The 142,793-nt window shown below is 42.1% G+C and overlaps 13 protein-coding genes and 3 pseudogenes across 18 annotated transcripts; 8 read left to right on the top strand and 8 right to left on the bottom strand.

Annotated features, from left to right (window-relative positions):
• Window positions 1-156: 156 nt before the first annotated feature.
• On the bottom strand, window positions 157-1,092 carry LOC116908936 (keratin-associated protein 9-1-like). The gene has a single exon (XM_032912394.1). It carries the CDS (start codon window positions 1,064-1,066, stop codon window positions 503-505), a length of 564 nt encoding a protein of 187 aa, XP_032768285.1. The 5' UTR covers window positions 1,067-1,092; the 3' UTR covers window positions 157-502.
• Window positions 1,093-13,643: 12,551 nt separating this feature from the next.
• LOC116908937 (keratin-associated protein 9-1-like) lies at window positions 13,644-14,153 on the bottom strand. The gene has a single exon (XM_032912395.1). The coding sequence runs from the start codon at window positions 14,151-14,153 to the stop codon at window positions 13,644-13,646; it is 510 nt and encodes a 169-aa protein (XP_032768286.1).
• A 9,784-nt stretch (window positions 14,154-23,937) lies between these two features.
• On the bottom strand, window positions 23,938-24,501 carry LOC116908614 (keratin-associated protein 4-7-like). The gene has a single exon (XM_032911846.1). It carries the CDS (start codon window positions 24,499-24,501, stop codon window positions 23,938-23,940), a length of 564 nt encoding a protein of 187 aa, XP_032767737.1.
• Window positions 24,502-34,107: 9,606 nt separating this feature from the next.
• On the top strand, window positions 34,108-41,517 carry LOC116910321 (annotated as a pseudogene).
• Window positions 41,518-44,820: 3,303 nt separating this feature from the next.
• LOC116908968 (keratin-associated protein 9-7-like) lies at window positions 44,821-45,363 on the bottom strand. The gene has a single exon (XM_032912430.1). It carries the CDS (start codon window positions 45,361-45,363, stop codon window positions 44,821-44,823), a length of 543 nt encoding a protein of 180 aa, XP_032768321.1.
• Window positions 45,364-50,586: 5,223 nt separating this feature from the next.
• LOC116908967 (keratin-associated protein 9-1-like) lies at window positions 50,587-51,144 on the bottom strand. Its single transcript, XM_032912429.1, is given in 3 exon segments — window positions 50,587-50,888; window positions 50,891-51,039; window positions 51,041-51,144. Coding segments are annotated over 3 exon segments (555 nt in total).
• Window positions 51,145-57,888: 6,744 nt separating this feature from the next.
• Window positions 57,889-58,500, bottom strand: LOC116909517 (keratin-associated protein 9-7-like). Of its 2 annotated transcripts, XM_032913123.1 has the most exons (2): window positions 58,217-58,500; window positions 57,889-58,177 (listed from the first exon to the last, which is right to left on the bottom strand). In XM_032913123.1, the coding sequence occupies exons 1-2, from the start codon at window positions 58,498-58,500 to the stop codon at window positions 57,889-57,891; spliced, it is 573 nt and encodes a 190-aa protein (XP_032769014.1). The 2 variants fall into 2 exon arrangements, with proteins under 2 accessions (XP_032769014.1, XP_032769013.1); XM_032913122.1 differs by having other exon boundaries at window positions 57,889-58,500.
• A 1,784-nt stretch (window positions 58,501-60,284) lies between these two features.
• Window positions 60,285-62,034, top strand: LOC116910320 (annotated as a pseudogene).
• Window positions 62,035-67,512: 5,478 nt separating this feature from the next.
• On the bottom strand, window positions 67,513-68,172 carry LOC116909552 (keratin-associated protein 9-1-like). 2 transcript variants are annotated; one of them, XM_032913168.1, is made up of 2 exons: window positions 67,838-68,172; window positions 67,513-67,753 (listed from the first exon to the last, which is right to left on the bottom strand). In XM_032913168.1, the coding sequence occupies exons 1-2, from the start codon at window positions 68,170-68,172 to the stop codon at window positions 67,513-67,515; spliced, it is 576 nt and encodes a 191-aa protein (XP_032769059.1). The 2 variants fall into 2 exon arrangements, with proteins under 2 accessions (XP_032769059.1, XP_032769061.1); XM_032913170.1 differs by having other exon boundaries at window positions 67,513-67,738.
• A 6,147-nt stretch (window positions 68,173-74,319) lies between these two features.
• LOC116910078 (keratin-associated protein 4-1-like) lies at window positions 74,320-74,814 on the top strand. Its single transcript, XM_032913894.1, has one exon. The coding sequence runs from the start codon at window positions 74,320-74,322 to the stop codon at window positions 74,812-74,814; it is 495 nt and encodes a 164-aa protein (XP_032769785.1).
• A 15,422-nt stretch (window positions 74,815-90,236) lies between these two features.
• LOC116910077 (keratin-associated protein 4-3-like) lies at window positions 90,237-90,809 on the top strand. Its single transcript, XM_032913893.1, has one exon. It carries the CDS (start codon window positions 90,237-90,239, stop codon window positions 90,807-90,809), a length of 573 nt encoding a protein of 190 aa, XP_032769784.1.
• An 8,325-nt stretch (window positions 90,810-99,134) lies between these two features.
• LOC116908825 lies at window positions 99,135-99,780 on the top strand (annotated as a pseudogene).
• Window positions 99,781-104,956: 5,176 nt separating this feature from the next.
• On the top strand, window positions 104,957-105,590 carry LOC116908826 (keratin-associated protein 4-2-like). Its single transcript, XM_032912246.1, is given in 3 exon segments — window positions 104,957-105,070; window positions 105,072-105,400; window positions 105,446-105,590. Coding segments are annotated over 3 exon segments (588 nt in total).
• A 7,313-nt stretch (window positions 105,591-112,903) lies between these two features.
• On the bottom strand, window positions 112,904-113,533 carry LOC116909522 (keratin-associated protein 4-7-like). Its single transcript, XM_032913130.1, has 2 exons — window positions 113,200-113,533; window positions 112,904-113,109 (listed from the first exon to the last, which is right to left on the bottom strand). The coding sequence occupies exons 1-2, from the start codon at window positions 113,531-113,533 to the stop codon at window positions 112,904-112,906; spliced, it is 540 nt and encodes a 179-aa protein (XP_032769021.1).
• Window positions 113,534-118,325: 4,792 nt separating this feature from the next.
• On the top strand, window positions 118,326-118,957 carry LOC116909480 (keratin-associated protein 4-12-like). Of its 3 annotated transcripts, XM_032913076.1 has the most exons (3): window positions 118,326-118,490; window positions 118,523-118,656; window positions 118,702-118,957. In XM_032913076.1, exons 1-3 carry the CDS (start codon window positions 118,326-118,328, stop codon window positions 118,955-118,957), a joined length of 555 nt encoding a protein of 184 aa, XP_032768967.1. The 3 variants fall into 3 exon arrangements, with proteins under 3 accessions (XP_032768967.1, XP_032768964.1, XP_032768965.1); XM_032913073.1 differs by having other exon boundaries at window positions 118,523-118,957; XM_032913074.1 differs by having other exon boundaries at window positions 118,326-118,492; window positions 118,543-118,957.
• Window positions 118,958-127,855: 8,898 nt separating this feature from the next.
• LOC116909536 (keratin-associated protein 4-12-like) lies at window positions 127,856-128,428 on the top strand. Of its 2 annotated transcripts, XM_032913153.1 has the most exons (3): window positions 127,856-127,992; window positions 128,086-128,322; window positions 128,383-128,428. In XM_032913153.1, exons 1-3 carry the CDS (start codon window positions 127,856-127,858, stop codon window positions 128,426-128,428), a joined length of 420 nt encoding a protein of 139 aa, XP_032769044.1. The 2 variants fall into 2 exon arrangements, with proteins under 2 accessions (XP_032769044.1, XP_032769042.1); XM_032913151.1 differs by having other exon boundaries at window positions 127,856-128,428.
• Window positions 128,429-142,793: the final 14,365 nt, after the last annotated feature.

Genomic DNA, 142,793 nt, shown 5'->3' with positions numbered 1-142,793 from the left:
TAGATTTCGTTTATGCCAGATAAAAACCTTCCATGGATCTGATGTTCAATACCATGCTGTGTGTCACTGATACACGGGTGCCTTGTTGAGTATTTAAGCATCGATTAAGTAGATTTTACAGCAAGTGATTTATCAAACTATAATGACAGACAATGTGGAATGAATGACAGCAGAGAGTTTATTAAAATTGCTTGTTTCTAGTGATATAAATCAGAAGTGAGCAGAAAGAAGAAAAAGAGTACACAAAAATTGGGGTAACTCAGAAGAAAATACAGGTTAAATAAAGATACTTTTTGGGACATTCTTTGGTGAGAGATGTAAAGATTCTGGCTCAGAACTTAAGTTGATGCCAAATCTTCACACCAGCCATTCAGGAAAACAATCGATAGAGATGAGAGGGTGAGGAAGAGGGACTCCATCCTTCCTCAAAGTATTTCATCTCTTAAGAAAGACTACATGTGTCAGGTCTCCTGGTGATAACGTGAAGTTGGCCAGGCAAAGCTTAAGAGGTGGCTTTGTGCCCACATGGTGTGGCAGCTCCTGCTGGCGGCTCCTTTGGGAACTGGTCATCATCCTCAGGTGGGCACACACAGCAGGGCTGGCAGCAGGGTGTGCTGCAGCCAAGGACCACACAGGTGGGTTTAATCGAGGTGGTCCTGCAGCAGCTGGTTTCACAGCAAGTTGGTAGGCAGCAGAGCTGGCAGCAGCTGGGCTGGCAGCAGGTGGGCACGCAGCAGGTGGGTACGCAGCAGGTGGGTACGCAGCAGCTGGGCTGGCAGCAGGGTGTGCTACAGCAGATGCTCACACAGGTTGGTTTGCAACATTTGCTGTCACAGCAGGCAGTGTCACAGCAGGCTGGTGGGCAGCACAGCTGGGAAGAGCTGTTGACAGTTTTGGTGCTGTGGCAGCAGACAGACTTGCAGCAGCAGGGAATGCTGCACCAACTCGGGGAGCAGCAAGGCTGGCAGCAGATGAGCACAGGGCAGCTGGATTCAGAGCTGGATTCAGAGCTGCTGGTCCTGCAGCAGGTGGTCTTGCAGCAGCTTGGCTGACAGGTGTGGGTCATGTTGTCAGGAGTGGAGGGTGATAGTCTGTTCCCAGGTGAGGCTTCTGCAATGTAGTAAGTTCTTCTAGTCAGGGACCTTTTATACAACAGGCCTCAAGGTTTGGACCAATCAGAAGGACTTGTTTATAATTTTCCATATTTAATTTGTGTTCATCAAGGAAGAATTTCTCACCCAATGCTCTGAATCATTTGAAAGCATCCATTACTTATCTGGTGATAACACGCTTGAAGTTTTCCCAAGAAATCAGGGGTTCATCCCATCAGCTTTGTTTTAACTCTGACGGCCGGCTGGGCCTTCATTAGTTCCAGATCGTATTGAAGGTCAAGATTATTCTTGCCACTTTCTCCCGCTATTCCTACTTCGATGTATAAATGTTTCTGGGGATGAATGTGCTGTCTTCACAATCATGCACTCACCACCTATTTCCCTGTCTGTTTGCCCACAAAGTCCAATTCCAAATTGTCCTAGTTGTCAATCTCTATGTAACTTTTTGTACCTGTGTATCTGAGGCAAAATAAAAGTGCTGCGAGATAGGGTTTTTGGAGTATCCTGTTTCATAGTGGAGTCAGCAGGACTGGAGGGCATGAAAAGAAACACAGAAAGAAACACCCAGCATTTAGGAGTAAACAGACATGGGAGGATGTGTGGGTGAGCCTCAGTCCCGACTCTCACCTGGGAAGCTCCTGAGCAAGATGCACTTTTAGTCTCCGATCCAGACAAATCATGGTGAGCAGGTAACGCCCGTGCACAACGGCTGACTGCAGCCTCTGGGATCTTAGGTCTTTTCCATTATCTTCCCTATCTACCTCTATCCCCATCTCTTTCTCTAGCCTTTCTCCTTCAGTTTCTATTTCTTTTCTTTCTACTCAATGAAAAAAATTCATGTACTAATTTATTACCCATTTCACCAGTGAGGAGTGAGATGTGCGCCCCCCCCGCCCCCCCCCCCCGTCTTTTTTTCTACTACTCATGCTAAAAATGTAAATTATTATTTTTTCATTTGAAAGAATAAGAGCAAGCACAGCCATTATCAGTGTCAAAGAAATGGAAATTAACCCAGTTCCTACAAATCCTGTCACCCATCCCCAAAAGCTGTTTCCTTCTGCCACCCGGGGTCTGTCTTGCAATCTGGGCACCACTTTTAACCTCTTTGCAAATCAGAATTAGTCTGTCTTTGGTCATGGGATGATTGTGACAATCTTCACCATCGTGACCCCAAGTGTGGGCTCTCTGATTCCTGTGTACACTTCCGCTGGATGAATTTGACACAGCTCATTGGCTGAAGATTTTTTTAAAAAAGAAAACAGGTTGTTTTTACAATTTGGGACTATTTATAACCATGCTGCTACAAGTGTTTCTATTTTAAAAGCTACCGCCAATTGTACAGAACTGGGTACCTGGAAACTTGCCTCTCAAGAAATGTTTGAATTTTCCTTTGCAGGAGCCTAGCTCCTTTTTCAATAGATTTCTTCTTGAATATTTTCTTTTTTTATTGCACTGCATTAGTTTCAATTTATAACCTTCATTTTTGTTTCTTATGACATATGGAAAGTCACTACCCTCTCTTACGGCCCTTGTGGCTGCCTTTGGAATCATTTTCTCTTCCCAAATAGTTTTATTGTTCTTTTGTGTGTCCTCCCCTCCTTCGAGGAGGAAACATGAAATTTGTTGTTTTTTTTTTTTTGAGTCTGACTTACTTAAGATGATCTCCACATTTAACCCATTTTCCTGACTAGTGACATCATTTTATCCTTCCTTATGTGACTGCGTTTTATTTATGCATTCGTTCATCTATTCATCTACCAACAGACACACAGCTGCTTCTGTATTTTATGTACTGCATTGTAGTTTAGATGGCTCATATGGTGGTTCTAATTTTAGTTTTTTAAAGATCCTACAAGCTAATTTCCATACAATTGTACTATTTACATTCCCATTAACTGTGTGTAAAGGTTCCCCCCTCCCACCCCATATCCTCACCAGCACTTGCTGTTGTTTGTTTTCTTGATGACAGCTGTTCTTGACAAGAATGTGGTAGAATTTCAAAGAACTTTTGATTTGTATTTTCTCATGGCTAATGGTGTTTAATAATTTTAATGTGTTCTTTTAATCATTTTGTAATTTTTTTGGTTTTAAAAGTCTTCAAAAATATGACTATTTAGTTATTGCATTACCTTTTAAATGTAAACTTTTAAGTTCTTATATATATTTATTTATTTATACATTTATATATTTGTATATACACACATACATGTGAATATATACACATATGTGTATAGATGTATGTATAATACAATATATATGTATGCACATATATATATATTTATTTATATGAGTGTGTGTATAATGCAATATACTTATTTACAAACAATTTATATGGAGTTTATTTATCTATATATATATGTGTGTATATATAAATATATATGTATTATATTATACATATACATGGATACACAAATATCTATGTGAATACATATATACATCCATACACACACACACACACACACACACACACACATACACACACACATACACACACACATGGATATTAACTGTCTGTTGGGTAGCTAGTTGACAACATTCCTGCTCAGATCATTGTCTGTTCATATGCTCACACGTCTGCTGTTTGGAAGGGTTGTTGTGATCTTCTCCAATGTTGCTCTTTACCTGTACTTAGATTTAAGAGTTCTTTGCAAGATGAACATGCTGCTGTGGTATCCATAGTAATAGAACGAATGATTGACATCTCGTCTGTATCTTGGCTCTGTAGAGACTCTCCTCTCATGTATTTGTGCTAGAAAGGTTTAGTTTTTGGTAGAGGTTAGGAGGAGAGAGAAGTGATGGGAAAATCAACTTCTCATTCAAAGGATGAGGATTATTTTAGGGTAAGGGGAAAGGGAGAGACTTGTTGTAACCAATGGAATACTTTTTCTTTTAACTTTTCATGAGAGAGGTTCATGCCAGTCTCTCGGGTGGGCATCCTATGTCTTCTACCTTCAAATGCCATGAACTTTTTCTGAGTTAGAAACATTCTAGGTCAAGACGACACTGCCGGGGGTATTGCACTAGGAGAATGTATTCCGATAAGATGGTAGTGAACCTGGTGGCGAGCCAGGGCAGCATAAAACATGAACCTGTTTTGCATGGTCCCAGGCTGTCTGTGGTGCTGGTTAGGCAGGTGATAGGTCTGAAAGAGAACTCTGTCTAAAGGCGTCATTTCTCTGGGTCATGAGCATTCTTACCCAATAGCACTACTTTCCTATTATACATCAGAAACATCAGCATTGAGGCTATAGTCTGAGGTGCCTGAAGATAGAAAATCAATAGGTTAGATTATCCTTGGAAAGTTGAGCTCAGCAGCAATGTCGGTAGGAGTAAAGCCTAATTGTGCAAGGACAACTTGAAAGAACGAATGACTTCAAGATTAGTAGAGCGTACAACACTTTAATTGAGGACTTTGAAAAATAAGTATGTATCACTCAAAGCATGTGTGGGTAGTCCATCGTGCATGTTTAGCATTGGTGAGCCATACCTGTACTTGTTGATGATACCTACCTGAGCAGGAGACAGAGAAGAGACAAGTCTACTGCGTCTTCCAAGTCATCAGGAACATCGCACCTTTGACTTTGATTATGTGAGATGTCGCTCACTATTGATATATTGCTTGATGCTAGGATGATTACAACATTGAAATTTTATTCCTAATATCAGTAAAGTAAGAATAAAGGTGTTAACAAGGAGGTGAATACATTTTATGTTGGCAGCAATGTGGAATGCTACAGCAGGTAAATGATTATGGATGCAATCAAAAGGAAAAGGTACATGTGACCCCGAATCTGCATTTCAAGAAATTTTATAAAATAGCAGAAATAAGAATTTTTGGGAAATACAAGGATCTCCATGTTCATGCCAACTCTACGGATAATTGTCAAGGCTGGCCTTGAACTCAGTCTCTGGTGTGTTGATTGTTTACTTGTATCTTTCCACTCTGTTATAGTTCTTCATCAGTTTCAAGAGTTTTAAAAATTAATTTGGCTATTATGTATGTCTGTCTCTGTGTTCGCACCTGTATGAGTTTGAATTCACTGTGTGTGTACAGGGGACAAGTAAAGCCAGAAGAGACCATGAGGTTCTTGAACTCAAGTGGCTGGTTTTGTGTTCCAGTCCCTCCATTGGAAGACTTGCCTGGTTATAGGACATGACTGGTTCAGGTTCCATATACCCTATTGCTAGGAATCTTAGCTAGGGTTACCCTTATAAATCCACCCCCAGGATTCCAATGGGCCCTCTCAGTACTCTCGCCTTCCTTCTCCCTACCTGATCCCTCCCGTTCCCATCCCCACAACCCGATCTAGTCCTCTATCGACATCAACCTAAGATGTCTACTCTATTTCCACTTCTCAATGAGTTTCAGGTAATCCCCCCAACCTCTTCATCCCCCTGAGCCCTCCTTGTTACTTAGTTTATTTGGGTCTGTGCATTTTAACATGGCTATCCTTTACTTTTTGGCTAATATTCACTTATAAATAAGTTCACACAGTTTTGCTTCTCTGAGTCTTGGTTACTTCACTTAGCGATGATCTTTCCTAGTTCCATCCATTTACCTGCAAAATTCATAATGTCATTGTTGTTAACAGCTGAGTAGTACTTTATTGTGTAAATGCATCACATTTTCTTCATTCATTCTTCTGATAAGGGGCAGTTAAATTATTTCCAGTTTCTGGCTATTATGAATAAAGATGTTATGAACATAATTGAGCAAGTATGTTTATGGTGTGGTGGATCATCCTTTGGGTATATGCCTAGGAGTTGTATAGCTGGGTCTTGAAGTAGATCTATTCCTAATTTTCTTTTTCTTTCTTTCTTTCCTTCCTTCCTTCTTTCTTTCTTTCTTTCTTTCTTTCTTTCTTTCTTTCTGATTGTTTTTTCTTTTTGTGGATTTTTTAATTTACATTTCAAATGTTATCCCTTTTCCTGGTTTCCCCTTTGGAAATGCCCTATTCCAGCCCCACTCCCGTCCTGCTTCTATGAAGGTACTCCCCAACCCACCCACCCCCTGCCTCCCACCTCCCAGCCCTGGCATTCCCCTACACTGGGGCTTTGGGCCTTCACAGGACCAAGGGTCTCTCCTCCCACTAATGCCCAACAAGACCATTCTCTGGTACATATGTGGCTGAAGCCATGGGTTGCTCCATGTGTACTCTTCTGGTAGTGGTTGAGTCCCTGGGAGCTATGGGAGTCTGATTGGTTGTCGATATTGTTGTTCTTCCTATGGGGTTGCAAGCCCCTTGAGCTCCATCAGTCCTTTCTCTTACTCCTCCATTGGAGGCCATTCTCAATGGTTGGCTGTGAGCATCCACCTCTGTGTTCGTCAGATTCTGGCAGAGCCTCTCAGGAGACCAATTTCCCTTGTGAATATCCATGCAAAAATACTCAATAAAATTCTCACAAACCGAATTCAAGAATATATCAAAATGATCATCCATCATGATCAAGTAGGCTTCATCCCAGGGATGCAGGGATGGTTCAATATATGGAAATCCATCAATGTAATTCACTATATAAATAAACTCAAAGAAAAAAAACACATGATCACCTTATTAGATGCTGAGAAAGCATTTGACAAAATTCAACACGTCTTGGAAAGATCAGGAATTCAAGGCCCATGCCTAAATATAGTAAAAGCAATATACAGCAAATCAATAGCCAACTTCCAACTAAAAGGAGAGAAACTTGAAGCAATACTACTAAAATCAGGGACTAACCAAGGCTGCCCACTCTCTCCCTACCTATTCAATATAGTACTTGAAGTCCTAGCCAGAGCAACTGGACAACAAAAAGAGGTCAAAGAGACACAAATTGGAAAGGAAGAAGTCAAAATATCACTATTTTCAGATGATATAATAGTATACTTAAATGGCCCCAAAAATTCCACCAGAGAACTCCCACAGCTGGTAAACAACTTCAGCAAAGTGGCTGGATAAAAAATTAACTCAAACAAATCAGTGATAAACAGGAGAACGAAATCAGGGAAACGACACCCTTCACAATAGTCACAAATAATGTAAAATACCTTGGTGTGACTCTAACCAAGTAAGTGAAAGATCTGTATGACAAGAACTTCAAGTCTCTGAAGAAAGAAATCAAAGATCTCAGAAGATGGACTGATCTCCCATGTTCATGGATTGGCAGGATTAATATAGTAAAAATAGCCATCTTGCATAAAACAATCTACAGATTCAATGCAATCCCCATCAAAATTCCAACTCAATTCTTCATAGAGTTAGAAAGAACAATTTGCAAATTCATTTGGAATAACAAAAACCCAGGATAGTGAAAACTATTCTCAACAATAAAAGAACTTCTGGGGGAATCACCACCCCTGACCTCAAGCTATATTACAGAGCAATTGTAATAAAAGCTGCATGGTATTGGTACAGAGACAGGCAGGTAGATCAATGGAGTAGAATTGAAGGCCCAGAAATTAGCCCACACACCTATGGTCACTTGATCTTTGGCAAAGATGCTAACACCATCCAGTGGAAAAAAGACAGCATTTTCAACAAATGGTGCTGGTTCAACTGGAGGTCAGCATGTAGAAGAATGCAAAATGACCCATTCTTATCTCCTTGTACAAAGCTCAAGTCCAAGTGGATCAAAGACCTCCACATAAAACCAGATATGCCAAAACTAACAGAAGAGAAAGTGGGGAAGAGCCTTGAATACATGGGTACAGGGGAAATTTTCCTGAACAGAACACCAATGACATGCTCTATTCCTAATTTTCTGAGAAACCACCAAATTGATTTCCAAAGTGGCTGTACAAGTTTGCACACCCATCAATAATGGAGGAGGGTTCCCCTTGCTCCACATCCTCATCAGCATAAGCTGTAGCTTGAGTTTTTGATCTTAGCCATTCTGATAGGTCTAAGGTAGACTCTCAGAGTCATTTTGATTTGCATTTCCCTGATGACTAAGGATGCTGAACATTTCTTTAGGTGCTTCCTGGCCATTAGAGATTCCTCCAGTAATAATTCTCTGTTTAGATCTGTACCCCAATTTTAAGTTGAGTTGTTTGATTTCTTGACATCTAGTTTCTTGTATTCTTTATATGTATTTTGTATCAGTTCTCTGCAAGATGTGGGTGAAGATCCTTTCCCATCCTGCAGGCTGCTGCTTTGTCCTTTTGGTGATGTCTGCCTTTCAGGAGCTTTTCAGTTTCATGAGGTCCCATTTATTAATTTTTTATCTTAGTGCCTAAGCTGTTGGTGCTCTGTTGTTGCCTGTACCAATGTATTCAAGGCTATTCCCCATTTTCCCTTCTATGAGGTGAAGTGTATCTTGTTTTATGTTGAGGTTTTTGATCCACTTACACTTAAGTTTTATGAAGATTGACAAAATATTTGCAACATTTTACATAAAGACCTTCAGCATCATCTGTTGAAGATGCTTTCTAGTTTTCCATTGTATAATTTTGGCTTTTTTTTAAATAAAAAAATCAAGTGTCCATTGCTGTGTGTGGATTTACTTCTTGGTTTTGATTCAATTCCATTGATCAACCTGTTTGTTATGATGCCAGTACCATGAGGTTTTTACTTATTTCTCTGTTGTACAGCTTGATATCAGATATGGTAATACCTCCAGAAGTTCCTTTATTATACATGATCCTTTTAGCTATGGTGGGTTTTTTCTTTTTCCATATGAAGTTGAATGTTGTTCTTTAAAGGTTTGCAAAGAATCATGTTGGAATTTTGATGTGAGTTGCCTTGAATCTGTAGATTGTTTTTGGTAAAATGGCCATTTTTACTAGGTTAATTCCACACATTTATGAGCATTGGAGATGTTTCCATTTTTTGATTTTTTTCAATTTCTTTCTTCAAAGATTTGAAGTTCTTGTCATACATGTCTTTCACTTTCTTGGTTAGAGTTATCCCAAAATATTTTATATTATTTGTGGCTATTGTGAAGGGTGCTGTTTTCAGAATTTCTTTCTCAGCCCATTTATTGTTTATATATAGGAGGGCTACTGAATTTTTTGAGCGAATTGTGTATCTAGATACTTTGCTTAAGGTGTTTATCAGCTGTAAGAGTTCCCTGGTAGAATTTTTGGGATCACTTATACATACTATTAAATTATCTGCAAATATTGATTCTTTGACTTATTACCTTTCAATTCGTATCTTCTTGATCTCGTCTAGTTTTCTTATTGTTCTAGCTAAAACATCAAGTATCATATTGAATAGCTATGGAAAAAGTAGAAAGACTTATGCTGCCCCCAATTTTAGTGGAATTACTTTAAGTTTCTCTCCATTTAATTTGATGCTGGCTATCTGCTTGGTGTATATATTTTTTAGTATGTTTAGATCTGTGTCTTTTATTCCTGATCTCTTTAAGACTTTTATCATGAAAGGGTGTTGAATTTTATCAAAAGCCTTTTCAGCATCTAATGAGATTATTATGTGGTTTTTTAAAAAATTATTTGTTTATATGGTGGATTATACTGATACATTTTCTTATGTTGAAACATTCCTGCATCTCTTGGATGAAAGTCTACTTGATCATGGTTAATGATCTCTTTGGTGTGCTTTTGAATTTGACTCATGAGCATTTTATTGAGTATTTTTCAATTAAGATTCGTGAGGGAAATTGGCTTAAAATTGTCTTTCTTTGTTGAGTCTGTGGTTTAGACATCAGCATGATTGTGGTCACATAAAATGAATTTAACAATGTTCTTTCTGTTTCTACTCTCAAAAATAACTTGAGGAGAATTTGTATTAGCTCTCCTTTGAAAGTCTGATTTCTTCTTTGAAAGAATTCTTCACTAAAATCATCTGGCTCTGGGCTTATAGATCTATTTAGATTGTGAGTCTGATCTTGATTTTACTTCATTAGTAGAATCTATGAAGAAAATTCTCCATTTCTTTGAGATTTTCCAATGCTGTGGAGTACAGGATTTTAAAGTAAGACCTAATGGTTCTTTGGATTTCCTCTGTGTCTGTTATGTCCCTCTTTTCATTTCTGATTTTGTAAATTTGGATATTCTTTCAATGCCTTTTAGTTAGTTTGTCTAAATGTTTGTCTATTTTGTTGATCTTTCACAAAGAACCGACTCTTTATTTTACTGATTTTTTTTAATTGTTCGCTTTCTTTCTATTGTTTTGATTTTAGCTCTGAGTTTGACTATTGTCTCCTGTATATTCTCTTGGCTGTGTTTGCTTCTTTTTTCCCTCTAGGTTTTCAGGTGTGCTGCTAAGTGACTAGTATGAGATCTCAGTAACTTTTTTTCTTTTATGAACTTTACTATTAACACTACTTGGGTATATTGTGCATTCGTTTTCCTTAAATTCTAGAGAGGTTTTTCTTTATTTATTTCTTCCTAGACTGAGTAGTCACTGAGTAGAGAGTTGTTCATTTTCCATGAGTATATAGGCTTTTCCTTTGTTTCTGTTGTTTTTGAAGTCCAGCTTTCATCCATGGTGACCTGATAAAGTATGGTTATTTCCATTTTCTTGTATTTGTTGAGACTTGCTCCACGGCCAAGTACATGAACAATTTTGGAGAAGGTTCTGTGAGGAGCTGAGAAGAAGCTATATTCTTCTGTATTTGGGTGAAATGTTATATAGAAATCTATTGGGTCTACATGAGTCATAATGTCTGTTATATCCATTTCTCTGTTTAGTTTTTGTCTAGTTGACCTGTCCACTGTTGAGAGTTGAGTGTTGAGGTCTCTCTCTATCAATGTATGTGGATCAATGTATGATTTAAGCTTTAGTAACTTTCTTTTGCAATTATGCTTGCCCTTGCATTTGGGGCATAGATATATAGGATTGATCTTGGTGGACTTTTTCTTTGGTGAGTATGAAGTGCCTTCTCTTTTGATTAATTTTGGTTGAAAGTCTATGATCTTAAATATTAAAATAGAATGGATGCATCATTTTGTGTCCATTTTCTTGGAAATTATTTTCCAGCCCTTTACTCTGAGGCAATGTCTATCTTTGATATTTAAGTATGTTTCTTGTATGCAGCAGGATGATGGAACATGATTTTTCATCTATTCTGTTACCCTGTGTCTTTTTATTGTAGAATTGAGACCATTGATGTTGAGAGATATTAATGACCAATGATTCTTAAGTCATGTAATTCTGATGTTGTTGGAGGTAGTCTGTGTATAGGTGTGTTTGTTTGACAGAGAGAGAGAGAGAGAGAGAGAGAGAGAGAGAGAGAGAGAGAGAGAGAGAGAGAGAGAGTTTGTTTTTGTCTTGGTGGTGGGAATTTATTTATATCCTGTGTTTTCCTGAGTGTGGTTAACCTCCATGGATTGGAGTTTTTCTTCTACTATCTTCGGTAGGACTGGATTTATGGATAAATGTATCTATATTTGGTTTTGTTATGGAATATCTTTTTTCTCCATTTATTGTGATTGAAAATTTTGCTGGGCTACTTTTAGCCTGGACTAACATCTGTGATCTCTTAGAGTTTGCAAGACATCTGCCCAGGCCCCTCTGGCTTTTAAAGTCTCTGTTGAGAAGTCAGGTATAATTTTAATGCATCTATCTTCATATGATACTTGGCCTGTTACTTTGCAACTCTTAATATTTTTTTTGTTTTATACATTTAGTATTTTGATTATTATATGGTGAGGAGGTTTTCTTTTCTGGTGCAATCTATTTGGTGTTCTGTAAGCTTTTTGTATGTTTATAAAAATTCCCTTATTTAGGGCAGAAAATTTTCTATGATTTTGTGGAAAATATTTTCTGGGCCTTTGAGCTGGGAATCTTCTTCTATTCCTATTATTCTTAGGTTTGGTCTTTTTATAGTGTCCAAGTTGTAGTGAATGTTTTGGGCCAAGAACATTTTAGATGTAACATTTTCTTTGACCAAATTCTCAATATCTTCTATGCCTAAGATTCTTTTGTCCATCTCTTGATTTCTGTTGGTGATACTTTTTTCTGTAGTTCCTGTTCAGTTACCTAGACTTTCCATTTCTAGGATTCCTTCAGTTTCTGTTTCTTTCTTTCTTTTTGTTTGTTTGTTTGTTTGTTTTTTTAGTTGCTTCTATTTTCATTTTCAGGTCTTGATCAATTTTATTAATTTCCTTCATCTGTTTGATTATATTTCATTAAGGGATGATTTACACTCACACAGAATGCTCCCCATGTTTGCCAGCATGCGTACTTCACTCCCATGTAGGTCAGAATACAGCGTTAGATGTCTTGAAACTAGTTATGAGTGGTTGTAAGCTGGTACGTGGACATTGAGAACTAAACCTATATCCTTCTTAAGAGCAACATTTGCTCTTAAACATTTCCATCCCTTTAGCCCTAGAAACGTACACAGCAGTGGGAATATGAAGTAGAATCATAGATTTGAAGAATACAACGACGACTCCTCAAAAAACTAGAAATAACAGTTCTTTATGACTCAGTTGCTGTGTCTCAGTATATTTTTTACGTTAATTGAAATCAAAACCTTTTCAATTTTTATTTTTACTTGTGCCCATTTATTGACTGTAGTGAGGGACTCTGTAGGATACCATACACTCATGTACTCTGATGACATTTGCTCCTCCGTGATCCACTAATTGCCCTCTCTCTCACAGACAATCCATCAGATTTGAAGTTTCTGTATAAAATCCTGGGTTTACAAACGAGAGCACTTGGTTGATAATTTGTTTTTCGGATTTCGGTTTGTTTCCGTCAATATGTTCATCTTATATGCACCCATTTCCTAGGAAATGATATGATTGAAATCACACCTTTAAAGGGATATTGACACTTGCAAGTTTATGCCAATCCCATGAATAATATGCCGACACTGAGATGCCCATTGAGAAGTAAAAGGATAGAGAAAGTATGACTGGAGGCCATTGCTATGTGATCCCACACCAGCGATGTTTATAATAGCCAAAGACAGAAAAGGAGAGAACAGACCATTGGTTTATGGGAGTGAGGTTAAAGGAACCAGAAAGATAGTTATTAATGGTTATTAAGCATTAGTTATGTCAGATAAAGACCTTCCATGGATCTGATGTTCAACATTGTGCTTAGTGTCAATGGTATGAGAGCACCACATTGAACATTTAAAAGTCTATTGCTTATATAGATTCTTCATTAAGTGACATATAAAAAATAATGACAGATAAAATAAAACAAATGATTGAACAGAGTTTATTAAAGTTGCTCGCTTCTACATACACAGCTCATAAGTGAGCAGAAGGAAGAAGATAGTACACAAAAATCTGGAGTAGCTCAGAAGAAAATACAGAAAATGAGAAGATAATGGGTAAAATAAAGTTCTTCTTAGGGCAAGAGTGTTTTTGTAAGTTATTTGGTGAGAGATGTAAAGAATGTGGCTCAGACCTGAAATTGATGCCAGACCTTCACAGCAGGCAGCCATAATGACAGGACAAGATCCACATTCTGTGGAGATGAGGAGAGTGAAGGTGACGGACTCCATCCTTCCTCAAAGCATTTCATCTCTTAAGAAAGACTACATTTGTCAGGTCCCCTGGTGAGAGCATGAAGGTAGGCAGCAACGGTTAAGAGGTGGTTTTGAGCAGACAGGCCATGCCAGTTCTTACTGGAGGATGGCTTTGCAAAGATTCTTTGGGAGCTGGTCATCAGCAGCAGGTGGGCACACACAGCAGGGCTGGCAGCAGGGTGTGCTGCAGCCAATGATCACACAGGTGGGTTTAAAAGAGGTGGTCTTGCAGCAGCTGGTTTCACAGCAAGTTGGAAGGCAGCAGAGCTGGAAGAGGCTAGGCTGGCAGCAGCTGGGCACGCAGCAGCTGGGCTTGCAGCAGGGTGTGCTGCAGTAGATGGTCAAACAGGTTGGTTTGCAACATTTGCTGTCACAGCAGGCAGTGTCACAGCAGGCTGGTGGGCAGCACAGCTGGGAAGAGCTGTTGACAGTTTTGGTGCTGTGGCAGCAGATAGACTTGCAGCAGCAGGGAATGCTGCAGCAAGTCGGGGCACAGCAAGGCTGGCAGCAGATGAGCACAGGGCAGCTGGATTCAGAGCTGGATTCAGAGCTGCTGGTCCTGCAGCAGGTGGTCTTGCAGCAGCTTGGCTGACAGGTGTGGGTCATGTTGTCAGGAGTGGAGGGTGATAGTCTGTTCCCAGGTGAGGCTTCTACAATGTAGCAAGTTCTTCTAGTCAGGGCCTTTTATACAACAGGCCTCCAAGGTTTGGACCAATCACAAGGACTTTTCCTTCTTGTTTGTCATTTCCATATTAAATATGTGTTCATCAAGGAAGAATTTCTCACCCACTGCTCTGAATCATTTGAAAGCATCCACTACTTATCTGGTGATAACTTACTTGAAGTTTTCCCAAGAAATCGGGGTTTCATCCCATCATATTGTAACTCTGTAGCTCCTGACTGTATGAGAAGGTCAAGATTACTGTGTTCTTGCAACTTTCTTCCTTTATCTCTACTTAGATGCATAAATGTTTCTGGGGATGAGTGTGCTGTCTTCACAATCATGGACTCAACACCTATTTCCCTGTCTGTTTGCCCACAAAGTCCAATTCCAAACTGTCTTAGTTGTTGATATCTACATAAATTTGTGTATCTGTGTATCTGTGGCACAGTAAAGGTGCTGTGAGAGGAGGGTGTCTAGAATAACCTGTTTCATAGCAGTATAAACCAGGACTGGTGGGTATGAAAAGAAACAGCACATTAGGAATAAGGAGGCACCAGAGGATGTATGGTGACCATCAATCCTGACTTTCTGTCTACTCCTGGGATGGTGGGATGACCCACAGATATGTATTTTCTGGCTGTGAAAAGTGCGTTCCTGTGTTCTGAATTGTTAATTGGAGCTGGCCAGCAAGAGGCTAGCAGGATATGTAAATGTAGCTTCTTCAAATGCCTATAAAACAGAGACAAGATGCTGTGCTGAGGTCATACAGCCCCCAAAGCCAAGGGATTGTGTAAGGAGTGTGACTTTTGCATAATAAAGGGCTAGAAGCTTGAAGCTGGGGTGGCAGGAAGAACCAGAAGACAGTGTGTGTGTGTGTGTGTGTGTGTGTGTGTGTGACACACAGAGAGAGAGAGAGAGAGAGAGAGAGAGAGAGAGAGAGAGAGAGAAGAGAGAGAGAGAGAGAGAGAGAGAGAGATTTGCACAATGAGGTCCTGGGACAAGGCAGGGAGGTAGAGCAATGAGAACCATCTTGAGGGAGGCTATGGTAGAGAAGTCTGGTTAAGTTAGAATCTAGCTGAGTGATGGTCCTAGCAAAAGTCTAACAACTTTAAACTATACAGATATCTCATCTCCATTTGTATTATTAAATCTCAAGCAGGATCTCCAAAATCTGCACAGAACTGGGGACATCGTGGGGAGGGAGTGCTTTTAGCTTCAGATCTAGAAAACCAGAGTGAGCAGGTGACCCTAGGGCACACCTGGCTGGAAGTAGTGTCAGGGATCTTGGACTGGTGATCTTTTCTTGATTTTCATTCTGCCCGACTCTCTTTATGTGTATTCCCATTTCTCCCTGTCTGATCTTTCTCCTTCACTTTCTTCACAGTTTTATTTCTTTTCCTTCTATTCAATGAGAGAATTATGATTATTTGAGACACGCCTAATTTATTATCTTATTTATCTGTGAGAACTAAGATGTGCATTTTTTTCTTTCTCCTCTCTCATCTTCTGTCTTTCTCAGTCTACTATTCATACTTCAAAAGACATAAGAGGTTAATTTTCCATTTAAAAGAATAAAGGCAAACACAAGCCATACCATTATCAAAGGAAAGGAAATCATCACTGGCCCTTACAAATCATCTCCTGTCACCCATTTCCATAGACTGTTTCTATTGCCATCCAGCGTCTATCTTCCAACGTGGCATCACTTTTTAACATACTCACCAGTCAAAATTAGTCTTCATCTTTGCTTATAGGATAGTTGGGATTATCTTTGTCCTGTTGTCCTGTAGTTTATTTCCTCTCATTTCCGTGTAATCTTCCACTGAGTGAATTTGACATAGCTCATCAGTTGGTGTTTTTTGTTTGTTTATTTTTGAGAAAACAGGTTGTTTACAGTTTGAGACTATTAAAAAACTATGCTATTCAGAATGTTTCTGTTTTAAATGCTATTGCTGGATGGACCCAACAAATTCTCAGAAATCTGTGAGGGTGACTCTACCTAAGTCTCCTAGCAGTGGGGGACATGGTGTTGATTTTTAAACAAAAATCTGAGCAGTCTGATTTTACCTGTGAAGACTCAGGAGCCATATGCTGGGGTGAAAACTTATTAGTTCAGCTCATATTCCTACTCCGCTAATGTCCCAGAAGGAAAAGGCTCTTTCTCCTTCTCCATGATGTCTTAAATAACTTTCTACCCAGTGTCCCTCCTTTTCTGTTCACTTATGTTCACTCCCTGTTAGCTGGTTGCTTGTTCTGCCTCTTGACTTAGGGTTGACTTTATTTAGCTCTTGGATTAAAGTTGTATGCTAGGACAGAGCAACACCCCAACAAGACTTTTCCAGTTTTCCCACTATCTTGGGGTTCACAATATGATCAAATATTCTGCAACATTTCCCCTTTTGTCTAAAATAAAAGATTCTTTCTCTAACATCAATACACTATATACTATCTGCTAAGAATTATGTTAATAATGCCTAGTCCATTTGTATTCAGCAACCATGGAGAAAGTACTTTACTTATCCTATCTTACTGAGTCTAAAGTTCTGTATCTAAATCACTTTCTATCATAACTTGCATTTACCAACCTCAAAGCGTAAGCATCTTTTTACACCTTAAAACGTTTTCTTAAATTCTAAACAACTTAACTGAGAGACTATTACCATCTAGTCTTCAACCCCATTGGAGACCTGAAAAGGATAAGTATTTCCTAAATAAACAGGAAGTGCAGAACAAGCAGCTTCCAAAACTATACAAATAGCGGAAATGACTGGCTGCCTAACAGTTTCCCAAGGCTCCTTTGCAATGTTGGAGCACCCATCCCTTCGGCTTACTGGCCCAGAATATCCAACAGACTTTTCCGTGAGGCAGGAATTGTAAAGGACTTCTCTACCTCGTCCTGGCAGAGTTCTTTGTGTCCTGCTTGTCCACAGCTTCAACAGCATATTGTCAGCAGTTGAAGGAAGGGCAGTTTCTTGCCCAGTGAAAGCTTGCTGTATTTGAAGCAAACTCCATATGCATGGATGTTCCTCAATGCACATCCTCTCCTTTGAGCAAAATGGAGGTACTGCCAGGAGCTGACATGTCTCATTTTAACAAAAAGTCCTAAATTAATAAAACATCTTTAAATGTCATATTCTACAGATTTCTGATGTTTTTGAAGACCATCTAACTATCTTAGTAAACTTGAATAGGTAAATGTTGCTTGTCTCTAGCTATTTGCCACCTGATTAACTTAGAAAATATCTTTGATTAACTAAACTAGTACCTGACAAAACCACAAGTTTGATTGGCCAACTATTAACTTGCACTTCTTTATCAAGCTAAACATTTTTTTTTTAAATGGTAGCTTTCAGAAAAAAAAAACTCTAGAACTCCATATTGCATTTTTTTTTCAGAATTGTATGGGTATAATACCTTAAAAAGAGTTGATACATAGTATGTTTTAACCAAAATATAACTTTAATTTCATGTCAATATACGAAGATCTACAAGAGTAGATTCAATAATGTACGCCCTTTTCCTATTGATCCTATATTATTCCTATATCCTGCTTTTTGTCTAAATAAAAAGGAAAGATTTTAGCTCAAATACAGTAAAACTATTTACAATAATGAAGCTATTTCTGCCAAGCTTTCCACAATGCCCAGCTTAGTTGTATTTGGCATTCAGGATTAAGTATGTTTGAGTTCAGTGTTCTGTAGAATGTTCTTGTCAGTCTCATATGAAGTGGGGTGTTTTTTCCCAGTGGTAGCATTACCTAATTCAGGTAGACTTGTCATTGTGGGACCCACCACCTTTTTGGACACCTAAAAAATAACTGTTAGGAATGGTAGAAAATCTATACATTTTAAATACCATATTCAGCAGATCTCAAAAGGGTTGAGGACCATTATCTATTAAGTACATTCAAAGTACACAAACTTTGTTCCTAATTACTTGCTTTAGGCTCACACCTGAAAACAAGTATGGAAAGCTAAATGAAATTTATTTCTAGAATTAGTTCATACTCTGTATGACTACCAGTATCATGAGAAAAGTTTATATTTGTAATAAAATTATATACATTTTGAGAAAAGTTTTGGAGAGTCAAAATGATTAGTAGATTAGTGGCAACAGAATAGTCTCTTATTTTTTTGTTTTTCTCTGTCCTATAGCGGATATGGTATGTCCTCTTATGATACGAGATAGAGATTTTGAATTTTCCTTTAACAAGAATGTATTGATTTAGAGAAGGAGATAGCCATGCTCCAACCACAAAGTCAGCTTTAATTTTTAATTGAATTGGGATCACATAAAAATTATTTGCCACTTATGTCTGTAGTGGGCAGTGGTACCACTTGGCTAATTTACTCTTTTTCTTGGGACATTTTCTCTTGATTATCCATCCTTTTTCTTCACTTGTTCAGTGGCCTCCAGATTCCTTAGTTGGATGCTTTATTCTCCTGGAAAGATAAAAACAAAACCCTGCCCTAACCCTAACTCTGGGGATGGGGGTTCCTTTTTGGAAGGTTATATCTTTCCTAGAGAAAAATGCTTTTGGGCAATAGAAATGTATTATCTTTTGATCAAAGTTAAAACTTCTTTTGAATATATAGATATATTCAAGGTTTAAGTATATTTTTAGATCACAAAGGACTTTTTTAAATAAAATTTTAGCTACCTTTTGCAAGCAGCTTTTAAATTTGAATCACTGCAATTCATAAATGACTGCCTCTGCCTCCCACGTGTGGGGTCATAGTTTGTGCCTTGCAAGTGCTGGGATTAAAGATGGGAACCATTACCACCTTGTTCACTGTAGCTCTAGAATCTAGAAACCAACTCATTTATAGAGATCTGTTTGTCTCTGCTGGGATTAAAGGCATGGGTTGCCTATCACCACCCTGCTCAAATATTTTACCTTATCTCCAAATCATTCCAAATCTTAAGCAAGTTTGAACTGTAGTAACCCTTTGAATTTGCTTAAAACATTTTAAATCTCTTACCTGTACTTTTAATGATAAACAACAAAAGTATCATTTTTTTTTTAAAAGAAGAAAACTCACGAACTGATGTCTAAGAAGGTGTGGATCGTATGGGCTGTGTGGCCATCTACATTCTAACATTCTAACAGAATTAGAACAGATGATTTAAGAAAACCTATTTTTCATTTTATGTCAGTAAGGCAAGTATGCCTTTGATAAATTAACTTTAAAGGCAGGGCAGTTGGTATCTATGAAAGATCAACTCATGTTGCACAGGGTCAGCTCAGGGTGCAAACAGAAACCCACAGCAGATCAACTTATGTTGTGCCCTGACTATGGACAACTTGGGCAGTATGTGACTGCTAATATCTTTTAATGCTTTTCTCAGAAGCCTTCTTTATTTTATGGTTTTCTTCTGAGATTGGAGGAATGTTAATCTGTGTTTTTCATTGCTACATCAAGTCAAATCCTGTAAATCCATGGCTATATTAGCTATATGGTTTTAATTTACCTATTTGTTCTCCTGGCCCTATCACTTGACCCATCATGCACACTGTTTTATCTGGCATAACGTTCCAATCCCTAGAAGCTGAATATTTTCCTCCTGAAGAGGCCAGTCTGAATGTCAAGATTTTGGTGAGATTATTTCTACATCTGCTCCTGTGTCTGTTAAATCTTCAATTTTAATGCTATTTATTAGTATTTTTTGGCTTAAGTCTCTGATCATTTTAAGCACTTTGCCATAGTACTTGTTTTCTGGTCTCTCCTGAATTTTTTGTTTTATCTACTGAAGCTTTTCTGACCTTGATTATATCAAGAACAGTATTGTTTTAACAACAGGCATTAAATCTTTTCATTGCTATGTGACTGAGTTTCTCCATTGCTGACAGGGAAAGAATGAATTTAACTTGATATTGGGGTCTGCAGGAGGCCCTCTAGGGCATTTCCCAAAGGTAAAGGGAAATCCTATCCCTTCCCTATCCCTTGTTGATCTGTATTCATCAATCTAATGCTGACCTTTGCCACACCTTCTGCATACTCCAGAAGGCTGAAACTTTCTTTTTGGAATATTTCTAGAAGAAAAAAACAGAAAAACAAAAAATAAAAAACGAAAACATTGTTTCTAGAAATGCCTTGCCTACAATCTGTTTTCAAATAATCTTGCTTATCACAATTAAAACATCTGTCATTTTGAATTTTCTTAAGAGTTTTAGAAATTATTTCTCCTCTCAGATTAGCATCATAAAAGTGAGATCCAATATCTGCTGTATCTCTAATCCATTGCTCCATTGGTTCTGTTCTTGCCTTTAAAGGCCTAATCACCCCTTTCCATTCTTAATTAGCATTTTCAAAAGCCAAAGATTCAATTGGTATTTTTCTGACTTTGGAATGTGACACTATTCTATCTACAGCTGAAGTCGATCTTTGCAAAAAATCAATGAAGGATTTTTTTGGGCCTTGTATAATTTTAGTAAATGACTAGGAGCTCTTTTATGATTCTTTAACCTTATCCCAAGCATTTAAATCTGCTAAATAATGTAGTATTAAGGTGTGATCATCAAATTCAAGCACACTTTTTAACTCTGCATATTGGCCTTCACCTAGCAACTGATTCAGGGAAATTTTTTTTCTATTTTTTTTTTTCTTTTTTTTTTTTTTTTTGGAGCTGGGGACCGAACCCAGGCCTTGCGCTTGCTAGGCAAGTTACTCTACCACTGAGCTAAATCCCCAACCATTTTTCTATTTTTCAAGCCATCTAAAGTATCACTGTTCAGGGTCTTAAAGCCTTCTATTATGGTACTTCCTATTCTTCACTCTTGCCTTGAGGACTTCCAGATGACTTACCAAATCTGATGGCTTCTCAGTTTGTCTACAGCTGGAGTGATCTTCTTATCATGGAGTAATGCTACAAGTTGGAGCACATAAAATGTTTTTTAAATAAAAATCTCAGTCATTTAATTTTACCAATGAAGACACAGGAGCCAGATACTGGGGTGAAAACCTGTTAGTCCAGAGAGGCAGAGACAGCACTGAGCTGACCTTCTTACTCAACTAATGTCCCAGAGGGAAAAAGCATTTCCCCCCCTTGTCTACAGTGTCTTAAATAACTCTCCACTTAATGTCTTTTCTTTCTGTTTGCTTATGTTCACTACTTGTCAACTGGTTGCTTGCTCTGCTCCTTGACCTAGAGTTGAGTTTGTTTAGCTCTTAGATTAAAGATGGGTACTAGGGCTGAACCATACCACAACAGTTTTTCTACTTCACAATCTTGGGGTTCACAATATGATTGTATATCCTTCAAAAATATGGAGCCTAAACTGGCCATCTCCTGTAATCAAGCAAGACTTCTAATGAAGAGATTAGAATACAAACCAAGCCACAAAACCTTCAACCAATAATTTGTCCTGCTTACAGATATTCAAGGGTAGAGATGGAGCAGAAATTAAGGGAATGGCCAACAAATAACTTGTCTAGCTTGAAACCCATGCCATGAGAGGGAGCACACCCCTGAGCCCTCCACGTTACTTAGCTCTTTGGGTCTGTGAATGATAGTATAGTTATTCTTTATTTTATGGTTAATATCCATGTATAAGTGAGTATATACCATGTTTGTCTTTCTGGGTCTGGGTTACTTCATCAAGGATGATAGTTCCTAGTTCCATCCATTTGCCTGCAATTTTCATGATGTTATTGTTTTAAATAGCTGAGTAACATCCCATTTTTCTTTCTTTGTTATACACACAGTCCTGTAATACATCATTTCTTCTTAAAATCTTTTAAATCTATTTTCATTTGATTACTTTAAAATCTCACAGGATGCACTCCAATTGCATTTACTTCCCAGTCTTCTCATGTCAGCCCCACCCCTCCATTACTTCCTCCTCTCCAATAAACCAAACCAACAAAATGAACACACAAAGCTCCAAAGAGAGTCTATTTTGTGTGTGAGTCCATATACCTACAGGAGCATGGTAAAATTCCTAATGGCCAGCATATGACAGGGAGAATGCATCTTTCTCTTCCTGCATCCAAGCCAGAAGCTATGAACTGAGGAGACCTGTGCTGATGTTGAAAGGGGGAGCACTAGCTCTCCATCAAAGAGTGGGGCCTTGTCTTCAGCACCCATGGCCATTAACAAGGCTTCAGGCAGCCTCATGTAAGCTCAGACATGCATATGAGCTTTAGTGGTAACAAAGACTTCAGACATTAACAGAGCCCTCGGCTGTGTCACAACCACTAACTCATGGTTCTCAGCACCTATACAGGGTCACATGCCTCAACATGGCCTTAGGTGGCTACACATGCCACACACACAAGATAACCCCAGTGTTTTGCCTTTATGTATGTATGTATGTATGTATGTATGTATGTATGTATGTATAATACATACATGCCTGGGGCCCAGGAATGTCAGAGGATGGCATTAGCTTCCCTGGAACTAGAATTATGGGTGGTTGTGAGCTGCTATGTGGATGCTGGGAACTGAACACAGGTCTACCTGAGGAACGATGTGGGATTTTAACCATTGAGCCATCTCTCTAGCCCAGAAATATTGACTCTTACACAACAGTAGGATTTGAAATAGAACAATAGGGGTGCAGAACACTACAGAGAGTTTTTTTTTTTAAAAAGCAAAACAAAACAACCCCACCCAGAAATATGAAAGTCCATTATGACTCAGAAGCTGTATCAGGATATTTAATTTAATAGAAATCACGATCTTTTTAAATTTATACTTTTATTTTTACTTGTGCCCATTTATTGAATGTAGTGAGGGACTTTATAGTTCTTTTAAGTACACCATGTACTCATGCACTCTGATGACATTTGCTCCTCCGCGTCGTACTAGTTGACCCTATTCTCACAGACAGTCCATAAGACTTGAAGTGTCTAAGCACCTATTCGGCAATTTGTCTTCCTGAGTTCTTTTGTTTCACTCAATATGATAATCTCTTATGCAGCCATTTCCTAGCAATGATATGGTTGGAATATTGGCACTTGAAAATTTGTGCCAGTCCCATTAACAATGGATGTGTCAAAACTGAGATGCCCATCAACAAGCAAATGGATAAAAAAGTATGGCAGGAGGAAATTGCCATGTGATCCCACACCAACAATATTTATAAAAGCCAAAGATAGAAGAGGAGAGAACAGACCATTGGATTATGGCAGCTGTAGTTAGATGAACTAGGAAGATAGCAATCAGTTAGTGTGAAACTTCAGTTATGCCAGATAAAAACCATTCATGGGTCTGGTGTTCAACACTGTTTATAGTGTCACTGATACAAGGGCACCAAATGGAACATTTAAAAATCTATTGGTTGTGTGGATTTTATTATGTGGTTTACCAAAAATACAATGATAGACAAAATGGAATGAATGATAGCACAGAGTTTATTAAAATTGCATGCTTCTAGGTACACAACTCATAAGTGAGCAGAAAGAAGAAAATGGTACACAAAAAATCTAGGGTGACTAAGAAGAAAATACAGTTGAGAAGATAACAAGTTAGATTAAGTTATTCTTAGGGGGGAAGTGGAAGGTGTAGAGATCCTGGCTCAGAACTTAAGCTGATACAAGATCTTCACACCAGCCACAAGATAGCACAAGATCCACAATCTTTGGAGATGAGAGGGTGAGGGTGAGGGTGAGGGTGAGGGTGAGGGTGAGGGTGAGAGAGTCCATCCTTCCTCAATTCATTTCATCTCCTAAGAAAGACTTTGTCAGGTCTCCTGGTGATAACATGAAGTTGGCCAGGCAACACTTAAGAGGTGGTTTTGTGCCCACATGGTGTGGCGGCTGCTGCTGGTGGCTCCTTTGGGAACTGGTCATCATCCTCAGGTGGGCACACACAGCAGGGCTGGCAGCAGGGTGTGCTGCAGCCAAGGACCACACAGGTGGGTTTAATCGAGGTGGTCTTGCAGCAGCTGGTTTCACAGCAAGTTGGTAGGCAGCAAAGCTGGAAGCAGGTGGGCTGGCAGCAGGTGGGTACACAGCAGGTGGGCACGCAGCAGCTGGGCACGCAGCAGCTGGGCTTGCAGCAGGGTGTGCTGCAGCAGATGCTCACACAGTTTGGTTTGCAACATTTGCTGTCACAGCAGGCAGTGTCACAGCAGGCTGGTGGGCAGCACAGCTGGGAAGAGCTGTTGACAGTTTTGGTGCTGTGGCAGCAGACAGACTTGCAGCAGCAGGGAATGCTGCAGCAAGTCGGGGCGCAGCAAGGCTGGCAGCAGATGAGCACAGGGCAGCTGGATTCAGAGCTGGATTCAGAGCTGCTGGTCCTGCAGCAGGTGGTCTTGCAGCAGCTTGGCTGACAGGTGTGGGTCATGTTGTCAGGAGTGGAGGGTGATAGTCTGTTCCCAGGTGAGGCTTCTACAATGTAGCAAGTTCTTCTAGTCAGGGCCTTTTATACAACAGGCCTCCAAGGTTTGGACCAATCAGAAGGACTTGTTTATAATTTTCCATATTTAATTTGTGTTCATCAAGGAAGAATTTCTCACCCAATGCTCTGAATCATTTGAAAGCATCCATTACTTATCTGGTGATAACATGCTTAAAGTTTTTCCAAGAAATTAGGGGTTCATCCTGCCCACTTTGTTGTAACTCTGATAATCAGCTGGGCCTTTGATAGTTTTCTGACTGACTGTATGAGAAAGTCAAGATTATCTTGTTCTTGCAACTTTCTCCTAGTATCCACACTTAGAAGTATAAATGTCTCTGCACAGGAGTGTGCTGTATTCACAATCATGGGCTCAAGGCCTATTTCTCTGTCTATTTGCCCACAGAGTCCAATTCCAAACTGTCTCTGGTATCAATATCTTCATAAATTCTTGTACCTGTGTGTCTGTGGCTCATTGAAAGTGCCGTGTGCTGGTGGTGTCTGGAATAATGTTCCAAAGCAGAGTACAACCAGGTGGGGATAAAAAAAAAACGAACCCATTGAGAATAAGATGGCATCAGCGAGCGATGTGTGGTTGACATCAGCCTTGCTGCCTGTCCTGGGCAGGAAGACCTTTTTACCTTCAGATCCAGACAAATGAGGGTGTGCAGGGTTCTCCAGTGCACAATGGCTGACTGCAGTGTCAGCAATCTCAGACTGGCGATCCTCCCTGACGTTCCTTCCCTGTGCCTGGCTTTCTCTGTCTAATCCCATCTCTCTGTCTGATCTTTTTCCTTCTGTTTTTTATTTCTTTTCTTTCTATTCAATGGAAAAATTACGATTATTTGATATGTACCTAACTTATTACCCATTTTATCCATAAGGACTAATACGTGCTCTCCTCTTTTTCTACTATTCATATTAAAAAGTGTAGATTATTAATTTCTTACTTGAGAGAATAAAGAGCGAACACAGCCATACCAGTATGAAAGTAATGGAAATTAATCCAGTTCCTACCAACCATTTCCTGTTGCCCATCCCTGAAGGTTGTTTCTTACTGCCATCCAGGGTCTGTCTTGAACACTTGACATCACTTCTAACCTCTTTGCAAACCAAACTAAGTCTGTGTCTTTGTGTGTAGGTGACAGTCTTCACCCTCATGACCTTATGAGCTGTTTACAGTTTGGAATTATACGGAAGCGCCCTGCTACAAACATTACTGTTTTAAACACTATTCCAGAGTACACAGAACTGGGTACTTGGAAACTTGCTTCTCATGAGATATTTGTACATTCCTTTGCAAGAGCCTAACCCCTTTTCACTAGGTTTATTCTCGGATATTTTCTTTTTTAATTATACTACATGTGTTTTAGTTTAAAACATTTTCATTTCTTATGACGTAGAGAAAATGGTCAGTTTGTACTAGCATGCATTGATTCTACAAAATAGTGCATTTGATCACATTTTCCTTTACGCATATAGCATAGTATCATCAAATTCACTCATTGCTGCCATCTCTATGGCCCCCATGGTTGCCTTCTGAATCATTTTCTCTTCCCAAATACTCTTATTGTCCTTTCGTGTACCCACCCCTCCTTATATTAGGGAAACATAATATTTTGCTTTTTGAACTCAACTTACTTCACTTAATAAGATCTCCAAATTTCACCTATTTTTTTATCCTTCTTTATGTATACCATTTTTTATGTATACCTTTTCTTTTATGTATAACTACTTCTTTCTTGTATGTACTATATAGTAGTTTAGGAAGGTCATATGGTAGTTCTAATTTTAGTTTTTTGAAAAATCCTAGAAGCTAATTTCCAAATAGCCTGTGCTAATTTACATTACCATCAACAGTGTGTAAAGATTTCCTTTTCCTCTGTATCCTCATCAACACTTGTTATTGGTTTTTTCTTGTTGTTGTTTATTGGTGTCTCTCTCTCTCTCTCTCTCTCTCTCTCTCTCTCTCTCTCTCTCTGTGTGTGCGCGCGTGCTGTTCTTGACAGGATTGATATAGAATTTCAAGGAACTTTTGGGTTGTATTGTCTGATGGCTACTGTATTTGAACAATTTTTTCATGTATTCTTTTAATCATTTGTAGTTTTTAAAAATGTCACCAAATAATAGGACTATTTAGTGATTGGATTACCTTTTCTTTTGATTTTAACATTTAAATCTCATATATGTTACACACACACACACACACACACACACACACACACACTGTTGGGAAGACTGCACTAGGAGAACGTATTCCAGTGAAGATTGTAATGAACCTGGTGGTGAATAGCAGGGCAGCATAGAACCTGCTTTTGCATGGTCCCAGGTTGTCTGTGGTGCTGGCAAGGCAGGTGATAGGTCTGAAAGAGAACTCTGTCTAAAAGCATCATTTCTCTGGGTCATGAGCTTTCTTACCCAATAGCACTACTTTCCTATTATACATCAGAACCATCAGCCCCAGGGCTGTGGGCTGAGATGCCTGAAGATAGAAAATCAATAGGTTAGATTATCCTTGGAAAATTGAGCTCAGCAGCAATGTTGGTAGGAGTAAAGCTTAATTGTGCAAGGACAACTTGAAAGAACGAATGACTTCAAGATTAGTATAGCGTACAACACTTTAATTGAGGACTTTGAAAAATAAGTATGTATCACTCAAAGCATGTGTGGGTAGTCCATCGTGGATGGTTAGCATTGGTGAGCCATACCTGTACTTGTTGATGATACCTACCTGAGCAGGAGACAGAGAAGAAACAACTCTACCGCGTCTTCCAAGTCATCAGGAACATCGCACCTTTGACTTTGATCATATGAGATGTCACTCACTATTGATTTGTTACTGGACATTAGTATGATTACAACATTGAAATCTTTTTTTTCTTTTTTGTTCATCTTTATTAAATTGGGTATTTCTTATTTACATTACAATTGTTATTCCCTTTCCCGGTTTCCAGGCCAACATCCCCTTAGCCCCTCCCTCTCCCCTTCTATATGGGTGTTCCCCTCCTCATCCTCCTCCCCTTACCGCCTTCCCCCCAAGAATCCCGTTCACTGAGGGACCAGTCTTGGCAGGACCAAGGGCTTCCCCTTGCACTGGTGCCCTTACTAGGCTATTCGTTCTACCTATGCAGTTGGAGCCCAGGGTCAGTCCATGTATAGTCTTTGGGTAGTGGCTTAGTCCCTGGAAGCTCTGGTTGGTTGGCATTGTTGTTCATATGGGGTCTCAAGTCCCTTCAATCTCTTTCAGCCCTTTCTCTGATTCCTTCAGTGGGGGTCCCATTCTCAGTTCCGTGGTTTGTTGCTGGCATTCGCCTATGTATTTGCCGTATTCTGACTGTGTCTCTCAGAAGAGATCTACATCCGGTTCCTGTCAGCCTGCACTTCTTTGCTTCATCCATTTTATCTAGTTTGGTGGCTGTATATGTATGGGCCACATGTGGGGCAGGCTCTGAATGGGCGTTCCTTCAGTCTCTGTTCTAAACTTTGCCTCCCTATTCCCTCCCAAGGGTATTCTTTTTCCCCTTTTAAAGAAGGAGTGAAGCATATGCATTTTCATCATTCTTCTTGACTTTCATGTGTTCTATGCATCTAGGGTAATTTGAGCATTTGGGCTAATATCCACTTATCAATGAATGCATACCATGTGTGTTTTTCTGTGATTGGATTACCTCACTCAGGATGATATTTTCCAGTTCCATCCATTTGCCTATGAATTTCATAAAGTCATTGTTTTTGATAGCGGAGTAATATTCCATTGTGTAGATGTACCACATTTTCAGTATCCATTCATCTGTTGAAGGGCATCTGGGTTCTTTCCAGCTTATGGCTATTATAAATAAGGCTGTTATGAACATAGTGGAGCATGTGTCTTTGTTATATGTTGGAGAGTCTTTTGGGTATATGCCCAAGAAAGGTATAGCCGGGTCCTCAGGTAATGCAATGTCCAATTTTCTGAGGAACCTCCAGACTGATTTACAGAATGGTTGTACCAGTCTGCAATCCCACCAACAATGGAGGAGTGTTCCTCTTTCTCCACATCCTCACCAGCATCTGCTGTAGCCTGAATTTTTGATCTTAGCCATTCTGACTGGTGTGAGGTGGAATCTCAGTGTTGTTTTGATTTGCATTTCCCTTATGACTAAAGATGTTGAACATTTCTTTAGGTGCTTCTCAGCCATACGGCATTCCTCAGCTGTGAATTCTTTTTTTTAGCTCTGAACCCCATTTTTAATAAGGTTATTTGTCTCCCTGCCATCTAACTTCATGAGTTCTTTGTATATTTTAGATATGAGCCCTCTATCAGTTGAAGGATTGGTAAAGATCTTTTACCAATCTGTTGGTTGCCGTTTTGTCCTAACAACAGTGTCCTTTGCCTTACAGAAGCTTTGCAGTTTCATGAGATCCCATTTGTCGATTTTTGATCTTACAGCATAAGCCATTGGTGTTTTGTTCAGGAAATTTTCTCCAGTGCCCATGTGTTCGAGACTCTTCCCCACTTTTCTTCTATTAGTTTGAGTGTATCTGGTTTGATGTGGAGGTCATTGATCCACTTGGACTTAAGCTTTGTACAGGGTGATAAGCATGGATCGATCTGCATTCTTCTACATGCTGACCTCCAGTAGAACCAGCACCATTTGGTGAAAATGCTATCTTTTTTCCATTGGATGGTTTTGGCTCCTTTGTCAAAAATCAAGTGCCCATAGGTGTGTGGGTTCATTTCTGGGTCTTCAATTCTATTCCACTGGTTATTAGCTGAGCCATCGCTCCATCCCTCCAAACACCATTTTTAATGAGAATAGTAAAAGTGGACATTTCTGCACCATTCCTGATTTTCATTTTCCCTCATTGAGCATAGTGTTCTTTTATTATTTAATCTTTTATTCTCTCTCTCTCTCTCTCTCTCTCTCTCTCTCTCTAAATTCTTTCCTTTACTAGTGTTTGGCTTGGATTATTATTGTTTATCTAATACCTTGCCATGTACAATAAGGTTAATTTTTTGAAATCATCTATTAATGTAAGCACCCATAATCACAAACTCTTTTATTAAGTGTACATTCAGATCTTGTTGTCTCATGCTTAATTTCATTTAGAAGATTTACACTACCTCTATGATTTTTTTATAGTGACCTATTAATGATTCAAGAAGGCATCTTTCAGTTGGAGGGATGGCTTAGTGTGTAAAGCCCTTGCTGTGGTAGTGTGAGAATTTGAGTTCAGATCCGCAGGGCTGATATAAAGCCAGATACATTGGCACACACATCTGAAGTCTAAGAGCTCCTATAGAAGACAGGAAGTAGAGGCAGAAGAATCATAAGAAAGGTCAACTAGGTTGGTGTATGAAGCAGCCATGAGATACTGTCTCAAACAAGGCAGGGGTGAGGATTGACAAGTGGGGCTGTCTTATCTTCTGCCAACCTCATGTTCACCACAGCCTGTGATCACCTGCACTCACACATGAGGGGACACACACACACACACACACACACACACACACACACACACACACACAGTGCATAGTGTACAAGTTGTTCCGTCTTCATGTGTTTGTCTTGCTTCCTCTGCTCTACCTTGTGCTATGATTCCAAAGTGATGCATTGAGATATAAGAAACATTTAAAGCTTTATGATCATTCAGATTTGCTGTATGTCCTAGGACATGATCACTTTGGAGATTTTTTTTGATGAAACCTTGAGAAAATGTGCATTCTGCAGCAGGGATCTTTCTTTCTTCTCTCTATCTCTCCATCTTGTTATTTCTCTTTCCCTTTCTAACAGCTGCATTATCACTTTCTTATCTTTGGGTTAGAAGTAGGGACTGTGATTACTTGAGATCTTATCTAATTTGCCTGTGAGGGATAAAAACTTTATCTTTTTTAGGTCCTCCATGCATTTTAAACAGATATAAACTGCTATTTTCTGACTTGGGAGACTATCACAGAGGGAACTCTTTCTAGACATTATTAGTAGTATAAACCCATCTCCAAACAGTAACATCAACTCCTTGTCAAAGGAAACCAAACATTTCAATTAGTACAGTAGGTCCCTTTATTACCGGCTCTAAACACCATGTCTCAAAGGAATAGTCCGAAAGGGTTAGTCATCTAACTGGGTTCTTTCTTCTTCATGGTGTTGAGACACAATAGCAAAACTGAGATTTAGTTGAGCCATGAAGGAAGGTTTATTTTTAGCTAGAGGAAGGAGCAGTCATTAGTGAAACAGCCTTTCATTCCGGTTAAAGGTGAGGGGTCTTTAACAGTCAGATGAGGGAGGAGTTTAGAAAACAAGCAGAGATATTTTCCTTGAACTTTTTATGGAGAGAGTCAGGTAACACTTCCGTTCAGGGGTAACACTTCCTCTTCTTTAATGCTCATGTGAACTGGTTAGAATCTGTTTGAAAGGATGCTAGGCCAAGATGACCCAGTCAGAGAGGAATTTTACTAGGCTAGTGTATTACAATGAGATGACAATGAGTCTGGGGGTGAATAACAGGTCAGCAGAGCATCCTTTAGGCCTGAGCTCTCTTTGACCTGGTATCAGCCTTCCCAGGAATAGCCAGGTCCTGAACATCTGTTGGCGGGCTACTCAGAATTGAAATTTCCTCACCCAGAGTGACACTTCCTAGCCTAGGAATAAACCAAACTTAATAGAATCATGTAGGTTGTGAAAGTTACAAGAGTAGCAAGATCCTTCTCCAAGGTTCTGGAACCAATGATAATCCTAGGAAGAAAAGACCTTTGAGGCCAGAAGCTGAGTGTTCTGAAGGGAGTTCCAAGGTGTGGCTTTCATGAATGTGACCCATGCTGGCCTATGAGTTGTCCATGCTTTGTAAAGAACACCAATGAACTACCCAGTGCACTAAGGTGGACATGAGAAGGATTGTTCCTTTGTATTGTTGTCAGTGTCCTGCATGGCATGAATAGATGTTTCTTTATGCCTCACAAGGAAAAGCCATAAACACTGGAAAGGTAGATCTGATCTGAATCAAATAAAACAAGTGGAGACTGTCTATCTTGTATCAACATTTAACGCTCTTAGAGCCTGAGTCATTGGTATTCTGTTCAGGAAGTTGTTTCTTGTACCAATGCATTCAAGGGTATTCCCCACTTTCTGTTCTATAAGATTTATTGGATCCAGCTTTATGTTGAGATCTTTGATCCACTTGGACTTGAATTTTGTACAGGGTGATAAAGATGGATCTAGTTTATTCTTCTACATGCAGACATCCAGTTAAACCAGCTCCACTTGTTGAAGACGCTTTCTTTTTACCATTGTGTGGCTTTCTCCTTCTTTGTCAAAAATCAAGTATCCATCAGTGTGTGGGTTTATATCAGGGTCTTCAATTCAATCCTTTCTGTCAACCTGTCTGTTCCTATACGTATACAGTGAAGTTTTGGTTACTATTGTTCTCTGGTACAGCATGAGATCAGGGATGGTGATACCTCCAGAAGTTCTTTTATTGTTCAGAATTGTTTTAGCTACCCTGGTTTTTGTTTGTTTGTTTATTTTATTGATTTATTGTTTGCTTTTGCATTTCCATATGAAGTTGCAAATTGCTTTTTCAAGGTCTGTAAAGAATTGTGTAGGAATTTTGGTGGGAATTGCATTGAATCTGTAGATTTCTTTTGGAAAGATGGCCATTTTCTCTATGCAGACTCTAAAATCAATGATTGATAAATGGGACATCATGAAACTGAAAAGTAAGGCAAAGGACACTGTCAATAGAACAAAACAGCAGCCTACAGATTGGGAAAAGATCTCCACTAACCCTATATCTGACAGAGTGCTAATATCCAAAAATTTATAAAGAACTGAAGAAAGTAGACATCAACAAATCAGATAACTCAATTTAAAAATGGAGTATAGAACTAAACAGAAAATTCTCAACAAAGGAATCTTGAATGACCGAGAAGCACTAAAAGAAATGTTCAATGTCCTTACTCATAAGGGAAATGCAAATCAAAACGACCCTGAGATTACCCTATAGCTGTCAGAATGGCTAAGATAAAAAACTAGACTCCCTACATATTTACAGAAAATGTGCCACTTGGACTTCATGTGGGTCCCCTAACCAGTGGAGCAGGGTATGCGGGGGCTTTCTCAGTCTCTGTTCTTGGCCCTCTCCCCCTATCTGGACTGACTGGTTGGGTCTCAGAGGGAGAGGACATGTCTAGTCCTATAGGGACTATATGTCCCAGTGTGGAGTGGTACCCAAGGGGGCGCTCTGTTTCTCTGAGGAGATGAGGAGGGTGCAATGGAGAGAAGGATTTGTAAGGGTGGGGCTGGGAAGAGAGGAGGGACAGGGGTTACGATCAGGATGTAAAAGGAAATGAATGAATAAATAAATAAGAAAAATTCTCATAAGAATTATCTCCAATGGGACTGTGTGCTCCAGTTGCGACAAATAAGGAAATAAAGCCACACCTCCCCTTAAAAGTACAACTTACTAGTAACCCTAATAGGAGAAGGGCTGGTTAGTGCAAAGTAACTTCAAGAGAAGGAATGGTGTCTAGACTCATAGAGTGGACTCCAGGCTGTCTGAAGCTTTTGTTGAAATGAATGAAGTTTTTGGGCAGAAGAGAGGTGGGAGGAGGGACTTGTAGGAGTGGAGCGAGGTGAAACTGCAGTTGAAATGAATATATGAGAGGGTAAATACAAAAATTAATGTGTATTTCTCAAAAGACTACAACAAAAACCCAGATCTCTAAAGAGCTGGGTGTGGAAACACAGAAGTTTAGAGTTGTATGATCCACTCTTGTAACCATTGGTAGTGAGGAGCTGAACACTGTGCAGGAGAGGGGCATCTTTCCTTGGTCTTCTATCTTATTCTAATAGGGCATACTTTGATTTCATTGCATGGGATTTCAGTCAACACTAGAACACCATTTAACCCTTGAGTGGTTGAAGTAGTATGTCTGCTTATTGTCAGAAAAGCAAGGGACAGAGGTGTTGATGAGGTGTGAGGATGCTGGGAGTGGAATGTGAAATGGTCTGGAAGGGAAAAGTGAAGAAACGTTCCTCAGAAAAATTAAAAACAACAATGCTGAATGATCCTCTGGCACACTTCAGGACATGGGCCAGGAGTGATTGGAGTCAGGATCTTGAAAAGATTTAGCCCTGTCATATTCATGAAAGACAGGCCCGATGTGGGAATAACCAAAGTGTCCATCACAGATAAGATGATGGAGGAAATGAGACAGAAGGTGCATTGTTGAGTCCACTCCAATGATCTTTAGAAAAGTCAGAGTCAGAATCAGAGAAGAAAGAGTGGTTTCCAGAGGCTGGAGTAGGAGGAACCAAGGAAAGCTGGTATTAACTGTATTAACTTTCAGTTAAGCCAGGAGACAAACATCTAGAGATCGGCTGGGCAGGCAGCATCATGCCTAGAGTGTGATATGACATATTTTATGCTTAAACATCTACCAATGTGCACATATCGTATCAAGGGACTTAATAGGGCATAGTGATGGGAGATAATTTGGAATGAATAATTTAAGGATTTATTACAATTAATTAAGAGTTCCAGGGAGAGAAATACAAAGTAAACAAGAAGGAGAACATGGCGTACAAGAGCTGTGCATACAGTGCAGAAGATGTGATTATGGCGATGCGTGGTTGTAGAGGTTTTCGGTGGCTGTGTCTGGAGGAAGAGAGGTGAGTATGGAAGAAGAGCAAGAGATACTCAGTGGGGGTTGGGGATTTAGCTCAGTGGTAGAGCGCTTGCGTAGCAAGCGCAAGGCTCTGGGTTCGGTCCCCAGCTCCGAAAAAAAAAAAAAGAAGAGATACTCAGTGCTACTGGCTTTGAAGCTGGGGGCACAGGTCATGATCCTGGTCGGGGAGGGATGTCTAGATGCTGGAACAGGTGAGAATGTAGAAGTCATCATTCTCTGTGGATTTCAGGATGGAACGTCTCTGCCAGTGCGGTCCTATTAGCCCATTGGATTTCTGTCCTCCATGACTGTGAGACGATGCTTTGTTTCTGGTTTGAAAAAGAGGATTGCATTAACCCATGGAAATTCTAATGAAAGTGTTTTCCAAAGTTACTTATAAGGAGCTGTTAAGATCTTGACTCAGAATGTAAGCGCGGGCCAGTTCCCTGTCATCTATGAAGCTGGCACCGGGGCCACCATCCCCAGCAAGAGGAGGGTAAGAGGGTGAGGGAATCATTCTTTTTTTAAAAGGAGGTAAATTTAAAGATTTCTGCTGGGATTATGGTGGCTTTCCAAATCCACTAAGAGTGGATTTGGTCTGATGTGACAAGGCTGGCAATGACATAAACACAATGTGTAGGTGTTTACATGGGAAGATGGTCAGCAGCCACAGGGCTGGCAGCACAGGGGCGCACAGCAGCGGGGTTGGCAGCAGGGTGCGCTGCAGCAGACAATGGCACAAGTTGTCTTAAGGAGACAGGTGGCCTCACAGCAGACTGGTTGTAGGCAGCTGGGCTGGCAGCAGGTGGTCCTGCAGCAGATGGCCACACAGGTTGGTTCCCAGCAGGTGTTCCTACAGGAGTTGGATGGAGGGCAGCAAGGAGAGCAGCAGGAGTGGGTCATGATGTTGATGTGGGCTTTGTTTATAAATTGCTAGGATATGATGACTTCCTCTCTGTCCTTTCACACCCGGGGCTTTCAAGATGTGCACCAATCAGTGAGTGATTTCCTTGTTGCTGTTTTTATTCTTCCTATATTCAGATCAGTGACCTACACAGTGGAAATGGTTTACAAAATGTTAACGGGGTTTTCAAAGGTAACTATTTAGTATATCTGTGAGTTGAGATGAACTCACAACTGTTTCAGACCAAAGGAGGGAGTCACATCATCATTTGGTCACGTGGTGGTTGCTGCCCGGAAGGGTCAGGGTTGTTCTTTCTACAGGTTTGTTTCTTTGTGCTTAGAGTAGGAAGCATTTCGGGGGAGGGACCTGATTGTGTGATCTTCCCAGCAAGCTATGCAATGTCTTGTTCTCTTCCATGTCTCTTCGTGCCTGCAACCACCATCCCAGGAGTAGTGTATGCATATGGGAATGTATCAGCCTCCCCACCACCCCACTGTGTGTCCGTCCCATGAGTATTAGAGGCACTGGGAAGATGGTAGGTAAAGTGCATTCCCATGTGGAACAGTACCAGTCAGTGATCTTGGGTGACTGACTTGTCTTTTCCTTTGTTCTTCCATGTGAACAAGTGAGTACTTTAGAGGGGGATGATGTGTGGATTATATGTAAGTTATAATATATTAAAATTTTTTCTGTATTATAGCATTTGTCTTAGGGTTTCTATTTCTGTGATGAAACACCGCAACCAAAAGCAAGTCGTGGAGGAAAGGGTTTGTTTCATTCATTGTTCCATGTAACATTCATTGTCAAAGACAGTGAGGGCAGGAACTCAAACAGGACAGGAATCCGGAAGCAGGAGCTGATGCAGAGGTCATGGAGGGGTGCTGCTTCCTGGATTGCTCCTTATGGCTTGCTCAGTCTGCTTTCTTATAGAACTCAGCACCACCAGCCCAGGGTTGATCCCACCCCCAATGGGCTGGGGTCTTCTCCTATCAATCACTAAGAAAATACCCACCGGGCTTCTGAATAGCCAATTTTATGAAGACATTTTTATAATCGAGGTTCCTTCCTCTCAGATGACTTTACCTTGTGTCAAGTTGACATAAAACTATATCCAGCACACCATTCATTAGAAAAGTGTTGAAATCATTAGTTTACAAGCTCATCACAAGATGAACATGCCTGAGTCACTCTGAGCACAATGGGAAATTGAACTTAGCACCATCTTTTCAGAGTAGAATCTCCTCACATCTGCTTATTAATATAGTGAGATTATAGGTTACTTCCAGCTGTGTATAAACTTCATATGAGCAAAGTAGTACAGAATTTTCTACTTATATGTATGCTATTGCCATCAGTTCATCCAGGTAATTCATTCATTATCATTGGTTTATATTCTCCCAGTGAATGGATAGGACATAATTTCTGTCCTCTGCTGTTCATGGTCACACGGTATAGTTAGAAATTCAAGGTTATTAAAATATTAAAATAATTCTGTTCTAGAAGTTGTGAAGAGATATTTTCATTAATATTTGGATTTCTTTTTAAAAGTAAAATGCCTAGGAATAGAATTGTTCATAAATTTGCTTAGTTGGTGACTGGAGAGGTGAATTGGCCCTTAAGAGCACTTGCAACCCTTGCAGAGGACCTGAGTTCAGGTAACAGTACCTAGTTCAGATGGCTCCTAATTGTCTGTAACTCCAGGGGATCCAACAACCTTTTCTGGCTCTCTTTTACAATTTTTATTAGTTTTTATTTTTAAGCATTTTAAAATTATTCTCTCATACTTTACATCCTGACCACAGTTTCCCTCCCTCAACTTCTCCCAATTCCTCCCCAACCTACCTCTCCTCAGATGCACTTCCCCTCCATTTTCCCTCAGAACAAAGCAGGCCTCCCAGTGATATCAACTGAACATCACATAATAAGATACACTAAAACTAGGCACAGACCCTCATATCAAGGCTGGATGAGGCAACCCAGTAGGAGGGAAAGGGTCCCAAGAGTCCGAGACACCCCTTCTCCCACTGTTAGGACACCACAAGAACGCCAAGCTACACAACCATAATGAATATGAAAAGGACCTGGTGCAGACCCATGCAGGGTCTGTGACTGTCCCTTCAATCTCTGTGAGCCCTCTTAGTTGATTCTGTGGGCTGTGTTCTCATGGTGTCCTCCACCCCTCTGGCTCCTATAATCCTTTCTCACTTCTGCAGGGTTCCCTGAGCTCTGCTGAGTGCTTGGCTCTGGTTTATCTGCTCCCATCATTTATTGGATGATGCCTCTCTGATGACAGTTGGGTCAGGCACTGATCTATAACCATAGCAGAATATCATTAGAACTCATTTAATCGATTTTCTTTCAGTCCTGCTTGGTTCTATCCTAGGCTCTCTGGGTTGTCCTGCTTCTGGTTCCTGGCCATCCAGGCAGTACATGAGCCTCAACTTGGACCAGTCATTGGTTGGTCACTTCCACAAGTTTTGTGCCACCATCACCCCAGCACATCTTGCAGGCAGGACAGATTGTAGGTCAAGGCCTTTGTGGCTGGATTGGTGTCCCTCTTGCAATGCTGGGAGCCTTGCTTGGTTATAGAAGGTGGCCTGTTCAGCCTCCATAACCCCAGTTACTAGGACTCTTTGCTAGGGTCACTCTTGTAGACTCCAGGAAGTTATCACAGGTTTTCACATCATCCCTCAAATGCCCCTTCCCCAACTACTGTTGTCTCTCCTAGTATTCTCTCCTTCCAACCTTCCCATCCCCCCTCACATCCCCAGTCTACTAGCAAAATCCATTCTATTTCCCCTTCCTGGAAAGATCCATGTGTTCCTCCTGAGCTGTCCTTCTTACTTAGCCTCTCTGGGTCTTTGGAATGTAACATGATTATCCTTTATTTAACTGCCAGCGTTCACTTATGAGTGAGCACACACTTTGTCTTTAGCATGTGTGTGGCTCACACATGCATGCATACACACATATCTGCATAGACACATTAAAAATAAAAATAAAAATTTAAGAAATTCCTTAGTCGAATTTCTATAATACTATGTTGAGAAGCCTTACATAATGTCTATTAGATTTACTTGTAGGTATCCTATCTTTTGTGCCAATATGCATACTGTAATGTTAATTCTTAGCTACCTCACGTATACATACTCACGTATGTATATTGTTTTGCATCCAAATTCCTTCATTATTTTAATGATTTACCAAGAAGAGTTTTGAGAGAATTTTAAGTAACCTGTCTTAACTATAGTCAATATAGTGGACATATTTCTTTTTATTTTATTTTATTTTTTTTTATTAACTTGAGTATTTCTTATTTACATTTCGAGTGTTATTCCCTTTCCCGGTTTCCTGGCAAACATCCCCCTCCTGCCTCCCCTTCTTTATGGGTGTTCCCCTCCCCATCCTCCCCCCATTGCCGCCATCCCCCCAACAATCTATGTTCACTGGGGGTTCAGTCTTAGCAGGACCCAGGGCTTCCCCTTCCACTGGTGCTCTTACTAGGCTATTCATTGCTACCTATGAGGTCAGAGTCCAGGGTCACTCCATGTATAGTCTTTAGGTAGTGGCTTAGTACCTGGAAGTTCTGGTTGCTTGGCATTGTTGTACATATGGGGTCTCGAGCCCCTTCAAGCTCTTCCAGTTCTTTCTCTGATTCCTTCAACGGGGTCCTATTCTCAATTCAGTGGTTTGCTGCTGGCATATGCCTCTGTGTTTGCTGTATTCTGGCTGTATCTCTCGGGAGAGATCTACATCCAGCTCCTGTCGGCCTGCACTTCTTTGCTTCATCCATCTTGTCTAATTGGATGGCTGTTTATGCATGGGCCACATGTGGGGCAGGCTCTGAATGGGTGTTCCTTCTGTGTCTGTTTTAATCTTTGCCTCTCTATTCCATGCCAAGGGTATTCTTGTTCCCCTTTTAAAGAAGGAGTGAAGCATTCGCATTTTGATCATCTGTCTTGAGTTTCATTTGTTCTAGGCATCTAGGGTAATTCAAGCATTTGGGCTAATAGCCACTTATCAATGAGTGCACACCATGTGTGTTTTTCCTGTGATTGGGTTAGTTCACTCAGGATGATATTTTCCAGTTCAACCATTTGCCTACGAATTTCATAAAGTCATTGTTTTTGATAGCTGAGTAATATTCCATTGTGTAGATGTACCACATTTTCTGTATCCATTCCTCTGTTGAAGGGCATCTGGGTTCTTTCCAGCTTCTGGCTATTATAAATAAGGCTGCGATGAACATAGTGGAGCACGTGTCTTTTTATATGTTGAGGCATCTTTTGGGTATATGCCCAAGAGAGGTAAAGCTGGATCCTCAGGCAGTTCAATGTCCAATTTTCTGAGGAACCTCCAGACTGATTTAGTGGACATATTTCTTGATACAGCAGGGACAACTTAATATTCCACAATTACAATACTTTATGTCATGTATTTCTCTCATCAGAGTGGCTAGGATTTTTCTCTTCCTTATTGTCTTAGCTGTTATAACTTTAAAATGTTGAAATTTATAGTATTCTTTTCTTTATGTTATGGGGTGATATTATTATTATTATTATTATTATTATTGATACTATTTTAAAAAACAAATATTAATGTCCAAATCTTCACTTCATCCGTGCCTCTGAGGACAATTTAATGTGATTCTGATCCCATGTCTGTGGCATTGAGTTTGACTGACTTTTATGCTGTTTCTCTTTATGGAACAATTCCAATTCCAGAATTTAACTTTCAGTTTTATATTTCCCTCACATTCTCCAATAAAATTGGTTCCCAATCTGTCAAGATTCAATCAGTCTTCCATGATTCAGTTTGGATTTGATGTGGCTCTTTGTGTAGGTTTTTCTAAAGCACGTTCCTGCCCAAACAACATGCTAACAGTATTATGGGAGAGTGTAGAATGGTGGACAGTAATTATTAGGTTACACACTGCAGAGTCATGTAACAACATCCTGCTGTAGCTGGGGTAGGGTTCGTCTCTCCAAGGTTTATGGACTGGCGTCTTGGTATCTGGTGGGCAGTGCCAAAGCAGTAGGACCTTTAAGAAGTAGGGTCTTGTGGAAGATAATTAGATTGTGGGAATTGGCCCTCATGAATTGATTGGTATTGGCTCCAGGAAATGGGTGGGGTTTATAGGGCTGAACCAGCTCCTGAGAGAACAAGTTGTCATGAAGCAAGTTTGCTTTTCGTCGAGTCAGTCTCTTGATTCGTCTCCCACTAGGTAAGCAACACATACTGTCTCCCTCTACTTCTCTGCTTCATTGCCGAGGAGCCCTCCTGGGATGCAGATTCTGATATTGTTTGGAGTTTTCTGACACCTGAGTCATCGGCCATATGAACCTCTTTCCTCTATAAACTGTCTGGTCATAGATGTGTTGTTATAGCAACACAAAACGGACAAGGACACATTTTAAAGAAATAGCACTGAGGGTAGCAAAACTCATTCTGGCTCAGTTGGCAATTTATACTATATATATCTTAGATGAGGGAGGAATAGTGAACTATGGTAGTTTTGATGAAGGGGAGGCAGAGATAAAAGCACCGACATTGCCTATCCAAACGGAGTGCAGGGGAGGGGGTCGTTCTCTGAGTCTTCCAGGTCTTCAGGCAAGCAATGGGTTTCAGTATGAATTCAGGAAATTCCAGGAGACAATGCTGCCACTCGCACTTGCCTTTCATCTAAAAAGTGACCTTATTGACCTCTGTAGAGATGACCCACTGATCCCCGGTCCTGCCCCCGTTGCCACCCCCGCTCCCGCCCCTCAGTTTCTTGGCTGCGCGCCAGGGGCACCGTCGGCGACAAATACGACTTCTTTTTTTAAGGTTTTGTCCTTATTGGAGATTTTGGTGTTGGAAAGAGTAACCTCCTGTCTCGATTTACCCGGAACGAGTTTAATCTGGAAAGCAAGAGTACCATTGAAGCAGAGTTTGCAACAAGAAGCATCCAGGTTGATGGGAAACCAATAAAGGCACAGCTATGGAACACCGCCGGGCGGGAGTGGTACAGGGCTATACTGTCTGCATACTGTCTTGGAGCAGTAGGTGCCTGACTGTTTTGTGACATTGCTAAGCATCTCACATATGAAAATGTAGAGCGGTGGCTGGAAGAACTGAGAGATCATGCTGATAGTAACATTGTTATCATGTTTGTGGGCAATAAGAGTGATTTACGTCATCTCAGGGCTTTTGCAGAGAAGAATGGTTTGTGTTGGTTGAGACATCTGCTCTAGATTCGACAAATGTTGAAGCTGCTTTTCAGACAATTCCAACAGAGATATATCGCATTGTTTCTCAGAAGCAAATGTCAGACAGACGTGAAAATGACATTTCTCCAAGCAACAATGTCCTTCCTATTCATGTTCCACTCACTACTGAAAAGAAACCAAAGTTTCAGTGCCATCAGAACATCTAAGGTGCCTCTCTTCCCCTAGAAGGCTGTGTATAGTCCATTTTCCAGGTCTGAGATTGAAACATATTTCTAATTCTTGTGGTCAAAAAGAAAAGTGGCCTTATTTATTTGACTTCCTCTTAGAATTCATGGCTTATTAAGGCAGCAGAAGAATTTCAGTTTTAGACTTAAAATTGTGATAAATATGCATACTTATCTGACTCATGGAGATAATAAATTTTACATGCCCCAAAGGGGTCCTTATCCTCTTCCATTTAAGCAAGGTTTCTGAAGTTGCAAGAACTGTTTTCAAACCTTGGTAGATTTGTAGAAATAATAAGATTCAACTCTGAGGCTTCTGGAAAGTACTTTCCCTTTTATTTTTGGGTAAATAGTTAACAGTTTAATGCCAGCCTGAATGTACCCTCAAAAATGATACAGTCCTTTGCGTGCTGTGGTTTTCTTGAGGGAATGTGAATCAATCCATTACTGTATTGTGTTGATTGGTCAGAGATGCTTGGGGATCTCATAGAGATTCAGTTCAAGCGCTCTGATAGAGTTTATCCACAGAAACTAAAACCCACCTTAAACTCTCTTGAAATCGGCTAGGAATTTTCTCAGCTGATGATGATATTTTTCTAGTTGTATCACTTACAGAGCGGCCCATTTCCATATTTTTTTGCATCTCCATTAAGATTGCTTCAGAGATCATCTATCTCCTATGTGCCTGACATACCTTTTCCTTGTTGGGCATCACCTGTGATACATGCACTGGATTATTGCTGAGAAGTTCCTTCTCCCATTCAATACCTCATTTACCCATATCTCCTGTCGAGAAACCACACTCATGTCATCCTTGCCTCTTGGAACTGTTTTCCCACCTGTGGCTGGTACCATGACCAAGTACATTCTCCTGTTGTTGGGATGTGGGCATGTGTAAGTGTGTGAGCAGGGCACGGCTGTGCATGTGGAGACCAGAGGTCAATGTTGCCTCTCTTCCTTATAGCTTTCCCACCTTAGTTGTTGAGTCAGCGTCTCTCTACTGAACTGGGAGCTCAACAACTACTGGACTGGCTGGCCAGAGAGCCCAGGGGTCTTCCTGTGTCCTCACCAGCCCTGGGACTTCAGATGCATGCGGCTACACCCAGCTTTGTACGTGGGTTTTGCGGGCATGAATGCAGGTCCCCCATGTTTATGTAGCAAGCCCTTTATAAGCTGAGGCACCTCCTAAGCTGTAGACTCCAGACTTTGGATTGTATCCTGCATGAGTCCTGAAGAGCCTTGTGAAGAGTCCTGCATGAGCCCAAGAGAGTCCTGAAGCCTTTTTGTGCTCCTCTATAATGACCTTTCCTTAACATCTACCCATAGTCCCCTCTTTGACAGTCCTCCTTATACCCAAACATGGATACTAATGCCACGCAATTCCTGTCTTGTTTTATCTTACTTTAAGCATTTACTAGAAAGTTCAGTAGCTGTGATCACATGGTAAACATATTCACCTATGCTCCATTCACTTCACCTGCTCTCTGCCTACCCCTCCATGATTAGTTCCCTTTATACCTCCAAAAAATTTTGCTTATATTTTATTTAAAAATATTTTGAGAATTTTATACACAAGTATTGTACTTACTTCTCCCAAACTCCTCTATTTCCCCCTCTTTCAGATGTATCACTTTTTCTATAATTACCACATGTTCATCAGTATGCACACACATATACACATGCACACACATGCACACATAGTTCCCCCATCATTTGCTAGTGCTTGAATGTACATGTGGTTTCAGCCTAACTACTTGTTATTGGATGACCTATCAGGGGACTCATCCCCGGAGAGAACAGGTCCTCCTTTTTCTCAGCATCCATTGTTTGCTCTAGCTCTTCATCTAGGAGTGGGACCTGGAGAGAGTTTCCTCACACACGTAGGTTTGTCAATTAGAGTTGTCATCGTGCCAATCTTGTTTAGGTAACCATACTGTTGAGCCTTCATGGGCTCATTGTGCTTCTCATATCCGGAAGACATTCTAACAGCAGGTGTCCTGCTCCTTCTTCCGTGACGCCTTCAGAACCCCAGGTGTAGGGGTTGCATCATAGATATACCAACTGAGACTGAGCAAGATGCTGTCTTCCCTATGGTCACTTCTCTGAACTTGACCCACCATGGAGCTCTGTAATAGTATGTGTCTGCAAAAGGAAGCTACTTTGATAACTGGTGAGAACTGTATTTATCTTTGGCTATAGGGATAAGTATTTAGAATGCAGTAGAAACTCTACTGCTTCAGAGAACAGAAGAGATTTACTTCTAATCTCACTTATATATATATATGTATATAATATATATGTATGTTAATGGCTCATACTATTACATAAAGTCTAGGAGCTGAAGATAAAAGAGCACATAAGATACCTGTCTCTTTGACCCAGGCTTAATTCACTTAACACAACTATGTCCAGTTGCACCCACTTTCCCCAGAACAACATAACTTCATTTTTCTTTATGGCTGAAATTATCCAGTATGTATATAAGCCATATTTTCCTTACCTATCCCCTGTTGTTAGACATCTAACTTAGAAACTGTGGATAGTACTCTGTCCTTCACTTTCCTGTGATTGGAAATAATGCCCTATGTGTGCAAGTGTGAAGCTTTCCCCAGCAGGAGAGGCCAGAGACCGGCACATCTTCCCCGTGCTTGGCTGTTTCTGCTGGGAGGAAGATGTAAGTGAAAGTAGCCCGAGATAAAACCAAGACCCGAGTGCTGTCCCAGATGAATAAGGAACTTTGTTGGCTCTGAAGGTGTTATGAGGCTACTGTGGGACTGTGCAGTGATGACGAACACATTCAGAATATAAGCTTTTGTGAAGCGAATGCCATTAGAGCACCCAGAAACCCAAGAAAAGAGGAAACACCATCCGTATATTTTTCAGTAAAACAAATGCAGATTTATTTAGAACACATGGAACCCAGAAGACAACTTAAAGTGAGCCCAATACTGACGAGAGTACGAGTCCACTAAGAAATGAAATAATTATCGCTGAGGAGGGTTAAGAGAGAAGAATGAAGGTTTGCTTTGCTTAATTTCCTTGAAGAGCAAGAATGAAGCTTCTTTTCTGGATCCAAGACCATAACTGAAGCTCAAGAGAAGATTAAATGGAGCAGGATGGTAAGTGCTGAGTAATGAGAAGAGCAGGCTCTCTTATAAAACAGACACTAAAGACCATTTCCAGGAAGACAATGCAAGGATAGTGACGGCAAAGCACACAGGATGATTGTGTTGGGGGACTTTGGTTAGATGACGGCAAGCTATCCTGTGACAAGAGATAGAGTTATCAGCAGCAGGACTGGGAGCAGCTAGATCCACAACCTTGGGACAGGCATCCAGGCACACAGACACTTGTGGGTTGGTAGCAAGTCCTGGTGCAGGTCACAGGTCCAGAGCAGGCTGGCTGGCAGCACAGGTTCAGGCAGAAGGGCTCACAGCAGGGCTTGCAGCAGCTGGACTGACAGCAGCTGGGTCTGCAGCAGGGCTGGCAACAGCTGGAGATACAGCACCTGGGCTGGCAGCAGCTAGACTCACAGCAGCTGGGCTGGCAGCAGCTGGGCCTGCAGCAGGGCTGGCAGCAGCTGGACACACAGCAGCAGGGCTGGCAGCAGGGTGTGCTGCAGCAGCTGCTCACACAGCTGGGTTGGAAGCAGGTCCTGCAGCAGGTGGTTTGACAGCAAGGCTGGCAGCAGCTGGAGCCACAGCAGCTGGGCTGGCAGCAGGGCTGGCAGCAGCTGGTCACACAGCTTGGTCTCCAGCAGGTGGTCCTGCAGCAGGTGGTCCTGCAACAGGTGGGCTGACAGCAAGGGGAGCAACAGGAGTTGGTCATGGTGTTGGATGTGGAGGGAGAGGTTCTGGTCACAGGAGTTTCTGAGATTCTGACAACTGTTTCAGACCTGGGGCTTTTATACCCTGGACATCCCATGAAGGGACCAATAAGCAGGGCTTTTCCTTATTGTTTGTTTTCTGCTTTTCAAGAGGAAATCCTCACAGCAGGAAGTTGCTCCTTGAGTTTTAGAAATCGTTTGAAATTATGATGTAAGCAGTTAATTGTGGATAATTCAAGGAAGAACATTTCTAGAAGTCTTCATCAGCATTGTTCTTACTCTGATTATCATCTGCTCAGGTGATAGTCTCTGAGGCTACAGAAGGGGCTAGAACATGTGTTTATTCATTTTGTTCTCTTATTTTCTTGGCTGTGTGCAGACTGGATGTATTTGTATGGAGAGCTATATTCCCAGTGGTTAAATGAAGCCATGCCCGAGTCCAAACTGTTTTCCAGAGACATTTGCTTATTGTAACAGGCTTGCCTATCTGCAACCAATGATATCCATGCTATACCAGTTTCAGCAAAGAATTCATGACAAGAAGGTGGCCTGTAGTCACTTTTCAAATGTATCTATGAGCTCCAAAGCCAGAATACAGAGTCAGAAAGAAGACCTAGAGGTTCAGAAAACATGGTGGTTCAGAAGACACAGGAATTCAGAATATGACATGTAGTTTAGAAGGCATTGGCCAGCTTAGATCTGAACCCTGTTTACCAGAGGACACTGCAGCAATTAAGTGCCATAAGATGACACCTTCATTTTAAAATAATTTGTATCATACTTTCAAAGAAGAACACACCCTTTCATATGTAGTCTGACCTAGTATGATACAGGAAATCATGTGTCCTTCATTTTAGGTGATGGTGTGTGTATGTACAGTATGTATGGCCTTAATTTTATAATTGCAGTCTTTTCCCTGCTGTCTAAGGTAACTAGTGCATGTGTGTGTGTGTGTGTGTGTGTGTGTGTGTGTGTGTGTGTGTATGTTTGCTTTTACAGTGTGTCAACTTTTGAGTTTTATTAAAATGAGATAATATAACTCATTATGGTTCATTTTCTTTTGCTCAAACTTATGTTTATGAGATTTAATGGTTTCATTGGATTCAGCATTTATGTCTTTAATTTTACTTGACCTTTCATATAATTGTATGATAAGTCTATAATCTACTAATCCTCATTGCATGACAAGACCTTATATTTTTTTAACTTGTTGTGTCCTTGATGGACATTTTCTTAAGTTTTTTTGTGAATCATACTCTTATGATGGTTTGCCTATTTCTTTGTCTACAAGTGTGTAGACATCTGCAGATATACTCTTTGAGGGAAAATTCTGGATTCCAAATTGTGAATATAATAAACATTAATATACAACTCAAAAATGTTTTTTAAAGTAAACAGCTACATGGGTTGGGCAGATAGGTCAGTTGGTAAAGTACTTACCTTGAAGCAATCATGGGAACCTGAGCTTGATCCCTAGAACTTGTGTAAAAGATGTCGAGCAAAGTGACTTGTGCTTGTCTTCCCAGCATCATAGAGGAAGGTATAGGCAGATATCTGGGGCTTTCTGGCCAGCCAGCCAGGCCTAATCAACAAGTTCCAGGGCAATGCAAGACCAGTTCAACACAAGGCGAATGGCTCCCTGAAGAATAACTGAGGTTGTCCTTTGGCCTCCACAAGCATGTGTACACACAAGCATGTGTACACACATGCATCCACAGCTGCATACGTGTATATATTCCCCCTCAACCCCCACATCAACATACATGCACCCACTTAAGGTTGCAATGATATATACAATATACACTTGGTTGTTCACATTGCTTTAAGTATCATTTACACTTGATATTTTCAATCTGGGCATTAAGCCAGTTTTCATTTTTATTATGTATCTGTTCTGGTTTGGTTCTTAAATGTCTATCAGAGCCATGTGTTGAACACTTGGCCCTCTGCTGTGCTGATGATACTGAGAAAAGCTTAGGGGTATGACCAAGTTGGAGGAAAGAGATCATTGAGAGCAATATATAAATATTTGGCTCTTCTGTCTCTGTGTCTTCCATTCTTGGTGACCATGAGGTGGTCAGCTTTCATTTCTCCCATGTTTCTGCCACGATAATAGTGCTTTAATCATAAGCCTAGAAGCAATAAAATAAAGAGATTGTGAACCTAAACTTCAGAAACCATGAGCCAAAAAGATAGACGTTTTCTTTTAAGTTGTTTATCTTATTTTGTCACGTGACAGAAGACTGACTAACAGAGTAGCTATTTTGTATTTTCTCATCATAGACTTAATTTGATTTTCCTTGAAGACCAGTGAGCTGACTTCCCATGCGTTCGTTTGGATATTTATAGGTCTCTTTTATGTGGTGCCAATTACGTCTAATTACGTGTTTTTAATTGTCTGGATTTTGTTTTTGTTTTTTGTTTTTTAATTTCTCCATTGAAGCCTTTGTTGAGTCCATGCTTTACCTGAGTCCTCTTCCTTGGCCTGCCTTGACCCTCTCTCATATTCCAATTATTGTCATATGCTTATTGTGCATGATGCTGGGTTTCCTATAGACAACTCCTTGCAGGTTTGTCATGTATTTTGACCATGTTTTCTAGTTAGGAATCTCAAGAGGGAGAGGCTGCTCTTATGTCCAATGTAAAAAGAGTCTCTACAAAGACGGAGGAAAATGGAGAACACAGGCAAGAAAAACACAGGCTCATGATCCAAAGAATGTGGGCAGTTCTACAAGCTAAAAAATGTCAGGAGATGGATTTCCTCTAGTGTTGGGAATACAAGCATACCAACTCCTGGATTTGTACCCAATGAGACCAATTTGGCTTCAGATATCACAGCTGGAAGATAACATCACTACATGCTTTAGCCATGAAGCTGGTGGTGGTTAATTTCAAGAGTAATAAGAAGCAGATGTATATTTCCAGTCCCACTGTGCCCGGACTTGACTTTAATTCTTTCCTGAGTTTTCTAATGGCTCCCATTTAACTTTTTGAAGTTAAGCTATCATACCTTGGAGTTGGGGCTTAGAATCCAAAAGAACTTTCTCTCTGAAGGAAACCTATTTAAAGTCTAAGAGTGCAATCTCTAGGTGTGGCAAAGGAGAATTTCAAAGAGCAATCAGTGTTTATGTCATTTTCTATAAACAGACTGGAGACGTATTTAAAAGCACATATGACTTTAATGGAAACACACATCAAAGGGAGTTAAGTTTGTGTTAATAGAGTTCAGACAAAACCCACATGGGATGATTCTTTGGGCTTCGAGTTCTCCATTTCTAGATAAGAGGTATCGTGGAATCTACATACAAGGAACAAAATGCAGTCCAGTGAGCTCCCTCATCTGTATCCTTAAACAAAAAGGAAGATCAAATGACTGTCTGGGCTAAGATATGTCTCTCTGAAGGTCGGTTGCACGCAGAGTACTGGGCCTCTCTAGCTATATATCTGAGAAGATCACACACACCCTGCACCGGGAACCCCTTAGGTGTTGTGTGGGTGTGTTTTAATTGTTCTCAGGGAGATAAACCTGGCTGTCCATTTGTTCATTTCTTTTAATTATTTGTCCTTTCCCATAGCAGCATCAACTACTACATTTGTATGTTCCCTATTGTTCATGGACTTCTGGAGTTTTCTCTTTCCAGTCCACATTAATATAAACCATGGCTTCTAATGCCCCCCTCCCTTCCTCCACAGTCTAGATATCAGAACTCGGGCCTCCATCTCCCTCTTCTGATTTGTTTTCCCCCCTCAAACTCAGGAAGTTATTTTGATCCCTTATGTGGCCCAAAGAATACAGAATCAAAGGTGGATAGCATGGGCACTGGTCACCTTGAGTCCTGGGATTTGTCACTCCTTTATTCCTTTAATAATGTTTTGACCTAGAAACAAATTATCCCTTTATGTCTGAGTGTAGGGAAAACTTAGTCTGTCTCATGGGGCATGATTTATTCCCACATGGCTGCTTGCTCTTGGTGACAAGTGTGAGAACATGAACAGTGGCATTCTATGACATGAACACATTGTTTCTAATGCAACCACTCATGATAATATCCTGGGACAGTAGCAGACACAGACTAAAAGGGGTTAACCAGTCACTGGATAGAGACCAGGATAATGTAGTTCACATCATTTTAGTAGAATTCTTAAAGTCATTGCCAGCCTTCAGTGGCTGGTGGTGATCAAGGTGTAGGCAATGAATTGAGAGAAGTTTTGTTAATATGATCAGAAAGTGAAAGGTTTCAGTATTTCCCTTGCCAGAGAAGAATCGAAGCACAAGTTCCAGTGTTATAGCTACTTAAATGGAATTGAACCTGTGGTTATGTTCGCTCTAGAAGCAGAAACCCGGGGCCCAGACTGGATACCTGGTGTATCAGGGGTCACTTAAACCTTTCAAGGAACCACAGCTGTGATGAGTTCATCAGAGCAATGGCCATGCCTTGTGCATTGGACAGTGTGTCCCAGTGCTCTTCCACACCTCCAGCTCTTAAATACTTTCTGTCCCTTCTACCCTCATGCTCCCTGATCCTTTGCAGTGGAGTAGGAGAGGTCTATAGATGCCCCATTTCAGGACAAACACCCATAACCACTCATTCTCCACACAGTGACTACTGTCCACACACACTCTTGCACCATGATTTTCATCCAATCACAAGGACAAGGAATCCTGAGTTGAGACCCCCACCCAGGTGCTATGATGTAGAAGAAATCTTTCACTCATTAAGTTGCTCTTTCCCTTATTGTATCACAGTGAAGAAATTTTGATCAGTGCAGTGAATTTAATGCAATGAATGACATGACTTAGATCAAAAGACATAATGTGAAAATCAAATCAATAGTAGAAAAAAATCAAACATACAATGGGATGTAGAATAAAGAAGACTTTATTAGAATAGCAGTGGGCAGTGTCTCTTCAGTCCAGCAGACAATACAAATATGTCATGATGAGTCACGTGGTGAATCAAAAAAAACTGAACACAGATATAATGATGGGTGTTTATCACTGCAAAGATATAATAAGATAGTTGTTAATTGTATATTTTTTTAACTTCTAAGGCAGAACAATGAAGAAAACATCAAAATGGGTAAGATGGTTCACAGATCTATTAAAGGACTGAGAATTTGATGATTGTATGAGTACTAAAGGCAGAGAAAAGGCAGAGAGTTTGGAATGAAGTAAAATTCCAGCAGGTCTAAGAATAGATTATTCTATTCCAGTAGTAACTTCATCAACAACCACAGGGCTCACAGCAGCTGGATCCACAGCCTTGGGACAGGCAGCCAGGCACACAGACACTTGTGGGCTGGTAGCAAGTCCTGGTGCAGGTCACAGGTCCAGAGCAGGCTGGCTGGCAGCACAGGTTGAGGCAGAAGGGCTCACAGCAGGGCTTGCAGCAGCTGGACTGACAGCAGCTGGGTCTGCAGCAGGGCTGGCAGCAGCTGGAGATACAGCACCTGGGCTGGCAGCAGCTGGACTGACAGCAGCTGGGCTGGCAGCAGCTGGACTGACAGCAGCTGGGCCTGCAGCAGGCTGGCAGCAGCTGGACACACAGCAGCAGGGCTGGCAGCAGGGTGTGCTGCAGCAGCTGCTCACACAGCTGGGTTGGAAGCAGGTCCTGCAGCAGGTGGTTTGACAGCAAGGCTGGCAGCAGCTGGAGCCACAGCAGCTGGGCTGGCAGCAGCTGGCAGCAGCTGGTCACACAGCTTGGTCTCCAGCAGGTGGTCCTGCAACAGGTGGTCCTGCAACAGGTGGGCTGGCAGCAAGGGGAGCAACAGGAGTTGGTCATGGTGTTGGATGTGGAGGGAGAGGTTCTGTTCACAGGAGTTTCTGAGATTCTGACAACTGTTTCAGACCTGGGGCTTTTATACCCTGGACATCCCATGAAGGGACCAATAAGCAGGGCTTTTCCTTATTGTTTGTTTTCTACTTTTCAAGAGGAAGTTTTCACAGCAGGAAGTTGCTCTACAAGCATTGCAAATCTTTTGAAAATTATGCTGCAATTAATTGTGGATAGTTCCTTGATGGTATTTTTGGAATCATTGCCACTATTCCCGCTTTGGTTACTCTCTGGTCATGTGATGGCTCTGTGGGCACAGAGAGGCTGAAAAATCTCGTTCCTTAATTTGTACATTTTCCTGATACAGCCTGGGAAGTGTTTGAGGAAGGACTGTGACGTTGATATGCTCACAGTGGCAAATCTAATTTTTGCCTGGGCCCAAGTCTATTAATTGGAACTGTCTGCTTCTTCCAGATTATAATAGACATGTTTGTTTGCAACATGCACAGTTGCTGTAGCAATAGCTTTATTGAAGAAAGAATGGTTCTTTTGAGTATATTACTCTGAACCAAAGTTATGGGGGGGTTAACATGGGGGTTAACAAAGCATCAACAATTTAGACCTTAACTCTAGTTAACAGGAGAAACATTACCTCATGTAGGACATGGGTATAGTCTTCACAAAATGAGAAAATTCCATGACCCCACAGATAACTTTATTAAAAAGGAAGTTGAATCATAGCATGCTTCCAGAGAAATGTGTGCCTTTAAATATATAGCTCACCCAAATTTGCCAAAGCTGTCAGCCATGTCAGTAAGTAGTTGTCAACTCTGTGGCAGCCATTTTCATTCTGTTTCCCCTCACCATTGTCCTTTCCTCCCTATAAGACAAATAGTCTGATGACTTACAATAGCATAGGGTTTGCAAATCTTTTGAAAATCATGCTTCAAGTGATTAATTTTACGAGGCTTGGACCCAAGGAAAGAGGATTTGCCACTGTGAAAACATCAACATCACAGTCCTTCCCTAAAGCACTTCCCGGACTGTGTCAGGATAGAATTGTGAAATTCTATCCAAATTGAAATGTCATATACTTTGCTTTATTTTCTTTTTTCTCACCCAAAATTATGTTTGTTAAAGTTACTTACTTCATTGAATATTATAGCTGTTTGCTCCTTTTTCATACAGTTGATTATCGTGGGGTATAGCTTTAAGGATTTATTCATATTGTGTGTTAGTATTTTTCCTCATTTATGTGTGTGCACCAAGCCTGCAGTGCCTACAGGAGCTACAAGAGAACACCAGCCCTTGGGGCTGAAGTTACAGGCAGTTGTGAGCCACCATGTACATGCTGCGAATTGAACCAGGACCTCTGGAAGAGCAGCCTGTGCTCTTAGCTACTGAGCCATCTCTCCTGCCCCTATTGTGTGACACTTTAATGTAATAATTCTTGTGTTATTGATGGACAATTTTGATAATTAGGACTTTTGTGAGTCACATGGTCATGAATATTTTTTCTAAAGCTTTGTGTACTTGAGCTTGCATTCCTGTAAATATATCCCCATATAGTCTTACAGTGCAGTCTCTGGATTTGAACATTTGTATATGGCCAACATTAGCAAATACTTGCCTATAACTTATTGTTCTTACTGCTTTAGGTCTTAAATTTTTTATTTTATTTATTTGTGTGTATGTATATGTCTATATACATGTGTGCATCATGCACATATATGGAGGTCAGAGATCAATTTGCCTGAGACTGTTTTCTTCTTTCACTGTATGGATTCCAGAGCTTCAAGTCATGTTGTCAGTCACTTATATGCTACTGAACCAACTGGTGCTTCATATTTTAATACCTGGTATTTCCACTGTGGGGTTTGTAGGGTTTTGTTATATTTACTATGTTTCATAATTTTCATTCAAATTCATGAACATTGATGAGTTGTATTTACATATGTCCTATAAGTCTTTGTGTTTCTCATTTGTAAGGTACTATCATGTCTGGTTTGTTTCTGTGTAATTGTCTTTTTAAAAAATTCTTCATTGACATTCCTTAAATATAATAGATATTAGCCTTTGCTCATATTATCAGTGCCCTTTCCTGTGCTGTTGCTTTTCTCTTTCTCTCTCAATTTTAGTGCTGGCTGGTCAATCAGTCTTTTCTGTGTTATTTATAGATCTTTTTATTTCATATTAAGGAAACCAAGCATCCTAAGACTATGTAGATATTACCTTATATTCAGCCCAAGGGTGCCATCTTCTTTTTTTTTTTTTTTTTTTTTTTTTGCACCCCGCCCCGGGTGCCATCTTCTTAACACTAAGTTAGAATTTTTTAGTTACCTACCCATACTCGTATATGTATATAGAGTACCTTGATTATATTCACTTCCTGTCTCAGGGTTTCTATTGCTGTGAAGAGACACCGTGACTAAGGCAACTCTTATAAAGGACAAGATTTCGTCGGTGCTGGCTTACAGGTTCTGAGATTCAGTCCATTATCATGGCAGGAAGCATGGCAGCATCCAGGCAGGCATGGTGCTGGCAGAGCTAAGAGTTCTCCATCTCTTCTGAAGGTGAACAGGAGAAGACTGACACTTCCTCACTGGAGAGAGCTTTAAGCCCACCTTCTGATGTACTTTCTCCAACAAGGCCACACTTATGCCAACAAGTCACACCTCCAAACAGTGACACTTCCCATGGGCAAATATATTTTTTGTGTGTTAATTTTAAGTCTTTAATGAACTCATATTATCTTTTGGTAAATGATACATGATAGGGATCTATTTTCATAGTTTGAGCTTTATGTATTGAACATTGTCAGAAAAGTTGCAGATATGCACCTGTTTTCATCCAGTCCAAATATTACCCAAATGTGTTCTTTTTCAGACCAGTATTAACTGGAATATATTTCCTTTAAAACATTTCAATATGCACAAACTTTAGATTTTGTTGGTTTCCTTCATTTAAAATTTACCACCTCATTCCTTAATTTAAATTCATATGAGGCTACATCTAATTACTTTTGATAATCTTATTTTATTCTCCAACTTTTAAACCAAATACTATATTCATTATCTTTAGAGATTTTTTTGTATCATAAATAGTAAAAGATTATAGGTTTTTCTCAAAATGACATTTTTGAAGTGTCCTCCTAAGTTCTGACATCTGTTGTCTTTGTTATCATTAAATTTCTCAAGTGTTTTAATTTCCATTATAAAAGCTTCCATTTTGGTATGTATTCAAAGTCAGTAGTTTTTTCCTCTACATTGTGTCTTGTCTATAACTTCATTATTCATAATCAACATTTCATTTGTTTCGTTTTAATGATTTTTTCTAAGAAGTGAAGAATTAAACATAATTTTACAACATAAAAATAGTCTGAAATTAATGATGTAATCTCCATCACTAACCAATGATGTTATGATGTCAGAAGGAAGGGTGTGGGTTCTCAAAGTCAACACCCAATTCTTGTTGTGCTCAGATTTCTGTGGTGCTCATGTGAGGTATGAGGGGCTTTTCAGGTTCTGACTTTGAGGTTTAGACAGGCTCACTAAGGGGTGAGCATGTGTGTAAGAGTTGTTAATCAACTTTTAAAACACTCCAACAAGTAGTTCTGAGTCATTAATGCATGTTGAACACCAAGCAAGAGGGTAAACCTCTAGACATATGTAGCTTTATAAATCTTGAAATTCTAACTTCTATAACTTCAATACAGTCTTCATTTGTATGGGAATATTTTGACATATGTCATTTTAGTAGAAATAAGTACATTATACCATTTTATTCTTAGATTCTCCCTAGCATGAGTAAGTTACTTTTGAACATATCAAGGGTCTTCTTTTGTGAAGAATCCCTAAGAGGTGGGCAGGTCCCAAACTATGAACACATCTCCCTCCATGGCAAAAGGGTTTTGCAGATGTGATTAAGAATCTCAAGAGGGAGTTGTTCTGGACTATTTGTAGGTGTTCAGTGTAAACACAGTGTAAATATGAAGAAAGGTGAGGATGGAAAATATGGAAATATTTACAAGAAGTGTGGGTGATCCTAGAAGTTGGAAAATGCCAATCTTCACTTACAGAAGCAGTGCAACCACACCAACACTTGGATTCAAGCTCAATGATACTGAATTTTGACTTCTGACCTTTAGAACTGGAAGATAATAAATTTGTATTGTTTAAGCCTCCAAGTTGGTGGTGACTCGTTGCAAGGGCAATAGGAATTGAATACAAATTTCTAATGCTGCTATGCCTGAACTCTAAATGACATCCTATAATGACCTTTCTAATGCCTCTCTTACAGTTCCTAAACTTTCTATGTCATCCTAGAGTTTGCTAGTTTCTCATTGATATAGGCAAAATCCAGGAATTAGTTTTCTACATTGTGTGTTAAAGGGAGAACTCCAGGAAGTCATTATAGTCAATGTTTACATAGCTTACTACAAATTGATTGAAGAGGAATGGACAACAGAGTAAAGCTTTGGGTCTTAGATGAAGGAAAGTTGATGCTGTCCATCTAGAAAATGCCTGGGTTAACTTACTACTCCTGGGGTCAAGTCTACTGTTCCTATTGATAAGATCTACTGTGAAATGTTCCATATCAAAGACCACTCAGTGCTTAGCCCTTGACCTCCCTTTTCTGTTTATGTAAACAGAAATAAAATAAAAATATTCTTCTGAGCTAAGATCTCTCTCTCTCTCTCTTTCTCTCTCTCTTTCTCTCTCTCTCTTTCTCTCTCTCTCTCTTTCTCTCTCTTTCCCTCTCCCTCTCCCTCAAGCATATTTTTAAGAAGGGTATAGAAAGAATCTCTGGCATGCAGCTGAGAAGTCCACGTGTCTATGACAGCTCTTCCCTCTAAGGTATTTACTTCTTTATTTCTTTTCATTATTTCCTGTTGCCTGTAGCAGCATTAACCACGAGATTAGTAAATTCTCCATCATCTGTTCTTTCTCTCAGAATGTCTGTTGTTTTCTCTTTTAGCTCCATTCTCACAATGACCACCATTCCTAGAAGTCTCCTCCCTCACAGCCCCACCAACCTCAGAACCCACGTTCTCAGTTTGCTCAATTGATTGCTCTTTCCCTCCCATAGTTCAGGTATAGCTTTTTTTTTTCTTGGAGCTGAGGACCGAACCCAGGGCCTTGCGCTTGCTAGGCAAGCACTCTACCACTGAGCTAAATCCCCAACCCTCAGGTATAGTTTTAAGCTCTCAGTCAGTTCAAAGCTTACGGAGGATCAAAGGTTGTTAGCATCATTAATTTGCTGCTGCCTTGAATCCTGAATTTGTTACTCTTATATTTCCTTAATGTAGTATTGACATGGAAACAATTATTCTCCAAGGGTGAGTGTAAGTGAAATTCTATTTTTCGGTGATACTCAAAGTCATATAGGAATAGAGATCAGAAAAACAAGGACATTTCTATGGCATCAACAAACTTTTACTAGGGCAACTTTTCACATCAAAGTCTAAGGACAGTAGCAGGAGCATTTGGATCATCAAATGTATTTGAAGGTGTTCGTTCTCCATCTGCCTGACTGGAGTTCCCATCATTTAGTGGGACTCTTAAAAACATTGCTGCTCTTCAGGTGTGGGTCGTGGTGACCTAGGTATGAGTCACGAATCAGGAAGAGCTGTGTTAATGAAGGTGAAGTGAAAATGAGAGGAACTAATGATGTTGCCGGAGAGGAAGGCAGAGCACATGTAGCCCCTGTTTAGCTTACAGTGCCATGTTTCCTTAAACTAAAACTGTGCCCGTGACTACCCAACCTCAAGAATCTGACAACCTGGGCCCTTGATTTGATTCCATCTATCCCTAACTGCCTGCTGACTCAGAGGTCACTTGACTTGGGCTGGGTTTGCTCAAGTGTTACTGTTTGAGTATGAGTGCCTGCTCATCAGTTAATGGCACTGTTCTATATGCTGAGTAAATGCAAACAGATGGAACCTGGCTGGAGGAAGACCCTGGGCTTTGCCTCTGAAGGTCATATGAGGTCCCTCATACTTTCTTGCGCTGGCTTCTTTCTGGTCTATGTGGTGCAAACACCTTTTCAACTGCTCTGGCCGCCCTGCTCTTTCCTCCAAGTACTGGAGTCCCAAACAAACCTGTGCTAAAATCATGAGCATGAATAGCTCTATCATCCATTAACTCATTCTTCCGTGCATTGTAGCCACAGTGATGGAGTTCCAAAAGCATAACAACTTTTGGAACAACTGTTTGCAGCATAGACAATTTAACATAATTTGAAGAACATAATAATAAAAAAAATCAAAGCACAACATAATATAGGCAAAAATGTATTAAAAACACCAATGGACAAGGTATTTATTTGTTTATTTATTTATTTAAGCTAAGAAGAAAATATGAAGTGGTCATAAAGGAGCTACAAGATGAATCATAAAATCATATACCACATTGGAATAAAATGATAGATATTTTTCACTATGAGGTTATAATTAGATGATTATAAGCATCTTTTCTTATTTTTAATTTATTAAGTTAAAAAGGCAATTATCTCTTGGTCAAAGCTGAGGTGAAGTTCAGTTGGTGTTTAGAAGCAGTCAGAGGAATAAGAAAGATATCAAAATGGATTTGATGGTAGCCAGTGATCAAGTTACAAATCTGTTAACAAGAAAACTATGGAGGTTTATGAGACATGTATTACTCTTAAGTACATATTATTAGCAGAAAGTGGTGGTAAATTTGGTGTACTGTGCTTGTCTTGCAGATTTGTTGTTAGGGGTCTGTGGTAAGTTGATCAACAACCACAGGGCTCACAGCAGCTGGATCCACAGCCTTGGGACAGGCAGCCAGGCACACAGACACTTGTGGGCTGGTAGCAAGTCCTGGTGCAGGTCACAGGTCCAGAGCAGGCTGGCTGGCAGCACAGGTTGAGGCAGAAGGGCTCACAGCAGGGCTTGCAGCAGCTGGACTGACAGCAGCTGGGTCTGCAGCAGGGCTGGCAGCAGCTGGAGATACAGCACCTGGGCTGGCAGCAGCTGGACCCACAGCAGCTGGGCCTGCAGCAGGGCTGGCAGCAGCTGGGCCTGCAGCAGGGCTGGCAGCAGCTGGGCCTGCAGCAGGGCTGGCAGCAGCTGGGCCTGCAGCAGGGCTGGCAGCAGCTGGACACACAGCAGCAGGGCTGGCAGCAGGGTGTGCTGCAGCAGCTGCTCACACAGCTGGGTTGGAAGCAGGTCCTGCAGCAGGTGGTTTGACAGCAAGGCTGGCAGCAGCTGGAGCCACAGCAGCTGGGCTGGCAGCAGGGCTGGCAGCAGCTGGTCACACAGCTTGGTCTCCAGCAGGTGGTCCTGCAGCAGGTGGTCCTGCAACAGGTGGGCTGACAGCAAGGGGAGCAACAGGAGTTGGTCATGGTGTTGGATGTGGAGGGAGAGGTTCTGTTCACAGGAGTTTCTGAGATTCTGACAACTGTTTCAGACCTGGGGCTTTTATACCCTGCACATAACAGGAATTTTCCTTGTTGTTGTTTGTTTCCAATGGATCATGGGGAAATGCTCTAAGGAGGAAGTTGTTCAATATATTACAAATCCTTGACAATTTTCTTTAAATAACTAATTGTGGATAATGTTTGTATACACTCATCAGTGTCATTTCTGCTCTTGTCATGTCCATGTGACAACTGTTGTGGCCACAGGAAGGGGTCAAATTATCCCTTCATCTTGTACCTTTGGCTGTATGCTGATTAGGGGAAAGGTTAGCATACTCTTATGTTCACAGTGTCAAACTGAATCCAGGTCTGGATCCAAGCCTGTTCCTCAGAGAAGCCTGCTTATTCCACACTACAAGAGGCAGCAAACATGTACCCCATCAGCTTTATCAAAGGGGATGTGGGTAAAGGGTGACTGCCCCAGTCCTTTTTGTATGAAACAGAATCTGAATGTGGGCCAGTAGGGCAAACGGACACAAGGACCTAGAAAACATCAGCCAATTTAGGTCTTCATTCTTTTTAGCAGCAGCTCCAGTAAACAGAGGCCATACACACCAATCAGCACATTGTCTTCATAAAATGAGGAAATTAAATTCTGCGAGATGAATCCATACACCTTCATTTAAAAGAAATTAAATCATAACTGTGTTTTCAGAAAAAATAACGCACTTTTATATGTAGCTTGACTGAATAGGACAAAGTCAGAGGATGTCCCTCATTCGTGTCAGGGAATAATGGTGTACCTGGTGACTGTCATCCTGGTGTCATCTCCACTCTTCTCCTTAAGGCAACTAGTAGAGCATTGGAGTCTGTCGATTTTTGATCTCTCTTAAAAGTTAGAATCATGCAGCATGTGTTACTTGGTTTCTCTTGCTCGAGTTCGTTTGTGATTTGTGAACTCATCGCCCATAGCGTTCATTTGTTCACTACAGTTGAGATCGTTGTAGGTGGGATCAAGCCTTATCGATGTGTCTCATCGCTGGTGGACATATTTCCGTTATTTAAGCTGGTATGAATCATGTTCTCATGATGGTATGTGTCCGCGTCTTCTAACGAGTGTTTTTCATATATTCTTGGAGTGAAATTTCTGAACTGTACATTGTGTGTTTGTGCCACATTAGTAGATGGTTTTTCATTTTTTTTGAAAGTTACAATATTGATCTCCAGAGCTTATTTGTAACACCCCCACCCCATCACCAAAGTTTAAGGAACATACAGGGAAGGAGGGAGAAACAAGGTGGAGGATGGGGAGGAGGCCCGTGAAATGCAAACTTCTGAACTCAATGTGGCTTTAAACATCACGAACTCACACCAGCTGTGACTCCCTGCACGTGACCTGCACACCATCAAAACAGCCAAATTCCACCACAAATGCGGAGGGCCTTCCTGAATCCCATCTCTTCCTGACGAACTACTGGCAGTTGATAGCCACTGGTGTGTGTGTGTGTAGGGGGATCATTGTGTTCTGAATGTATGGCCACTGAGAGATTGCCCATGATCCATCCAAACGCATGTGTATACAATAAGCTATAATTAGGCTTCGTGGGTTATTAATGATACAACAATTTAAAAAGTAAAAAGGCATTTTTTTTCCTACCACTGAGTTGACCTCAGCCGCATCTTGTAAAATATAAATGTGATTTATGTAATTATCCCACTGGGTTTTTCATAGAATAATGTATTCAGTACAGTTGTTTGTTCACAGGTCAATGCCATCGGATGGTTGTTGCTGGGAAACCCTGAGGGCGCTCTGCAATTCTAGCACAGGCCACCTGCACGACAACCGCAAGGGGATGATGAGCTACGAGAAGAAGGCAGGTCTCTTCCCAAACTATCTTCTTACTCCGGATGGGTGGTAGATCACATCCCACCCAACACCTCACGCCACACGCTAGAGTAGGCTCCTTCCTCTGACAATTCACTGTCCTCTGGATCTGTTTCAGGCTTCTACCAATCATTACTACTTAAGTCTCCTGGCAGAAGTACCCAACAGAGCCCCTCACTCTCAACAGCAAATGGAACCCAGAGCACACATGAGTCCCCGTTCACAGAACCTATGGCATTTCAGTCCTCTCGGGCCATCAAAGTGGAAGGTTGCATCCGAATGTACGAGTTGGGTGCAGGAGAGCAACAGAGGGCCTGAGGCAGTGGCCAGAGAAGCAAGAGAGGAAGGTGTGAGCCCTCTCAGAGATGGCATCCGAACGGCTAAAGAGGTTTGACGAGCTGAAGAAGCGGAAGCTGCAGAAGGAGTTCTGGGATTTACAGGAAGTGATGGAGTAGAGTACCAGAGAAGCCCTGGGCCATCAGGAGAAGCTGAAAGCTGAGCATGGCCACAGATGCCAAGGTTCTCACCCTAAAGAGAACCAGAACAGCAGCAGCGTGAGAAGCAGGCAGAGCAGGAGCAACTTTGGAAGGAGGAAGGCCAGGTCCGTCTGTGCAGCCTGTACACCCTGCAGGAGGAGGTCCTGCAGCTCAACCGGCAGCTGGATGCCTCCAGGCAGCCACACAAAGACCTACTGAAAGCGGACCTGGCTGCCTTCCAGACCAGGGGCAACCAGCTGTGTGGCTTCGTCTCCAGAATCCTTCCCACCACCTTCGACAGTGGCTATCCCACAGCAGAGAACCAAGCTGAGGCTGAGGGAGCCCTGCAGGAAATTCGGGACCTCCTCTCCAGTTTGGAGCAGGAGATCACCAGAGTCTTGTAGGAAGAGGAGGGGGGGGGGAGGAGGACGAGGACGAGGACGAGGACGAGGACGAGGAGGAGGAGAAGAAAGGGGGAGGGGGAGTGGGAGGGGCCCAAACCCAGCAGGGACGCAGAATGAAGACCTGCAGGTGAAGGTACAAGATAGTACGATGCAGTGGTACCTACCTGCAATTCAGGATGCTTCTGCCAAATGTGAGTTGACCTTTGAGGACCTGACCAGCAGCAAGGACAGTCAGATCAAAAGGATAAAGATGGACTTGCAGAAGGCAGCCACCATCCCAATGAACCTCCTTGAGCACAGGTTCAAAGCTCAAGGAGGTCTTTCGACAAGCTCCACAGCCTGCTCTCTGGAAAGCCTATCCAATCTGGTGGGCATTCTGTGTCTGTCACTCTTCACCCTCAGGGGCTGGACTTTGTCCAGTACAAACTGGCAGAGAAATTAGTGAAACAATGGGGAGGGGGAAGTGGCCTCTCACCCAGAAGTAGCCTTCTGCATTGCAGTGGTGGCATCTGGTATCTGAATGCTCCACCCCAAAGTGGGAGACCTTATTCCTGCTCATCTCCACAAGCAGTGTCCCTACTCCATCCCTTTCTACCCAACTTTCAAAGAAGGGATGGCTTTGGAGGATTATCAACGGATGCTTGGCTACCAAGTGACAGATTCCAAGGTTGAGCAACAGGACAACTTCAAAAATAGTCTTGAATGGATGGAATATATTGGTGGTAAAGCCACAGATAGAGGGCTGACTACATGAATTGAACATTATGTGTTGAGAACTGTCTAAAGTTGCTCAGTAGTGCCAAAGAACGAGGACTCAAGCAAACTGTGCCGTGTTCTGTGTCTTCACCTGGCTGGGGTGATTGGGAAGGAAGGAAGAACAGACACATACAGTGAAGATGAGATCCTGTGGCCCGTGTTTGCTCTGATGGTGGGTACCAACTACACAACAACTCAGCCTCATCGTGCTTATTAGGAACAGCATGGGGGGAGCCTGAGGCCTGGGCGGAGGGGCAGGGAGGGCTTGGCCTATTGAGGTTTGGTCTTGCTGTCTATTGCAATACTAAATGCGGTCCCCAAGACCTGGAGTCTGCAGGTTAACCCAAGAGACCCTGCCCCCAAGGTATTTCTGATTGGTAAATAAAGATGCCAACAGCCAATAGCTGGGCAGATGAGATATAGGTGGGGTTTAGGTTTCCTGGGTTTGGTGTCAGAGGAGAACCATGAGAAGAAGGTAGAGGAAGAGAGAGAAGCCTCCATGGGTTAGGTGAGTCATGAAAATGTGGATCTGTTAAAATGGATACAAGAGGTCTTCTCACTTTAGTCTTCATATTTGTGCTTTCCCAGTCTACGCAGATCATTTCTTTATATTTTTGTCATATATATTTATTTCTGTGTTTCTTAAATACCACATAATTTATAACGTGTGTTTTCAGTTTTCTGTTTTTGTCTCAGGTGATTATAGGATCTACATGTTAGCGGTCAAATTGACTGCTTTTCCTGGAGATGAAATCTTGTCCTCCCTCATTGTAGGAGCCAGAGGGGTGAAGAACACCATAAGAAAACCCACAGAATCAACTAACCTGGGTCCACAGGGGCTCACAGAGACTGACCCATCAACCAGGGAGCCTGCACGGGACTGACCTAATCCCTCTGCACAATGTAACAGTTGTGTAGCTCGGTCTTCATGTGGGACTCCTAACAGTGGAAGCAGGGACTGTCTCTGACCCTGTTGCCTGCCTTTGGGATCCTTTCTCCCTACTTAGTTGCCTTGTCTAACTGCAACAGGAGAAGATGCACCTTGTCTTACTGCAAGTTGAGAGGACAAGGCTGGCTCCCCTTTTCTGAAGAGAAGGAAAGGAGGAGCAGATGTGGGGGGGGTAAGGTGGGGGCAGAAGGACTGGGGGTGAAGGAGGGAGGGAAAACAGTGTAAATTAATTAATTAAAAAGTGTTTCTTCCGGGGTTGGGAATTTAGCTCAGTGGTAGAGCGCTTGCCTAACAAGCACAAGGCCCTAGGTTCAGTCCCCAGCTCCAAAAAAAGAAAATAAAAAGTGTTTCTTCCAGAGGCTGAAGGAACACCCATTCAGAGCCTGCCCCACATGTGGCCCATACATATACAGCCACTAAACTAGATAAGCTGGATGAAGCAAAGAAGTGCAGGCCAACAGGAACCGGATGTAGATCTCTCCTGAGAGACACAGCCAGAATACAGCAAATACATAGGCGAATGCCAGCAGCAAACCACTGAACTGAGAACGGGACCCCCGTTGAAGGAATCAGAGAAAGGACTGGAAGAGCTTGAAGGGGCTTGAGACCCCATATGAGCAACAATGCCAAGCAACCAGAGCTTCCAGGGACTAAGCCACTACCCAAAGACTATTCGTGGACTGACCCTGGGATCCCACCCCATAGGTAGCAATGAATATCCTAGTAAGAGCACCAGTGGAAGGGGAAGCCCTTGGTCCTGCTAAGACTGAACCCCTAGTGAACGTGATTGTTGGGGGGAGGGCGCTAATGGGAGGAGGATGGGGAGGGGAACACCCATATAGGAAGGGAGGGGAAGGGGTTAGGGGGATGTTTGCTTGGAAACCAGGAAAGGCAATAACAATTGAAACATAAATAAGAAATATCCAATTTAATAAAGATGGAGAAAAAAAGTGTTTCTTCAAGATCTAAGAGATGTTTGTCTATATTTTTATAAGAGATTTGTGGGTGATTTGTTTTCTGAGACAGGGTGTAGCCCTGGCTGTCCTGCCTCCTGGCTCTGTAGACCAGGCTGGTTTTGAACTCAGAGATCTACCTTCCTCTTCCTCCTGAATGCTGGAATTAAAGGCAGGTGCCATCACCACTTGGTTGAGTTTCAAGGTTTTTTAAGTCTTTAGTCCACCTGGGCAATATTTTTGTAGATTATGTGCAATAGAGACTACTTGAAGCACTTTCTATCTCAGCTTACAGAACAGTCTCTGGAAACGCATAGATTATTGACCCCTTTCATTCAGAATATTAAAAAATTTACTTTTTTTCTCACTAGTGTTATCACAAATTAACTTTTCCCCCGGGTGGCCATTTGTACTGGCAACCGTGAGAATGGGGGCAAACATTACGCAATTTCTAAGAGATCAACAATTTCTAGATGATCTTCTCACATCAGAATCCTGAGTTGGCTCAGCAGGAAAAGGTGCCTACTCCAAGCCTGAGTTTGAACCCCAGGAAACACAAGGTGGAAGGAGAAAAACGACTCTCATAGTTGGTCCTCTGATCCATCCCTCCCCGCTACACACACACACTGTGAAAAAAAGTTTTTAAAAGCCCGGGACAGTAGCAAGGACACTGTTGTTGAAAAATACTTAGAAGTCATCACCAATGGCTTTTTTAGTCAAGGGAATAAATGGTTAACAGGGCCTTCTAGGCTTCTAAAACTAGCTCTTTTGCTCAATGGTTACTGGTTACTAAGGTGTTGGGGTAAACTGAGGGAGGTTTTTGTTAAGCAAAGGTAATTGGGCCCAGGCCTGGAGGGAGGCTGGGACAACCACTAAGTCCTGCCCCAGGGGACCCAGATAGGGAGCTAGCCTGAGATACCCATCAGTCTTGTCATGCAGGCCTGAGTGGACAGACTATGCCTGAGATGACTTCTGTCCAGTGTCACACTGCATGAGTGGGGCATAGCACTCCTGGGACCACGCCTGAGATGGCCCTAGATACCCAGAGATCCCAGACACTACTAAGAGGAGCAAGTAAGTTGTGGAGAAATGGAAGAGAAAGAGAAGCAGAAGGATGTGCCCACAATGAAGAGAGGCAGAACCGGAGACTTGAGGGCAGTGAGGAACAGCCCGATGTGAGTAGCCTATGATGCCACCTATGACTGTGATCAGGTCCTGGCCTGTATTTACTCTGAGGGCTATCACCAAAATTCAGGCAGATATCCTTGGTCTGGGCTGTCACCAGTACCAGGGGCCATGTTGATGTCTGAGAGCTGTGTAGAACCTGGCCCAAACTCTTGCCTGGGCATCATGGGAGAGGTTGTGAAGGCAGGAGAGCTGACCCCCCACCACTTGCAGTACTCGGGAGAGCAGCCCCTCACATTGCCCAGGAGCTCCAGTAGAACTGGCCGCTGGTTGCAAGAGTTGCCAGTGGGGCAGCTCTGAGGGTAGGAGTGTGGGGGAACTAGCCCTGACACTCATATCCTGTGCATGGGTGAGACAGAGATACCCTCCTCCCCTCCTTGCCCCTTGCCACCTGTGGCAGGCAGAAGAGCTGTCCCTCAGGTCATCAGAGCTGGACAGTTGGCCCTACCCTTCACCTGCTGCATCACTAGGGAAAGCCAGGTCTGTACCTCACTTGGATAGCACAGTAGAGCTGCCTCTGGTTGTGGGGTTTATGGGTGAGCCAGTCCCATGGGTGTAGGAGAGCGGGTCCTGCCTCTTGTCTTCTGTGTAATGGCATGGGTGAGGAAGAAATGCCCTCCAACCTTCCCCCTTCACCATCTGTCGCAGATGGGAGAGCTGGCCCAGTGGTCATGAGAGCAGGAGAGTTCTCCCAGTCCCTTATCTGCTATAGCACCCAGGAGAGCAGGCCCTGCAACTTATCTGGACTGCACAGGAGAGCTGAAACTTACAGTGGTGGTGCAAGTGAGCTGGCCCTGGGGGCAGGAACATAGAGAGCTGGCCCCACAACTTGTCTGCCCTGGAGTGGTGTAGAGAAAAGAGAGATGCTTCCTCCCCCTCTTCATCCCTCACCACCAATGCAGGCCAGAGAACTGGCCCCAGAGTCATGAGAATGGGAGAACTGGCCCTGTCCCACATTGGGTGCAGTACTCTGGAGAGCATGCTCTGTTCCTCACCTGGGTAGCAAGTAAAACTGGCCCTGGTGGCATGGCTTTGGATGAGCCAGCCCAGAGGGCATGAGAGTGGGAGAGCTGACTCTGTGCCTTGCTGGCTGCAGTGTTGAATCAGCTAGATGGAGAGCTCACCCAGTGAGGTGGGCGTGGGAGAGCTGGTGGCTGAACCTCTCAGATACAGATCCAGGGCTTTGAGTTGGCCCACCCCAACATCTACCCCCTCGATGAACTGCTGGAACACTTGAAGTTGGCCAGTCCTACAGATCCAAAGCTACAGGATCTCCATCACACCGGGCAACAATAGGATATCTAAGGAGAGTCGCCTCAGTGAAGGTCCAATATTGATAGTGTAGCACGAGCCAGAGGCCTTGAGCCAGACCAACAACTCATTGCAATGGACATTTGCAAGCAAAGTGTGGGCAAAAGAGTAGACTGTGGGACACACTGTGTCACTGTGTCTATAGCTTCCGCTATGTTTTTTTTAATGGGGGAGGTTGCAACGGTGGAGGGAGGGTGCAAGGGCACAAGGGCACAAGGGCACAAGGAGATGAGTGGGATTGGATTACATAATGTGAAATTCATGAAGAACCAATAAAAAATTATATATATATACATATATATACACACACATACATACACACATATATGTATACACACACACATACACATACACACACACACATATATATATATATATATATATATGTATATATATATGAGAAAAGGAATCATGACAGAGAGGATTGTGAGATGCACAGGTTCCCAGTGCTCAGTGCCAGGACTGTGTTCCATTAAGCCATGCCCACTATCACTGCAGACCTACAGCCAGGAAGTCCAGCTCTCTGGATGACACGTTCTATCTTGAGGTACATCCCATGTGTTGTCTCTGCCCAAGTGGCTCAGATGCAGCATAATATGACAAGCAGCACACAGAAACACAACACAATTCAAAAGACAATTGAGTAAAGATAACTTTATTAGTAAGCCCTAGATAATGCTGATTTTACAAGCGAGTCACGTGATGAGTCATGTTAATTCTAAACACATGGAAACGAAAGGGTGACTAATACTGGAAAGATATGAGTGCTTTCTTTCTTTTGATTTTATAAAGCTTCTGTAAATAGAAAATGAAATAAGTGATTTTTCCAAGGCTAAGGCTGTGCATCTAGGTCAATAACAGATAGCTTTGACTAAGAACCAGAGGAACATGGAGAAAAGCACTAGATAAAGCTGTTCTTATAACCAAACACACTAATCTGTTAGCTAGATGACTGATGGTTAGACAGTGTAATGATCATTTTAAAAGGAATAACACTGAATTTGGTTTATTGTGTCCATCAGGTAGGTTTGATAGTAGAAAGCTAGGTTATGCAGATAGTGGGTCTGTGGTAATTTGATCAACAACTGCATGGCTCACAGCAGCTGGACCCACAGCCTTGGGACAGGCAGCCAGGCACACAGACACTTGTGGGCTGGTAGCAAGTCCTGGTGCAGGTCACAGGTCCAGAGCAGGCTGGCTGGCAGCACAGGTTGAGGCAGAAGGGCTTGCAGCAGGGCTTGCAGCAGCTGGACTGACAGCAGCTGGACTGGCAGCAGGGCTGGCAGCAGCTGGAGATACAGCACCTGGGCTGGCAGCAGCTGGATTGACAGCAGCTGGGCTGGCAGCAGGGCTGGCAGCAGCTGGACTGGCAGCAGGGCTGGCAGCAGCTGGAGATACAGCACCTGGGCTGGCAGCAGCTGGACTGACAGCACCTGGGCTGGCAGCAGCTGGACTGACAGCAGCTGGGCTGGCAGCAGGGCTGGCAGCAGCTGGACACACAGCAGCAAGGCTGGCAGCAGGGTGTGCTGCAGCAGCTGCTCACACAGCTTGGTTGGAAGCAAGTCCTGCAGCAGGTGGTTTGACAGCAAGGCTGGCAGCAGCTAGAGCCACAGCAGCTGGGCTGGCAGCAGGGCTGGCAGCAGCTGGTCACACAGCTTGGTCTCCAGCAGGTGGTCCTGCAGCAGGTGGTTCTGCAGCAGGTGGGCTGGCAGCAAGGGGAGCAACAGGAGTTGGTCATGGTGCAAAATGTGGAGGGAGGAATTTCTATTCAGGAGGTGAGTTTCCTAAAAATCTGTTTTTTTTTCTTTGTTATTGAGCCTTTTATATATGATGCCCCAAAGTTTGGGCCAATGAACAGAACTTGTGTGTGTCATTGTTTACGATAATTTTCCCACTTCAAGGAAGATATTGCTTAAGCATTTTGAATTTTCCCTTAGTAACATATGTTTACTTTCCTAATTGGTAAATAATTAAAATCTTTTCCTGAAATGAGAAGCCAACTCCTCCTTACTACATCAGCTTGAACATTAATGGTTTTTTGTTTGTTTGTTTGTTTGTTTTGTGTCTTTTTTAGAGTGTGGACAAAATTTTAATATTAATTGTTTACTTTGATGTTTTAAACTTTCAGTGTTTGCCACAGAAGAAATTAGCTGCACACATTTCAGTGTTTTGTTGTTGTTGTTGTTGTTGTTTATAAACACAATGAAAATGGATAATTTGTCTTGACTGTTCCTAGCAATAATCCTGTCTCAGGTTTGCATACTATAAATGATATTCCTGTGTAAGATTGCATTAAGATCCAATAGTTCCTAAACAGTGCCACTAAATGACCACATAAGGTGTGCATGCAGAAAATGGTCTTCAGAGTGTATGTTTGCCTCTGAAGCCAGAGAGCCTCTTTTGGGATATTGTTCTGTTTCAGTGTGAAGTAGATCATTAGGATTTCATTTGCAATTTTATTGTGTGGCTTTTAAAACAAAAATAAGATGGTTTGATTCCTTCCATAATCCACAGTTCCCAGCAGAGACCAACTTTGAGAAATATAGAAGCCAGCGATGTTTCGAATAACGGACTACTCACTAGAAGATGATACCTGCGGATGCAATTATAATAAATAAATATCCATGACTTTTGTTCTACTACCAGTATGTACTCGAACTGATATACAATGGCTTACCTCTCTCCATAACTGACTTAACTGATTTTTCACAACTTTAATATTTTTGTCCCTTACAATTTCCGACTTAGACGAGTGTTCGGACAAACACCGTTTTGTGGTTGCTTGCAGCCAGATTAGTACAACCATCACAAATTCTTCTGATTTGCCTTGCAATAATGATTTTCCCAGTGTCAAGAAGTCTAGACAGCTTAGAAGTGAGGTGTATTCCTGTACACTATTGAGAATGTAAAGACAATGCATCACCGTCTGCCCAGACAAGGAACTGACCAAGTACCCCCAACGGTTCAGAGCTTTTGTTGCTCTCATTGCAGCCCAGACCCATTCACAGTCATCCAAAGGTCACAGTGCAAGGCCTGATGGGATAGCTTCCTTATCTTCATTCTTAAGTTCTTTCACAATTTCATACATCTCTGAGGTTACTTCGGTGATATTCATTTTCTCTTTATCCCTCTCCACTCTCACTAACCCCCTTTACTCTTCTCAATGTTTCCCCTTCTACTTCTATGTCTGTTTTATGGGATACTACATCTCATTAAGTATGCTTGTATGTGCGGGGGTGGGACTAATTGCAAGGGCAACTTAACAGTGGCCACACCACTATGTCTCTCACCAACCATTACCTGTGGAGAGCTCTTCAGGGAGGGGCTGGGTCTCATAGACTTTGCCCAGCCATGATGGATCATTGACTGATCCAGTTTTTTGTAGGTAATCATGGGTCCTATGAATTCGTGAGTGTGACAGCCATGTCTCGTCCAGTAGATCTTGTCTTTTACTGCATGTTTCCTCATCGTCCAACACTGATATTATTTCTACCTCCTATTCTGCAAAGCTCCTGAGCCTGGGTGGAGTGTGGGGTGGGGTGGGCCAGGTATCCCATTTAAGGCTGAGAACTCAATAGACACATGTTTTAACTCAAGATCCATTGTGAGTCTGTATTTAATACAACCCACTGCAGAATAAAACAAAAAATAAAAACCTTCTTGGACCACGAATGACCTGGTTAAATATAAAATGCATTTGTGATTGACATGGGATAGTTGTAACATTTAGGGGCAATTATGACCTTCTTATTGCTTTCATATGAAAATTAAGCACAACCAAAAGAGATATGATTGTGTATCAAATGGACAAGGGCTGGACTTGTGAGGACTATCCTTGGTTGTCACCTTGGATAATCTGGAATTAACTAAAGACCAAGGCACAACTGTGTGGAATTTTCTTAAGTAATTTGAAGTAGAAAGACCCACTTCTAATATGGATCTTTGAGGTGGAAAAATAAGCCTCTAACACAGATCTTTTGAGGTGGGGATATCCACCTTTAATCTAGACCACACTTGTCCTATATGAAGGACAGAAGAGGAAAGCTTGCTCTCTGCCAGCTTGCTCTCACTCTTGCTAGCTAGCAAGTCCGTTTCTTCACTGGCATTAAAGACTGCTTATTTAGGGTTCTAGCATATACTGAAGACCAGTGGAAATGTCCAGCATCGTGGAGTAAAGAAATACTGGATTCTTGGACCTTCTGTTCATAAATAGCCATTGTTGGATTAGCTGGACCAATGTGTTAGGCTGGCCAGTGAAGAATAAGGAATAAATTCAGGGTGAAGCTGAACACCCCTCTCAGTGGTCTTTCAGATACTGTAGAAAGAAGTTGAAGCTCATTTGGATGATAGCATACTATTCTAAGCAAAGCTTAGGGAGCAGGTTTGCCATGGGAACATGAGTTGTTCACAACTATTGAAGACATCGGTCAGCAGGAAGGTGAGCAGTGGCTGCACAGCCAGGAAGAGCTGCAACAGAATCGAGGGCAGGTGTGCTGAAGCCACTGGCCATGTAGGCTGTCTCCGATGGGTGGCAGTAGTTGGGCTGGCAGTAAGAGGAGCAGCATGCTTTGGGTCCTGGTGACTCATGTGGAGGTGGGGCTTCTGAGGGGAGAAGTTTTTCATTGCCAGCAATCGTCTCTATTGAATCTCTAATGAACTGTTTCCTAGCATAGAATAAAGGAGAATTTAAGGTTTATTAGCTTTAAGAGTTGCAGTAACTGTAGTTTGTGACAGGACTGACAGATGAAAAATTGATGTGGAAAAGAAGTAAAATGAATACTTTTATTTTAAACGTTAAATTTGAAACAATGTATCTTCCACCAGTCTTATATCTTCATAATTTTCAACTTTGCCATACTGATTTTTATATCAATATGTTTTGCTATTATACACTGAGGTCCGACTTTTGTATCTGATGTATCCATGTTTTCAAAGTTTTTTTTAAAGATTTATTCATTTATTTTATGTATATGAGTACACCGTCTCTCTCATCAGACACACCAGAAGAGGGCATCAGATCCCACTACAGATGGCTATGAGCCACCATGTGGTTGCTGGGGATTGAACTCAGGACCTCTGGAAGAGCAGTCAGTGTTCTTAACCACTGAGTCATCTCTCCAGCCCTGATGTAGCCATAATTACATCTACTTTAAATATCATCCAAACTGAAGAGATTGTGCTCCCCTGTCTCACCCATGAACAGAGAGTTCAATGGTTGGAGGAAGAGGAACAATTGCTTAGTACAACAATGAGACACATCAAAAAAAGTACAAGAGGCATTGGATGAAGGTGCTTCTGCAATTTAAAAGGGCCTCATACTTCTTGAATGAAGAGCTTATTCAATGAACATCATGCAAACATCCCTTTAAAAGGCAAATATAATTGTGTAGACAGCATGTCAAGATCAGAATGTCTGGGAAGGTCATAGTTGGAAGACAATTACAAACTCAATGATGCTAACTCGACTGCGGGATGCTGACCTCCACAATCTTATGTCAATCTTATGTCCCTGGAGAGCTACACAGAGTCTCCACTCGGGACACCATGATCACCTCATATTGTTTCAACTGCTTTGACCAGGACTATGTATGGCCGAAGCCTCTGCTGAGAATTCTGTGCCACCTCTGATGTTGGCAGAACATGTGTTGTTAGACTGCTTGCTGTCACCCAGTTTCCTATCGTTGCTATCCATCAGTCCTGGGGAACTACCACGTTGCCAGTGAGTCACCATTTTCATGGTTTTGTCATTACCCCTGTGCGTGTACTGAGCTAGCATTCTATCTGTCACACCATTGGTGATGCTTTTATTTTATACTGTTTCATTTTGGTTCTTTGAGATGGGGTCTCATGTATCTTAGGCTAGACTTATTTAGCTGAGTCTGGCCTTGAACTCCTGATTTTCCTGCCTCTGCTTCCTAAGTGCTAACATAGGAATATGCCACTATACTTGATCTAAGAATTAATTTTTGCAAGCAACTACTTAAACTATAAAACACATAAGCGATAAATTCCATGTCTATTACTGTGGCATTCTCACATGACCAAGTTTCATGTGATTTATTGACTAAGTTCATAATATCAACATCCCAGGCATGCCTTGGACTTTTTAAGCAATCATACGTGATAGAGTGAGTGTGTCCCAGTAAATACCTGCTCTCTTAATATCATAAATATTTGTGGTCATCAAGCATGTCTGACCATCAATGTGTTTGGAGAAAAGCTTGGGTTGCTGTTACATGAACAAAGAAAATAACTGGTATATAACATTTTTATTATAGGAGGCAGATTGAAATATTAACTCTTAATTTTTTTCATGTATTTACATGCAAGTGTGTAGAAGCCAAGACAAACTAGGAGATAACTAGATGACAGATAAATATTCATATTTTAATGAAAAGAATTATTACCCCAAAAGTGGAAGAGATAGTCTCCTGTATCGCTTTCCTTCCTTTGTATGGAGAAAGATGGTTTCCTCCAAAGAAATAAATGATCATGGCATTTGGCTCAATCAGATCGGGTCAACATGCTAAGGCTACACATGGGGACTAGCTTTAACTGTGACAATGACTTCCTGGCAATACAGTTTTTACATCTCTGAAAGGTTAACCCTCAATGTTTTTATAAGCGCTTGACCTAGTTTCAAAATAGCCATGATAAACCCATGAAAGAACGATAAAACGCCAACCTAGACTCAGACTGTCAGAAAGTTTTCTTTGTGAATGATTCTTTCAAGATGAAGACTGGAGATATAGAACATTTGAATAGAATCACTATCAGCTTAGATGCAATGTCTGGTTACCGTCTATCCCATTTCATGCCTAACAAATTGTATTTCCATAGCTTTCATATGTATTTAGACTATTTATATATGCTACCAGACTACAATGAAGATCTCAACAGTAGAAATAATATGCAGTTTTTCTTCTACCCCAACACAATGAAGCTAGACAGCACCACCAGAAAATACCTTAAGAACTGAATGGAGAAAGTAGGAACCTGAGACAGCCAAGGAATTGAGTACAATGTGCACAAAAAGGTTCATTTTTATTACTGCAGCTCCTTTGTAATGATGCAAATTTGTTATATAATATAGTATAACAGTACAAACAATATACAATAAAAATACAAACAATACAATACAATAATACAGTTATAAGTTTGAAGTTCAGTAGAGAAGCCTGCTTCATAGCCCAGCTTGTTTATGACTGTCCAAAACACAACATTCGTTGTCTTCAGAAAAACTGAGGTATGAGAACATCATTTACCCTAACTATTCTCTAGAAATTGAGGAAAGTCATGAGTATCCCTGTCTTCTCTCCTATATGTGTGGCCATTCCAAATTCCCTTCTTGAGAAATATCAACATGGGATGGTCCTCATGCCCAAGTCACAGATTCATTGTCCCCACAGAATCTTAGTTCAAACTTTCTTCTAGTACTTTAACAGTTTATTTTTCAAAGTGTCTTTAGATACAAGAGGCACAGACCCACTGCAGGCTAGTATGAGGCTTCATGGTGACACTTGAGATGTTTGATTTAGTTTGCTATGTCATCTTATGACTATCAGCCAGATGAGTCAGAATAGGAACCTTTGAAATTCAATGATACACATAAGGAAACAAAAGAAGTGACTCAAGAGAAAAGACTGAATTTGATAAACCCTGACCCTGAGAAAGAAAAGAATGCATTCCATCTAACATTTACATAGAGTCTTCCATAATTAGCCAATTTAGTAACTGTTTATCTATTAAGAGAAACAAAAACAAGGAAATGACCCTTACCCTGGTAACAGCATCAGGGTATAAAAGAGAGCAGAGAAGAAAGAGACTCACATATTTGAGAAACTCACTCTCTTGGAAATCTACTCAGTACTCTACCTTTGACATCATGGTCAACTCCTGTTGTGGCTCTGTCTGCTCTGAGCAGGGCTGTGATCAAAGTCCCTGCCAGGAGAGCTGTTGCCAGCCAAGCTGCTGCCAGACTACCTGCTGCAGGACCACCTGCTGCCGCCCCAGCTGCTGTGTCTCCAGCTGCTGCAGGCCCAGCTGTCAGACCACCTGCTGCCGCCCAGTCTGTTGCCAGACCACTTGCCGCCCCAGCTGCTGCCGCCCAGTGTGCTGTCAGACCACCTGCCGCCCTAGCTGTGGAGTGTCCAGCTGCTGCCGCCCAGTCTGCTGCCAGACCACCTGCTGTCAGTCCAGCTGCTGCCGCCCAGTGTGCTGTCAGACCACCTGCCGCCCTAGCTGTGGAGTGTCCAGCTGCTGCCGCCCAGTCTGTTGCCAGACTACCTGCCGCCCCAGTTGCGGAGTGTCCAGCTGTTGCCGTCCAGTCTGCTGCCAGACCACTTGCTGCCGTACAACTTCCTGTGGCCCCTCTTGCTGAATTTCCTTTCAAACTACCAACCCTGAGGCAGCCATAATCACAATGATCTAACCTTCTCATCCATGTTAACTTTTCCATGTATTAAATGGCTTCTATTTGTGTTGTCATGACACCAATAAGAAACTGGCAGAAAAGAGTGCTACAATAAATGCCGCTCATATTTCCCAAGGATCTCCCCTCTACATGCTGTCTCAGCTAGGTGCAGCTGATCACATCCCTCAAGTCTTCACTGTCATCCTTCCCTCGGCCTTCACCATTCTGTGTTAGCTTTCTTCAATAAATATTGCCTTATATCAGAAGTATATATATATATGAGTATATCTTTCTTCATTTATTTTAAGAGAGTTTATTTTCTAGTACTCTTCCTTCCAAGGTGAAAAGCTGTTTGGGTCGCTGTGACCAGGAAGGAAACTGGTTTTGCTACTATGTTAGAGGTATGCATAGTCCCACATTTATTGCAGGATTATTCACAATGGCGGGGAAGCAGAATTAGCCTGTGTCTATCAACTGATGCGTGGTCAATAAAACTCTTCATACACAATGGAATGCTGTTTGCCCATAAAATGGGTGGAGTCTTATAATTTGTGACAACGTAGAATTGAAGAGCATTGGAAGATGTTATGATGTAAAATCAGCCAGATACAGAAAGAAGATATACATGATATCTCTCAAAGGTGGTATCTAAAAGAAATCATCTCATAGAAGCTGAGAGTAGAAACGTAGCTCTGAGATGCTGAAGAGAATAGAGAGACAGGTGCAGAATGTCTGGTTAACACACTATAAAACAATGAGATAAAAGAGTCCTAGGGCTGGAGAGATGGCTCAGTGGTTAAGAGCTCTGGTTGCTCTTAGGAGGACCCCAGTTCAATTCCCAGCACCCACATGGCAGCTCACAGCAGGAGAACCAACACCCTCCTGTGGCCTCCATAGGTACCAGGCAAGCAGGTGGCATACTGACCAACATACAGGCAAAACACCACATACATTAAATAAATAAATAGAACTTTAAAAATTAAATAGTTCTAGTGTTTGATTGCATAGGAAAGTGGCTATAGATGATTAATATTTTAAATTTCAAAAATACTTACAACAAAGGATATTGGGTGTTTTCACCAGCAGGAAATGATAAGTATTTGAAGGTGTATAAATATATTAACTCAGATTTAAACAGTGTATAGTGCATACGTGTATAAAACTTCATACAGTACCTCAAAAATATATATGATTTTATATATCAATTAAAAACAGAAAAGAAAACTGATTTTTCACATATAATCTATTATCCACATTATAAAAAGGACTATATTTCAAAATAACATGACCTATGTTTTTTAATTAACAATAATTTTCCTTTCAATTCATAAAATGATAGGCAGGCTCACAGGGCCACTGAACTCTGAGGAGAATAAGACACCCGAAGACCAGTAGCTTCCTACAAGGAGCTCACGGTTTAGTTCTTGAAATAAGGGCTCAGGAATAGAAGGAACAGCCCAAGCAGATGGGATGCACTGGAGAAAACTTCTGTTCTGGAGAAGGGTTATATGGAAGGATTTAAAAATGTTTATAAACAAAGTGAGTTAAAAGCTAGTAAATGCGAGGGAAGTATGCAAGTCACAAACTCATAGGATCAAAAGACAAAGAGAAAGCAGGAGGAGGAGGAAGGGGAGGAGGAGGAAGGGGAGGAGGAGGAGGAGTAGAGGAGGAGGAGAAGGCAGAGGAAGGGAAGGAGAAGGAAGAAGAGAAGGAGGAGAAGGAGGAGGAAGAGGAGGAGGAGGAGGAGGACAGGAGGAGGAGGAGGAGGACGAGGAGGAGGAGGAGGAGGACGAGGAGGAGGAGGAGGAGGAGGAGGAGGAGGAGGAGAGGAGAGGAGGAGAAGGAGAAGGAGAGGAAGGGAAGGAGAAGGAGGAGGAGGAGGAGGACAAGGAGGAGGAGGACAAGGAGGAGGAGGAGGACAAGGAGGAGGAGGAGGGGGGAGGAGGAGGAGGAGGAGGTGGTAGTGGCTGCAGCCAAGGATTGTTCACATTCTTATGATGAAAGGAGAAAAGTGAGCCAACAGACCAGCAGTCCTGGGACAAATACAGCAGCAAATGGACTGCTTCCCACTCTCCAGTCACCTTCACTCCAGTAATGACACTGGGTTAAGTGAGTCATGAGTAGGCAAGGATGTTCTCAGCTAGAGGTGGGCTGTGTGGATAACTCCAGGAGGGACTAGAAGGAAGAGTTTAGATAGCAGGCAAGGAAAAAGTTGCACAAAAGGGGCCAGCAAGATGGCTCCAAGGGCAAAGGTACTTGCTGCCAAAACTGGGACCCACATGGTGGAAGGGAGGAAGAAGGGAACGGACTCCCTCAAGCTGTCCTCTGACCTCCACACACATGCAATGGCACACAGGTGCACTCTCTACATAGACACTCGTGCACACAAACAAATAAAACATAATCAAACACAATTTAAAAGTTGCAAGAAGGGAAGACTTAGGTTGTGTTTGAAAGTTGTGCTCTGAGTGTGTGCTTTTGGGATAATTTTAGATCCAGCAAAATCCTTTCAAACTCGGGTGGATTTGATCCTATCCTGGGGAACAAAACAGAATGCCCTTTGAAGCTACTTCGCTGGCTTTACTTGTTGTGTCTGTAGCCACATCTACTGGAAAACAGATACTTGATCAAAATAAAGTCAATAGAATAGTTGTCTTAAGGGGAAGAGCAGTATAATGCTAAGATATTCTAGAATGGGAAGACTTATTCTTCTGGCAATGAGAGAAATCATGGAGGATCAAAAGCGAGAGCTAGCAATGTGGTAGGCAGCCACGCGGGCATTTAGAGCTAAAGGGCAGCCAATGGAAAGCTATTTAGAATGGGAAGCAATGCGCCTCATGGCAAGGGCAATGGGGAGTTGAGGCTAAAAGGGCTGTTGAATTTCTGCCTCAGAGATGTTTGATTATCACAGTAATGAACTTGTCACTGTCAGTGTTTGTCTGTGATAGGTAAAGCCCATTGTCAGGCCAACCCCTCTTTCATCTTCCTGAGAAGATGGGGCATTAGTCAGAACATATTAATTTTTTTTTTTGAGACAAGGTTTCTCTGTGTAGCTCTGGCTGTTCTGTAACTCGCTCTGTAGATAAGGCTGGACTTTAAGTCAGAGATCTGCTTGCTTCTGCTTCCCAATTTCTGGCATTAAAGGTGCGCACCGCCACTACTGGGCTAGAACATACACTTACTGGGAACATCGAATCGCTGTTGCTGTGTGTCCAGCTGTTACTGCTCCAGCTACTGTGTCCAGCTGTTGCTGTCCTAGCTACTGTGTGTCCAGCTATGCCACTCCAGCTGCTGTGTGTCCAGTTGTTGCTGCCCCAGTTGCTATGTGTCCAGCTGTTGCTGCCCCAGGTACTGTGTGTCTAGCTATGCCACTCCAGCTGCTGTGTGTGTCTAGCTATGCTGCCCCAGCTGCTGTGTGTCCAGCTGCTATAAATCTAGCTGCTGCAACCTGTCTTTTGCCAGACCACCAGTTGTCACCCACTCTCCTGTGCATCATCCTGTTGAATTTCGTCTCTGACCACTACTCTCAGGCCAACTAACATGTTGCCTGAGTATCAGACTTCTTCATTTCCTTTGTCTACTGCACTTGACTTTGTTCTGACCTATTACCTGCTACCATGTGCATTCACCCATGGATCATGATATCAAGCAACTACTTAAAAACATTTTTAAGTCAATGCCACATGGAACTATCATGTCTATGGCCATGGCATTCTGTCAGATGACCTGATGTGTCACACTAGTTCACTACAGCAGGCTTCTGCTATTGCACATAACTTGCCTTTTATATGGAATGCTTTGTTATAGGTTGTGTTCCTGTAAATGCTTTATGGGTATCATAAACATTTGTAAACTTTATTTTTAGCATTTATTTTTTTCATTTGAGAAAAATGTTTGCCTTTCTGTGGTCCAAATAAAGAAAATAAAATTTTTATATGTCCATTAAATTCTACTGCAAAGAAAATTGCCAAATCATTAGTTGGGTTTTTTCCCCCAAGCCAGATTTCTCATTTTACTTTCAAGCTTATTTTAAAAAATCCAGTAACTTCTTTCTCACTGGTTTTTGACTATGGACTGACCAACAATCTTGGGCTGTGGCAAGAGCATATGTTGCCTGAAACCAATTCCTATCCTCTTTAGATAATTCACTGTGCAATCTGGGATCTGAACTTTAAAGGAAGATCTATGCCAGGCAGACTATGGCAGTAATATTGATGTGAAAAGCATTCTATGAGAGAAGTGTAATGTACAATGTTGATTCACAGAAATAAAATCACTCAAGTCTAAAATGTCCAGCTTACAAACGCATGAGCCACAAAAAATCAAAACAAACTGGATGGGGGCTAGATGTTCATAATCTTATGAAAGGAACTAGTAACATAGTGGTACTTTCAAAGAGAAGGGATGGGAAATCCCGGCATTCATGATGATAGGAAGCAAACTGGGCAACCGTGAGAACAAAGTAAGCCAGAAATGCAAATAATGCATGATCTCATTTATACGTCATTAAATAGTCAAACTCCAGAAGCAGACAGAGTAAAATGAGGAGACGTGGGAAGTGGGGAGGTGTTCATCAAAGCATATAAAGTTTGAGTTACGTGTGATGAGTAAGTTAATGGAAAAGCAACAATAACTATGGTTACCAGACCTGCATCACAAGGCTCAAGTCTGATAAAGCAGTAGATCCCAAACACTCTCAGCGCAAGATGCTAATAACTCATGGGATGTGGTGAAGATCTCAACTGGTTTGTTATAATAATTTTATTGTGTATACATCTACCAAAATATCACATACACTTTTGACATATACAATTTTATTTCTTCATCATTCCCTGGAAAGTATACAGAATAAAGACTGTTTATAATTGATATACGCACTGTTATAACACATAACAGGCTGCTGTGGTGCTAGGGTGCTTTGAGGGAGGGCTGGTGTGGGCAGCATCAGAAGGTTTCATGGAGGAGAGACTTATTACAAGTCATAAAGAACAAGCAGTGTGGCAGCAGTCTTGCACAGTGTCTGCATCAAAGCCAGAGACTTCAGAGTGTCATTCCTTCTGTTGACTACAGCAGTTCTGTAGGGATCTAATCAGTCAGTGGAGGCATTCCAAGGCCATTATACACAATCATGTGCCTGTTCTCACGGACCTGAGTTCATAAACCAGAACTGTGGTTTACTGGGCTCTGATAGGCTCCATCTCCATTCCTGCTGAAACCTGTAGGTTGATGTCATTATGCTGGTGAGGCCTGTCATTGGATAAGAAGGAAGGATGGGCGGGAGTAAAGTGTAAGAGGAGGAGAAGACGTGAGAGAGAGGAGGAGCAGCTGAGAGAGACCATGGCAGCGGATGTTAAGATTTCTCTCTGCACATCTACAGGTTGTTATGACTATTCTTAAGGGACAAACGTGTACAGGGCTTTGTAGGTCTAGATGAGAAAACTATATCTTATTTAGGGGGGCATTTATATCTTATCAATTGGATCAAAGGTTATTGTGTTGTGTGTTCTTTCATGTGATGATTTAATTGAGTTCAAGACAGTGTGTGGTGGCGGGACATGGAATTGGGATGTATATGTCTGGCATGGTGGCAACCTGCCTTGGGAACTTGATAGGTAGAGAGATTGTTGCCAGGTTCAGATAGTAGCCATTGGCAGTGTGATATGGGATGGAGCTTAGTGGTGAGACACTTTGTTGACTGAGATGAAAATATCCCACAGATGCCATGTGACCCTACGGTACCGGCAGGTTAAAAGAAACCTTTTTTAATTTTACTGCAACAGAAACCTGTTAAATGTTAAAGATTGTGGTCAGTGGCTCATTTCACTCTCATGAAAGTAATTGAATCCTAAGAGTCTTCTACATTCCTGGGAAATGTATGTTGAGACAATATTCCCTGACTTGACTGGTATGTTACCTTATAATCAAGAAGAATTATGTCTCTGCCACCCCTCTTGGGGTGTGTTTTTGTGTGGGTGTTAATATAAAAAAATCACCTGTACTTTAAAGTGCATAGAGTAGCTGTGTGAGAGTGGTTTTCCAAGACTGGATAACAAATTCAAAGAGCTAATAGATATAAGAAAGGAAGTTATTATTTTATGAACTTGATATTAAAAAGATGTATATCAAGAAGAAAATTAAAATCATGAAGAAGATTGATCATAGTCAGGGCAGTGATAGTAGGGTTGATGACAGTGTGTCGAATCCTGTTGATTTGTATGTGTGAAGATCATTTAAACTGATGACATCTTTGGAGGACCATGTGGCAACAATCATAAAGACAAAAAAGGCAAAACTGTAACCAAATATTTAGGTGTGGTGTGTATGCCTGCAGTCTTTGCACTCAAGAGGCTAAAGCAGAAGGACCCAAGTTTAAGGCCAGACTAGACCATAAGACCAACCAGCCAGCCAGCCAGCCAGCCAGCCAACCAACCAACCAACCATCCAATCAACTAACCAGTCAGCCAGAGGGCCAACCAACCAACCAACCAACCAACCAACCAACCAACCAACCAACCTCTACCTAATAATCCCACTTTAGCTTTCTAAAGGTTTCTGTTTCCTTCTGCTTTCCTCTTTTGTGTCTGTTTGCCTTTTGCTTTTATCTGTTGCTTTTGTTTATTTTTTCAGATATGTTTTTTCTGTGTCATCCAGGCTGGTCTCAACCAGTCTGGTTTCCTTAGGACAGAAAGACTTAGAGTGCTTCGCAACTTTTGCTCTTGTTCAATTCTGTCTCATTCTTAGTAGTTCCCTGGGAAAATCAAGCGTGTCAAGTACAAGATGTGAGGCAGAGTCTTTGTCACTCAAGAAGCTGGAAAGTTGGCTTGCTCGCTCCCTATATGGTCTACTTCCCTGAGTCCTCAAGGACAAGCAGGGAGCTGGCTTTTTATCTTGAACTTACTCAGTACAAAGCTGGGTATAGCATCTGTGGCACCTCTACTCTCTCTTAGTGCTGACTCCTATGACAGGATTGTTAATCTTTTACAGAAGTACTGAATACCCCCCCATCAGCAGTCAGAAGCTGACAGATTAGCTGGGGGTGGTATTTATTGCTAGGGAAAGCCTGAGCAAGGGGTTGTGGGAAATGCCTATCCACCTACTGCTTAGACTCTCAAAGTTGTGGTAATTATCAACCACATCAGTCCAAAGGCTAAAAGGCTGATTAAAATCCTGACATATGGAGAACAACTGGGGAATTTGGGACGTTAGACCTAATATGAAGCTAAGACCATTCCAGAAAGCAATGGGAGCTGGGTACTTTTGTCTGCTAGGTGTGCATCGAGCTACAGAAATAAACACTGCTCCTAAACCTCCTTGAAATTGCCCCTTTGATCCCTATGGTCCCTGAGGACTCTTGTATTTAGGAGTTAGTCCCTTTGATGGGAGCTATAAAAGTTGGAGTGCTTGATGTGTGGTCAAACTCCTTTCAGGGAGAGGCTGTAGTCTTGGTTTCGTGGGGGTAGGGAGCAGGCCCATAAGTCCTACTAATTACATGTACTGCTGGTTCCCACATGGAAGCTAGTTAAAGGCTTGACTCTGGGGCATCAGCTCTGAGAGTATACAGTCAACCCCTTCATGGGGAAGCTGCGTTGAGGGTGGGGTGTCAGTGGATTGCAGCTGCAAGTGCTTACCTGAATGTTTAAGCCATCTCATTGTCCTAGAAGATTGATAAATACCAACCCAGTCCTTCCCAGGGTTGGATGACTTAGGAGCCGGTGCCTCTGTGAGAGCTATAAATATTGAGGAATTCAACTGGTAGACCCACTCCTGGGGACGGAGATGCTTGTACAAGACCCATACAATATCATGCCAATCAACAACATTCCAGCATGGAGTAGGGAGGGGCACTTGAACCCCTGACTCCTAGGCGAGGAGTTATGGTAGCTGTGGGAGACTCAGTTTTCTTGAAGAGTATGACTCCTTGTAGATCAACCATGTTCCAGTGGACAGAGCCTCACACCCAGAAGTATGTGGGCAGTACAAATGAACTCGGTGGGTTAAAGAATGAGGACCTGAGGTTAGGATGATCGAGGTGGATCTGGAGCAGTTATGGGTAGAGTGGGAGATGAATATGGTCACAATTCATTGTATACATGTGCATATTCTCAAAGCATCATTAAAAATATTGTATTAAAGATGTTTCCCTGAGATCTTTCTAAGTGTCTGTCCCCATGACTCCTGGATCAATCCATTCCCTTTGTGCTTCTTACTTTACATCTTTACATTGTATAGTTGCTACAATACATTAATTGTATGTTCTATGCTCTAATCTTCTCCTTGGGTGTAGAAACTCTAGTTATGCACTGGGACATCACAGGAAAAAAAAAGAGACACAGTTTCTAGTCTCTTCCCCAGACTCTCCAAGTCAGCCCTTCTGTTTGAGACTCTCTCTACCTTGTACTCCTCTGGTTTGCAGCAAGCTCCCCAACCCCCCACACAAGGCACTGCTTTCCAGTCTTCCGGCAGGCTCAAGATGGGTATAACTTAGGAGAATGCTCTCTCCCGAAATGCATCAGTGGAGATCAGAATTTTATGGCAAGAGCAAGATTCAAAATATTTACAGAACAGTAATTTAAGATCATCAGAACAGACATCAGACTTAACTCTGGAACCCACTCAGCCTTGAAATCCCCTGTGTTATTCTTACTGGGTTACAGAGATGTGGTGTTGAAGATGACTCCTATTTGAGTCAGTGGCTGCTTGCCTAACAGACTTCTTCAGCATCTCAACTGGTATGTCTGAACTGGTACCCCTCAGGCTGACCATCAGGCTGGCCTGGAATGCTCAAACCCATATAAGGTCATGGCAAAGATGTGATTACCTAGTAAGACATGATAACATTTTCTGGTTTATAAAGAAAAGAGTAGTCTTGTAAAAAAATTGAGAAGAATAGCAATCAGATGAAAGTTAAGATTCTTTAATAGAGTAAAATGAAACAATAGTTTCACTGTAAGAAACATTAAAATGTATAATATTTTATAATTTATATATAACATATAATTTAATATATAATATGCTAAATTAATACATATATTTACTTTATATATACTTGTATATAACTAGAAACTTATATACATAATATAAGTAAATAAAATAATAATTTAAATATGTATTATCTAATAAGAATATAAAAATTATAATTTATAGTGATATTCAAATTGTTTCTTATAAGAAACTATTATTAATTATTTTGTAACTAATAACACCTATATCAATATCTCCCTATGCATGTTCAAAACAACCTTGTTCTAGTACATTTTCTATTTTATAAAAATATAGATATAATTCATGTCAATGTCAATGTAAATGTTCTTAGTAATATAAGCCTTATTACTGACTCCAACATTGATTCCAATGTTCTCTCCAAAAAATGACTTTTAAAAATTGATTCTTTGAAAATTTCATGCGTGTGTACAACGTATCTTCATCTCCCTCCCTCTAACTTCACTTGACTCCCAACAAGTCACCACTGTGTCCAGATGGAACTGCTTGCATACTCATGGGTGTAGGATCACTCAGTAGAGCATGGGCAATGTAGTAATGGTCACCACCCCCAACGAAAAGTGATTCTAGTGCTTTATCTGTGGGTGGGGAGCATCAGGAGCACCTTTGTGAGCAGGCATCAAGAGTTGGAACATCTAAGCTCCACCATCCTGCTCCAAGGTTCAAGGAACACCACGAAAAAGTAGACAGACAGAATGAATTACCTGAAGGATGCAGGGTAACTCTGCGAAATGCCAGCCTCTGGACATGGCCTGAAATAGCAGAAACAGCTGTGCTTAATAACACAAAATGTTCACAGTCCTGTACAAGGCCTATGCAAACCCCAGCCTCTTAGAAACACTGACTTTTTAAAAACAGAAAACCTATGAGCCTCCTCATGTCCAGGAAGAAGAGTGGGAATAGTTTGAGTGTCCTGGGGTTCCTTCTGTTGTTGCTCACTGACTATTTTGGGTTACAACTGACTACACTGCACACATTTTAGCCTGCCTTTCAGTGCCTTTGAGATTTCAGGCTATCTTACTAGACCTATTAGGTCTCTTTTCCTTAAAGAATGCTCAAACTATTGTAGGTGTGGTGTGAGCCCCAGTCAGAGAAGAGAAACAGCTGGACTGCTGCATGTCATCCTTCATGGACCCGCCCTCCAAGGGAGAAGCTGAAGGATTTTAAATGTGCACAAAGAGCACAAGGAAAGGAAGACAAAATGATTCAGGAGGAAGAGTGGATGGAGCAGCATCAACACACTTAGTTTGGGATGCTTAGTCAGTACCTGAACCATGATGATCGTGCTGAGTGTGTATCAAGAAGTCGATGGAATGAGCCTCAATCCATCAGGAAAACAAGATAGTGTCTTCCATCAAATGTAGAAAACGCAATCGCCCCATCTGATGATCACTTGCATAGTATGGTTAATAACAAAAAGGAAGGGTGCTTCTAGCAGGGTACAAAAGGGGATCCAGGGCATGGAGATGTCCAGACTCAAGTCATACATTCATTTGGAAATCTATCACCAAATACCACCTCAGCTACCATGGTTAGGTCCTGTGGGGACCCTGTCTTCTCTGAGCCGGGATGTGGCCAAGGCTGCAGCTGTTGTGTGTCCAGCTGCTGCAGTGTTGCCAGTGTTGCCAGCCCACCTACTGCTGCCCCAGCTGCTGCCCCAGCTGCTGCTGCTCCTGCTGTGGTAGTTCCAGCTATTGTGGATCTAGCTGCTACTGACTCAGGTGTTGCATTTCCAGCTGCTGCCACCCCACCTGTTGCATTTCTAGTTACTGCAGGCCTTCATGTTGCCAACCCACCTGCTGTGTTTCCAGCTGTTGCAAACCTAGCTGTCGCAGGCCCACCTGCTGCTGCTCCAGCTGCTATGGTGGTTCTTGTTGCGGAGTGTCCTGGCATGGATCAGTTTTCTCTATGCCTTTCAGCCTATGCATTTATTCAACAGGACATGTGACACACTGATGCTATGAACATGTAGATTTATGGAATGATTTGGAAAATCCCAGGGTCTGTTAGTAGTTATTCTCTTGCCACAACATATCTCCATACTGATTTCCATAGGGGCTGAACCAATCTATGTTCCTCACCAGCAATATCTAAGGCTTTCCTTTCCCTGTGTTTTCACTAGCACTTATTGTTAGTGTACTTTCTATTCCTTTTGCCTGTCTGCCAGTCTTTCTTTCTCTTTTCCTTCCTCCCTCCTTCTCTCCTCCCCTCCCAAACACCCATTCCTTCCTTTCTTCTCCTCCTTTCTTTTGTGCAGGAAGCTCATCCCAAACCTTGTGCACACCAGGCTGTCATTCTACCTCTGAGCTGTACCTTCCTTCAATCCTATTTTATTTTCTCTGTGCCAATTATTCTAACTGGAATGTGGAATCTTTGTGTAACATTTTTTCACAATGTTTATTGACAATTTGTACTTGAACTTTTATTCTGTCTTTTTCCTCCGCCTATGACACAGAGGAACATGTCATCAGAGGGAGCCTTGGACCTGAAAAATTAAATTGGTTATTGTAAATAAGATTTTTAGTCAAACTTGAATTTAGTTTCACAGAAAAGGGAGTCTTTCATCTGAGAAAGTATTGCTATCCCAAAAGGATTGATGTCCCGATTATGTAATGAACTAAAAATGCATGCCATTGAAAGAATAAATGATCCAATCAGAAAGGGACAAATGAACTGAACAGACACATTTTCAAAGAAGTACAAATGGCTGACTAAATAGGTATTTAAAGTACACATCTCTATTCATCAGAGAAATGCAAATAAAGACTATGCTAAGGTTCCACACCCCAGTAAGAATGGCCACCATGAAGAAAACAAGCAGAGGATGCTGGTGACGATGTGGGGAGAAGAGGGCCCTTTACTCTAGCTGAGAGGTAAATGAGTGGGGCCATTACAGAAATCAGTATACTGGATTTACCAAGAACCAAAAATAGAAACCATATAATCCTGTTCAATTACTCCAGTACTTATCTGAACAAAACTGAATCAGAGCACAAAAGAGGTATCTGCATATGCATAAGTCAAGCTGTTCTCATTGGCCGATATAATGAAATCAACCTAGATGCCTATAACAGGTAAATGAGTAAGGAAATTATGGTATATATACAGTGGATTTTATTCAACCAAAAAAGTCATATACATATGTATACTTGGATATGGACAAATATAGAACACTGTAGGGGTTCATTCTTTCTTTAAAAAATGTTTTCAGTGTTCCCTAATTATACTCTAACCACATTAACCCTGCATTACTCTTTTTTATCCCACTCATTTCTGGATTGGTTACTTTTCTCTCCCCAAATAATCCTCCTTCTAGATACAGGGTATTTGTGTGTGTGTGTGCATGCATGTGTGTGTGTGTGTGTGTGTGTGCACATGTGCATGTGCATGTGAGTGCATGCATGTGCATATGCATGTGCATGCTTGTGTATGTGTGCATGTGTGTGTGTGCAAGCCTGTGTGTGTAGATATAACATACGTAGATCTATACTCTAAACTCAGCATATGCCAAGCAAGCACCCTATACCACTGAGCTAGACTCTGCATGTGATAGAAAACACGTGATATCTATCTTTCTGAATCTGGCATTTGGCTGGAGAAATAGAACTGCTACACAGAAAAAAACATGTTGAAACTGTGCTTGGCTCCTGGAAGGAAGAGAACTAAAGCCTCAACCACATGGTAAGCCAGTGTGAGGGTTAGCCTTGGCTGTCAACTTGATGCACCTTGGGAGACAGAACCTCAGCTGATGAATTGCCTCCAGTGGATTGGGCTGTGGGTTTGTCTGTGTGGTGTGTGCTTAACCGTTGATTAATGTGAGAAGCCATTGTGGGCTGGGCCACCCCTCAGTAACTGGTCTTAGGAGATATAAGAAAGGTAGTTGAATATGGGCGCAGAAGCAAGTCCATGAGTAATAGTCCTCTTTGGTTTCTTCGTGAGATTTTGCTTTGAGATCCTGCCTTTGATGATGGACTGTCCCCCTGTAAACTAAAATAAACTTTTGCCTCTTAATGCTGGTTTTGGTTGTGGAGTTTATCATAGCCACAGAAAGCAAACTAGATCAACCACTCATCTCTGAGGCATTCTGCCTGGCTGTCCTAACCCCAAGGTTAATAAGCCCATGGTTCTTCCAATCCTAAATCCAAATGTGGGGATTAAGTGTGACAGTGACTTCTCCTGCATGTCAGGCCAGCACTGGAGAGAGAATCTGTCACTCCCCATACCTTAGAGTGTCATCAGCCACGGTCCTGGGTGGGGACTATTTGAGATTAAGCTACTCTGGGGACCTATGAAGAAGGAACTTTCACAAGTCAGAGAGCCTGAGGAGGCTCTGCTCCAGTGTCTAGGTGGGAAATGGACACAATAGACAGCCATATAAAGAGACAAGGTCGGATGTGGGCATGATGAGAAGTTTAGGCAGCTGAGGAGTTGGTGGTTGGCAACATGGATGAAAATTTTAAGCAGGTCATTGAGATTTAGGTGGGGGAAACCAAACAGAAATGCTGGAAATAGTTCTGATCTTCACTGAGTCATGGGTAGCCACTGGTCATCAGGGCTGCTTGAGGACCATTGTTTCTCTAAAACACAAGAGCTGCTATGGATATTAGACCGGCTAGTGTAATGTGGTCACAGGGTCTTTTCTCCACCACAACTGGGAGAGTTCTTCTCCTCCCTCTTACAACAAAAGAAAAAGTACATGTCTTTTCTCAGAATGGTGTCACCAGAGCTACACTCTTTAGAGTCAGTACATAATGCAGGCTCAGGAGACCAGACACGTCTTGTAAAGAGGTCTGATCAGCAGCCCAGGTCATTACCCTAGCTATATAGACCTAGCAATAAGGATCATGAATGGAGCAGAAATAGACTGAGCACCAGAGAGTCTTGTTGGAGCATTGTGATTCAATTAGGCTTCTTAAGTGCTGGGGGTGGAGGGGTGGGGCGGAGGGAATCTCAAAATCATCTCATCTCCATCTGGTTCTTGAATCTTCCCTAGCATCACCACCTCATCCTTAAGTCCCTCTACTGAATGCCACCGGGCAACCCATTCCACAAGCCAACCTCACAGGGTGAGTCCCATGCTGTTCTCTGAGATGCCCACTTACCTCTATCAACATCTCACAGTCTTTTGGAGCAGTTCCCTCACACAGAGTTGTTTCTCTTCTACTCTAGTATCTCTTCACGGGGCCCAGGTCCCTGAGTTTTCCCATTTGTTGCACATTAGTCCCATTGTTTTTTTATCACATTTACTTTAATCTCCATATACCGCATTCATTTCCATTGTTCTGCTTTGTAGAACCAAGACATTTTGCAGGTAGGCTTTGACTGCTCAGAGAAGAGAATTATGTCTTCTGCATAGAAAATACCACACAATGCATAAATGTTTGTGCCTAAGAGCTTTAAGGTTTCAGGGTTTAATGTCTGCAGATGGCTGGCAGTGGGAACTCACCCGGAACTTAGTATAGTTACAGTTGGTTATTATAAGTCACAGCAATATCTTAGAAAGGTACAGTGGTTACTTCTACACCACTAGGTCTCAGCCCTTCTTATTCTCTTCCATGGTTCTTTTTGTGTAGCTCCAGGTAGCCACAAGTTGATGATGTAGCCTAGGTTGCCCTCACACTCATGAACCTGCTGAGAGTGCAGGTATGCGCTATGATGCCCAGTGTGAACCCATCTTCTCTTAAGTCCAAGAGTAACATGCTAATTTGTCCTACATATTAGACTTGGTTGAAAGTTGATGAGGTTGGGTACAATCTTAGGGATTATAGGTTATGTTTGGCCAAAGGGTAACATCAGGTCTCATTATTGTATCTGAAAACAGCGTTGTATTTCCCATGAGAAAGTCTAAATACTGAATCCCAGATGACAGGGCATACTTCGGTGCCCTGCTTCTCATGTTCAAACTTTCTTTTGACAATTTTACCAGTAGTAAATGGGCAATCAAGACTGCCACGAATTTACTCCTCTGGGTAACCAGAAACAATTATATGCAAGAAGAATCATTGTTATACGAGGATAGACAGGCTATGTCATGTGAACAGAGGCTGAAATGTATAATATCAAGAGGTAAATTGTCATGTGACAGTGCCCTTTGATGATGTCAAGTCAGAAAGGTAATTCGGAGGTGCTGTCAGAGGAATTCTAACACATCAGGAAGAGACATTGTGTTTCCTACCCAGCCTGAAAATGTAACCAGGAAAACAATCTTGTTTAATTTTTTAATCACATATTATTTATCAACATAAACAATAACAAGGAAAGAATGTTGCATATGAGGACACTAGCCCCACAGCAGGGTATAAAAGGGGATGTGGGCAGGGAGACTCCCACTTCCAAACCTTTCAACCCATCTTTTTGTAAACCCATCCAGAACCTCCATCTCCAACACCATGGTCAGCTCCTGTTGTGGCTCTGTCTGCTCTGAGGAAGGCTGTGGCCAAGGCTGCTGCCAGCCTAGCTGCTGCCAGACCACCTGTTGCCAGACCACCTGTTGCAAGCCCACTTGTTGCCACCCCAGCTGTTGTGTGTCCAACTGCTGCAGACCCCAATGCTGCCAGTCAGTATGCTGCCAGCCCACCTGCTGCCGCCCCAGCTGCTGCATCTCCAGCTGCTGTCGCCCCAGCTGCTGCAGGCCCAGCTGTTGTGTGTCCAGCTGCTGCAGGCCCAGCTGTTGTGTGTCCAGCTGCTGCAGGCCCAGCTGTTGTGTGTCCAGCTGCTGCAGGCCCAGCTGCTGTGTGTCTAGCTGCTGCAGGCCCAGCTGCTGTGTGTCTAGCTGTTGCAGGCCCAGCTGCTGCAGGCCCAGTTGCTGTTTGTCTAGCTGCTGCAGGCCCTGTTGCTGTGTGTCTAGCTGTTGCAGGCCCAGCTGCTGCATTTCTAGCTGCTGCCGTCCCTCCTGTTGTGTGTCCAGCTGCTGCCAGAGCACCTGTTGTCGCCCAGGTTGCTCTAGTTGTTCTTGTTGCTAAGGATTCTCACCACAGTCTTCTGTTCTTCCCCAACCAACATTTCGTATATAGAGCACCTGTGAGCTGGTTCCTAAGACACCAGATGTAAACCCTTAATTCTGGCTGACTAATATGCTGTTTTTGCCTACAAATACACCCTACCTATCACTCATACTCTCTCTTTCCTGTATGAACGCAACTTTGAATTTCTTTTAGATTCCTTAAAACTATTATGTGACCCCGTGGAAAATACTTGCTATCAGCCATATTTCTTAAAATGGTGTTATTCCTACCACTTAAATAAATGCAGATTTGCAGCCATAGAAATATAAAGGCATTTTGTTCTTTTTTCCCTTTCTGTTGTCATGTACCAGCTTTTCTGTAGGCCATCTCTAAAAACAAGAAGGCCATAGGAGGCAGTAGCATGCACGCCAGCTCCATCTGAAAGCATAAATATGGATGCTTAGATCCAGTACCTAGATGCCTGCTGCAGACAGCCTCTTGCAAAGACCAGGCTTCAAGCAGCAGAGCTCAAACAACTGTGCTCCTTCATGTACTCAAGGGGATATCAGTTGGCATCATGCTGAAGATGCCTGTATTGAAGCGGCTGCCACAACAAGAAGTGTGCGCTTTGCCGTGTTTAGTAAAAGCAGAACCTTAAACAGGAACTTTATGGGAAAACATTAACAAGAAAAGGCTCTCCAAAGGAACCTGGAAAAAATTTCCAGGAACTAGATTATGATAGTAGAAACACACGGTGCCTTCTATAAATGCTAACCCACCTGGCGTCATTTGACAGGATGGTTATAGAATGCAAGCAGGACTACAGCCCTCCCTTTCTTAGAGGCAAAGTCTGGCCCCTTCTTTGCACAGTTACTCAGTCATCACCATCTGTGCCACTTGGCATGAGAGGCGAGGTGTAGACGTGTGTAGCAAAAGGAGCATATTTGCATAAAAACAATTACTCCGGAGAACACAGCACAAAACAAATGAGCAGTGTGAGCCTCCTGCATGTGTGCTCACACTTGTTTAAGGTTGAGGACCATTAAGATAAACGGTAGACCACCATTGAGTAGAACATCCTATACCCAGCTGTGCACCTCTGTCTTCCAGTTACTCCAACCCATTAGTCAGAATCAGAAGAGAAAGTTAGGGTAGGTATATCACATGCCTGCTTTAGAAAGCTACCCATAAGTTCTGAGTACTATATTTTTATTTAACTCCAGATGTTATTCTTGGTCATTTACACTTAGCACTCCAACTAAAATGGCCAGTACTGCTCCTTGGGTATCATTGCTCAGAGATGCCCTGTGTTGATCAGGGTCCCTACTTCACCATGGTAGTGCAGCCAGTCTCCGTGAGTCAGTATCGGACATTCAGAAGCTCCTTGTCCTTGTAGGCCATATTGTTCCAAAGGGCAGGAAATTCAAGGGCTCTTGAGGTTATGACAGTGAATTTATGTTTCTCTCTTGTCTCCTCTTACCTTGATGTCTTTGGGGCTCTATTTGCATTCTATACTAGATACTGTTAATCTTACTTCCACCAAGATTGCTTTCAGTTTTTTAATGACTCTTTGTGAATGTCACATCATGCACCCCATCTCCCTATCCCCTCATATCCATCCTTCACTCTTGCAACCTTCCCCACAAAATATAAGAGAGAGAGAGAAAGAGAGAGAATCTCACGTTGGAATCTGTAGTATGCCACAGGGTGTCTCACACTATATCCCTCTGTTCATAAATCTTCACTTGCGAATGTTCATTGCAATGTGTCAATGGTGGTCTGGTTTGAAGTTTCTGGCTTCTGTGACATCATCAGTACTGAAACCTCACTTGATCACCTCCTGGTTATTCTGTTGTTGCCCTGTGTCATGGAGATCCTGAAGCTTTGGACAGCAGGATTGGCCCTTTCTTGCATCCCAACCTACCCTTAGCAGATTATATAGATTTTGGGGTGGGTCAGTTCAGAGCTCTGGATCTCAGCCTTGGTGGTAGCTGGGCTGGTCAGTGCACTGACTCTCCCTTATCTGCACCACTAGGTCAAGCTCTCTAGCACTGCTCAGTTTAGGTCATCCAATGTGACCCACCATTGGCAGGAGGCAGGGTTAGCTGTCTTGCCCTTGGAGCTGGCTTACCTGCACCCATGCCTTCAGAGTTTAGGCATGTGGTCCACCCTCCCAAATGCTTCAGCCTGTGAAGGGCAAGGCAAGCTCTCTGGGGATAGCTCACCTGAGCCTTTGTTATCAGCTCTACTGCGTTGCCCAGGTGAGGTGCAGGGCCCTCTCTCTAGAGTGCTACAGCCAGGGAAGGGTTAGGGCTAGCTCTCCTGCTCGCATGCTCTTGGGGCCAATTCTTCTGACTATTGTAGGTGGCAAGTGGGGGAGGAGAGGAGAGGGGCTGCATCACCCTACTACCTCACAGCAGATAAGTGGTAGAATCAACTCTCTTGGGCTTTTGTCCTTTGGAGTGGTTGACCAGTGGTCCCTCCATCAAGGCCAACTCTACTGTGCTGCCCAGGCAAGGTACAGGACCTGGTTTCCTAAGTGCTGCGTATAGCCAGTGAGGGACAGGGTCAGCTCACCCGTTCTCATGCCCCCAAGGGCAGGTTTCCCAACTGTAATAGATGTGAGGGATGAGGAGAAGGAGGCCATCACTCCAGTGCCCATGCCATCTCATGGCAAATCTCCCTTACATGCTCTGGGTCAACTCACCCACACCCCTACTCATACCACCAGAGCCTGTGCTACTATACTACTCATGTTGTGGTCAGCTCTGCTGTGCTGTCCAGGTGAGGTTCAGGGTGAGAGGGATTGAGAGAGAGGTATGGTCAAATATATTATATATCTATATGAAGGATTATGGAGAAATCCATTATTCCATTAATACATGCTAATAAAAACATAAATGAGTACATACGCATATATACTAATATGCATATGTCTCTAGAGCCTATAGTAGCATATATTCCAAAATTGGGTACCTTTGTCTTATCATTAGGAACACCAGGTTCTCCCTCGAAACCCACAGATTGCTGGGAGTTACACTCCCTCCTATTCTAGTTACCATTCCTCACCGGTTACCTATCCCATAATTAGACCCATATTAATTCTCACAGCTAAATGGTTCTACCTGGATTCTTTCGTGCTCTTATTATCCCCATTAGTCCTATAGAGCTATATTCTGCAGCAATGCTTCCTATAAAAACAAGGACGTTAGTGAATTGTCTCTACTCTGAAGTTCTCCACAATGCTGGTGACCCCTTAATTGTTCCATCCTATTCATTTAGTAAACAGAGCATCTCTTGGGGCCAGACAGAAGCAAAATGAGTTTGTTGAGTTTATGGACCACAAGCACAAGTATATTCTTGCATATCTAATGTCTCGAAAACCTTTGGTTCTTCTTTTACTCAGTGTTCTTTGCACTAGTCATGTGTCGTTCCATGACTTCAAAACTTAGCAGTGTACACACTGCACACTATTAACTACCAGTGTCTGTGGGTCAGAAACAGGAACAGAAAACTGATGCATTGCTGGTTTCCTAGTACTCCATAGGCTTCAGAAAGATGTTGATTGGCCTTGGGGTATTCTCTATGGAGTCGGTCTGAAAGAATTCAAATTTAAGCTCACTTCTGTGATAGCAGAGAATGCCTTCTTCCTTGACACCATTGGGATGAGAGCCTGTGGGTGTCATATGAAAGTTTTCTCCAGCTTTTTGTCACATGAATATCTCCCATGTTGGACATGAATTCATCAAAGCCAATGGCAGAGGAAGAATCTGCAGAAGAGAGCTTGTCAGCAAGAGGAAGTGATTTTAAAACATGAGGGGAATTTTCTTGATCAGGTTGAAGTGGATGAACCAGGCTCACTTTGTACTACTCCTGGGCCCACGGTCCTGGGTTCTGTAAGAAAACGGGCTGAGCAAGTCATAAGGAGCAAGTCAGTAAACCTGCATTTTTCTATGGCGTCCTGAATCAGCTCCTGCCTCCAGGTCTCTGTACTGCTTGAGCTCCTGCCCTGACGTCTTTTAGTAACACTTTCCTTCCCAAATTGCTTTTGGTTACGGTATTTATCACAGTAGCGAAAAAGCTAAAGCAAACCTCAGTTTAGGGCATGCCTCAGTGAGCTGTGAAAGAAACTTTCCTGTGGTTTCTCCTCTTTCAGGTTCACAACCTCCTGGTGTTGGTCCTCTGTGTTACAACACAGACTATAACACATAGCGTTTGGTGGATAGTCTACACGGTCAAAGCACAGCAGGGATATATACCAGGAAGTGAGCATAACCGAGGCCACCTTTGAGGGTGTCCATCTAAGCAAGGCAGTATGGAACACTGAGCACAATACTTCAAAACACATAGAGTGGCATTCTGCTGTAGGGCAGTAAAAGCAGTAAAACTAGACTTTATTGTTTTAAAATGCACACTTAAGTGATTGAATTTTGAATACAAGAAATTAAAAAAGACTACTTCAAAAACTGGGGCAGTGGCTCTGTGGTAAAGGGAGAGAGAGAGGTAGGGAGAGAGGGAGGGGGTTGTAGTCAAGAAAGACAGGTACAGACCCTACTTGAGGAAGCAAAGACTCTCCGCTGGAATTTGGGTGGATAGATACTGTAGCCAAAATTTTGCTGCTTTGTGGGTTCTTTTTTCTTCCACCCTTCTCCACCCCTTCTCCTTCACCCTTTCAATGCTCTAACACTAGATAAGAGAAAAATGGATAAAGGGGAAAGGGGAAAGGTGTTACTGTTAGTTACTTCCTGCTGATTAAGGGTGTCAAGTTCCTTGGGACAAGTTTGATCTTCATCTTACAATATTTAATTTCTTCTTCTTGCCGCTTCTTCTTTGCACATGACTACTTAACAATCTATAACCAACAATAACCAAGTATACCAATCTATAACCAATCAACAACCTACCCACCACTCCTTGGGGCTTTAGCATTTCTATACCCTCTAAACAGTCCCCAGAATCCCAAACATCACACAAGAACAGAAACTACCTGTCACTGGCAAAATCACGCCCCTACTAGAGCACAAGGCAAATCATAGTCAGCTGCTGTGGACAATCTGAACCAACCCCATATTCCATACCTGGGATTAAAATAAAAACATATTATTATAATATGTCTGTGTTTTTAAAGAAACCAAAATTCTCACTACAAGATACTGGCATGATAGTTATTTTCTATATTACATATGAATATTCCATATACTCTCCAGTGTACCTATGTTTTCTATAAAACCAAATGTGATCTCTGTGACCACCATAACAATCAGGTCTGTGGGAGGTAAGAAGGCAGTTTGGTTTAACATGACTAAGTAGCTGGCGTTGGTTCTAACTTTGGTAGCCTGATCCTGATTAATTTTTTAGGCACAGTTTTTAAGGACAGCACACAATGATGAAAACTTTCCTTGTAATAATTAGCTCAATCCCTTATGACCAAGAAATCACACACAAATCTCCTTGAGGATCAAGGTAAGCTAAATAAAGATTGGACATGACTACATCCACACCATCCACAAATATGGGTTTCATAGATTGATTAGATGTGACACCTTCCATTAAAACAGGTTCTAGAGATCAACTGAGAAAAACAAGCTCATGATAAGGGGGAGCGTACTGGCTGGCTTTGTGTGACAACTTGACAAACTGGAGTTATCACAGAGAAAGGAGCCTCCGTTGAGGAAATGCCTTCATGAGACCCAGCTTAAAGCATTTTCTCAGCTAATGATCAAGTGGGGAGGACCAGGCCAATGTGGGTGGTTCCCTCTCTGGGCTAGTAGTTTTGGGTTCTATAAGAGAGCAAGCTGAGCAAGCCAGGGGAAGCAAGCCAGTAAGTAATGTCCCTCCTTGGCCTCTGCATCAGCTTCTGCTTCCTGACCTGCTTGAGTTCCAGTCTTAACTTCCTTTTGTGATGAACAGCAACGTGGAAGTGTAAGCTGAATAAACCCTTTCCTCCCCAACTTGCTTCTTGGTCATGATGTTTGTGCAGGAATAGAAACCCTGACTAAGACAGGGAGGAACCTATGTGGTCTTGGCCACACAGGTAGCACAAAGGTCATTAGGCTATTAATCACATCTGTTTTCATCCTTCTGGGTGGAAACAGACTATGCATCTCTGACTTTGAAGGAACAACACTGTGTGTTTAACATTCCAGGTTCCCCTTACCTTTGAGCACAAAGACCTCTGTGCCTCCTACAACCAAATATTTATAACTGGTTATAGATAAGCAACATGTAAAGATTAAAACAAGCACGCAGATAAGGTGAAATTAAATCAACAGTAGATGAAGACATTGTTATTGCTTCACAAATTGTTCTGAATATATGTAGCATTTCACAACAGGCCCAACAATATTATTTAATGTACATCCCGAAATATGTAAGTGAAGCTTGACTTTTAATATAAGGTAACATAGACAAATCCAAAGTAAGGTCCATTGTTCTCTCCGTTAAAAATAGCTATTTGTGTCTTTAAAGATATTTTCATGAGGAAAAAGGAAACCCACCTACTTGCAGTGTATTTTAGCTACATCCAGAATACATAGCAGATATTAATGAAAGAGAATGGACTGTGCGTTTACGTAGCAAAAGCGTTACCTGACTGGGAAAGTTTGGTTTGCTTACCATGCATTTAAAGTACCTGTTGTTACCAGGCATCCAATTACTTGCATTTTCTTTTTTTTTCCGGAGCTGGGGACCGAACCCAGGGCCTTGTGCTTCCTAGGCAAGCGCTCTACCACTGAGCTAAATCCCCAACCCCCAATTACTTGCATTTTCAATTGCATTGATCCTGTTCCTGGATGGCCCTTGCAAATGTCAACCATTCCCATTCCCCTTTCCGTAGTCTTTGAGTTCTTTATGTCACCATGAAAAGATAGAAAAACAAATAGCTTTAAGGGAAAGAAAATTCTATAACATGACAAAATTTTTCACCACCTTCTACTCTGGGTGACAAAAGAGGAATTTGTAAATGTGGTCCAGATGTCAAAGATCAATTCTTTAAACAGATTACGGGTAGAACTTATCCAGTATGTGGAATGATGACTTCTCCACTTCTGAGTTTCCTTTGTAATGTCACTCAGTGTCAGAGTCTGTACCCAGTAATTTCTTACTGTGTTTCTTCTTTAAGTTCGAGCAGTTATTCTTACCCAGGTGAGTCTGTCACTGTTGGAAATAGAGTAGTTTACAACAGTAAAGAGTGCTTTAGATGCTTAAAGCTCATTGTTTGTACTTCAAAATTTCTCTATTAGTCACATCAATGAATTAAAATTTCATTAATTTACAATCTATGATCGTAGTTGAAATGGACACACGTGCATGTAATATGGACAACTAAAAGGGTTGGGCCTCAAACTTTAAAATCCTTTAACAGACGTGAAAAAGGTCCAGAATCTTCCGAGGCTTTACTCTGGACTAATTAAATAAGGTTAGTTCTGAGCAGAAGCCAAGAATTGGCTAGTTTGCAGCAGTCTTCAGGGTGGTTCTACCATACAGCCAACCATGGGAACTTCTGACTCAGGAACTGGTATTATCTATCTGTAGACTATGACAAGAATATATCTTGTTTTGGGGGACTGGAGAGATGGCCCAGCAGTTGCTGTGGTTACAGAGAACCAGAGTTTGGTTCAAAGGTTAGCCATGTCAGAGCACTCACCACTCGCCTTTCACTCCAGCTCTCATGTCCTCTACTATCTTTACAGACACCTACATACACCCGCACACACTTACACATATGTACACCCTCACAACCCCGATGAATAAACATAGATCTTAAAAAATCTGAGAATGAATTACCCCCTCCCCAGAAGAGATAAAAATGTAGATCTTAAAAAGTAACATACTCAGCTTTTCTTGTTTTTTTTTTTTGAGTGCAGAAATGTCTTTCTAAATCTCCTTAAATTTATATAGAAGTCTATATAATTAACCTTTCATGGTGCATATCTATATCTATATATATATATATATATATATAGAGAGAGAGAGAGAGAGAGAGAGACAGAGAGAGAGAGAGAGAGACAGAGAGACAGAGAGACACACAGAGATACCAGGAAACAGCTCTCCTGAAGAAACTAAAACAGGAAAGACACTTAACTGATGGCTCAGCAAAAGTGGACAATGAACACACCAGGAAAAGGAGCTCTTGTGTTTCATCCACCTTAAAAATTTAACCAGGAAAAGACTCTAGTGTGATAATCACCTAATTATTAACACAAACAATAACAAGGATGCTACATGTGAGGACAGCAGCCCCTCAGCAGGGTATAAAAGGGGATGTGGGTAGGGAGACTCCCACTTCCAAACCTTCCAACCCACCTTCCTGTTAAGTCATCCAGAACCTTCACCTCCAACACCATGGTCAGTTCCTGTTGTGGCTCTGTCTGCTCTGAGGAGGGCTGTGGCCAAGGCTGCTGCCAGCCCAGCTGCTGCCAGACCACCTGCTGTAGGACCACCTGCTGCTGCCCTAGCTGCTGTGTGTCCAGTTGCTGTAGGCCCAGCTGCTGCCGTCCCATCTGCTGTGTGTCCAGCTGCTGCCCCCAGTGCTGCTGTGTGTCCAGCCTGCTGCCGCCCCAGCTGCTGCATTTCTAGCTGCTGCAGGCCTTCCTGCTGCTGCCCTAGCTGCTGTGTGTCCAGCTGCTGCAGGCCCCAGTGCTGCCAGTCTGTGTGCTGCCAGCCTACCTGCTGCCGCCCCAGCTGCTGCATTTCTAGCTGCTGCAGGCCTTCCTGCTGCCGCCCTAGCTGCTGTGTGTCCAGCTGCTGCAGGCCCTCTTGCTGCATCTCCAGTTGCTGCCGCCCCTGCTGTGGGAGTTCCAGCTGTTGTGGATCCAGCTGCTGCAGACCCAGCTGCTGCATTTCTAGCTGCTGCCGCCCCAGCTGCTGTGTGTCCTGTTGCAGACCCCAGTGCTGCATCTCCAGCTGTTGTCACCCCATCTGTTGCCAGACCACCTGCTGCAGGACCACCTGCTGCCGCCCAACATGTTCTAGTGGTTCTTGCTGCTGAGCACTCTCACCCAGTCCCCTGTTCTTCATCACACATAGTCCTTGATGTAGACCATGTGTGTACTGAGTCCCAAGAGTCCCATCGTAAAGCCACTGATGACAACTGAGATTGATTCGGACAACAAATATATTGCCACACTCCAGCCTGTTCAGTATCTGTCTAAAATGAACACACATTTCTAAATGTTACAATAATTTGTTCTGTGCTATATTAAGAAAACAAGTTTCCTAATAATAAAAGTTTAAAAGTACATAAGTAAAATGTCATTGTGTCTCCTGATTTTTCTTGCTGAAATTGTCCTCAATTGCCCTTTAATGTCTTCATAAGCTGAGAGTTTATTGGGTCACACAGGGAATAGTTATCCCACTGGGTTTTTAGACCTCATATGAGGACTATTCTAGCACAGCTACTTTTCTGCACCTTTCAGTTCTTTGTTCCCCATTTGTGGGTGATGAGAGACCGAATAAATCTAGAGTTAAAAAATCAATAGTTAGGCTACACCCTCTGAACACGTAGCAGCCAAAACACCACATTTATTTTATAAATTTAATTTTATAAATATAAAAATGATTTGTATTTAATAAATTAAAGCATGTGTTATCTTTTTCTGTGGAATCAGGAACAGACAGGCTGCAGTGTCTGTGTCCTTGTGTATCACATAGCTTCAGCAAAGGTGTCATCTGGCACTGGGGCCTCATGCTATGGCCAACCTGGGAGAGTCCACTTCCATCTTCACTTCTGTGGTTGCTGAGAACATTTGCCTCCTTGAAAGCACTGGGGTGAGAGCCTCTTGTCTCCTGCACAGCAGCTGGATTTCTCAGAGCTTGTGACAGGGAGAATAGGCAAAGGGTTGGTCACCAAGAGGAAAGTCAGAGTTTTGTCACTTTCTCCTTGATTGTAGCCTTGTGTTGTTGGCTAGAAGTAACTGGCTCCCAAGTGGAAGTCATCCACATCCTATGAAAGAGCAGGTGGAGAGAACTGAGGGCCACATTAGGGGCACTCTGCCCCCAGGTGAATATAATATTGAGCAAAGTGGGGGAGTAAAATAGTAATATTCTGTGCAATATTCACAAAATTTCTGTAAAACTAAACTACTCTGTTTATAGGTATCTATTAGAGGACTAAGAGACCAACAGCTGAGTGTTTGGTGATATCAGGGAACCCTGAAGAAGAGGGGGCAGAAGGATTTTAGGAGCCAGAGGAATCAGGGACTCCAGGGGAACTAAGCAGGGCGTAGAGGCCACAGAGACTGACAGAGCAATCATGGAGCCTTAATGGGTCTTGCTAGGTTCTATGCTTATATATTGTGGTTATTTAGCTTGGGGGTTTTGTGTGACTTCTAACAATGGCAGTGGGGTGTCTTTGATTCTTTTGACTATTTTAGGGCCTTTTTCCTCCTACTCCCTTTGCCTCATCCAGCCTTAACACAAATTGGTTTGTTCCCAGTCTTACTGTATTGTGTTGTATCATGTTCGGTTGATATCCTTGGGAGACATGCTCTTTTCTGAAGGGAAACTGAGGAAGAGTGGATCTGGGGGAGAGGAGAGGAGGTGGGGACACTGAGGGGAGTTGGAGGGGAGGATGCGGTTGGGATGTATTGTATGAGAGAAAAAGATTTTAAAAATTCCAGTAACAAATCCCCCCCAGAAAGAAAAACAGAAAGGAAGGAAGGAAGGAAGGAAAGGAAGGAAGAAAGGAAAGAAGGAAGGAAGATAGGAAGAAAGACAGACAGACAGACAGACCAGCTAGATTCCTGAGGCATTGAGGCAGTGATTTCTCGTGGTTGTGTGGTTAAGGATGTAGTCAAGACATATACAGCCATTCTTGAAGGTGAAATGCCTCCTCTGACTTGGCCTTAGGCTACACTTCCTTAAGAACTATTGTGCAAATGGACGCATTCATTTCTAGTATATGCATGTTTTTATAATAATAAAGATTATTTCCAAACAGATGAACTGAAATCTTTAACTGGGTTTAAACAGCAAGATTAGATTAAGCAGTGAAAATATTTTAAGAGCAAAGAGAAATCAATCAATGATTGGGTGCAGTTCTATTCTTTCTAATACATCTATCATTTACTTTAAAGACATATGTATGTATATATGTATATATACATATATGTATATATATTATATCCACTCATTGAATATGTTCAGTTGTTCATTGCACATTCATTCATTCACTATATATTCATTAGTACTTAATGGAGCTTCATTTTTGTAATAAAAATATATGACTGTTTTCATACAAAATTAAGGTACAAAATTTTGGTTGCAAAGAAATGGACAGACCAGTGATATCTTCTACATTCCAGGAGAAGTGGAGTCATGTCTTACAAATCATACAGAGTTTTGCTTTTCAGTCATGATATGTCTTTCATTGATTGCATGCATCTTCTGGTTCTCTACTCAACCTGTTTGGATTTTTAATTACAAGAAATTTAATTGCATTGGACATATGTGACTTTCCACTAAACACACTTATTGTCTTCTCTGTAGACATCATGAGGTTATAAACAAGACACTGCTACTCACCTAATTATCCATTTTAGCTACAGACAAGATTCATACCAAGCACTTGTGGAAAAAACGGTTGTATAGACTAACACGGTACTCAACATGTATAATCTCAGCCTGTGCAAGGTTTCGAGAAGATACCACCTAGCTTCTAGATGCCAAATACAGTTGTCTTCAGTCCATGCACTGGTGAGATTTAACTGTCTTCATTAGGACAGTTTAAAAGAGAAAAGCTTAAAGGGAGAGAAATTACTCAAGACATTAAACCCCACCTACAGAATGCAAGTCCTGCCCTGTTTGATATTCCATGGTCCGGGTACATGACGGTGCCATCAATCACCCATTCCGTTCACTAGATCACCAGTAAGGTTTAGTGCAGGGTATGTACAGTGATGTCTGCCTGGGTAGGGCTTCCTCTCTAATAACTCAGGGTGCCACTATAGCAATGTCTCCCTGGGCTTCAGTTCAACTGTCAGTCAATGCTGTGGGTCTGTTAGTGTGCAATGCTTAGAGCTCATTGCTTCCAATTCAGGGAAATTTCCTCTGCAGTTTAGATGCCACTGAGCAAAATGTAACTGCTTGGACAAGCTCCCTTCTGAACACAAACAGCTACGTGAGGTGGAAGATTTAAGGAGAGGGATTTCAAGTTTTGTTGGGCACTGGAATAGACTGAGGAAGTTCATAAACTTTCGACACACAGGGCCCACTATAGACCTATCATGTAAACAATTATCTTAGCAAAGAGTTGGGCAAAGGCAATGTTTGACACTTCCCAAATGACTCAATCTTGTGCCCAACTAGTTTAGTAGCTGATAGTGGTTATAAATTGCAAGGAAAATGTGCTTCACTGTTTTGGCTGTTGAGAATGTACCTGACTTTATTCTTAAATGTAATTTTCAGTGTTGGGCTTGACCACAGGCCCTTTCACGTGCTAGACAAGTGTTCAACGACTGAGCTATAGCCCACACTGCAAGAAGAGTCCTTAATTTCCCTGAATCTAGAGAGAAAACTCTCCTCTAATAACCAATTGTGTCTTTATTTGTTTACTTGGTTGCTTTAATGCGGCAAATCTAGCAAACATTTTACTACCATGGACACCGGAATGTTTAAACCTTTCACCTTTTTTAGCACACCAGAAAAAAGTATGACAATCGAAAGTTTGCTTAGCAAGCCAATGAGATGAAAGTCCTGTGGTGAGATTTGTCTTTAAATGATCCCAATGATGACATCGTTACCAGCCAGTCTTTGTTTCTTCAGCCTAAGGCAACAAGAGGAGGCAGAGCATCTCCTTATCAGAAACTCTAATCCCCTAGCCAGTGGAATGAGGATTTTGCACCCTTGAAGTCTATTCTGACCACAGTATGAACAGATGCAAGCTAACATCTTCTTAACTAAACACCAATCAATTTTTTGTTACACCATTCTTAAAGGAAAACCTTAAGGGAGTAGTCCAGTCCACCACTTAAACCATGGAGCAGGAAGAGGCCTGTGTGTCTACAAGACCTAGGGCCTGGACAAACATAGGAAGCCTGGGGGCAAGCTAGACCATTGGCTCCCAACCTTCTAATGCTGCGATACTTCCATAGAGTTCTGCATGTTGTGATGATGCCCAACCATAAAGTTATTTTCATTGCTACTTCATAACTGTAGTGTTCTATGGTTATGAATAGTAATGTGTATATTTGTGTTTTCTGATAGTCTTAGGCAACCCCTGTAAAAGGCAACCTCCAAAGGGGTCACGGCATACAGGTTGCAGCCATGGAGCCAGAGCAAGAGACAATGAAATATTGTCTAATAGGGGTTCTGATGTTTTGAAACAGAAATGATATGGTTGCCAAGATCAGATAAAGCCAGAAGACAGATGACAATGAATAAGGCTGAAGGGCACAACTTAGGAACACTCATCTCATTTTATGGTAAAACTCTGCTCTATAGTCAAACTCTTTTGGCAAGAAGAAGAAGAAGAAGAAGGAGAAGAAGGAGGAGGAGGAGGAAGAGGAGGAAGAAGAAGAAGAAGAAGAAGAAGAAGGAAAGAAAAAAAGAAAAAAAGAGAGAAAGAAAGAAGAAAGTAGGAAAGAAGAGAAGTCAACATTTTATTATCTGTGGATTATTCCATTTCCAGTTTAAAAATAAAATCTGGAAACTGGATCATAGTCTACATGGGGAGATGTCTGAGGTCTAACCTCAACCCATCTGAGTCATTATGATGAGCCATCAAATTAATGCAGCTTCATCCTCCTCGGTCATGAGACAAGAGCTGTTGGAATCATAATTACCTAGGAGTGGACAGTTGTGCCATGTAGCATGAGACAGAAGGACAGAATGACAAGACACATAGTGCCTTGTGAGAAGTTTTCTAGAAGGAAGTGTCCATAAGACACTGAACAGATGGTTCATCAAGAACTCAGAATGAGCCCCAAGACAAGGGGAAAAGGGAACTTTTCCCCATTAGCCTTGATAATTTACCCAGGAATAGAAACATGCCTAATGGGATAATCACCTATTTATCAACACAAACAATAACAGGGAAAGAATGTGGCATGTGAGGACAGCAGCCCCTCAGCAGGGTATAAAAGGGGATGTGGGCAGAGGGACTCCCACTTCCAAACCTTCCAACCCACCTTCTTGTAAACCCATCCAGAACCTCCATCTCCAACACCATGGTCAGCTCCTGTTGTGGCTCTGTCTGCTCTGAGGAGGGCTGTGGCCAAGGCTGCTGCCAGCCCAGCTGCTGCCAGACCACCTGCTGTAGGACCACCTGCTGCCGCCCTAGCCTGCTGTCGCCCCAGCTGCTGTGTGTCCAGCTGCTGCAGGCCCCAGTGCTGCCAGTCTGTGTGCTGCCAGCCTACCTGCTGCCGCCCCAGCTGCTGCATTTCTAGCTGCTGCAGGCCTTCCTGCTGCCGCCCTAGCTGCTGTGTGTCCAGTTGCTGCAGGCCCTCTTGCTGCATCTCCAGTTGCTGCCGCCCCTGCTGTGCTAGTTCTAGCTGTTGTGGATCCAGTTGCTGCCGCCCCACTTGTTGCATTTCCAGCTGCTGCAGGCCTTCTTGCTGTCGCCCCAGCTGCTGTGTTTCCAGCTGCTGCAGGCCCCAGTGCTGCCAGTCTGTGTGTTGCCAGCCCACTTGTTGCCGCCCCAGCTGCTGCATTTCCAGCTGCTGCCGCCCCAGCTGCTGTGTGTCCAGCTGTTGTAGACCTCAGTGCTGCATCTCTAGCTGTTGCCGCCCCACCTGCTGCCAGACCACCTGCTGCAGAACCACTTGTTGCCGCCCAGCATGCTCCAGTGTTTCTTGCTGCTGAGCACTGTCACTCACAGTCTACCATTGTTCTTCACCCTTCATTTGTGATGTAGACCATGAGTGAACTGTACCCCAAGATGTTAATCAAAGGCACTATTCCAACTGATAATGATTTTGGCCTTTAAATATACTGTCCCTATTCCTGCCTGTTTATTATCTGTCTCTAAAAAACAACAAGTTTAAATTTTCTCTTAAATCTATAAAGTCTGACATTATTCCAATGGAAATTTGATCTTTACCATATTCCTAAAAATGGACATTCCCTTATATATTAAATAAATTTGAGTTTTGCAAGCACACAAATATATGTCATGTCTCATTATTTGTCCTCTTTGATTGTTTTCCTCACCTACCAAGTTCAGAAGCTGATTTCTAAGTACAAAGACAACACATGAACTCAGGTGTGCCAACACTTTCCTCATGGCACAGCTCCTCCTATACAGAAAGATGCTCTCATAGAGTAAAGGCACGGTCCTCTGTGCTGAAAACTTTCTCTGGTCAAAGAGGCAGCAGCAGGTAGGAGACTGAAGATCCTTGGCACTGAGTTCTTGCAGTGTTGGGGTTGGGTGAGCATAAGCCCTTACTCACTCAGTCAAGTGACCATGCACCTCACAGCTTTCCCTGGGTGTTCTGCTCACACCAGTCCTGTTGATTCATATCATTCCCTAAGTTCACCTCAGTGCTTCCTGAGGTCACTTTAAGCTCCTTGTCTCAACTCCATGTACAGGGGCAGGTCCCCAAGGACAAGCAGCCTAACACCCATGCTCCCAGCTCCAATGCCCCTTCCCTCCCACAGAAGTCTATCATAATACAGTGAGGTCCATGGGCTCAGGATCAAGCCTTGACTTTTGCTTCACTGAAGTGTAAACCTCCTGAACATTGCCTATTTATTGATTCTATTAATTTTTAACTCTTTTTAATATTTTGAGTTTTAAAATGTATGCTGGATATTGATTTTTCCAGGCAATAAAGAACTGCTGAAGATTTTTTTCTCCAGCCTCTCTCTTTATTTAGTTGTTTCTTTTGTGATAAGACCCTATTTGTCAATTCTTAACATCATCCTGATGTTTTCTTCTTATATTTTTCTCTTGTGGTTTCAACTTTTCAAATTCTGAGGTGAAGCATTTTATTCACCTTGAGTGAGCTTTTGTCTAGGGGGAAAGGAAAGGTACCCGTTTCAGTCTTCTACATGTGGGTATCCTGTTTTCTTAATGCAAGTTGTTAAAGCGGCCTTCTCCCAAATCTGTTCATAGCAACCTTATTAAAACTCAGAAGATGTGGGTTTATTTCCTTTCCACTGTTACACATCATAAATCTATATACTTATCTTTGCTTATGTTGCACTGTCTGCTATGGTTACTATGCCTCTACAGGCCAAGTAGAGGCAGAGTGTGCTGCCTCAGACAACCAATTTATCAATAAGAACGAAAACAGTAAATCAATCCCATTACCAAAACCCTCCAAGTCTTCCTTTCCAAATAAAATTCCAAATCCCACCTACAATTCTATGGATTTCTATATAATTCGATGAATTAGGTGTTTGTTTAAAAAAGAAAGAAAAAAGAAATGTAGAAAGAAAGAAAGAGCACAAAATGTCAGCAATAGACAAAGCTGTCATGACTTCAAAAAATACTTTGGGTTTTTTTTGTTTTTGTTTTGTTTGTTTTTTGTTTTGTTTTTGTTTTTGATTTGGTTTGGATTTCTGTTTTCTGTTCTGCTGTCAGCAGTTTCTTAACCTATGTCCAGCTGTTGGGGAAATGGCTACAAATTCTGTGTTTAAGGAAGTTTGTATCTAAGTTGTCAGAGGAGGAATACTGAAAGCAAGCAACTCAATGTCGCAGGCTACAGGATGTCCTGGGTCACTGTTTACTACTTCCGTTGACAAGCTCTAAGAAATCAGATTAAGAGGGTAGCACCCAGACTTCTACAGGGGATTGTACTAAGAGTCAATAAAAGCAGCATCTGAAGCAGGAATTTTGTTTGAGTTTTTTTATTCAATATATTTTGATTGTGGTTTCTATTCCCCCAGCTCCTCCCAACTCCCCACCCATACAACAAACATGGTTTAATTATACAGTAAGTTTATGGGTATTATATAAAGATAATTTTAAAGATATGACACTGTGCGCTAGCTTGAGCATGCAACCATGAAATTGGCCACCAATGATTATCATTTTTCTAGTATTTCATGATGCATGTAATGCCTCATCCTCAAGCCACTTTCTTCCAACCAACAGCAAATGGCAGCATTCATTGATGAATTGACAGGAGACTGGGGCTCTCCCATTGGCAGCCACCTCTGTCCTCCAGGTTTTTCTGCTATCGTTGGCTTTTGATGAGCCCATACTAAGTGGGAGAGATTCCTGTGCCAAAATGAGCAAACAAACAATAACCCACCAGATACCAGCCTTGGCTCAGCACCTGGCAAGGACTGGTTCCCTTGGGTTTCAGCTGCTTTGAAGGACTGAGCACTCTCAGCCACAGCATAAGTGATGGCATACGTACTCACTTTCAGGTTGTCTCCTCACATGTGACCCCAGTGCCAACTGACATCTTCCGTGAGACCTTGGAGCATGCTAGGAAACCTGGCTGCACCTTACTGGTGAGGTACAGGAATTCTAAAATAATGAGTATGTGTCATTTTTTTTTAATTGTGACATTTTAAGGAAATAGAAGAGATGTAGATTACTAATCTGTATTTATCTGGTCCCATACAACTCATAGAAAGAGAAGAAAGGAATCAAAATCTATAGAGAAACAGATACGTTGGAATAGATATCTTCATAAGCTCCCAAGACTCAACGGGCTCTTTCCTCAGTGGCATGGAGACTCTGTAAACCAAGGTCCTATGGAAAAAGCAGGCAGTGGGGTTGAAGAGCATCACAGAGAAACGAAGCAGAGTCAAGTCACCAGAGCTGGAGCCTTGGTGGCAAATATCACAGTAGACTGTAGCGCTCCAGGAATAAAGGGATAAGAAAGGGATAAGATCACAGACAGCTCAGGTGAACCATGTAACTATCAAAGTTAATGCAGGTCAGTGTGGGGCACTGTAACCCATGGGGTTGTGTGGGGACAATTAAGAGATTTTTGGGATTGATCAGAAGTCAAAATAGGCAGCTGAAATTGGCATGGGCAGAAATATAGGCTCTGGGTTTTAACAGGGATATACATGAAAATTTATATTTTAAGAGAGTTTAATAATAAATGAGTAAGGAAATATGTTGATATGCATTATTCGATTGGAAGAATATGACCCTTATTTTGTACTCTACTTTTGATTTATTTCTCTAATCTCTGGACCATCAGTTGAAACGGGATGACCTTGCAGGCTTAAAAGACCACTTATTCACACACACACACACACACACACACACACACACACACACACACACACACGGCCACCTAGGATAGGTTAAGGGTAGTAGGTGGGCTTCCTGAAGGCTGCATTTTCGCATGGTCTGCAATGAGGGAGCTCAATGGCTCCAAAGAGACTTCATCTCAGGATTGCTTCTTACACAGGATATGCCTTTTCCGTCATTAAATTAATGTAATAATTTCTGGGCGTTAGCCCAACCTATTGATCAGATTTCCTGAAGATCAACAGAAAGATGAACTTCCATGAATTAATACTGTTTACATGAATTAATTATTCTATAAAATTCCTGATTTGATTCAAATAATTTTAGGGAAAAAGTTTTAAGAGATGGTCTTAGTTGCTTTTCTAGAAAGATGTTACAAAGTTAGAATCAAGAGTAGAATTTGCTAAATCCTCATGTAGTAAATAAAAGCTCCATAATAAGAAATATAATGAGTTTTCATAATTACACTAAAAAGAGAAATAGACTTGGGACAAATTTGTGTTCAAGGAAAAACCTTTAGGTCAAAGGATAAAGTCACATGTGTGCACTATGATAAGGCAAGACCATGTAAAAAGCTGTTGCTTTGGAATTATAATGAGCATGTTAAAATGAAACACTGCTTTGAATTTAATGTCAATATTCTTCTGTAACTCCCATTTTATGTAACATCTTATCTCAGGTAATTTTCTAAAGAACTTTTTGTCTAAGAGGTATGAAAAGGGCCAGAGAAAAGAAATGAAGTTGTTGGTTGAGTGGTTTAGTTTAGTTTGAGCAGCTCTGTCCCATCCATCCATCCATCCATCCACCCATCCATCCACCCACCCACACACCCACCCACCCATCCATCCATCCAAATGTATGTGTCTATTTGTCTGTATGTATGTGTATAGGTAGGTATGCGTGTATGCATGTAAGCATGCATGGATACTTGTGGAGTGTATATGACAGGTGGTTGGGCCCAACAAAAATGTGAATTGGTTAATGTGAATGAAAATGTAAATGTATGTGTGGGGCAGTGAAAGACACCTTGGATCCAAGTTGAGGAGGTTTGGACCCAGGAGACCGGAAGGGATGGTAGGTACTTCACCTGAGTCCCAGGAAAACAGGTCAGTCACTAGCCCGCAGCCCTCCATAGATTTGTGACCATTAGTCATGTAAGGGCAATGCCCCAAACCGTTTCACAGGTAGAGGATGTGAGGACAGAATGTAGGCTCAAGACAGATCTCTATTATGTGGTACCTAAAAGGCCTGGACTTACTCACCTTTTTCCAGATTCCTCCTGCAAAGGTATTTAATCTTGGGCCCACTCTGAGAAGTAGGGTACAGTTTTACTCATCCACCTTCTGCCATGACGATAAAAGCCTTAGACCCATGGACTGCCTCTTTTTATCTGGATCCGATGTGAGGGAACCATAGAAAGGCCTGTGCTAACAAGCCGCTGTCTAATCTCCCAAAAAAAGCCTCCCTCGTTCCCAGTGGTACCCACCACTAACCCCAAGCTCAAGCCCACTGCAGGTCCAGCCAAAGACGCCCCCCGCGGAACCAGCCAGAGCACCCCCTTCTCCCCCTCGGCCCCAGGCTAGATCCAGCCCCACAGGGGCCCCACTCCATTCTCAGCTTTTCCATGGCATCACAGCAGTTCCTGGATGCCCAAGAACCTGGCCCCAGCCTCCTTGTAGGCCCGAGGACCCCTAAACCAGTTCTGGCTGAGTTCCACTCTCAGATAGTGCTTTCCCACCCCTGGAGCAGTATCCTGCAGCTTCTCACAGCCCAGCCTTGGCATAGGGTAAGTGCAGTCAAACTTCTGACATCCTGCCTCCCGGAGTAGCAGAGTCCTGTGGGGGAGCTGACGCAGGACCCCACTAACCTACAATGGGCGCCAGTTGCATAACCTACATGTATGTATGTGTGTATGAATGTATATGTGTTTGTACATAATTGCCTTTATAAAGCATCTTAATTCTTTTCCTTTCCTTCTTCTCTGTTTCACCAATTAACCGGCAGGACCAGTGAAGGACTTCTGGCTACTTGGTCAGAGAACCTCACTGATGCTCTTCCCATTCAGCTGCTTCAGAGAGGATACAGGTGCATGCAAATATATTTCACACACACACACACACACACACACACACACACACACACACACCTTGCCTACACACACACACACACAGCACTCCACCTTGGCAGCATCATGTCAACCTCTGGAAGAACAGCCTGTGCTCTTTACCATTGAGCCATCACTCCAGCCTCAAGACCTAAAAATATAAACGCCAAAAGATCCAACCAACAAATGGGGAAAATATACAAACAGATACTTTCACAGAGAAAAGTCATAGAGGGCCACTAAACACATATATGGCGGCTGAATTTCTTAAACCATCAGGGGAACGCAAATCATACTATATTGAAATCCCACCATACTCTAGTCATTATATCTATCATCGTGAAAACAAAATGAAATGGTAGGGTGGATGCAAACGAGTAGGACCCTTATACCCTGCCAGTGTGGGTGTAAACTGATCCCAATGGAAATCAGTTCAGTTTTCTTAAAAGCTTGGAGAACTTCCAGATGATCGAGCTATGTTCCTCCTGGGTCTGTGCAGAAGGGCACTGAAGGCAGCATACACTTGAGAAGCCAGCATGCTGTGTTTTGGGGGGGCTACTTTCTATAGGCAAGTCCTAAAATAAGCCCAGTGTGTATCTGCAGATGCAGACAATGGAGAATTATTCATCCAGCAGGAAAAATGAAATCCTGCCATTTGCAGAAGTAAAAGCATAGCATACCATGTTTCTCAAGGTAAATGAGCCCCAGGAACGGAATCATGGAATGTTGTCTCATACAGGTGAAATTTACCCCCACAGGACTGCAAACCTGAGATGGAAAAGGATTAGGGTCATCAGGAAGGCAGAGGGGGGATGACCGTCAGGGAGGGTAAGCCAGCACACCTGAGATAGAATCACTTCCTACACATAGGAAAGCATCATAACGAGATACATTATATTGTTGAATTATTAAATATGAAGTGCAAAGATTCTGGCTGTTAAATCAACAAAAAGACTGAAGATGACTATTGTCACAGGACTGTACAAATCTTGGTCTGCAGCTATGGGCTCATGAGACAGATCAAAGCAGTATGCAGCAATCCTGAGATTAGGCCTTGACACTGTACAGCCATTGTGCTGTCTCAGTATGGGTGCTGGGTGACACATGGATAAGAATATGGGATCCTTGAGTTGCTTCAGGCTGGAGGCTGTCTCAGACATAGTGGAGAGCAGTGGTGGACCTGAAGAAGTTACTTGGGTATTTAAACACGAAAGATCATACCAGGCAAAGAAGAAGCCATTGGAGAACACAGTGATCAGAACAGCCTAGGGGACAAGTAGCTCCCACAACACCCACGAACAGTCACAGTGGCACCCTTCTTCTTGGGAGGGAGTGTGGGAGAGCATTCGATCACAACTGTATTTCATTGTTTGAGCTCTGTGCTCAGTGGCTTCACTGTCTTCCCTACAGACCACTTTCACTGGAGGTGGCCAGGGAGATGTGTGTGCTTGCCATATGAGATCTTTCTGTCTAGGAAGATGAACAGAGTGGGACACATCTGAAGTCATCTGCTGTGCTCTGAGCACTGTTAGAAAAGAGCTAAATAAGGAGACATGAGACATACATATTCTTGTATGTGAATAAAACTAAGATTTATTTAAGTTATGGGGAAGGGAGAATCTGCTTTTGAAAATGGGAAAGAAAACAAATTATGGGGATGAGATTTGTTTACAGATTTCAGCAAAAAATAATCCATCTCATGTTCATTTGACAAGGACACAGGGACAATGTAGTTAGAAGGTTAAAAATCACTATGTGGAGAGGCTTTGACTGGCCTCTTAGGCTTCCATTCACACATGGTCTGTATCAGGAATGCTGAGTGATGAGAAACAGGAGAGTGGGTGAGAAATCTCAGCAGCAAGAACCGCTAGAGCATGCTGGGCGGCAGCAGGTGGTCCTGCAGCAGGTGGTCTGGCAGCAGGTGGGGCGGCAGCAGGTGGAGATGCAGCACTGGGGTCTGCAACAGCTGGACACACAGCAGCTGGGGCGGCAGCAGCTAGATCCACAGCTGGAACTACCACAGCAGGGGCGGCAGCAAGAAGGCCTGCAGCAGCTAGAAATGCAACAGGAAGGGCGGCAGCAGCTAGAGATACAGCAACTGGGACGGCAGCAGCTGGATCCACAACAGCTGGAACTGGTACAGCAAGGGCGGCAGCAGCTAGAGGTGCAACAAGAGGGCCTGCAGCAGCTAGACACACAGCAGCTGGGACGACAGCAGCTAGAAACACAGCAACTGGGGCGACAGCAGCTGGGACGGCAACAGGTGGGCCTGCAACAGGTGGGCTGGCAGCACACAGACTGGCAGCATTGAGGCCTGCAGCAGCTGGACACACAGCAGCTGGGGCGACAGCAGGTGGTCCTGCAGCAGGTAGTCTGGCAGCAGCTGGGCTGGCAGCAGCTGGGCTGGCAGCAGCTGGGCTGGCAGCAGCCTTGGCCACAGCCCTCCTCAGAGCAGACAGAGCCACAACAGGAGTTGACCATGGTGTCAGAGGTGGAGATTCTGGATGGGTTTACAAGAAGGTGGGTTGGAAGGTTTGGAAGTGGGAGTCTCCCTGCTCACATCCCCTTTTATACCCTGCTGAGGGGCTGCTGTCCTCACATGCAGCATTCTTTCCTTGTTATTGTTTGTGTTGATAAATATCTGGTTATCAAATTAGACAAGGTTCATTTCCTTGCACAATTATCAAGGTAGATGGAAAATAGTTGCTCATCCTGTGTTGAGTCACCATCAGCTCTTGATGAACCATCTCCTAAGTGTCTTTCTTGCCTTAATTTCTTCCAACTGTCACATGCCCTTTTGTGTCTAGTCACTATATGATTCAGTCTCACGGTGGGTGGCTATACTGTCTGCCCTTAGACCATCATGATTATTAAAGACCCATAATTGTTTCTGGGAATGGTGGAGGATAAAGGTTCATCATTCCGATTGCTTATCCACAGTGGGTCAGGTGGGTACTAAGGATTTGAATAGCAAGACCATAGACATGAAGAAAGAAAGGCCTTCCTCTGCTGACTCCTATATTTTCCTGCACCAATTTCAAAATGGGAAACTGAATGGGGAACTGTCAATGTTTATTCACCCCTCCTTTTGTCAGAAAACCTTTAATAATCATTTATGGGGCCTGTCTTTCCTGTGAGTAACAGACCTCAAGTGTCTTGCAAAGTTCAGGTTTCTCTTCTCTGTCACTGAAATTATTTCTCTCCATTTTTGTCGACTGTCTTTCTGGATTAACAGAACAGATAAGCTCATACCCAAACTTTTCTAAGATTTACCTTGCAACAACATCTGTTAATCAGGTAGCACTGCCACTTATGCTAATTTAAACCCAAAAGTCTGTGTTCTGATGGATCTTAGCTGGAGACTCTCTTGTTTCATGATTCTAGTAGTAGACTAGACTCCCTTCTTAATGTTCATTTTACACTTTTGTGTGCATATATGTGTGTGTGTGTGTGTGTGTGTGTGGGTTTTGTGATTATATATTACACATACATATGTGACATATGTGCAATACATATGTGATATATGCACTCATAGCAAATATTTACATATTTAAATGCATATTTAAATATGTGCATATTCAAGTATGCAAATATCTGATGCACATGCATATATAACATATGTAAATAAAATATTCATATGTATCTATTGCAGGACACAGTAAATGCTTAAAGGACATAAGCAACCATCAAATTAGCTAGTTTCAAACATGTTTCAACAATGAGGAATGCTGTTAGTCCCTCTGCTATCCTTTTTCGGTTAAGAGGCAGACAGGGAGTAACAGTGTGATAACTATTAAGTTTCTTAATTAGGACCATTTAATGGTCAGGACCTTTTCAATACTTTTATGACATTAATTTGCTCAGCCAATACTTAGTTTATAGGCTATTTCTCATAGTTTCATATTTGTAGAGCTTGAAAAGATGAAGAATTTAGATGAGTATATGTCCTGGATGAGAGTTCCCCTGGATTGCTACAGCAACAAGGACACCTCTGCTTCCATGTGGCCATGTGGAGGAAGATTTCTTGGTTACTAGTAGCGTTATAGAACTAGTACATCCAGGGCATAACTCCTATACCTGAGTCTAGGGGATCATTGCTGAAGAGAGAGTGGAAACATTGTTTCAGTCAGAGAATCAGTTTGTTTTGAGATTGTGACTCCTAGCAATGTCAGAAGCTCCACCCATGGAATCTCACCAACATGGCTGCCGAAACATGAGTTGAACAAAGACAACAACAATAGACATGTGAACATGGATGGGGGAAAGCTCATGATGTCGCAACCCTACACAAAGAAATACAGGAGACATAGGAATGATCGAGGTGGGAGAATCATCTTTTCCAGGGAAGAACATATCAACTGCCAACTGGCTATCCAATATCACACTGTCATCTCTGAAAAACATACAAACAAGTAACATTACACAGATTGACCAGGCTGTATTTATGTATTCAGGAATATATAATATATACACAAAGAGAAAAAATGATGTAATTGTATTATAACTTCAAAACAACAGCGGCAACAACAACAACAACAATAATAATAATAGTCTTTTGGGTTGTGTATATAGTTCTTTGGTACAAGGCTTGCCTAGTATCACACAAGGTACTGGGATCAAAGACACAAAATGAATAAATTGAGTGCCTTTTCCTCATTTAAATGGGCAGAGTACATTCTCACTGTGGACTAGTGTACAGAGAATCGTAGTCTTTAAACCAGTGCTTCTTATGTTGGGCTGCATGCAAGGCATCCATAGAGTGCTATAATCTGCCAAATTCTGTCTCATGCCCTGAACAATATCCCACTAACTAGTCTGAGAATCTGTAACCTTTAGAAATTTACAGGAGATTCCAATGAATCCTTAGACATCGAGTTTCCACACTAAACTGCCCACATGGCCTGCTTTATATCCCTTGTAATATTCAACAGTTACTTTGACCACTACACAGTGAAATATTGCTAGGTCTCGTCAGTATATTAGGCAAATCTCATATCAAATACAACAGACCCACACTGATGAGAATAGACCCTCATGGAATAGAGTCTTCTGACTGGATTTGTTTTAAAAGAAGAAATCACCAAACTGAAGAGACACTGGAGTAATAGAAAAGCAATTGTGAATTAGTCGTAGTGATTCCCTGACCCCTGAAGTCAAAGCTTGATTCTCTGTTGTTCCACTCTCATGGATGTTGTTCAAATCCTGTGAGTACTAGAAGGATACAAAATAGTCAGGAGGACTCTTGGTGTTTCATTCTACTGTTTTCAAAATGTAGTGATTCTAAATCACACACACACACACACACACACACACATATGTATGTATATATGTATATGTATATAATATAAAAATATAAATATATATATTTGTGTGTGTGTATAAAATTTGCTATTAGGTACATTACTGCTATGGAAACATATTTTTTGTTTTGTTTTGTTTTGTTTTCTGTCCATGACTAAAATGAGCACAGACACATGCTTTATGGGCAAATTATTGATGTGGACCTGAGATTTCAGCTCCCCTTGGGATAATCTGAGGAGGCCCATTAACTATGGCCACCAAGTCCAAGCACATAGCAAATACCTGAAAGGCCTTCTACAGAGGAGCCAGACACTGTTGCTTTTACCTTCACCAACCCTGGAGGCATTCAGTCTTGAGCTACTAAGGACCTGTACTGGCTGAGGTCTTGTGATTCTTATACATTAATTTCCAGTACAAATCCATGCTCATTTCACCTATAAGAAAAGGGCTTACTTAGTCTTCTTAAACAGAAATAAAACATTTTTTAAATCAGTCAACATAGTCTTCATCCAATACCTTTATTTCATTTGTGGTCCCTCTAATAACAGTGAATCACAAGGATAACATCAACATCAACAACAACAACAACAACAACAACAACAACAGCTCTCTTACATGTATCATTCTTTAAACTTTACATACTGTCTACAACTACAAGCCAATGAAAACACAGACAGATCAAATGTTTGCTAAGCAAGTCTGGTAAAAATTTGTTCAGTATGCTTGTTCATTAATTGGTATCCATTAAGACTTTTAATGATGCCAGCACAAAGCTACCTCAAGTGCCCACCCACCCATTTCTATACCAACAGACCATGAGTAATGTACGGGTAGCATTCCTCATTTTCAGAAACCCTAATCACCTGGCCACATGGGTGGGATTTTTATAAGTCATTGATGTATCCTGCCTATAAATGAATAATAGCCAATGTCCTTTCATACAGATGTTTGCTTTTAAAAATTACCTATTCTCTGTCCATTTTTTTCATCAGATGCCTGAAGGGTAAGATCTAGTCCACTTACTTGAGTAGAGACACAGTTGAAGCTACAGGGGTGAGGACCTCCACAGACACAGGAGATCCAGAGCCAAACAGAGCAATAGGCACTAAATTGATCATTTAACTAAAGTTATAACTTAGAAAAGAAAGAGCTCGGGTCAGGATTTGCTATAAAAGTATGAAGGCTATGAGTATGAGACAGAGGGAAAAAATCCTGCATGGCAGAAGTAAGGTGCCTGGATTTGAGACTGAGCTGGGATGTCACCCAGTTCTCCTAAGAGGTGCCGAAACTGAGTGTTAATTTTGTTTTTGGGAAAAAAATCAGCACTTTAACATTTAGTTTTCTACCTAAAATCTTTCTGTGTTTCTCACTGAACAATAAACAAGAAAGTGAACCATGGTCCACATAGGGTAAGAGATACGGCGTAACAGGCTTCCTAATCTCAACCATTGGAGTTTTTTGTGGTCAAATGTCCTGTGCCAGTTTGACCCATTAGGGATGAGTCATCCATATAATAAAGTTCTATTCTCCTGGAGAATTCCAGCAGAAACAATTATTCCAGCAGAAACAATTATGGACCTGTAAGACCAATGATTATCTAAGGATAGACAGTAGAGCCATCTACTATGAGGCTGAATCACAGAGAAATATGATGTCATGGGACAATTGTTTGAAAGAAACTAAAGCAAGAAAGACACTTAGAGGATGGTTCAGCAAGAGCTGAAGATGACTCTTACCACCAGGAAAAGAAACTGGGCTCCCCAATTACCTTCATAATTTAGTCAGGGGAAAAAAACCCAACTTGAGAATAAACTGTTTATTAACACAAACAATAACAAGGAAAGAATGCGGCATGTGAGGACAGCAGCCCCTCAGCAGGGTATAAAAGGGGATGTGAGCAGGGAGACTCCCACTTCCAAACCTTCCAACCCACCTTCTTGTAAACCCATCCAGAATCTCCACCTCTGACACCATGGTCAACTCCTGTTGTGGCTCTGTCTGCTCTGAGGAGGGCTGTGGCCAAGGCTGCTGCCAGCCCAGCTGCTGCCAGACCACCTGCTGTAGGACCACCTGCTGTCGTCCCAGCTGCTGTGTGTCCAGTTGCTGTAGGCCCAGCTGCTGTCGTCCCATCTGCTGTGTGTCCAGCTGCTGCATTTCTAGCTGCTGCAGGCCCCTGCTGTCCGCCCTAGTTGTTGTGTGTCCAGCTGCTGCAGGCCCCAGTGCTGCCAGTCTGTGTGCTGCCAGCCTACCTGCTGCCGCCCCAGCTGCTGCCGCCCCAGCTGCTGCCGCCCCAGCTGCTGCAGGCCTAGCTGCTGCCGCCCTAGCTGCTGTGTGTCCAGCTGCTGCAGGCCCTCTTGCTGCATCTCCAGTTGCTGCCGCCCCTGCTGCGGTAGTTCTAGCTGTTGTGGATCCAGCTGCTGCCGTCCCACCTGCTGCATTTCTAGCTGTTGCAGGCCTTCTTGCTGCCGCCCCAGCTGCTGTGTTTCCAGTTGCTGCAGGCCCCAGTGCTGCATCTCTAGCTGTTGCCGCCCCACCTGCTGCCAGACCACCTGTTGCAGGACCACCTGCTGCCGCCCAGCATGCTCCAGTGGTTCTTGCTGCTGAGCACTGTCACCCACAGTCTCCTGTTCTTCATCACCCAGCATTCCTAATGTAGAGCATGTGTGAGCTGAGCCCCAAGATGCTAACCAAAGGCTTTATTCCAACTGATAATGATTTTGGCCCCCGAACATACTGTCCCTATTCCTGCCTATTTATTATCTGTCTTTAAAAAAAATCACAAGGTTAATTTTTTTTCCTAAATCTGTAACGTTTGACATCATCCCCATAGACAAATTTGTTCCTTGCCATATTCCTAAGAATGAAAATTCCCTAACATATTAAATAAATTTGAATTTTGCAAGCACACAAATATATATAGCATGTCTTGTTATTTGTCCTCTCAGATTATTTTCCTCACCTACCAAGTTCTGAAGCTGATTTCTAAGTACAAAGACAGCACATGAACTCAGGTGGGCCAACACTTTCCTCATGGCACAGCTCCTCCTATACAGAAAGATGCTCTCATAGAGTAAAGGCACGGTCCTCTGTGCTGAAAACTTTCTCTGGTTAAAGAGGCAGCAGCAGGTAGGAGACTGAAGATCCTTGGCACTGAGTTCTTGCAGTGAGGGGGTTGGGTGAGCATAAGCCCTTACTCACTCAGTCACAGCTTTCCCTGGGTGTTCTGCTCACACCAGTCCTGTTGACTCATGTCATTCCCTAAGTTCACCTCAGTGCTTCCTGAGGTCACTTTAAGCTCCTTTTCTCAACTCCATGCACAGGGGCAGGTCCCCAAGGACAAGCAGCCTAACACCCATGTTCCCAGCTCCAGTGCCCCTTCCCTCCCACAGAAGTCTATCATAATACAGTGAGGTCCATGGGCTCAGGATCAAGCCTTGACTTTTGCTTCCCTCACCTATTTATTAATTCTATTATTTTCAACTCTTTGTAATGTTTTGAGTTTTAAAATGTATGCTGGATATTGATTTTTTCTGTGCAATGAATACGTGCTGAAATCTTTTCTTTTTCCAGCCTATCACTGAATATTGTAGTTTCTTTTTTTGATGAGACCCATCACTTTGAAGTTTTGTTTTTATGTTTTTCCTCTCACAGTTTTTACTTTTCAAGTTTTGAGTTAAATGTTTCGTCCATTTTGAGTAAACATTTGTCTGGGGGAAGGGCAAGGATTAATTTCAGTAGTCTACATGTGAATTTCCCGTTTTCCTAACACAAGTTGCAAAAGGGACCCTCCTTGCTGGGGGCCCTGTCTGGATAGGGTCAGATATGGATGTAGAACAGAGCATTAAAGGAGGCCAAGAGCTGATGACCTCTGACCTTTACCTCTCTGTTACTTCTGGGGGCCAAAAGCTGATGGCTTCTGGAAATTTCACTCTATCTTACTATTCTGGAGCCAAAGGATGATGGCTTCTGGCACTTAACTGCTGCTGATAGCAGCAGGAGATTAATGAAAGTCTCTTTTCTCTTTGAGTCAGTGGCCTCTTGCTGGCTAGTCAGGAGGCTTGGAGAAGCCTCTTTTATATATTTTTTAAAAGATTTATTTATTTAATGTATATGAGTACACTATAGCTGTCTTCAGACTCACCAGAAGAGGGATCTCTTTACAGATGGTTGTGAGCCACCATGTGGTTGATGGGAATTGAACTCAGGACCTCTTGAAGAGCAGCCATGCTCTTAACCACTGAACCATCCTCAGCCCCTGAGAAGCCTCTAGTGAGCCAGAAAGCCCCTTGAAGCAAAGAAAAGAAAGTCACACACACACACACACACACACACACACATACACACACACACACCACACACACACACACACACACACACACACACACACACACACACACACACACACACACACACCACACACACACACACACACACACACACACACACACACACACACACACACACACACCACACACACACACACACACACACACACACACACACACACACACACACACACCACACACACACACACACACCACACACACACACCACACACACACACACACACATACACACACACACACACACACACCACACACACACACACACCACACACACACACACACACACCACACACACACACACACCACACACACACACACACCACACATACACACAGGAAACGAAGCAGAAAAAGGACAGAAGAGAGTTCATAGTAAGGAAAAGACAATAGTCCGTGTCTAAGGTTTAAGGAGTTACAGCAGAATTGTTTACACGTCTTTACATTAAGTCTAGTACCAGACTGAACACTCATTATCTGTTTTCTGGCTTCATAAGTTTATTATAAGCCTATTATTATCGTAAGTTAGCACAGTTTTGTCAAGAGACAAATCATCCGTCTTGTGTCTTGGTATTTTGAAATCTTGTATAGATAAACTAGTCCACCATTTACTTACTATTTTTGCACTTACAACAAATTGCCCATTCCTACTTCATGGCCTGTAGTTACCAGATAATGGACTCATGCATAATCTACAAGGAATGTTTTCCTAGATTTGTTCCAAGCCTGTTTTCTTTTCCTGGTGCAATTAGCCCATGGCACATGAAGTTTTCCAGAGCTCTATTTGCAGCTTTTATTGTACATGGGGTTTGAAATTACTTGTATCGATTTAGGAGTTTTAAGAAATTATTGTCAGGAATTATGAAATCATCAGTTTGTCTACACAGCATTACTACACGAAAGTACATCTGTGTAATGATTCTGCAGTAGACCTGTCCAACACAGTATGTAATTCCCAGAGAATCATGAAGCCGGTGGCAGAAAAGGCATATCAGCAGCAGGAAACACTGCTGGGATGAAGTCTCTGTGGACTTTGCCTCCACAGCACACCCATCTCAGCCGTACAAAACAGCTTTCTCCAGAAAACTTGCTTGCCAAGCCTTTCCTAGATGGTTTCTGCCACCCCACCCAAATCTGTTCATAGCAACTTTATCAAAACTCAGAAGGTGTCGGTTACTTCTTTGATCTGCCATTACATTATGCAGAGTTCATTGCCTCCTTTAGAGGGCAATTAGAGGCTGTGCATGTTGCTTCCTACAACTTATTCAATAAGAGAGGAAAGAGGAAATCAATTCCAGCATCAAAAGGCCAAAAACTTCCCCTTCAAATAGATTACCAAATCCCACCTACAATTCTATGGGTTCCCTTAAAATGAAATGTTCCTTGGGTGTTTATAAAGCAATCCTAAACTTTAAGAGAGAAGAGGGTAAGGAAAGCAAGGAACAAAGAAAGAAAGAAAGAAAGAAAGAAAGAAAGAAAGAAAGAAAGAAAGAAAGATGGAAGGAGGGAGGGAGAGAGAAGAGACAGACAGACACACACACACACACACACGCACACAGAGAGAGAGAGAGAGAGAGAGAGAGAGAGAGAGAGAGAGAGAGAGAGAGAGAGAGAGACAAAGTATCATGAATAGAAAAAGCAGTTTTGGAATAACAAAAAACTCAGGATAGCTAAAACTATCCTCAACAATAAAAGGACTTCAGGGGGAATCACTATCCCTGAACTCAAGCAGTATTACAGAGCAATAGTGATAAAAACTGCATGGTATTGGTACAGAGACAGACAGATAGACCAATGGAACAGAATTGAAGACCCAGAAATGAATCCACACACCTATGGTCACTTGATTTTTGACAAAGGAGCCAAATCCATCCAATGGAAAAAAGATAGCATTTTCAGCAAATGGTGCTGGTTCAACTGGAGGTCAACATGTAGAAGAATGCAGATCGATCCATGCTTATCACCCTGTACAAAGCTTAAGTCCAAGTGGATCAAGAACCTCCATATCAAACCACATACACTCAAACTAATAGAAGAGAAAGTGGGGAAGCATCTTGAACACATGGGCACGGGAGAAAATTTCTTGAACAAAACACCAATGGCTTATGCTCTAAGATCAAGAATCGACAAATGGGATCTCATAAAACTACAAAGCTTCTGTAAGGCAAAGGACACTGATGTTAGGACAAAATGGCAACCAACAGATTAGGAAAAGATCTTTCCCAATCCTACAACAGATAGAGGGCTTATATCCAAAATATACAAAGAACACAAGAAGTTAGAATGCAGGGAGACAAATAACCCTATTAAAAAATGGGGTTCAGAACTAAACAAAGAATTCACAGCTGAGGAATGCTGAATGGCTGAGAAACACCTAAAGAAATGTTCAACATCTCCACATGCTCCACTATGTTCATTGCAGCCTTATTTATAATAGCCAGAAGCTGGAAAGAACCCAGATGCCCTTCAACAGAGGAATGGATACAGAAAATGTGGTACATCTACACAATGGAATATTACTCAACTATCAAAAACAATGACCTTATGAAATTCATAGGTAAATGGTTGGAACTGGAAAATATCATCCTGAGTGAGGTAATCCAATCACAGAAAAACACACATGGTATGCATTCATTGATAAGTGGATATTAGCCCAAATGCTCAAATTACCCTAGATACACAGAACACATGAAACTCAAGAAGGATGATCAAAATGCGAATGCTTCACTCCTTCTTTAAAAGGGGAACAAGAATACCCTTGGGAGGGAATAGGGAGGCAAAGTTTAGAAGAGGCCGAAGGAACACCCATTTAGAGCCTGCCCAACATGTGGCCCATACATATACAGCCACCAAACTAGATAAAATGGATGAAGCAAAGAAGTGCAGGCTGACAGGAACCGGATGTAGATCTCTTCTGAGAGACACACCCAGAATACAGCAAATACATAGGCAAATGCCAGCAGCAAATCACTGAACTGAGAACGGGACCTCTGTTGAGGGAATGAGAGAAAGGACTGGAAGAATTTGAAGGGGCTTGAGACCCCATAGCTTCCAGGGACTAAGCCACTACCCAAAGACTATACATGGACTGACCCTGGGCGCCAACCTCATAGGTAGCAATGAATATCCTAGTAAGAGCACCAGTGGAAGGGGAAGCCCTTGGTCCTGCCAAGACTGAACCCCTAGTGAATGTGATTGTTGGGGGGAGGGGAACACTCATAGAGAAGGGGAAGGGGAGAGGTTAGGGGGATGTTGGCTCAGAAACTGGGAAAGGGAATAACAATCGAAATGTAAATAAGAAATGTAAAAAGATGGAGAGAGAGAAACCCAGAGAGAGAATAAGAGGAGAGAGAGAGAGAGAGAGAGAGAGAGAGATTATAATAGAAAAAAAGAAAAAGCAGTTTTGAGTGTAAAGACATTTTATTTTCTGTTTGTTTTCTGTTCTGCTGTCAGCATTTTTAAAACTGTTCAGGTGTTGGGGGAAATGGCTACCAATTTTGTGTTTAAGGAAGTTCATATCTAAGCTGTCTGGGGAGGAATACTGAAAGCAAGCAAATCAATGTCTTGAGCTACAGAATATTGTGTGTAAGTGTCCAAAATTTAACAGACAAGTTCTTAGGAAATCAGATTAACAGGGCAGCCCTCAAAGTTTTAAAGAGTATTCAGTCACTAAAAGCAAAACCAGAAGGAAACATTTTGTTTTAATTAAAAATAGAAATCTTCCATACAATATGTTCTTATTATGGGTTTCCCTCACCCAATTCCTTGACCAAATCCTTCCCAATTCCCAACCCGCCCAAACTCACATCCCCCCCTCATTAAAATACAAGCAGGAATCTCACAAATTAATACAAAAAATAAGATAAAATAAAAAATGTGGAATAGGATGGTACATAAAAGGATAAAAATATCCACAGAACAAGCACAAGACACACACACACACACACACACACACACACACAGAGAGAGAGAGAGAGAGACAGAGACAGAGACAGAGACAGAGACAGAGACAGAGACAGATAGACAGATGGACATAAAAATTCCATAAGAACAGGAACCACAGTATACATGCAGAAGACCTCTAAGGAGAAAAATAAAGAAAGAAATCAAAACGAAAATATTGCCTACACAAATTATTTTGTCAAGGAACCTTCAAAAATGCCATTGAGTTGGTTGTGTGTTTGTTTGTACGGCTGGGTACAGGGAATGCCTTTGGGAGTGGTTTGTATACCTATGAACCCCATATAAGTTACATGACCCTGTGAATCCCACCTCAGAATCTAGCAAACTGAGCTTTGTATAAAAGAAGAGAGATAACCCAGATACCAGTCACCTAATTTGTGTATCTAGCCCTGATACTAATTATTAATTTTGCTTTATACCAGGTAAATTTTAGCAAAAAAAGTATATAGTTATGACCCTTCTGTTTAATGACTTCTTCTTTTAAAACAAACCCAGTAATTAGGCTCCATGTTGATCTATTCTCATTAGTGTGGGTCTTTCTTGGTGGCTATGAGGGCTTCCTATGTTCATGAAGAGACTCAACATTGTTTCATTGTTTTCAAAGTAACTGTTAAATATTATAAGTGGCACAAATGCAGGTGATGTGGGCAGCTTGAAGGGTACTTTCTTTTTCCCCATTAATTCATTTATTTATTCACTTTTCCTTCTAATTACAGCCCCCCCTAAGACTCTGCTTCACTCAGCTTCCTCCCCATGTCCTTTAGGAAGGAGGAGGCCCCTTGGGTACCATCCTACTCTGGTGCTTCAAGTAACTGCAGGACTAGGCATATCCTCTCCCACTGAGGCCAGACCGGACAGTCCAGTTAGAGGAAAAGGATCCACAGGCAGGCAACAGAGGCAGGGGCAGCCTCAGCTCCAGTTGCTGGGGGACCTGCATGAAGATCAAGCTGTACATTTGCTACACATGTGCAGGGTGCCTGGGTCCAGCCCATGTGTGCTCTTAGTTTTGGTGGTTCAGTCTCTGGGATTCCCCCAAGGATCCAGGTTAGTTCAATCTGTTACTCTTCTTCTGGAGTCTCGGTCCCCTCTGTCCCCCTCAGTTCTTCCCCAAACTCAGAATGGCCAACCAATGACTAGTCTAACTTTATCCCATGGGCAAGAACCAATCTCTGACACTATTAATGATACTCTGTTGTATCACAGATAGGAGTTGTCCTCTCAGAGGGTCTACCCAGCAGCTGACTGAAAGAGATGCAGAGCCCACAGCCAAATGTTAGATAGAGCTCAAGGAGTTTAGCAGCAGATTTTCAAATCTAAGCGTTCACTGGGATCACTTGTAGACTTCAAAAACTTGCTGGTATTCAGACTAGTCAAAAGTATTTGAGAGTTTGTAATATTCTGCAGATGTGTATAGTCAATTTCTCCCAATTGGATCATTCCTAAATTCCCTAAGTTCCCTGTACTGCTTTGTGTACAGTTGAGACATCATGACTTTCCCCATCCATATTCTCGTATCTGTGTTATTGTTCTAGTTCAGCTTATGTTCAGCCATGTTGGTGAAACTCTGTGGGTGGAGCTTCTGACATTGCTAGGAGTTACAATCTCACAGTAAACTCCCTGATGCTCTGACTGAAACGATGTTTCTTTCTTCAGCAATGATCCCCCAAGTACAGGAGTTATATTCTGTGGACCAGATGGGACTGGGCTCTATAACTCTACTAGTAACCAAGAAATATTCCTCTATGTGGTCACGTTGAAGCAGAGGTGTCCTTGTTACTGAGGCAATCCAGGGAGGCTCTCATTCAGGACCTATACTTATTTAAATATTTCATCTTTTCAAGCTCTACAAATATGAGACTATGAAAAAAAGCCTGTAGACTAGGTGTTGGTTGAGCAAATTAATGTCATAAAAAATATTGAAAAGGTCCTGACCATTAAATGGTCCTAACCATTAAATTTCTTAACAATGGTGCTATCACACTGTTACTCCCTGTTTGTCTGTTTCTTGACCAACAGAGGAGAGCAGAGAGACTGAAGCATTCCTCTTTTTTGAAACATAATTCATCTAGCTAATTGGATGGTTGCTCGTGCCCTTTAGGCATTCATTGTGTCCTGCACATATGTAAATAAAATATTTAATGTACCAGGTTCATACATATATCATATGTAGATCACACATATTTCACATATGTAAGTTTGTGATATATAATCACAAAACTGACACATGCATGTATATATAACTCTATATACATGTACAAAATGAACATTAAGCAATGAGTCTAATCCATCATTTGAAATATGAAGCTGGAGAGTCTCAAGCTCATAAACTCAGAGGAAGCAGGGCAGTTATTTAAATTAGCATAAGTGACAGAGTTACATGGTTATCAAATGTTAAAAGGTATATCTTGGAAAAGTCAGCATATGATTGTGTAGCTTCTGTTAATCAAGAAGGAGAGTTTGACAAAAATGGAGATAAATATCCCACAGGCCAGAGCTGAGAAACCTGAACTTAGGGAGACACTTGAGATCTGTGACTCATAGTAAACACAGGCCCCATAAATGATTTTTAAAGATTTTCTGGCAAAAAGAAAGGGGGTGGATGAACATTAACATTTCCCCATTCAGTTTCCCACTTTGAAATTGGTGCAGAAAATAAAATATAGGAGTCAGCAGAGAAAGAGCTTTCTTTCTTCATGTCTATGGTCTTGCTATTCAAATCCTTAGTACCCACCTGACCCACTGTGGATAAGCAGTCAGAATGATGAATCTTTATCCTCCACCATTCCCAGAAACAATTATGGGTCTTTAATAATCATGATGGTCTAAGGGCAGACAGTAGAGCCACCCACCGTGAGACTGAATCATAGAGTGACTAGACACACGAGGGATGTGACAGTTGGAAGAAATTAAGGCAAGAAAGACACTTAGGAGATGGTTCATCAAGAGCTGATGGTGACTCAACACAAGAAGAGCAACTATTTTCCATCTACCTTGATAATTGCGCAAGGAAATGAACCTTGTCTAATTTGATAACCAGGTATTTATCAACACAAACAATAACAAGGAAAGAATGCTGCATGTGAGGACAACAGCCCCTCGGCAGGGTATAAAAGGGGATGTGGGCAGGGAGACTCCCACTTCCAAACCTTCCAACCCACCTTCTTGTAAACCCACCCAGAATCTCCACCTCTGACACCATGGTCAACTCCTGTTGTGGCTCTGTCTGCTCTGAGGAGGGCTGTGGCCAAGGCTGCTGCCAGCCCAGCTGCTGCCAGACCACCTGCTGTAGGACCACCTGCTGTCGCCCCAGCTGCTGTGTGTCCAGCTGCTGCCAGCTGCCCACCTGCTGCCGCCCCACCTGTTGCATTTCTAGCTGCTGCAGGCCTTCCTGCTGCCGCCCTAGTTGTTGTGTGTCCAGCTGCTGCAGGCCCCAGTGCTGCCAGTCTGTGTGCTGCCAGCCTACCTGCTGCCGCCCCAGCTGTTGCAGGCCTTCCTGCTGCCGCCCTAGCTGCTGTGTGTCCAGCTGCTGCAGGCCCTCTTGCTGCATCTCCAGTTGCCGCCCCTGCTGTGGTAGTTCTAGCTGTTGTGGATCCAGCTGCTGCTGTCCCACCTGCTGCATTTCTAGCTGTTGCAGGCCTTCTTGCTGCCGCCCCAGCTGCTGTGTGTCCAGCTGTTGCAGACCCCAGTGCTGCATCCCTACCTGCTGCCAGACTACCTGTTACAGGACCACCTGCTGCCGCCCATCATGCTCCAGTGGTTCTTGCTGCTGAGCACTGTCACCCAGTCCCCTGTTCTTCATCACCCTCTACTTGTGATGTAGACCATTAGTGAGAGGAACCCCAAGACGCCACTCAAAGCCTTTGTTCCAAGTGATAATAATTCCGGCCTCCCAATGTACTTACAGCTGCTGGACTTTTTAGTATCTCTTTATAACATGTACCAAGTTTGTGTCTTCTTTGACATCCGTCAACTCTCACCTTATCCCAGTAGAATAGTTTGTTGTCTGCCACAGTTTTAAAATGGAGATTTTGTATTTGTTAAATAAATATAAAATTGTAGTTATGCAAATATAAAGGTACTATGTTTCCTTGTTTCTTCTTCTGAAATGGTTGTCCCCATATCTGAACTTCTACTTAGCCCATCTACAAATAAACAAATTACATCAGGTAATTTCTAGCATTTCCAGTCTCTGCTCTGTTCCCTCTGTATCTTCCTCCCAATGCAGGAAGATGATCTCATAGGCCATGTATGTACTTTATAAACCCTGTTCCTGATTTCTTTCTCTGACTGGAGGGTTGGTTTAAAAAGGAAAGTCAAAGCCTCTAGGCAGAGCACTCTAGCAGGGAGAGGGTGGGTGAATACATGTTCTTTCTCCCTCCCACTCAAATGCACATGTGTCCTCCCATGTCTTGAGAGGTCTTGAGTAGTTTGGACCACTGGTGCCTCCTTGTGTGTCCTGCTCATCTCTCTCTCTCTCTCTCTCTCTCTCTCTCTCTCTCTCTCTCTCTCTCCTGGGTTTCCTCATCCCTGTTTTAATGACTTCTCTAATTCCCTATATCATGTTCTATGATTATTTCTTACATGAATAGCTTTATAACCTTCAACCTTGTGCCATCTAATGAGAACATACATTCTAAGACCCTCCAGCTAATCTCACTATTACTGCTATTCAATATATTTTCCACAGAATATGGAGATCCCATGTGTTCTAGTTTGGTCTCAGTCACTGTGATAAATACTATATCCCTAATCAACTATGGAGGAAAGCATTTACTTCAGCTTACAGTTCATAGTTCATCATAGAAGGAAGCTGAGACAGGGACCTAGAACCAAGAACTAACACAGAGACCTCAGAATAATTCTGCTTGCTTGCTTTCTTATACAACATTGAGCCACCTTTTCGGGTGTAGCAACACTCGTTTCCACATAACTCATTAATCAAGAAAATGCTTCACAAACATGTCCATAAGTTAACCTAATGAAAGCAATTCCTCAGTTGAGGTTGGCTGCACTTTGCATCAGGTTGGCAAAATTTAGCCAGCATGGTTTAAAGTCAAGTTTCAATTTGGTGACTAGTGAAATGGTATGTGTTAGGCATATGTTCTTGTATCTTTCTTTTATTTTATTTTGCGCTATCTTGGTTATACTAGCTATTTTTGAGATTTTTGTTACTTTTAGTTCTCAGTAAGGCCATTACTGTACAACACTATTAAAAATATACTTCGATGTCTTTCTTAGTTGGGGTTTTACTGCTGTAAACAGACACCATGACCAAGGCAACTCTTACAAAGGGCATTTATTGGAGCTGGCTTACAGGCTCACAGGTTCATCCCATTATCATCAAGGTGGAAGCATGGCAGCATCCATTACATGGTACTGGAGGAGCTGAGAGATCCACATCTTCATCTGAAGGCTGCTAGCAGAATACTCACTTCCAGGCAACTAGTTTAGGGTATTAAAGCTCACACCCACAGTGACCCACCTACTCCAACAAGGCCACACCATTTAATAATACCATTCCCTGTCCCAAGCAAATACAAACCATCACATTCTACTCCCTGGTCCCCATAGGCTTGTTCATATGAGTCTATGGAGGCCACACCAAAACATAGCAATACACATTTAGTCCAACTTCTAGAGTCCCCACAGTTAACAGTGGCAACAATGTTAAAAGTCCAAAGCTCAAGGTCTCTCCTGAGATTCATCCAATCGCTTAACTGTGATCCTCAAAGAAAGACAGGGAACCAGCTGGGCAGACTCCAGACTCTGCATCTCCATGTCTGATGTCAAAGCAGCCTTCAGATCTCCAACTCCCTTTTCGTCTTTGTTGACTGCAACAGACATCTTTCTCCTGGGCTGTTTCCACTCCCTGTTAGCAGCTTTCCTCATCAGATAGCCCATGACTCTGGCATCTCAAATGTCTTGGGATCTCCAGGGCAACTTCAATGTTACAGCTTCTTGTTTCAATGTTTAGCATCTACACATGATCTTATGGGCTTCTCCAGCTCTGCCCTGTGAAGCACTATAAGCTCAGGTTGATCCGCTCCACTGTTGCTGCTGTTCTTGATGGTCATCCCATGGTACTGGCATCTCCAATACACTGGCAACTTCCACTGCAACTAGGCTTCAGTAATGGCTTCTCATAGGCTCTTTTCATAGTGCCAAACCTCAGTCCCCTTCAATCCTGGGCAGTCAACTGCAACTGAGGCTAGATCTTACTAATGGCCTTCCAAAGCCTCTCACAGTGCCAAGCCTCAGCTGTTCTTCATGACCCCTTCATGCCTTCAAAACGAGTACCTCCCGGGTGACTCTTACACATTACCAAGTACGGCTGTAGCACAAGGTTTAACATTGGCCATCTCTGCAACACAGCTTCTTTGTGCTCTCAGACATCACTTTTCAACTCAGTGATGCTGGTCTCTTCTTAATCACCACTAATTTCTGAGTTCAAGCTAACAAGTATTAATTGTCCCAGTAGTCCCTTCTATGCTGGACTCAAAAGCCAGAGACAAGTGGACAAAGCTGCTGAGTTCTGCTGCTTGCTGGAGCTGGAGCATGGCCACCTTGTTCTATTAGTTATTGCTAGCTTCCTCTTTTCCGTTTCCCTCACTGTCTAAGGTCTTCATTTCATTACGGCTGCCACTCAAATGTGATTTATGAAGTTCAGAGAGATCCATGTTTTGCTGGCAACTCTGAATTTTCTGACCAACTGTGTGGAGAAAGATCACTGGTCAACTTTCTGTATTGAAATATATGCACAAAGTGTTCCAGAAAATTGTTTTCCCACCTTACATCTTTTCATAGAAATACTGGTGTCAGACGAATTAATTAAATGAAAATATAAACTAACATATATCAGAGACCACTGGAACAGGATTTTAAAAATTATTTATCCTCATATGATTGTACCTATGATCATTCAACACCTGATGTGAGGATAGCAAGGAAATTATCTAATCAGTGTACATATGAGAAATACCAGAATAGATCACTCACATGCAATACAGGCAAGCAATGATGACAGAAATTTATTCAAATTCTGGAATATTTGGGCAGTAGCTCAGGATTTTCCCTGATGTTGGAAACCTTAGCTGCTACTTTGATATAGCTGTACGTTTGATGTCAATAGATTTCTGATGGAAGGTTGTAAAGAGATTGAATGAGCCTTAAGGGACTTTAGAGACATGGGCTCTGTGAGCATGCTTTAGGTCACCAGAAAAACCAACACGAGCTTGAATGGGTTCAGCCCACCTCCCCCATCAACAAAACATAACCCTTCTGTGATGGTTTGCATATGTTTGGCCCAGGGAGTGGTACTCTTAGAAGGTGTGGCCTTGTTGGAGGAAGCATATCACTGTGGGAGTGAGCTTGGAGACCTTCCTCCTAGCTGCCTGAGGATGCACAGTCTGTCCCTGGCTTCCTTCAGCTAAAGATGTAGAACTCAGCTCCTCCTGCACCATGCCAGCCTGGATGCTGCCATGCTCCTGCCTTGAGGAAATGGACTGAATCTCTGAACCTGTAAGCCAGCCCCAATTAAATGTTGTCTTTTATAAAAGTTGCATTGTTCATGGTGTCTGTTCACAGCAATAAAACTCAAAGACACCTTCTTATCCCTCCTTCCACAAAGGATCAACTAGAGGACAACAAACTGTTCAATCACCATGGATTGCTCTGCAGGATTTAACATGCTACATCACATAGCATGGCCAAAACTTGCTTGCTTGCACCTTGTCTGTACTGAAATCTTAACTGAAATCCATACTGAAAGAAACAAAATACAGATAACATTATTGCTTTGAAATCATAATAACCAGGATAATGAATAAAAGATAGAACAAATGCTTTTGACCTTATACTGAACTTGTAAAATGATGGAAACATTAAAAACTATTACGTTAGTTAGGAGGATTGATAGAAAAACATGTAACCAAAAACTGTGCCAAACCTCCATTTTGTGTACCAATTTCCCCTCTTTTCTGAATGAGGAAATGCCTCATAGTATGTAGAGAAATATATCTTAGGTGGTATGAATAGATGGAGAGAAAAACTAAAGTTGGTAGGGCATGCTCACTATAGCTTTGCTTTATCCACCAAATGCATGAATATGTATGTATGTATGTATGTATGTATGTATGTATGTATGTATGTATGTATGTATATGTGTGTGTGTGTGTGTGTGTGTGTGTGTAAGAGCTTGGTCACTAAAGTTTTCATCTATCCCCCAATGTGCAAATCTCTATAAGTATGATTGTCTCTTTGTCTGTCTCTCTGTCGGTCTGATTAATACTTTGTTTTCATGTATGTATATATGCATGTATTTATATGCATATGTATGGATGTATGTTTATATGTATGTACATATGTCTGTAGGCCTGAAGGTGAAATATAAGAGCTTGTTGACAGGAGCTTGCTTCTATGGGAGTGCATTGCTTGATATAGTAAGTTTATGATTTTGAGTGTATGGCTGGACAGTAGTGGACGGTGGTGGACAGTGGTGGACAACAGTGGTGGACAACAGTGGTGGACAGTGGTGGACAGTACAGTGGTGGACAGTAGTGGACAGTAGTGGACAACAGTGGTGGACAGTAGTGGACAGTGGTGGACAGTGGTAGACAGTGCTGAACAAGTGCTTGACACTAGTGGACAGGTGGTGGACAGTAGTGGTGGAGTGGTGGACAGTAGTGGTTGAGAGTGGTGGACAGTGGTGGACTACAGTGGTGCACAGTAGTGGACAGTGGTGGACAGTGCTGGACAAGAGTGCTTGACACTGGTGGACAAAGGTGGACAGTGGTGGACAACAGTGGTGGACAGTGGTGGACAGTAGTGGTGGACAATGGTGGACAGTGGTGGACAGTGGTGGACAACAGTGGTGACAGGATGGACAGTGGTGACAGTAGTGACAACAGTTTGACAGTGCTGGACAAACAAAGGACAGTAGTGGTGGTGGACAGTAGTAGGCAGTGGTGGACAGTAGTGGACATCAAAGATGGACAGTGGTGGACAGTGGTGGACAGTAGTGGACATCAAAGATGGACAGTGGTGGACAGTAGTGGACAGTAGTGGACAACAAAGATGGATAGTTTTGGACAGTGCTGGACAACAGTGATGGACAGTAGTGGACAGTGGTGGACAGTAGTGAACAGTAGTGGACAGTGGTGGACAGTTGTGGACAACACTGTTTCACAGTAGTGGACAGTGGTGGACAGTGGTGAACAGTGGTGGACAGTAGTGGACAACAGTGGTGGACAGTGATGGACAGTGGTGAACAGTGGTGGACTGTAGTGGACAGTGTTGGACAACAGTGTTGGACAATGGTGGACTGTAGTAGACTGGTGGAGAACAGTGGTAGACAGTGGTGGACAGTAGTAGACAGTGGTGGACAATGTTGGACAGTAGTGGACATTAGTGAACAGTCCATATTTAGTTCTTGGCAACTTACAAGGATTTGCAGGACATCAGAGCTTATTGCCATTCATAGACAAAAGCAGCCCCAGATTACTCAGTTTGTTCATATAAAAACTACCACCTGCAATTATCACAGGAGCACATAAAAGTTACTTTCAGCAGTGGGCCAAATCACTTAATCCAAACTGGTTTCTCTTCAGGTTAACCTATGGTGTTTGAACTGGCTTTTCTAACCTGAGCCCTTTGTGTTTTCCAAAAGATACCAAGTCCATGATGCCATGGTCCTCATTTCATTGTTGCTGCCTTCAAAAATAATTTGTGAGGTTCAGAGAACAGCATATTTATCTGGGAATTCTGAATGTTTTGCCCATCCGTGTGGAGAAGGTTCACTGTCCAACATTCTGCCTTGAAATATGAGCACAGAAATGGTCCAGAGACTTAAGGAACTTGTGAGAATCAGACACAGCTTCTGTGAGGATGCTTCAGGTCATCAGGGAATGCAGTATAAACTCAGAAGTGATTATCCCACCCTCCATTAACAAAACATTATCCTTCTTATCCCTCCTTCCTCAAAGACTCAAGACTAAAGGACAATAGACTGTTGAATCATCATAGATTACAATGCAGGATTTGACACTGTCCATCACATATCATGGACAAGTCTTGCATGTTTGCATCTTGTCTTCACTGAAATCTTCCCAAAATTGAGATCTATTACTGTAGAGAGCCTGTCCACTGAGGCTGACTAGCACACTCCCGAGGTAAGCATAGAGATGATTCCAAAAGCACAATGTCATCTGTTATACTAGCAGACATCTTGGGAAAGAGAACTCTTTGAAGATCCAGTGTTGAATCACTGATGGCAGGTACTGCAGTCCACAGAGAATGTCCAAGTTTCTCAAAGCTGGCATCTTTGACAAAATACATTTGGAGCAATCCTGAGATTCTCTTGCATATTTCCTGCTTTCTCTTTCAGTAACTGTTCTAGAGACAACACTCCAACATCCTATTTAAGAGAACTGAAGCAAACCATAGTCTTAGGGTCATTTGGCTAGGCAGACAATTTTTCTTAGTTATCTGAAGTTGGGGTCCCAATGAAGTGTATGTAGGTCACCCAGAGGAACTAGAAGATATGAGGTACCTCTCCAGGAGAAAAGGTCCAGTTTTGACTTGTGAAAGAAGCAAACACTCTAGGTACACTTCCTCTGAAGACTGTCAAGGGATAAAAGAGGGTTAGTTTGGAATTGCATTTAAAACACTCCACTCCAATGACTGATAATTGGGTCTAAGACGAGATTGTGTGTCACTGACATAGATGAGATTAACGAATGTCATCTTCCAGTCTAGCTTGTCATGTTCCTTGTCATGTTAACAGGTCTAATGTGGATTCTCTTTCAATACACACTTCTCATAACCACCATCCCAGAAAAACTACACAGAAGAGCATTGGCACTCTCCACAGCCATCTACAGCAGGGCAAGGCTGCAATAGGCTCTGTGTCCTCATGCCAGTGGTCTTTCATGCACATATACTCTGTACCAAGATGGCCCACTATTTGTGAGCCATCAGACTAATGAGGCCTGTCAATCTAGAACGGAGGCAAGCTATGCCACAAAACGATCGGAAAACACAGGGTGTGACTACCAAGAACATCCCTTGGAATCCAAGACAGGCCAAAGTACTTCTCATAGGCTTCTGCTTCCATGGAAATTGATTCCTCACCCATCATGAGTAGAAACCCATGATTTGCTTGCACCATGAATACTGACTCAGGAGCAGAATCTGGACTCTTTGGATAATTTATTTCCACACAATTCATCAGGAGGAAGGAATGCTGAACATGAGGACAGCAGACCCTCAGCAGGGTATAAAAACACACCTGGGCAGAGAGGATGCCATACAATACAAGCCACCTTCTGACAACCCAGACCAAATCTCCAGCCTCTGACACCATGCAGTGTTGTTGTAACCCATGCTGCTGCCAACCATGCTGCTGCCAGCCTTGCTGCTGCCAGACCACCTGCTGCAGGACCACCTGCTGCCGCCCCTGCTGCTGCCAGCCCTGCTGCTGTGGATCCAACTGCTGCCAGTCTGGCTGCTGCTAGACCACCAGCTGCAACCACAGCTGCCACTGACACCCCTACTCTTGCCCAACCTGTTCTTGTAGGTCTTGCTCTGGAGCATGCTCACCCACTCTTGACCCCTGCAGCATCAAATAGACCTCATGTGATCGCTTGTATCCCAGGCCTTTCTATAGAGTTTGCAACAACTCATAGTTTTTGGGTCCAAACAAATATGCTGCCCTATCCCTTGCTTCTCTGAAATAAACACATTCCCCAACCTTTCTCTGCACTTGGGAAACTCTCATTTGGAAACTGTAAATCCTTGGCACTTTTAAACACTGGGGATTTCCCCCTATTTAAATAAATGTGACCTCCATACCAACACCCAATTACAAGTGTCATGAATCTTCATTTTTTTTTATTTATGTCAATACATGGCCCTAATTGGAGAAACACCATCCATGCACTGTGAAAACAGCTGCAGCAGACTTTGTCAAAATGTTCCTTCTGTTTGTTGGAGAGTACAAACACATTTGAATCTAGAGATAGATATAGATGAGTCACTCGATGTCTAGTGGTGGAATCCTTGGGTATGATTTTGGTCAGGACATTTTTGGAGAGTTTTACAGGTAGGAAAGTCGTTCATGTTTCAGAGTCTCAGGAATTTCTCAGTTGGTTTTCTAGCATCGTTGGTGTAGCTCCACAGGCCAGATATCAACACTTGCAGCCAATGTGTGCCAAGCTTCCTACATCCATTGTGACTGTCTTGAGGTACAAGTCATCCCTTAACCCCAAAGCAAAAGTCACATAAAATACACTGTTCTCACAGGTACTTTGGATATGAGGCCTCAAATCTGGAACTCTACAGTGCTTGAGTCCTCAGATACTTTTCTTAAAGCCACGGATGATATTAAGACCAGGAATGCACACAATCACTCCTTGTTTGCAATCCTAGATCATAGAGGAAAGCTTCAGGGTAGAGATGAAACACCTTGGAAGTGAAACTTAGGCTGAGACAGGGGGAGGAGGAGCACCCACTCTTCTTCCCTCTACCTCAATGTTATGGTGTTCCCATACACTTTCCTCAATCTTGTGGGTAGCTTTGTGCACTTCTGAACCCAGGACTGAATGTCCTTTACCTCATTTCCCTCTCCTGTGGAGAACCTTCTTGATCACATGCCCTTATTTATTTCTATACAACACATCACAAGTGCTTTCCCTGACACAGTAGATTTGGTAACAGAACTAAAAGGCAGACTCCATGCAAGAGGTACTGAGGTAGACAAGGGAATTTCTTGGACATTACCAACGATTTTGCATGCAGGTGATGGGCATGCCCTATGTTGCCACAGTCCCACATTTCTTGTCCTGGGAGTGCTTCTTGCTGCTGATGTGCATTCTTGTGCTTATCATTACTCTGTGCCTCATTGTTATGTCATGGTGTGATTGTTTAATCAAAGACATCTATCTGGCATTCTTCTGTTTTGCTTGATTTCTGGTTCTTAGTCTACCCTATTGGGGAAAACCCCTGCAGATGAACAGAAAAATGAAATTCCATGAAATAATACTGGTGGCATGAATTGCTGATTCTATAGTCTCTCAAAATAACCTTACATGATTTCTGATTTGATTCCAATTATTTTAAGACTTCAGAGAGTTCAGTAAACATTTTAGGTTAAAATCTCAAATAAAATGTGCCTCCAATTCCTACAACATAGTAAAGATCACGTAGGTTGTCACTAGGGTTCACTGAACTTTCATGCTTTACAAGCACATAAATTGCATTAAAAAGAAAAAAAATTGCCTTGTGAAAATGAATGATCACACAAAACATTCTTTCAAGTTTAAGTCCAAGGGTGAGGCCACAGATCCACGCATGCACCATGATAAGAAGGGTCATGAAGAAAGAGTGGGTGATTCTGTTATGAGTGTAAGAACAGAAAATGGGTGATTTGCTAGACTTCAAAAAGAAGATGTATGATAGAGGACATATTTCTTGGTAAGAACTTTGTTAACCTATGACATAAAAATTATTCCTTCCAACTTACAACATACAAGGAGCAAAAGACAGATAAAAATACTGCTTTGAATTCATAACGAGCAGCATAGAGAATAAAAGATAGAACTCCTGCTTTGAACTTATACTGAACTTGTAAAAATGATGGAAACATAAAAACTATTAAGTCAGTTAGGAGGATTGATAGAAAAACATGTAACCAAAATTATGCCAAATCTCCATTTGTGTACCATTTTTTTTTCTCTTCTGAATGAGGAAATGCCTCTTAGTATGTAGTGAATTTTATCTTAGGTGATATGAATAGACAGAGAGAAAAACTAAAGTTTGTAAGGTGTGCTCACTACAGCTTTGCTTTATTCACCAACTGCATGAATATGTATGTGTATAAAATGGTACCAGCTTGGTCACTAAAGCTTTAGAGTATTCCTAACATGTGAAGTTCAATATGTCTGATGGTGTTTCTGTCTGTATGCCTGTCTGTCTAATTAATACACTGTTTTCATGTCTGTATATATGAGTATTTTATGTACATATATATGTATGTATGTTTGTATGTATGCAGATATCTCTGCAGGCCTGTAAGTGAAGTTTTAGTAACTTGTTGAAAGGAGCTTGCTTCTATGGGAGTGCATTGCTTGATCCAGGAAGTTTGTGGTTTTGAGTGTACAGATTTTCTCTCCATATATAATTCATGTAACCTAACCAGGATTTGCAGGACATTAGTACTTATAGGCAGTCACAGGAAAAAAAAAACAGCCCCAGATTACTCAGTTTGTTCATATCAAAAGTTACCATATGCCATCATCACAGGGGCATACGTAAATTGCTTCCTGAAATAGATCAAATCCCTTAATCCAAACTGGTTTCTCATGAGGTTAACCTATGGTATTTGAGCTGGCTTTTCTAACGTGAGCCCTTTGTGCTCTCCAAAGGCAAGAAGAAAATAATCTAGATACACTTCATCCAAAAAACTGTCCAGGGATAAAAAAGGGTTAGTTTGGGATTTCATTTAAGTAACTTCAATCCAGTGACTGATGATTGGATCTAACATATGATTGTATGATCCCCCATCCCATAGAAAAGGAGATTAAGGAATGGAAATTCTAGCCTGCCATGTTCCTTGGACTTTCATTTGGATGAGTTCCAGTAATTAGCAGGTCTGATATGGATTCCATTTCAATATAATCTTCTCATAACAACCATCCCAGAGAAAACTAAACAAAAGTGCTTTGGATTTACCTACAGCCATCTAAGACAGGGCAAGTTCCTAATGGCGTCTGTGTCCTCATGCCAGTTGTCTATCCTACTCATAGCCTCTGAACCAAGTAGGCCCATTATGTGTGAGCCATCAGACAAATGAGGCCTGTCAGTCTTGAAGGGAGGCAAGCTATGCCACAAACCAATGCAGAAACGCAGGCTGTGAATACCAAGAACATCAGGTATCACTTCCCTGGGAAAGAAAGACAGGCCAAAGTAGTTCTCATAGGCTTCAGCTTCCACTGAAATTGATTCCTAACCCATCACGGGGAGCATCCCATGATATTCACTCACCATGAATACAGACTCAGGAGCAGAATCTGAATTCTTTGGATAATTTATTTACAAACAATTCATCAGGAGGAAGGAATGCTGAACTTGAGGACAGCAGACCCTCAGCAGGGTATAAAAGCACACTTGGGCAGACAGGCTGCCAAAGCATCCAAGCCACCTTCTGACAACCCAGACCAACTCTCCAGCCTCTGACACCATGCAGTGTTGTTGTAACCCATGCTGCTGCCAGCCTTGCTGCTGCCAGACCACCTGCTGCAGGACCACCTGCTGCCGCCCCTGCTGCTGCCAGCCCTGCTGCTGTGGATCCAACTGCTGCCAGTCTGGCTGCTGCTAGACCACCAGCTGCAACCACAGCTGCCATCAACACCCTTGCTTCTGCCCAAACTCTTCTTTTAGGTCTTGCTCTGCAACATGCTCACTAACTCTAGACCCCTGCGGCATCAAATAGACCTCATGTGGATCACTTGTATCCCAGGCCCAGAAAGGCCATTCCACAGAGTCTGCTGCAACTGTTAGTGCTTGGGTCCAAACAAATAGGCTGCCCTGTCCCTTGCTTCCCTTTTCTGAAACATACACATTCCCCAACCTTTTTCTGTCCCTGGGAAACTCTCTTCTGGGAACTTTAAATCCTTTGGACTTTTATCATCAGTTTAAATACAGGTAATTTCCCCCTATTTAAATAAATGTGACCTCTGTACCAATACCCAATTACAAGTGTCATGAATCTTCATTTGTCCTTAATGTCAATTATTGGTCCTAAACTTGACAAACAGTTCCATCATCTCTGCACTGTGACCAGAACTGCAGCAGACTTTGTCAAATTCTCCTGATTCTTTTGTAGTACAATTCCATTTGAATAAGCAGATAACGACATAGATAGATAGATAGATAGATAGATAGATAGATAGATAGATAGATAGATACATACATACATACATACATACATACATACACACACACATACATACATACATAAGAGTCACTGAATCTCTACTGGTGGAATCCTTTGGGTATGACTTTGGTCAGCACATTTTTGGAGAGTTGCACAAGTAGGGCAGGCTCTGGAGTTTCAGAGTCTTGGGAATTGCTCAGTTGGTTCTCTCATCTCATTGTGGTAGCTACAGGTGCCAGATGTAAACTCTTGCAGCAGATCTGTGCACAGCTGCCTGCATCAATTGGCACTCCCTGGAGGTACAAGTCATCCATTATCCCCAAAGTGAAAGTCATATAAAATACACTCTTAGGTGAGTTTTGAGGCCTCAAATCAGGAACTGTACAATCTTTCAGTACACGGATATTTTTTCCTGTGTTCTTCTTGAATCTGAGGGTGACATGAGAAGCAGGAAGACAATTATCCTAGGTTCTAAACCTAGATCATAGAGGAAATTTCAGGGTAGAGATTCAACTACGTGGAAGTGAATCTGAAGCTGACACAGGGGTGGGGAGGACAAGAGGCACTCACTCTTCCTCCCTCTTAAAGAATACTATGGTGTGCTCATACATTTTCTTCAACCTTGTGAGTACCTGCTTGCACTGCTGAATGTAAGACTGGATGTGCTATTTTTCATTTCGCTCTATACAACACTTTTCATGTTCTTTCCCAGCCACAGTAGATTTGATTAAAAAAATACTAAAAGGGAAACCACATGTAGGAGGAGCTACAGTGGACAAAGGACCTACTTGGAAAATGTCCCACTGTTTTTCATGCCTGTGTGGGGCGTGCCTTATGTTGGCACAGCCCCATAGTTCTTGTCCTGGCAGTGTTTCTTGAAGCTGATGTGCATTCTTATGCTTATCATTGCTGTGGGCCTCATTGTTGTGACATTGTGTGATTGTGCAATGAAAGACACTCTCTGGCATTTGTCTTTTTCAATTGATTTCTTATCATAAGATGTATGATGGAGGACCTTTTTCTTGATATGAAATTTTTAAACTTATGATATAAATATTATTGCTTTCAACTTATAATTAATACAAGAAACGAATGATAGATAAACTATTGCTTTGAATTCATGATGAGCAGCATAGAGAATAAAAGATAGAACTCATGATTCGAACTTATACTGAACTTGTAAAATGATGGAAACATAAAAACTATTAAATTAGTTAGAAGGATTGTTAGAAAACCATGTGATAAAATATTGTGCCAAACCTCCACTTGTGTACTAATATTCCCTCTCTTCTGAAGGAGTAAATGCCTCTAAGTTTGTAGAGAAAATGATGTTAGGCGGTATGAGTAGATTGAGAGCAAATCTAAGTTGGTGGGGCATGCTCACTACAGCTTTGCATTATCCACAAATTGTAAGCATATGAACTTATATAAAATAGTACAAGCTTGGACAATGAAGGTTGCATCTATCTCCCAACATGTGAATGTCTATAAGTCTGATGATGTCTCTGTCTGTCTGTCTCTCTGACTGTCTAATACTTTGTTTTCCGGTATGCATATATGAATGTATTTATGTACATATGTATGAATGCATATTTACATTTGTATACCATGTATGTAGGCCAGTAAGATAAGTTATAGTAGCTTATACATGGGAGTGTGCTCTAAGGGAGTGCACGGCTTGATCCAGTAAGTTTGTGTTTTTGAGAATATGAATTCTCTCCATCTTTAGTTCTTGGCAAATAGAACATATTTCCAGGCAAAGCCACGAACAGTCCCAGATAACTCAGTTTGTTAATGTACAAACTAACACCTGCCATTGTCAAAGGGGCAGATGTAAGTTGCTATAGGCAGTGGGTTAAATCACTTAATCAAAACTAGTTGGTTTCTCCTCAGGTTAACCTATGGTGTTTTACCTGACTTTTTAACCTAAATACTTTGTGTACTCCCACAGCTACCAATTCCATGATGCACTGATCCTCATTTACTATTTGCTGCTCTCAAACATATTTTGTGCAGAAGACTGCACATTTTGCAAACAACTCTGAATTTTCTGCCCACCCATGAAGGACAAGTTCACTGGCCAACTATCTGTCTTGAAATGTATGCAGAAGAATGATCCAGAGCCCTGAGGAACTTTTGAGAATCAAACATGGGTTGTGTGAGCATGTTTTTGGTCATCAGGATGTCCAGCATAAACTTGAATGGGT

Source organism: Rattus rattus, chromosome 9 (assembly GCF_011064425.1).
Source record: "Rattus rattus isolate New Zealand chromosome 9, Rrattus_CSIRO_v1, whole genome shotgun sequence".
Classification (NCBI taxonomy): Eukaryota; Metazoa; Chordata; class Mammalia; order Rodentia; family Muridae; genus Rattus; species Rattus rattus.
The sequence above is the reverse complement of the archived record's forward strand: the minus strand, read 5'-3'. Positions and strand labels throughout refer to the sequence as shown.

Excerpts from the sequence above, each read along its gene's own strand:
- LOC116908936 (XM_032912394.1), bottom strand. The coding sequence starts at position 1,066 with ATGACCCACACCTGTCAGCCAAGCTGCTGCAAGACCACCTGCTGCAGG.
- LOC116908937 (XM_032912395.1), bottom strand. The coding sequence starts at position 14,153 with ATGACCCACACCTGTCAGCCAAGCTGCTGCAAGACCACCTGCTGCAGG.
- LOC116908614 (XM_032911846.1), bottom strand. The coding sequence starts at position 24,501 with ATGACCCACACCTGTCAGCCAAGCTGCTGCAAGACCACCTGCTGCAGG.
- LOC116908968 (XM_032912430.1), bottom strand. The coding sequence starts at position 45,363 with ATGACCAACTCCTGTTGCTCCCCTTGCTGTCAGCCCACCTGTTGCAGG.
- LOC116909517 (XM_032913122.1), bottom strand. The coding sequence starts at position 58,500 with ATGACCAACTCCTGTTGCTCCCCTTGCTGTCAGCCCACCTGTTGCAGG.
- LOC116909552 (XM_032913168.1), bottom strand. The coding sequence starts at position 68,172 with ATGACCAACTCCTGTTGCTCCCCTTGCTGCCAGCCCACCTGCTGCAGA. Across the intron at positions 67,754-67,837 it reads TCCAGCTGCTGCCAGCCCAG|CTGCTGCCAGCCCAGGTGCT; the intron begins GTGCTGTATCTC and ends CTGTCAATCCAG.
- LOC116910078 (XM_032913894.1), top strand. The coding sequence starts at position 74,320 with ATGGTCAACTCCTGTTGTGGCTCTGTCTGCTCTGAGCAGGGCTGTGAT.
- LOC116910077 (XM_032913893.1), top strand. The coding sequence starts at position 90,237 with ATGGTCAGCTCCTGTTGTGGCTCTGTCTGCTCTGAGGAAGGCTGTGGC.
- LOC116909522 (XM_032913130.1), bottom strand. The coding sequence starts at position 113,533 with ATGGTCAACTCCTGTTGTGGCTCTGTCTGCTCTGAGGAGGGCTGTGGC. Across the intron at positions 113,110-113,199 it reads CACCTCTAGCTGCTGCCGCC|CTAGCTGCTGCAGGCCTTCT; the intron begins CTTGCTGTACCA and ends CCTGTTGCATTT.
- LOC116909480 (XM_032913073.1), top strand. The coding sequence starts at position 118,326 with ATGGTCAACTCCTGTTGTGGCTCTGTCTGCTCTGAGGAGGGCTGTGGC. Across the intron at positions 118,491-118,522 it reads GCTGTCGTCCCATCTGCTGT|GCCCCTGCTGTCCGCCCTAG; the intron begins GTGTCCAGCTGC and ends TAGCTGCTGCAG.
- LOC116909536 (XM_032913151.1), top strand. The coding sequence starts at position 127,856 with ATGGTCAACTCCTGTTGTGGCTCTGTCTGCTCTGAGGAGGGCTGTGGC.